The 138,701-nt window shown below is 39.8% G+C and overlaps 2 protein-coding genes and 1 long non-coding RNA gene across 5 annotated transcripts; 1 reads left to right on the top strand and 2 right to left on the bottom strand.

The window, feature by feature from the left end:
• Positions 1 to 12,398: 12,398 nt before the first annotated feature.
• LOC148055780 (uncharacterized) lies at positions 12,399 to 14,265 on the bottom strand. The gene is made up of 3 exons (XR_015704932.1): positions 14,211 to 14,265; positions 13,576 to 13,694; positions 12,399 to 12,451 (listed from the first exon to the last, which is right to left on the bottom strand). It is a non-coding gene; the product is annotated as an uncharacterized LOC148055780 (long non-coding RNA).
• Positions 14,266 to 18,394: 4,129 nt separating this feature from the next.
• Positions 18,395 to 34,009, bottom strand: FANCB (FA complementation group B). 2 transcript variants are annotated; one of them, XM_087757323.1, is made up of 9 exons: positions 33,895 to 34,009; positions 32,008 to 33,050; positions 30,896 to 31,048; positions 30,299 to 30,391; positions 25,662 to 25,790; positions 24,615 to 24,781; positions 22,023 to 22,477; positions 20,935 to 21,172; positions 18,395 to 18,926 (listed from the first exon to the last, which is right to left on the bottom strand). In XM_087757323.1, exons 2-9 carry the CDS (start codon positions 32,941 to 32,943, stop codon positions 18,506 to 18,508), a joined length of 2,592 nt encoding a protein of 863 aa, XP_087613449.1. In that variant the 5' UTR covers positions 32,944 to 33,050; positions 33,895 to 34,009; the 3' UTR covers positions 18,395 to 18,505. The 2 variants fall into 2 exon arrangements, with proteins under 2 accessions (XP_087613449.1, XP_087613450.1); XM_087757324.1 differs by lacking the exon at positions 33,895 to 34,009 and adding an exon at positions 33,682 to 33,876.
• A 106-nt stretch (positions 34,010 to 34,115) lies between these two features.
• MOSPD2 (motile sperm domain containing 2) lies at positions 34,116 to 71,569 on the top strand. 2 transcript variants are annotated; one of them, XM_087758633.1, is made up of 15 exons: positions 34,116 to 34,261; positions 34,466 to 34,532; positions 43,395 to 43,550; positions 44,304 to 44,390; positions 46,867 to 47,021; positions 50,186 to 50,246; positions 51,466 to 51,504; positions 52,497 to 52,621; positions 58,484 to 58,654; positions 61,404 to 61,516; positions 65,240 to 65,336; positions 66,154 to 66,250; positions 66,888 to 67,017; positions 68,870 to 68,972; positions 69,470 to 71,569. In XM_087758633.1, the coding sequence occupies exons 1-15, from the start codon at positions 34,253 to 34,255 to the stop codon at positions 69,614 to 69,616; spliced, it is 1,557 nt and encodes a 518-aa protein (XP_087614759.1). In that variant the 5' UTR covers positions 34,116 to 34,252; the 3' UTR covers positions 69,617 to 71,569. The 2 variants fall into 2 exon arrangements, with proteins under 2 accessions (XP_087614759.1, XP_087614760.1); XM_087758634.1 differs by lacking the exon at positions 34,466 to 34,532 and having other exon boundaries at positions 34,170 to 34,261.
• Positions 71,570 to 138,701: the final 67,132 nt, after the last annotated feature.

Genomic DNA, 138,701 nt, shown 5'->3' with positions numbered 1-138,701 from the left:
CAGAGTTAATTTTCTTCCTAGTAGCTGGTACAGTGCTCTGTTTTCGATTTAGGATGAGAATAATGTTGATAACACACTGATGGTTTAGTTGTTGCTGAGCAGTGCTCACACTAGCCAAGGACTTTTCAGCTTCCCATGCCCTGCCAGGTGCACAAGAAGCTGGGAGGGGGCACAGCTGGGACAGCTGACCCGAACCGGCCAAAGGGCTATGCCATACCGTATGACGTCATGCCCAGTATATAAGCTGGGGGAGCTGGCCAGGGGGGGCAGCGATCACTGCTCGGGGCATTGGTCAGCAGGTGGTGAGCAATTGTATAGTGTATCACTTGCTTTGTGTATTATTATTATTATTATATTGTATTATATTATATTGTATTATATTATATTATATTATATTATATTATATTATATTATATTATATTATATTATATTATATTATATTATATTATATTATATGTTATGTTATGTTATGTTATGTTATGTTATGTTATGTTATGTTATGTTATGTTATATTGTAATTATTATTACTACTATTACTACTATTACTATTACTACTATTCTGTTTTATTTTACTTCAATTATTAAACTGTTCTTATCTCAGCCCATGAGTTTTCTCCCTTTTACCCTTCCGATTCTCTCCCCCATCCCACTGCAGGGGGAGTGAGCGAACGGCTGCGTGATGCTTAATTGCTGGCTGGGGTTAAACCACAACACCTCCACTGGTCAGCTAATCAACCCACTAAAAAAACAGGGCATTTTATCTCATCCCAAATTAACCATCCCTTGGCACCAGTGATGCACAGGCTTCCTCCATCAGAGGAAGCTCATGCAGAGCCAGGTTTATTAGGCATGACTGTGACTATGCCATTTCCAAGGCTGCCTTGGGAAACAGCTACACCACTTCAGCTTGGTGTGCAGCATGGACCCAACCTGCCAAACCCAAGCTCACCACACACAGGGCCAGCCAGGGTCTGCCAGCATATGGTCCGTACAGCTGGGCAAAGCATCACAAGCACGACTCATCCTAATCCAGATTGCCTGGGTAGCAGCTAGATTTAATAAAGCTGGCCAGATGTGTCTTCTTGGATGGAAATTGGTACAAAACTCAGTGTAAGATATGATGGAAGGGGAAGATGATATTTCTTTACGAACTTCTCCAAGAAAGTAAATTTTACCTGTTCACAGCCATTCCTTCATACATTTTGTTCACCCATTCTCTCATACCACATACTCACAAGCACCAAGATGTCTGTGCTCAGATCTGACTTGGATCACTTGTGTATGGCACCAAGGACAAGGGACACCAGCTGCCAAGTCCTCCATTTGTCCCTGGGGTTCCTCTTGAGGGCCGCACAAAATGATATTTTGGACAGATATCTTCCATCCATTAGGAACCATCAGCTCTTATGGAGCAGTCCCTAGTCTGAGCATCGTGTTGACTTCAGGTCTCTAATTCTTCGGCCAGGTTGCTGTCCATTGCTTGTTTTTACTTGTTGGAAAAGATGTCTATCTTCCTCATGGGCTAATGGGAAAAAGCATATGTGCTATCTCATATGTGATAAGTTGCCATGTTGGTGCCACCCTCCTGTTGTTAGGATGCAGGGTCTGCTGGAGAGTCATCTGGGCTGGGATCTTCTCATAGTGTAGGTCTTCTTGGGTTGGTATAATGACACTTGCCTCCATTTTACTGCTGGAAAAGGTGTCTTTGGGGAGGAGTATCTATGCATTTAACCCTTTGTTCTGCTGGTTCTTCTGGTGCTCAATCACACACACTCGCTTCCCTTAGTACTTTGTTCCTACCAATCTTCATGTTTCTGTTAGAAATCTCCCCATCCTTTGGGCTCTCCCAGGTTCCAGGCAGACTTCCTACCTGAGATGAGGTACGATGCATGCACCGAGGTGGCTGGCACAGCCGTATACCTGGCTCCCGTTTTGCCCCAAATGATCCAGGCAACACTATCTGCTGGTAATGGCAGGAAGCGATACGCCCTTGCTTGTGCTACCTGCTCTTTCATGGCTGATGCAGGGAAGCACTTTGTATTGAAAGGAATTTGAGGGTGCTCACAGGTATTTTGTACACCATGAACTATGCTGAGCCTTAGCAATGGGGGTCTCTGCAGAGCAACCGCCCTGTCCCCTCTGAACCAGGCAGCCCATGAGCCTTGGTCGCTGTGACTGATCAGAGACAGCTGGCCTGTTCACCAAGAAACTCCCTCACTGCTGGGAGAAGTTGGGCCTGGGAACCACACAGCTACATTTGCTCCTGCAAACCCATGTGGCCAGCTGCACACCAGCTACCTCTGCACACAACCGGGGTCGGCCCTTTTTGTTCATTTTTACGTCTTGCTTGGGGTTAGCTCTCAGTGACTCATCTTGGGTCAAGTCGATGAAGCTCTTCACCATGAGAAAGGTGAATGAATGAAGCCCAGAACATGTTTTGGTTTGGAGAGAGGAAAGATATGTTCTTTATCACCATATATTTCTATCCAATCAACTTTTACACACATGCATGGTGCCCTATAAGCTCCATAAGGCTTTAACATCTGCAGTGCCTACAGCACTGCAACACAGCCTTAAGGAACTGACGATTTTCATTGTACAACTCAGCTCTATATTTTTAGATGAATGGAGCTCCAGCCTTCAGTAACTATCATTTACAGTTTTCCTTTGAGTAAAGACTACTGGGTAGGCCTTTTAAAAAGGGTGAAAAACAGCTTTGAATTGTACAAATTGCAACAAATAACGGCTAGCTGTATGTTGCCACAGGGAAGATGGATATTATAAATGTTCTGGGATTCCATTTCATCCTCTTATAGTAGCTTTTTCCCCACCACTGCATCCTCTCCAGTAATGGTGTTAAATAATGTATATGTAATTTTGTTGTTTTATGCTGTGTTTTGCTTCTAACACAGGATTGGGACTGTGTTTCCCTCCCTCCCCTGAAATTCATGGTTGAGGATATAGAAATTCTATCATTTGTTTCTGCAACATTTGAAGAATGGGAAGATTTGTCTGGAGCACACACCGCTTTTTCATCGGTGTCTCTTGACTGAATCAGATGGTCAGACACTGTCATGCCATCTGTAGTAAGCCCTGCAGGTGGATGTGCCATGCCAAGAGATTTTGTTTGACAGCCTTTATTCATCAGATGGGTTTGTAGGCAGCTCATTACAAAATGACGAACCTTCCTGTTTCTGGTTAATTATCAACTTCAAAGTCTGTTGGGTGAGATCAGCTCCCTTATAAATGACTATTGGTTCCTGTAAAAAGGATTTTTTTTTTCTTTGGGCTTTTTACTGCACCATTTAAAAGTAAATCAGCATTTCAGAAACTTTAATCACAATCATCTTTCAGTCTTCTATATAGACATCTTCACCAAAAAAAAAAAGAGGTGGAAAAAAAGTTGCCAAAAAATAGATAAATAGATGTACAGTATACTGGTCAGCTTTGGTAAATTTTTTGTTTCTGCTCTAGCACATTCACACTATCAAGATGAAAACCCTCTCCTGTAATTCCGCAGTCACCAGAGAAGTTGCACAGAGAAGAGTTTGGCCAGAATAATCTATATTTTTTTTCTCTCTTTTTCTATGTGAATATAATTATATAAATATAAAAATTAGTTAAAAAATTGATGTATCGCTCTGTTAAAAGTTGTGCTGTTTATTTTAGGAGTTTACACCTTTCAGGCCAGGCACTGTTTTATTCTGTGGCTGGAGACCATCTGTTGCATTCTGGGTACTAGTTTATTTTCAGAAGCTATTAGTTTTGTTTACGATCTTCACCATTCAAAGCTTAATTTCATACAAAGGTGGATGAACAATTCCCTTTCTTAACATCTTTCTGTGGGTCAATGCAAGAGAAATGAGTGCAGAGCAATAGGAAATTGCATCAGGAACTGTGGCGCATCAAGAGAGACCGAGCAAGCAAAGAGTCAGATGCCACCAGATATAGTTCTCAAAAACACTTCTCATGCCAAGCCAGGACCAGGGATAGTATTTTACACCTGGAGAGGCATTGGATTTGCTGGCATCGCAGCAGTCACACTGTACACCTGTGAAATTTGTATTCCAGGCTGGATCAGGGCAAGCATTAGGTTGTGACTAGTAAAGCGTCACAGAAAGCTGTGTAAAGGAGGAAAAATTGCATCATCTGTCTCATTCATTGCACAGACTTGATGGAATCAGGTGCCCCACACTGTGCTCCTTTAGCAGCACTTTACTGTCATCCCGTGCTGGCAGTGCTAGAAGGTACCAACCACCAGCAAGCGCAGAGGAGTGCTGCCGCAGCACCCTTTCCCAGGGGCACAGGCAGAAGCACCTGGTGCCTTGCCTGCTTTCCAGGGGCCACGGCCTCGCTCCCCACGCTGCAGGACACGCTTTGACAGGCGAGCAGCTTCGAGTGTTGGGTTGCACAGTCCCTCCTCACTCGGGGCTGACAGCAGCACGGTATGCCCATAGGTACCAGTCCCAAGGGGAGGCTTAGCACCCTGCAGGAGCATCCAGCCAGCTCCCACACTGCACAAACACGGCTCCCCGTGTACAAAATCATAACAGGGAAAACAAAGCAATTCCTCTCCACAGAACGGGTTCTGTCTTTGCATTACCTCTGCAAGCAGAATGACATGACACTGGAGAAAACATGTCTTTGCAAAACACAAAAATAACTAAGGAATACACAAACAGAAATGCCATGATCTTCCGTAACAGAAATCTGGGTGGATTTTCAGAAGTGGCAAAATGTCACTTATGTAGGAGGCAAAACAGACGTCCCATGCTATCCAGCTGGCCCACCAACCTGTCTATGGCAATGCATCAATCAAGAGGCATCTTGGGAAATGCTCACTATATATATTATGTATATAAACTATAGTTAAAATGGAGTGGGAAACATTTTCTTTGGGAAAATGCATCTCACAATTAAATGATGCTTCACAACTGTATAGTGCTCTAATTAGGAGATAACAAATTGATTTACTCACAGCAAGCATCGATTTTATAACAGGGTTCTCTAATCACAAAGATAAATTAGCTGCCTTTAAAAATTATTCTAGCAGCGAGTTTGTCGCACGCAATACAGCAGTGTGAGGGATTAAGTGCAATTCCTGCTTGAGTCACTAGGTGGCATTTGGCTGTGTTGGAAGAGTTCGATTTTGGACGTCAAACGAAATTAGATTGAGTATTGGATTTTATACCTAGTAATGAAACGTAAGCAACAGTTGAGTGACAGAAATGAGAATGTGGATGGATGCTGTATATAGGTTAATAAAAGTGCTAGAATAAACATACAAAATAGGCCATTAAAATACTTTAAGATTACTGTAAGGTGCTTGATGATAAGTAGCATTAAGGCTAAAGTGTAGTTAAGCTTGTTATTGAGAGAGTAGTAACTGTTAGTCTTGTGGCTGTGTCCCAGGCATCAGCCCACGCTGGTCGGGTGGGATCCAGGTACAAAAGGCTCGGCTCGCCTCTTCGCTCATGTAAAACAGAGAAAAATAAACAACTGCTGGACTCCCTTGGAGGTGACTCCGCTCCACATCAGTCTGCGCTGCTGCTCCTGTGCAGATCTCCTTCCTTCCAGGCAGGTGCACACTCATCTGGGTCACTCCTCGCCAGGCTCGGAGGGCTGCCAAAATATAGTTGTCTCACCAAATCCAGCAAGATCAGAGTGAAACAGGCCCCACTACTTAGGAAGCAGCCAGGCAGCGAGTTCCTTGCCTCCCTTCTGTTGTACAAATCAGTGCTTCGTACTGACAGAGATGTAAGTGTTGCTGAGTCCTCGTGGTCCATGGGCACATGAATTCATTGTGCTAAGAGGTGCCTTGGGCATAGATTTGCTCTCAGCTGAAGAAAACATGTATTTCAAATCTCCTGCTAAGGCTGTTGCCTTCCAGTTCCAGTAAAGGATTAAAAAGATCATCCAGAAAGAGGTCAATGTTTTGTTTGTCATTCAAAGGACAAAATCAAGGAGGAAAAAAATCTTTTGGAAATAAAAACTATGTTTTGTCCGCCCTTTGGAAAGAAGAAAAACTGATTACAAACTGTGTCCTTAACTTTGCTTCTAGAATTACTTCTACACATTTACTACCTGGGCACGTGCAAGGGGCTGGGAAGTTTTTTTGTTTTAAATGCAGGTCTGGCAGTTCTTACCAGGAAAAAACAAGCACGCTTTATAATAATATTGTGAAACAGTAGAGAAAAAAAAACAGGCAAATAAAATGCAATGAGGGAAATAAACATTTTCCCACACACAAATGCACCTAGTCCCTCCCCCATCTCTAATATGGAAGCCTCTTGATTTTTTGCTGAGCGGCAAAGTACTAATGAAGACATAAAAGTACATAGCTCACACCAGTTATTTCCCCGTACAGTCATCTGTAGACATACAACTGTTGAAATGTCCCTTTCCCTAATATTTGCAAAAAACCTGAAGCAAATAAATGAACTACTGTGTGTAGGCAAAGTAAGTCACAGTATATTTATTCACCTGAACAAATACTAGACTTTATTAGTATGCTTTAAGAGAGCAGCCTCTCAGTTGGTTTCCATCAGAAATATTATCTCCATAATGCACATGTTTCAAAGGAGAACATTTTATATCTGAGGAGGAGGCCATTTCTCAGAAAAAGTCCAGCTCACAAACCTTTTATTGAGCCATTTATTTCCTCTGCCCCATTCAACATTGCACCCCTTTTCCCGAAGGCTCATAAACATGCAGTCAGGGCCATGAACGCTAATTGTTGAGTTAGCAAAGGTGCAGAATTACAGTGATTTTCTACCTACTGCTTTACCTCCCTCACTCTGGCCTCTTTCTCTGGCAAAAAGCAAGAATTGAAACATGAGGTCCATCTAAAGGTGAGACAGCTGCGTGAAACTAATGCATTAACCTACTCACCGCAAATGATTCCTCACCTGCATCCTAATCATCACACACACACTGCCAGTCTCCAGCCACGATGTCACAAATAGTCCCTTCCCAACGTGTTTGCTCTTCAGTCTGCCGCCTGCATCCACCCACTGCCAGCAGAGTGATTTGGAAATGGATCCGTCAATTAGTGCTGGGAACAGAAAGTCAGACAATGGCACTTCGTGTTCAAACTGGAAATGGAAATGTTTATTTTTCAGCATTGCAAAGTGACATCTAACCACCCGCCTTGTAAAAAATGATTTTGCTTCAGGTTTGAATCACGAAGTCTCTTAGCTGGGTCAGTCCCAGTCTGGTAGCAGCTGAAAAGCATGACTGTGCTGAGGCTACCCAGGCTTGTGTGTCTCGGTCCTCCGTATGCAAACAGATGAATACAGAGCTTTTACTCTGGGCCATCAGTAAAGTACTCCTAAACTGGGATCTGTCTGTTTAATTTGGCAAACTTTTTTTTGTAGCTATCACTGCATGGAAAAAGCTGAGACTGATGGAGAAAACCAAGGACTTTTATGAATCTGGTTGCGTTGAGGAGAAAAACACTCAAAATAACTCACAGCACAAACCTGATGTTCTGTTACCAAGCTCATGGCGCTTCCAGACAAATAAACCAGCAGTATAGTACCCTGCCACTGTCACTTTAGCAGTACGTGAAGCTATTTATACGCGTGGGAGCACTATTTCTGCCACCCCATCCCCCAGAGTGTTACCTCTGGCCGTGAGTTTGCAGCCGCAGTGACAGCCACCTCCCTGCGGGCTGGCGACACAGGGCACTCAAGGCCAGCATGGCCCATGGCAGCTGCTGGCGGAGGGCAGAGCATCCCCAGCGCCACTGACTCCAAAATCAGAGATCCTCTCCCAGGGAAGGGTGGATGCAAGAAGGCTTGGGCTAACGTAGCTCCAGTTCAACAAGCCCGAGGCAGACCTCTCTGCCACGATTTCTGCTATTATCACTCCATAATGGCTTTTCTCTCTTTGACCTTTTAGGCCTGGGCTGGAAGGGTACAGAGAAGTGACTGAGCGCTCAGCAGTCAGCACTCCCAGCCCTGTGTCACCCTCCAGCTCAAGCCCCGTGGAGAGGCACCCCAGAAACATCGCTTGCTCAGCACGGAGATCTCAGCTGGCCAGCATTGCACTTGGGTTTTTTTGCCTGCTCTTCTGGTAGCTTGCAAAACACTTACTGGGCAAAGCAAACAGGAACCACAGAGAGATGTCACCCTGAGGTCTGCCAGTCCCTGAAAGTGCTTTTGGTGTTTGGTTTCATGCCACGCAAGAGCGAACCGCCTCCAACAACACAGACCATGTCAAGGCTAACCAAAACAAGCCCATGGCTGCTCCCTCTTGCTTCTGCATCAATAAGCCCTCTTCCTCCCAGACTGAAGGAGCCACAGCTACATTGCCCATTGGGACTGGCCCTCAGTCCCCCCGACCTGTGCCCTGGGACCATGGGTGAGGAGCGCCCACTGGCCTCGGCCAACACCGTGCTGGGAAGCGCTGACGCACGCTCGACCCTGGACAAGCACCATTCCCACAGCCGGGGATGCCGGGGAGCGTTCTCCTCCAACCTTGCCTGCCGGGGAGCAACTGCAAGGCTGCTCCGGGCAGCGCCCACCTCCTCCCTAGCAGAGCGCAGCCAGGCTGCGCCGGCAAGGCGGGACGTGGAAAGTGCTGTCGCAGTCATGTGAAACTTCCTGCCTGCCCCCCTGATAAACACAGCTGCAAAAGGTCGTCTTAAAAATTCTCCGTGCAGTTTTAAGAAAGACCATCCACTGGGCATAGACACAACCAACCTCACTTACGGCACCTTCTGCTATTTTACGTATCCACAAAGGCCAACTGCAGACAGATGGACTTTTAGAAAAAGGCATCTTAATCTACCATTGATTATTAATCAGTAGATATACTGTAGGCTAAATTCAAGTAAATGTCACAGGGAGATTTAAATACCATTTTATTTCTTCCAAGAGTATTTGAAGGGCCGTATTTTGCCAACTTCAAGTAATATACTGAAATCACTTTTTCTTTTGGAAATAACATTTCAATTTTCAGGTATCAAATGAACTTCACTGTTCTTTCTTCAGTGATACAGTCTTGTTTTTAAGACAATACAAATTCAACTCTAGGTTTTTTCCTTTGGAAAACACAAACTTCCAAATGGTTTTGTAATTGCAGTATGTTACAAATGGAGAAGCTCAGCACAGTTTACTGAGATAAGATTTGCTCCAATTCAGAATAGATTGGTAAGGGATTCCAGCACAAAGGTGAGGTAAATCAATGCACATCACCTGCAATAAAGATAAGGCTTGTAAACCAATAAGGGAAAAGATAAACCTTGTTTAAATGTATAAGAAACAGCTTAGGAATTTATACACTGGGTTTTTTTCAGTAAGTGATGTAAGGTAACAACTGTTTAGCACCGACAGATGTCTTTGAAGCATTTTATCAGGATCAGCTATCTTGTAGAAGCTTCTTAAAATAAATAACAGGTTCTGTACTAACATCACTATCTACACAAGACCACAGAACTATATAAAGAATGCCTCAAAGCCAGCAAGCTGATTCCCAAATTGCAGTCTCACAAATCACCAAAATCACCTCAGAGTACCCTACAGCTAGCTCGCTGGTGGCCTAATGCTTGTGTTCTTCATCTTTCAAACTCATAAGAGCAATAGTTTAACTACATTAATTATTTCGATATCACTTTTTCACTTACGAGTACCAGTCACAGGGAACTTGCATGAGTTTTGAGTAGGAGGGTAATGGCCAGAAAACTCCATATGTTTTGGTTGGCACACTCAAAACAATTTGATAATTCCTTCTGGAGGTGTTTAGTTGAGTACTACTTAGCTTTTGAGTTACTCTTTGTATCTTTAAAAGTTTATGTTAGAAGTGGGAAACATGAACTCCTAAGTGTATCTTTATTCCTTTGCTATGATATTAAAAGAACTTGAATCTAAAAGGAAAAAAAAATATAGTATTTCTACTATAACTTGAAAAAGGAATGGTGTCTCCTTGCCCTGAAATTATATGTAACCTTAATGATTTCTCAGAGTTCATGACTGAAATCTGGTTTTATTTTCCAGCACACCTTTGGTATTCAAAGCATATGTATTTTAGGATTTGTTCATTCAGTCCTCAAAATGTGCACTTTGCTATGAAGATTTACAACCTGAAATATCATTATCAATGACTACCACAAGCTGTATTGTTACCTTGTTGAATATGGGCACATTATTGACCAGCTTTATTGCAAACAATTTCAAATAAAATTGAAGCATGACATCTGTTGCCAGTGTAAATAAAAAATAAGAACAGAGACTCAAATAAACAGTCACTAACTGCAAAATAAATGCAAGTCTAAATTTATTGCTGTGTTTATAATTTATTGGGTCTCTGCCTTTAACATCAGAAATTCAGCCAAGTTGTACCTACTAAAAAATTACACTAACTCCTGATAAAAGCCTGGGCAAAGGTGTGGAATATTTGTGAATCTGAGTCAGTGAAACCCACTGAGCCCTCCTGCTGGGACAAAAAGCAGGTTCTGAATCACGATGGGGATGTCCAGACCTTGGAAGCTCTCAGAAAGCCTTGCCCTTGTCTTGGATGAGGCCAGAATTTAACCCAAGGAGCATACCAGGTCTAAAAAGGAGGTCAGAATGGGGGAAGTGGAGGCAGTGGAGAACAGGAGGCATTGCATTGGATCCCAAGAGGTTTAAAAATGGATATTCAGAGGGGAAGGACAGTTATAGCTGTATACAGATGAATGGCCACCTCCCAGCCATATGAAAACAAAACGCCGACATGTCGAAGGTTTTGTGATCTTAAAAGCAAAGATTCTTAGTTTTTAGGTGTACAGCAAAAATTAAATTCCACAGCTGCAATGCTAGCATGGGAGGTACGTGGGGTGGGTTGAGCAACCAATATTACGAGGGCATTAGAAATAATACTGGGCAAGATGATGGCCCATGAACGGCACATGGCAGTGTGAGAAGTGCGTTCTCCCCAGACTAGCTGTGTCACTGGGTAGATTTACATGTATATGAGCTGTCTAATATGCCACAAATTCCAGTAACTTAAAAAAAAAAAAAAGTACTTCAGATGGTGTTAAAGTAATCATTATTATAACCTCAGGCTATCTGTAGTCACTTAAAACATTCAAATCCTGGATCATTGATACTGTTAATGTGCTACTGTTCAGATATGCTACTAATTTAGAGAAGGTTAATGTGGATTTTTAAAGAATCCAATTCACTCCAAGTGTTTTCAACAGCCAGTAAGAAAGAGTACTTAGCATAGAAGGACTCCATTTCAAAATGACAGGACTCCCTTTTCTTCATCCTCTTTCTGCCTACATCCTCTTCATCCTCTTTTTGCCTACAACATGTCAATTTATCAAGAAAATACACTAATTTGCACAAATTCCTGTCTCTTTGGTGGGAAAATAGAGTAGGGATTTATTCTTTCCCTAAGCCTTTTCAGTAATTTTTTTTCCAGAGAAGATTATATAGTTTATGTTATTTCAGTGGATTATCTAGTTACAACTTCAGAAGACAATATATTCATGTTTGGGGAAAATGCAATAAGCAGGGATCATTTATTCATCATCTTTGATTATTTCTGCCAAGTCTAGTTCGATGTCCAATGCTGAAAAAAGAGAAAAGTTTTTAAATTAGCGATTTCTTTCTGAAGTAAAACACATCAGTAATAAAGCATCATGTTTTTTACAGGCTCTGGGTGAAATGTATCAGTCATAAAGCAATAATATTTGCATTCAGAGCACATTTTAAAAAACTGAGCTACTTTGAAAAGAATGAAACTGGTATATTCTTTCCATAAAATTACTAAAAGCTGACCTCTAGCTAAAAAAATACCACGTTTGTTGAGAAGGTGGTGTGCACTACTGAGGTACTTCACATTGGAATAGTTCACTTAGTTTTGCAGTGAGATGAAAACACGAAGATATTACCTCAGGAATATAATTCTTTTCGTTTTTGCATTTACACAGGCACTCCTTTGGCCAAGTGGCAGGTAAAATATGCTGCAGTGCACGACTTGAAACCGCATGGAGTAAACTGAAATTATAAATTCTTGAGCATTTTAGTTAAATAATCACAACTGAAACGCCGTGTTTGAGTAACTAAACACAAATCATTTACTTTGAGAAAGTTAGGGACATCATTAGGGTAAAATAATCGCAGTGAAACCATCAGCATTAGGCGAACGGTGATTATCCCCCGCTGGAACTTGTAATTTCAATTCAGTTCCTGCGGAGGTGGCAGTTACTGGTATTCATAGGACGGTGGTTGTGTTTATCTTCCTGTCATTCACAGACAGCCTTTGGATGGGACGGTGAAAGACAACCCCACTCCTACATACAACATGGCTGCTACACTGACTCTCGAGCATGGGTGAGAATTCATAATCTAATGAATGTGATCAGAAATGTGAATTAATTCTTACCCACACTGCATATTCTAAGAAAGTTCATGGGATCTTCAAATCCAACAGCTGCTCTCGGTGATTATTTTAGACCATGCTGACCAACAAAAACAAAAAGCTGACAAACAGTGAGGAGTGCTGAACTGGTCCGACTGTCTTGTATCATTTCTTCTTACAGTTGTGTTGAAAAATATACATACCTACAATGTTACATGATTTTCTCAGATTTCTCTGATGTAACTATCTTGTGCAACTGATTTGGGGGGATTAAAGAAGCTGGTACATGTTATCTGCATTTGGAGAGACCTGGACGATTTGATCATTAAGAAATTTCATACTAGTTTGGAAAAAGAAAGTAGAAAGATTCTGCCAAAACCCCCAGAAATTCAATCCTCTCTGGATTTCTACAACACTTGTGTATTAAAAATTCACATCCAAATATAAATTAAAAATTGTAGTAGTACACTAACACATCCAATGAGTGCTGAATTTTCTTAAATGAGGTTGAGAAGAGGCAAAATTAAAGCAAAGGCTTAAAATGTGGTAGGCAGCATTAAAATCCACTGCCAATGAGTAGAGCTGAATTAAGAATGAGCCTTAATTGCAGAAAGCTTAAAAAAAAAAAAAATCCAACAGTTTATTATCATGAACACTCATGAAGTTCTCAGCGGGGTGGGGGGGGCAGTGTCACGGGTGTGGACAGGAAATGTTTTTTCTGTGTTACACAATTAATTGCTCGAGTGCACCAGGCACTTGAAAGCTTCATCAAGGTGCACTTGCATCAGGGACCCGAGCTTTATCTGCAGATTATTTCGTATCCCTTGGAAAAGAAAATATACCTGTTTCCTACATGATAAAGCGAGGCAAAGTTAATTCTTGCATTTTAGAAGTGTCTGTCTTTTTGGTCTTCAGCATTTGATCCCTGGGGTGAGAGGAGGAGGGGAAGCATGAAGGCTCTCAAAATACACTGTTGGTAGAGCCTGTGTGGAGGGAATAGTACAGACTGTACAGAAACAGCAGACTCCCACCAACCATGAATTTTAGAAGTTTTTGGCAGCTTCCGCATTTCCTCTCATGCTCGAGATCACTTCAAAGGCAGGATTACAAAAGAAGACATCACATGTTCGATTCAAAACTGTAACTGGGGCTCTGGGGAGAGGAAAGGGGGCAGGTACAGAAGCAGCGCACGCTGTTTTGAAGGACTCATTACAAAGCACTTACCTTTATACCTCTCTGCACAGGTAAGGATCGCAGCCGGGCCAATGATTCACCACCTCACCATTTAGACAACAAGGAGGATTAGTTAAGCCGAGACTGCTTTACCAACCTGTGGATCTGACCTAAATACCACAGTTAAGCAACAGGGTTTTGTGAATGTAGGACTTCAGGCACGCACTGGCCTGATACGAACCTGACGCTTTGCCAGTCTTTGCTTTAACCAAGTGATTTATAAACATGCAGCTGTCGTCTTGCACCTATGAATTATGAATTTCTCAATACATTCAAGGGGTAAGGTTGCCACATACCAGAAACCTGAGGTCACAGAAAAGACCAAAGTAATATCACTTCCTTAAAGCAATCATTAATATGACTAAACAGCAGCATTAAACCTCCCACTCTTTCACCTTTCCCCTGGGAGGATTTGGTACAACTTTTCTCTTGACTAGAAACTCCTACTATGTACTAATCAAGATGATCATCTTGTTCCTACCCAGTGGCATGCCTAGAGTGCAGAGAAGAGAGTACTGAAAAAAGCCAACCAAAAACCAAAAGAAACTAAAACCAACAACAACAAAATGCCTAAATACATGTCTTTACATCTGTTCAAGATTTTAAATCCTTGCATCCACACTTACCTTCCGCTAGTTTAAAACTTCATCTCTCTTAGGAAAGTAGACAAGAGAGGAGAAAACTACCACTACTTGGATACTCCTTTTGCTGACACCTATCATCTTTGTTAATAGTCTCTAATGAATAACTCGCCTGTGGATAAACATGCTAGCATTATTATTTTTATCTTAGCAGAGTCAGCAAGATTCAGAAGAGAGCAGTCATAAGACTGCCACAGCTCCCAAATGGTCAAAAGCTGTGGGAAAACAAAAATTAGTAGCTGGGAGAGAAGGCTTAACTCTCACTACCATGAACAACCTGGCAGCCTGTTGGTTGATCTGAATACATATAGACACACACAAACTTAAAAAGGAAATATTGCTATCCAACAGAGACTACTCTAGAGCAGACAGGCTTCTCCTGCCTGAGAACGACAGAGAAAAATCACTGTAAGTAAATTTATTTATTATACCAACTTGGCTGGAAAAACAGAGTTCTTTGACAGACAATCCCTCTTCTTAGGGCCTTAAATCATGCTGACTTTAAAAGTACTAAGATGGACGTAAGAGTGAATTTAGGCATGGCAGCTCGTGCTTCCTATGCCAGGCTTCCTTTTTGCATCCGTCTTTTAAAATGGGTGGTAATAGAGCCATCGGAAGATACGTGTCTACATGCTTATCACTGCCTGGCCAGAGGACTGAAACCGTTCCTACAGATACCTGCCAGAAGCCACTGACATCTGCTGCTTTTCAGAAATCAAAACTGCGTTTTCTTGACCCTTTAGGGTCAAGACAAGTTGGCTCTGGGCATAATTTTACTACCTTGTCAAAAAGTTTATATGTGATAAAGACCCATTCTGTATGAGTTTATGTGAAGGGGTTCTACAGCTCTAGGTAGAGGAATGGTTACCAGCAAGTAGCAGGCTGAGGAGAAGATTACATGCTGAGAAGCAGCATGTGACAGTCTCCCAGAAACTGGTAAGCTCTGCAGACCAGTTGTCCTGTTAAATCCACCAGAACACCAAGAGCCTGCTGGCTGTGTACAAAGCCACCACCCACGTTAGTATCTACCATGGGTTGCATTAACTTGAATCATGTATCAGCAGGTAGCAGTTGCTATATGCAGACAAAAAACCTACAGGATTACATATACACAGCTGATGAAGCAAAGGGTTCTTCGCGGAACTTTCTAAACTACCTGCGTAGGAGCCAGACGTCCCAGGGGTTGGGATTGGCCTCCCAGTTTTTGCTCCTATAGAGTAATTATGAGTGTGCGAGTAAGCCGATGTGTTGTGTGAATATTTATCTATTACTAACAAAAAGCCTTCTGTTGCTTGTGATCTGTATCTCTCCCAACTTGATCTGCTATCATGGAAAAAGGAATTTACAGAATCAAGCATCCAACTATTTTATCAGTTATTTCTTGGCAATACTAATCCCCAGTAACTAGGACTGCTGCTGCTACTAACTGATTTCATTTCTCAAATGACTTGCTCAAGAAAGTACTTGCAGAACGCACTCTATGCAGGAACTCACTTCCAAGACCTTCTTGGAAGTCCAGAAAATGGGACTCCAACTGTTCCTGACAGAAACATAGTGAGCCAACCTAACCAGCTGTTGTGCAATTTGGACTCTCCATTTCAATGCCAGCATGCGCTGAGATTAATCATCACGATAGACCAAAGAAACTGAAGGTAAACACCTTTAGTTTCTTTTACTTCTGAAAGGCAAGTTTAGGAAAGCAAGTATCTCTCAACAAAATTCCTACTGCTGCCACTTGAAGATAAGATTCTAGAGAGCCTGAACCTTTGTTCAAGCCCGCTCCATTTTTCCATGATTCCTGGCCAAAAAAAAAACCCAAACAAACCCAAGAAAAAAAACCACCAGCATAAACCTTCCAAGTATTTCCAGCAGATCTTTAGATTTTGGCACATAAAAGTATGCACATGCAATACACCTACCAATTGCATCACTACCACTGAAAGTTGTGCCATATCATTATGCATTACTAGTCAGGTGAAGAACTACTCCCAGGAATCTTAGAGCTGTTAGGAAAGCTTTTAACGATCTCATCTGATGATATGTAAGCTCAGCACTCATGCCTCTGGAAAGACTCTTTAGTAGGAACATGTTGTTGTATGTGTTATTATTCTACTCTAATAATTTCACTTCTACACTTCTGTGATTTCACTGTTTGCTTCTTTTAAGTAACAACTCCATGTAATTAGAAACTGGCAGCTTCTGTCCTTAGCAGCTTCTCTTCATTTGTCCCACTCTCCCAGTTCCACAAAGGCATGCGAACACAAGTGGAAGTTTCTCTTCAAAGACAGACAGACATATCATGGTTAGTTACATGACACCAGGCTGCCACAGCAGTGCTAATAAAAATCAACTGCTGGCCTGTTTAGGCTGCTTTGCATAAACTCCTTCAAGTGCCCTGAGCTGAACAGTAGCTTTGTTGCTCTGAAAGTTTCTGCTCAGCTGGTTTACCAAGGTCTTGCCCTCAGCTGCAAGCTACAGGATTGTACCTTTAGATTTTTCGCTTCATTTAAGTGTTTATAATCAGGAACTGTCTTCTGGAAATTCCAGTGGCAACTGACTGCCCAAGCCCCGACAATGAGCTCTTAACCTTTGACTGTGGGCCAAACAGAACCGCGGCTTAACAAAGTTGTTTTTTTTAACGATTCTTTCTCATCCAGTAAATACTGAGTTTCAAATATCCGTGACAATTTCTTAAGGCATTCTTGACATCTTAATGCAAAATTTCCCTTCTATATAGACAAAAAAGGAGACATTTAATACTTTGAGTATCTCAAAAGTGAGACTACATCACTAAACTGGGTTTAACTTATAAAGCACAGCGTTCTCTCATTTACTGTTTTTCTAGCTAGTGTTTTGTGTTTAGATGTGCATTGGTTTACTCCTGTTGCCAATATGAGAAGACACTCCAGACTGGAAAACATCACCACTCTAATGCTTCTGGAGAACATACATAGGGAAGTTGAACTTTGAGGGAAAAAAAAGATAGAGAATTATTCTGAAATGCCAGTGTTCCTTTGAGTTAATAAATACCTTCCCTTCTTCCTGCCAAACTTTTATTGTCAGAGTGCATGCTGCAGATGTTAACTATTAAAACTTTGTTTACAAGAAAACTGAAAAGCAAAATTTTGACAACTTTAGAAAAATGGTGACAAACACTAGAAATGTTTTGCTTACATAGAGCAGAGAAAAAAAGGAAGCAAATTATTGTGATTTGGGATTTTTTAAGATTTCTGCCCCTCACAAAGCTGAAAAATGGTGGGAAAAAATTGATTAAAAAGTAACTGCCTCAGCAAGTAGTACCTGCAAGACCACAGGTAGTTTTCTTCCTGGATGTATAGGCGGTATCTTGTTCAAAGCAGAGATGGGAGGAATAATAGGAAAAGAATTGCTCATTATTTAATATACTTGAGATAGGCCAAAACCACTGAGCAGCTAGTGTCAGCAGACACTCATTTATGACTCAGGGAATGAGCAAACAAATCTTCTGCCATTGAAGCTAGGTTAACGTCCAAGAAAGGACAGCTTCCTCCAGGATTTACCTATGAGATTAGTCCTACCACTACATTCTACGTGGGAATGGACCTCTCAGACCTGAAGGCCTTTTATTACAGAGTGAATCTTCATGAGTTCTTGAGATGTTGTAAGAGGCCTGATCTGGTTCTGCAGCTCCAATAAATACTCCAAAATCTCTCAGATCTGAGGGTGGACTCTAGAAGATAGGACTGCAAGATACAATCAGAGTTTTCTTCCTCAAGTGGTATCATTAAAAGTTATTTAAAAGGCTTGATATATCACGAAGATAAGCTGCCCCTTCTTGAATTTGTCAAACCCCATACTCAAATTATGAATTAAAATTGGTTGCTTAACTTAGATTTTTTTTTTCTATAGCTGTCTTAAGATTTCTAAAAATAGCTTAAGTTTTACCCATGTAAACAGTCATCTTTCAAGTTTAATAGGACTATTTTAAACAGTACATGCTTGTTAATTTTTTTCTAATATAGTTCATTTATAGTTCAAGAATTATGACTTTGGAATAGGACTTATTAGAAAATACCTTAAAAATATTCTTGAAATCTGTAACGAAATAATAACTCAGCTGTCTTTAATATTAAATTCTTGCCAAACCAGCTACAAGTCATCAACCAAAATACCAATATTTATCTGTAGAAATAACTAAGCTATAGAATAAAAAGTAATATAAGAACGCATGAAAATATAAATATTATTTAATAGCACAATTTTAGTAAAATTTTATTCAAAATAAATTTAGCGAATAGTTTCTAGGACTTGCTCAGTCTCCACACAATCATATCTGAACTGAGCTGAGCTTCTGCTATTTTCAAAGCAATTTTCTGGTAAAGGGCACCATTCATTGTTTGATTCATACTTAGCACGCTCTCTTCCCGTTCATTTTGAAGCTTCTTTCTGAATTGCTGAACTCCTTCCACACTGTCCAGTAAAGAAGCCACAGGAGCATCACTGATTTTCTTGCCAGGCTCATTCCCCCATGTCAAACTGTTCTCAGCTTTACTTTCTTTTGAGAAGAAAGAACTCCTCAAGGTGAGCATTTCTTTTTCCAAAGCCAGTGCTAACTGTTCAGTAAGTACACCTTTGCTTCCGGATCTCAGGAGTTTTACATCACAGCTTGGTGGGAGAACTCTAGTAAGGCTATGAAGGCACTGGAACAAGACAGTCAGATTTCTGTAAAATAAAATTATTGTTATTAAAGCTACCTTATATCTTCAAAATTCTATAGTGGAAAATAAAACAAAGCTACCTTAAATCAAACAGGGAAAAACACTGATTATGGTTTCAAGTATTATGTATACTGAACATACAGGAGCAAGCAAGGGCTTTCTAATGGCGTGTACACTAGCCACTCTATGTCGAAAGAACTGACACTAAGCAAACTTCAGCAACATAAATATTCTATGCTAAAATATATGTCCATGATTAAGGTTACACGTGCATCACTTGTTTCTTTAAGAAGCAATTCATTGTATATGAAGGACACAGGTAATAGCACAAAGGAAACGTGTTGTCTGGTGTACATTTAGGAGCAGAAAAAAGTCACTTATATTCATAGATTGTCACTGTCAATAGGTATGTACAGCATGGCTATTAGGTGGCCCACAGTGTCTTTTTAAAATGGTCACTGGAGGGGGAAAGTTGCACTTAAAAATCAGACATTCAAAATTATTAAGAAACCAAGATAAAATAGTGCTGGTAATCATCAGGGAACCTACTCTCCTGGATTACCGGTGTAGCGTATATGACACAGTCACACATTCCTTATTCTAAGAGGAATGTAGAGTTTGTCCAAAAGACTTATTTCCAGTGTTTTCCCCGATAAACTCCTCGGAAGATGTCTTTTGATGAAAAAAAAAAAAAAGTCTCTCAGGAAAAAAAAAAAAACCACCACCACAACCCACCAAAACCAACCAACCAACCCACCCAAAAAACCCCACAGGCATCCTTAAGTAGCTGGTTTCCTCACACAGATCAGAAAGACACTTTTCCTTAAAGTACTTCTATTTCAATTTAGTTATCTTAACATTCCACTACTTATAAGAGATATAGTTTATTTTGGTTCTGAAAGGCTGTGAAAAAGAATAGTCTGTAGCTCCCACCTATCACAGAAATATCCTAGCTGGATAAAAGATCAACCCAAAGATGGGAAAAAAAGATATGGAAAATACAGTCATAGTTACACCATAAACATGCAGCTCACTAACTATTAATGCAAAAGTGGATCAAAAGTGAATAGTATCAAGTAACCTAACTTTTCAAAAGGAACCAGAAGTCTTGAGTCTTAAAATTTTAATGATTGATTTCTTAAACATTTCAGCCTTTCCTCTTACATAAAAGAAAGAAATCAACTCCTAATGTGAGTAAAAGATTGAATGTCACTCTAAATTAGACACTCTTAAGAGATATACCTTTTTTTTCTTCTATTTTTTAGCTTGAACTCTTCAAGACAAGCAACACTTGTCAATACTTGAGAAGTAGTTTTTAATGTCGTGAGCCTTATCCAGCTAAACTGTAAATCATGGCAGTATTACTAACTTGTTTAGCCTGGTTTAGGAAATTTTATAGACATTTGTCCACGAATCTACATAAGAAAAGGAAATCACTACGATTCTTCAGATTTCTTTTTCAAAATCATGGTAGATAGGAAATAAATATATTAGAAATATGTACAAAATTAGACTAAATTTACGTTGCAGTACTAAACTACAAAATGACATAGCAATAAATTTAAATTTAGTATAACTAGGGGTTTGTTGTTATTTGTTGGGGGTTTGGGTTTTTTGGTTTGTTTTTAACATCCCCTTAAGGATTTTTTTTAAAATCAAGCCATGTTGAAGAAAAATTGTATATTATACTAAGAATAATGTCAGAAAAATGAATATAAAATTATGATGCAGTGAAATGAACAAAAGAAATAGTACCAAGCAGATATTAAAGGAGACTAGACTTATTTGTAATTCAACGTTCTAGCCTAGACAAAATTAAACAATGCATTTCAGGTTCTGCCATAGTTCTGATTTGAAAATAACTGTTGTTGCTGATGGTTATCATATCATCATATTGCAAGCCTATTGGTTATGATTTTGGCTGTTGTTTATGGTAGCCATAAAAAATACTGTAAAGATAAAAAAGTGTGTATGCAAGATGAATATACTCTACACTTTTTGAGCAATTTTACCTGCAAAATAATGTTAGAACTCCTTCAAATGGATTTTTCAGGGTCCAGTTAAAAACCGTACCATACACATCTCCTGCCTTATGACAGAATATGTAGTCATGGCATTCCTTAAATGGTGTGCACTCCATTTCTCTCAGTAACCACAGATTTACTGGAGTCAGTGTACAGTCAGAAGATGCAATCTGAAAGGAGAACCTGACAGATACTGCAAGGACAGCAAGTATATCTTCCATGGAACCTGAAAAAAAATACAGTAAAAAGATATTTGACCTAAGTATTTTTAACATGTTGCATGCATTAAATGTGCTTAGATTTTTGGTTCACACTCCCAATTTTACGTGAAGAGTTTGCACCTGCATTCAGGCATTCTTTGGGAATTTTCTTCTCACCTAAATTCTTATACCTACTTCTGTCAAGCAAAATAGCTGATTAACAGAGCCCCACCTATATAATGAAAGCTCTAAAGATAAACATCACCTTGCCAAACGAAGACTATTAATAGCCTCCTGTGACAGTAAGATGACATGTTGGCTTTAGCCAATGATACAGCATTAAAGGAAGAAAGAAATGAAAATTAACTGCAAATGATCACAAGGATATTTTGCTACATGAGTGGAAGCCCAGTTCAAAATCAATTCAATCAGGAATATTAAAAGACAGGAAAATAAATGACCTTAATAGACGTGTAGATGACGAAAAGCTTCAATTACTTTGGTATTATTTAAGAGGTAATACTATGTCAGAAAAAAAAAAAAAATCTATGTATCTAATCAACAGTATCTTATTTATAGAAAAAACGCAGGCATCAGCATTCTGTACTCAGACTTATCTTCAAAATTAACCTTTCCAGATACACTTCAGCACCAATGCTAGCACAAAACCTTACAGCAACTCACTTAACATTTTTTCCATTTTGAAAAATGTTCCATCTTGTATTTCACCCAGCTTTTAATTCCCAACAGGTCTATGCAGTTTGTGTTCAAAGAGACAGATGTGATTATACCTTGAAAACTTAGCTTAGCATCACCTAGCGTAAACAGAGGAATCAAACATATATTTATTAATCCAAATTATATCAACCCATTTACCTGTACAGTAACTATTATCCCTTAGCATCTTTACTGAATATTTTCCATTTGAAATATCTTCCAGACTTAACAAAATTTTCCCACAAAGTACAGTAATCTTTTTGCTCTCCTGTAAACAATCATTCCGGTGTTTTTGTTTCTTCGCATGTAGAAGAACTATGCAACATACACGATGAAATGCCAATAACGGTGAAAGGCTGGCAACAGCAATGACTGTCTTTGCTCCACCCGGCTGAACCCTTGAACATCTCTCAGGAAACTCTTTTTTCAGATCATTCTTGCTATGCAAGTCCAATTTCATCTTTTTTGGAGGAGGCTCAATTTGACATGAGGAGACAGCCAATGCTGAGAAGGCTTTGTTCAGCTTAATGATTTTATTTCGACACTCGATAATTGGAGAAATCGAAGAGAAGTCTTGATCCATCACTAAGGATAAACTGACATCACTCAGTGACCTGTGAAAATCCATAAAAGATGACTGCACTCCCAGTTTGTATTTTGCCTTCTGACAAATAACCAGAACTTTGCAGATATATACAAACATTTAAGACTACCGCAAACTCCAGTATCATTCCAGGTTAAGTCACAGACTGTGCAAAGAGTGTAAGTCCTTCAAATGACTATTTCATCTAAGCTTAGTATAAAGATTTTCAAAATAAGGACTGAATTTTCTAAGAGCTTCTAGGAGCTAGATACCTCATTTCAACTGAAAGAATTTAGATGTCTAATTCACTCAGAAAATGTTGAAAATTCCACATAACCCATGCAGATACTCTCTGACATTTATAATTTACTTTTAAAGACTTAACTTCCTTTTAATAAAAAATTACAGAAAGTATCAATTCTGCCCTCTTTGAGGACTAAAACATCTTCTGATGTTCTATATTGTTTTATAGATATTCAAACAAAACTGAATGTAGAGAGTAAAATAAATGGTTTAAAATACTATTACCTTAAACTTGCAGTAATTTCGTGAAATGTATGAAGTACTTCATTCATTCAATACAGGGTTCTTTCAATGAAATCCTAATATTACTGTTTCAGATCCTCTCTTAATGAATATTTTATTCTGTCAGTCAATTCAGTCGCAAGATGTCACTGACATCTGAAAGTCTTATGAATGTCTAATTTTCTTTATGGAGAAGTATCACCACCTCATAATGCAATCTAAAACATCACTGCAATCTTGCATTAGTAAGAAGCATAAAAAAACCCCAATAAAGACATACAGTGTTGGGGGTGGAGAGAAGGCAAGTCTGTTTCCCCAAAAACACAGGTCACTGTATATAGCACTGAACTGGAGCCCAGAAGACCTAGGTTCTGCTGCTAGCCTATCAGGTAACCTTTGACAAATTACTTCATCTTCACAGATCTTTTCTCAACTGTAAAAATGGGGGAGAGGGCAATATTGCTGCCAGTTTTTAAAGAATGGTTCCAAATCTTCTGAGGATTTCTGAAGCTCTACAGGAATTAAGTATTTCATTTTCAAAAACAAAGTCATCATCATCAAAGCTAAAAGAATAAACACTGGAAAGGCAAAAACAATCTCTTGCCTCAGTGGCTCTTAACAGAGGCTGTCAAGAAGATGAGGTCAACTTTCTTGTAAAGTTATAGCAATCTGGCAGTTGAGAAATAATATACCCGCAGCTCCAGCAGAATGGCCAAAGGGCGTAACAGGTCAGCTCCCTCACAACCACTTGAATAATTTTCAGTGGCATCAATAGTCTTTAAGTTTACCCTAACACAGCCTCAGCTACACTGCCTGTGGGAATATAGGTCAAAAGGTAAGTTCTGACTCCACCAAAGTTTACATTACACAATGCACATCGTAAATTTATGTTTCATGTAATCCTTTTTTAAACTGTTTTTTTACACTGTGTTCCAAATTAGTTCCCTCCCTGTAAGGGGGAAATGACAAGTAGTATTTACAACTAGAATTGAACAATTAAAATGAACAGAATAAACAAATCATTTTAAAGACAATAATAAGAATAAACAAATAATTTTGAAGGTTTAAGTATTGTAAGTCTGATTGTTCCACATAATTAACACAATACATAAGCTTAGCAAATATTTTATTTGATTTGATCCTTGACTGTAGCACAGTTCAATTCAAATGCTGAGTATTTATTAAGTTGATCAGAGAATGTAGAATGTTTTCTTTTGCGCTGCTTTAAGCAAACCACTCTTTAGGAATGGCAAGATGTTAACAGTAAGGCATCAGGAATTGTATAGCTAAGACAGAGCTTTATCTATACCACATACTGATATCAGCATAGCTATGTCAACACCGACTACAAAGAACCATAATTTTTGTCAAAGAACACTCTGTTGTAAAAGGCCTCCAGTAATGATGTGGTTATACTGACACAACTCATTTTTGGCTATACAACGTATTTTTTTGCACAGTGCTGGAGAGAGACAAGCAGCAGCAACAATACTGACAAAGACACACACTTGAAACTTCATATACAGATGTTCAAAACGAGAAAGTTCAAAGCTCAAAAGTTGACTCTTGCTACTGCAGACCTTAGCCTGCAAATTCAGTTTCTAAAAAACTACTCAATGAAATTATTAAATTTATATACTTACAAGTAAAATGATTCAGTTAGTTTTACTCCAGCTACCAAGCTGTCACCCACAACACGCTGCCACAATTTCTCTATGAAGTGCTCTGGGACTTTAGACGCCAATGATGTCTCTTTACTAAGAGAATGAGGAGGATTTTCTACATCATCCCAGAGAGAGACAAGACCTTCCTTACAGAAAAACGTTTTTTTAGATAAATTAAGTGGAGATATTAGGGTTTTTTATACTGCATTACTTCGTGTTTTACCACAAACGATTGCTGGAAGTGCTTTTAAGATACATAAAATGAAGTCTATATAAACTAGTTTATTCTCTACAATAGAGTCAAAAGATAAAATTGCATTTTGTTGAAACACATGATATCGTGAAAAGCACAACTCATTCCCTCCTTGTAAACATCACAAGCATAAATCTTGAACTGTCATACAATTAATTGTCCAAAGATGATTTAAGGTACTAGAATTTATTTTGTATTACTGCATTAATTGCTCAAAATTTTGTTGTCTAACCCTGGCTGACTTGAAAGGGACCTCAACATTAACTGAAAGAGAGATCAACTCCATTTCAAGTTAATTAGGAGGCTTCTTTTGAGCAACATATTAAGATAACATTTTCCCACCCTCCATCACCTTCTCAGCCCACAGTTCACTCTGTCCCCATTATAAAATCAATTTTGCTTACACAGATCTATGACAGCTTATTTTTCGTAACATTAGATCACAGATAGATATTCAATATCTAGGCAACTGTGCCAATTAAAATTGTACACTCCCTCTACTGTTTGTCATTACTCTTTGTAGAGGTTACTCCTCCATACAACTCAGTTGTCAGGAGGTATTGAGCAAATCAATTTCAAGTAAAGACAACTAAATTTACTCTTATCTACATACATTGACAGGTTAAGGTAATGAAACAGATTTAAAAAGTAGATTAATGAGTTTTGATAGTGGCAATCCCTACTGGTGAAAGTAACAAGTGGTTGAGGGAAGCACCCTCTACAAATGGCTCAGCAGAATTCAGGAGGGATCTGTACTCTCTTCTGCATTTTACCTCTTTTGCGGTTGGTAGAATATGGGTTCTTTCTTCAACAAGATCTATTAATGCTTTGCAAGATTCAAGAATAACCCTCTTTTTGAGTCCTAAATGCTGCTGTAGCTCTCGAACAGAGGTGCAACCAGCCTGTAAAAGGCAAAAGTGATCATTAGACTTATGCTTAGGTCTACTGCAAATAGGAACTGATATTGGAGCTACCAAGATATCTTTTCAGCTTTCTATTTTTATCCAAGTATCACAAGTCAAGATCCTGGTGGTCCTCAAGTAATGCTTCTAAAAAATGTTCAAGTCAGGCTACTCTGCTGCCAAAATATGAATCTAAGAATATTGGCCTCTCAATATAAAACCTAGAGTTTATGATAAACTCCTAAGGTAAATTTCATCAAATTATGTAGATATTCAGGCCTTTCATGATTATTCCTGCTTCACTGTTCCATCGATATCAGTTTCGATTTCTTCTCAAGACTTGTATTGATTGTTGCTCAAGAAAATATATTGAAGAGTTGAGAGTTTTACAGACAGACATACATGCAGGCAATGTCTCAGTTAAAAAAAAAAAAGAAAAAAAAGAATAATAAATAAATAAATAAATAAATACAGACACATGCCAGCACCAGCTTCTTAGATTTTAAGAAAGCTCCTCAAAAGCTCTTCTCTGGAAAGGAAGATCCTGAGAAGTCCAGTGCTGCCAAGGAGAGAACAAAGCTCACCATTGGAGTTCAAAAATGAACTCCTCCCCCGCCCCCGAACAAAAATCAAATCAGGATCAATCATAACCAACTGACAGGCCTGAATAAAAAGCACTTCATGTAAGCAGAGTGATGCCCTCTGCTCAAGCTGCAATGGCAAAGGGCATTTAGAACAAGTAGCGCTCATCACAATAAGTTCTGTAAAAAATTTATTTGCCACCTGTCAAACCATGCATCGTAGTCCCAGATTCCAAGCAATAATCCAGTGCCAGGCTTGAGTCAGGAGAAGAAAAGGAAGAGTTAAGAACAAAGATGTAGAATCATCTTTCAATACCTTACTAATCGAGGTCATCACAATACCAAACCATTGCTTACTCCCATTTGTGTGCGACTCCAGAATAAAGAACTGAGAAACAGAAAGCAAAAGGGGAAGCACAGACCGAGAAGCAGTCAAAATGGACAAAGATTCACTGATGTATGCTTGCTGACCAATCTGACTTTGCAAGCCCTTTTTCCTCATAAAGCAACATAAGAAAGAGACCTGAAATTTACGACATGGCAAACCCAAGACTGGGCAGTGCCCTCATCACCTCTCTCTGGAACAAGTGACATGCCCATCCTTTCTGCCATATGCCAAGATGTACTGTGCAACAAGCACCAGCAGAAGTCACAGCCTTTGCAATGTGAAACTAAGAAAATGAAACTAGATCACCTTAAAGTAGAAAATAAACACCAACATAAAAACAAGGCAGTCCAGAGCAAAACACAATAGAGCTGTGAGTAAATCCAGTGTGAACAGCAGAACAGATGAATGACTGTCAAAAGCAAAGCAAATTAAGGCAGAGGCTTAGCAGTAAGTAAAACAGCCAAGTGCTTTGACACATTGCAATTAACGTTGCAGTATTCATAAATAAATACATTAATACCCATACATACAGACCTAAAACTACTGAGCCAAGACCTGTGGCACTTTTACAAAGGAAAGAAAATGGAAAGGAAGATTCGTGATTGCTAAGACTAAAAAATATTGGGAAAAGCAAAAGTAAAATGGAAAAAGTAGACAAAAAAGCCAGAGGGAAACATAATTCAGAGATCTATAGGCTGAAGCTGCTCATATGGTATATAAATGGTTCTATGTTTTTCAAGTGACTAAAATTCCTTATGAAAAAATATCAAAGAGAAAATGAGCCAATCCACAGCAACAAATGGAAAAACAAACACATAAACTTACACTAAAAATAGTAATAAAAATCAAATGTACAGAACATTTCTTAAATAACTTTCTACCCACCACCAAATCAGCATTATCAGAATGAGGACAAAACAATTAGACATTGCAGCAATTCAATAAATCAGCAGTAAGGATTAAAATAAAAAAAAAAAACCTGCCCCAAAACAGGCAAACCAAGTCAAAGGAGACAAATTAATCATAAGTAAAAGAATTTGGCATTATAGTCCTTACAAAACTGTTAAATACTTGGGAGGAGAACAGGCCAATGGACATAAAAAGACACTTCTGACTCATGGTATTTCTGCCAGCACAGCCAACTAAAACCATGAGAAACCCCGTAACCTCAGCTGTTGTAACGTAACTGCAGTACTCTGCCAAAGGAAGTCTTCTTCACAAGATACTAAAATGAGTGTTAAAGAAAAAAAATCTTCAGAGGAGAAAAGGCTGGATTCAGGCCCAAAAGACTGTATACAAGATAAACATAGAACAGTTCAAAAGTGCATAAACAGATATATTTTTCAATTTCACTACCTGCAAAGTGCAACTTATATGTATTACTATGTATAACTTAAATGCAGCCTACTTATATGCAGGGGACCATAATTCAGTCCTGCCAAAGTTCTCACATGGCTAAAAAACAGTTACGCAGATGTGAAATAAGAGGTAAGCAACAGAGGTATGAAAAAGGGCTGCATCTGCTATTTCATTTTGCCCTAAAAGATGAGATTCCATAGAGACTGTCAAAACATGATTTGACTACAAATTTCTAGAAGACCTGAATTTTGATGATAAATATCAAAAAGCATACAGAACAATGGAGATCTCAGCAAGGAAGCAACAGTAAGGTTAAAAAGAAGTATCTGCACCTACTTGATCAGCATCACAATTTCAAATATTTACAGCATTAAAACATAGGAAGATTTGCAACTTCCTTACAATGGTTGTGCTAGCATGTGGCTTTGAAAATTAGAGATCAAAGAGCTCTTTAAGTAAACAAATAAATAAATTAGGTCTTATGAAGGATTCCATGTCTCTAAGAACTTTATCAGCAGATGATACATGTAATCTCCAGGCAGTGGCTTGTTTCCAGCAGAACCAGTAGAATGTGCAAATCAGACTATTCATTTGATCCTAACAGAGACTCACAGAGCTGTACAGCTGAAAGTCAGTTGCCGTAGTAAAAGAACAAAGTCATAGAACATAGCTACATAGAACACACAGCTGTCAATGGCAGGGTGGACAATCTTCATTACAACAGTGGAAGGAGCAACAAATGAAAGAGATTGAAACTAATTTCTCTTTTGTAAAGGAGGAAAGTAATGTAATGAGTAGGGAAAAAATGCAGCAGCAAAGAAATCAGTTTTAAAATATGTGACTACCCAGAAGAATCCAGAAATGGAAAAAAATGCATTTGGAAGGAAGCTTGCACTTGTGCATGTAAAAGTAAATAGGCCTCTAATGTGCAAACCGAAGAACTGTAAAAATGCAGGGTTGGAAGGAACACCAAGAGGTCCTCGAAATTAATCCAACTTCTACTTTCTTGTGCCTCCCAGGAAGGAAAAAACCCTATTGTCCAATGTTCTCCAAACAACAGCTTTTATCTTTTGAAAGATGTATAATACGTCTTTAGACATCTCTTATGTAATTAGAACTAGAGAAGTCTTTTCTTTTTCAGTCTTTTCCTAATGTGTCACAGTCCTCCTTTTCTTCCAGTACTAAAATTTTGCCAGTTAATTTGCTTCATTTTTAAAGGCTGGAGATAAAACTGCCACAATATCCTACTTAAATTTTCACTAATTCTCAAATGACAGGAATAATTACCTCCTATCTCATACTTAAAGCACTCTTAGCAAACTAACAATATCCTCACTTTATTGACTTAATTTGAGATGTATGCTATCTCTGAAAGCTTTTTTTTTTTTTTAAATAATCTTCCTATTTTGTCAATTATTACCCATTTGGTACAGGCCAACACACAGTACTGCAAAAGCACATCTTGGAGGGTCTGCTGGGTGTTTACTAACAGGATGAAAGGTAGAATAAAAGAAAGGCAATATCTTCCCATTGAGTACTTGGAGTCTGCCAAGTTCCCCCCACCTTGTTTTATAAATGATGCTAATTAAAAGAAGGATACATTTTAGCTTCACCTACTGGACTTTGCAAAATTATCCTTATAAAACTGCTAGTAACAGGAGGAAAAACATCAGCAGGTGGTGAAATAGCCACGGTCACTAATTTGGGCAAAAGTAAAAGCCAACTTGACTGAAGTCCATGGACAAAGAAACAGACCATAACAGTCATCTTTATTTTCAGGATTAACTGCCACTCATCAGCACTCACTGGGAACCTGGCCCTAGACTATCTCAAAGTATGTAATGTGGAGGAAAAGAAGCAAACGTTCTAATTTTATTAAACTGGTATTCAAACATCTATGAGTAAGACGACTGTTATGAAGCTTTGATAGGACAGCTTCGGCATTATCTCAAAATTTTAATTAAAATTAAATTACACCCTTCCAATTACCTAAATGCATTTGCAACAACTGAGAGAACTGAAGCACAGACTACGACTGATTCAAGAATGATACTTAACAATGTTGTCTTCTCCCTGAACCACTTTTCCAATAAAAACAGTATCATTAACCTCACCCTTCAGATAATGTAATGATACAGAAAAGTAATGAAAATATGGAGGCAGAACTATTGAGTACAAACCTGTAATCTTGTTTCAAGGGCTTGGACAGTAAGCAAACCATTCTCTTGCAATCCTTCTGCAGCAGGAACATCATGTTTGTAATTAATACCACTCTAAAAAAAACCCAGACAAAACCCTGAATTAATTAAAAAGCTGAAAGTAAGGTACAGGCTATCACACAGCATTATAAAAATCTGGGGGAAAATACAGAAAACCAGCAGAATCACAGTGTGCATTTTAAAAGAAAAATCTTATCTTCTGAAAGCAATTAAGAGTTTGATGGTACATAATGGAAAGACCCAATTATGAGAAGATAATTAACAAGCACTATGGCCTTAATTAAGAGTTCTTAGCCAAAAGGTAAGCATTGTAGCAAACCTGTTACATATTTGAAGCATTTTCAACCGCATTTCCCAAAAGAATGTTGATGCTATCAAGGAAGTAGAATAATCTCTTCAGATAACTTATTACAGTGGGGAATATTGTATTCAAAACTTCAGGGCATTTCACAGCACACATCTAATTTCACTTTGCACCAATACTTTAATAATTTGTTGAGGTTTTCTTAATTTAGTAAGCACAGACTGAGCAGCTGAGAACGGGCAAGCTGAACTTACTGCATAGTTGACCTCTCCAAGATCCGTTATTTTGAATGTACTTAACACGTCTGTATTGGAGTCATCCTGAAAAAGCAGTAACAGTTGCTCGCTTCCAGAGCCAATAAAATCATCCACCAGAACCGACTTCACTTTTTGCCATTTGGAAGCCACCTACAGTAGAAGTTTTAAAATACATGTATTTGAATAAATCTTGTATTTGAGATTTCCTTTTGGTGAAGCTTGGTTTTTATAAAGAGGCAGCCTATTCAGGTGTGTGGAATACAGTATTTTAAAAAGTTTCAAGCTCTCACTCTTACTCCATCATTTAGAGCCTATGTAACTCTGGGAAAAATCAGCCATTTCTCTTTAAAGATCACTTTCCAGAATACAGGTTGCAGAGAAGATGACAACTTTTCAGTGTACTCAAACAGCTGAATAGCTGAATGCGGTAACATTTACTTAGAACCAGTAATACTTGCAGATCAGTTAAAGACATTATACCTTTGACATTCAGAAACATCTTTGTTGCATTGCCAACTTAAATATATTCGAGAGGTAAAGACAAATTTGTACAATAATGCTGATGACTAAATAGGCCAAACTTTCATTTCCTGAGTTATGTAAGTCTTCCTGACAGAGTATTACAAAACCCTAGCAGTTAACTTTGGCTCTCCTGACTTTAGGAAACAAAAGCAAGGCCTCTTCTTGTCAGTTTCATGAAACAATACTTTGTGTTACTAGGAAGTGAGACTCAAAAGGCTTTTAAATTCCAGTGAGAAGTGTATGCTTTGCAATGATATCAGTTTTAGTCAAATTATGTAGGCACACTCATAACTATCTTACAACTTCAAGTTCTCATACTATGGAAGTTTTCAATTAGCAACAGAAGCTTTGGCTCAGATTCATAAAATGTATGATTAAATAATAGAATCCAGGGTTTATTTTCAGATATATAAACAAGCAATGAAAACAAAACAATCTCTTTAGACAGGTTATTTTAACAGAAGCAACAATAACAAAAATCTATAGACCTTAAACGTGTAACTTTTCAGTTGCAGAAATTTCCAATAAGACAATATATACAAAAAAAGGTACAGTAGTAAAAGAGAGCTATTTAAAGCCACAAATACCTGTAAGCTGTCTCTCCTCTGTACAACACAGATATTTCCGGAGGCAAAAGACACAATAAATAGCAAATCATTGCTACGGGTTACAGTTGTTTTTACTGAACATGGTTTCTCATAAGGAAGCTCACAAACATCTTTAGGGAGACCATCTTGGAACCAAATAAGCTGATTCTTGTGGGTTATGGCGACAAGTGATATTCGGAGCTGTTTTTTCAGTATCTCATTCTTGCAGATGTAAACAGAAGATACCACTCTGCTGTATGCATGAGGCATAAAGCACGTGCCAGTTAGCATTTTTTGTGTTTCAATTGCATATCCAAAGAACTCACTACCCCAGATGGCTCTGTCTGAAGTGGAAAACTCCTCCTCATCTTCACCCTCTGGCAGGCAAGCAGTCCTTACCCCTAAGACAACAGTGCCTTCATCCTCAATTTCACCTGTCCACACCAGAGAAGAAAGCTGAACAGGAGCACTTAGAACCGTGCAGGTGTCACAAGAGATGTAGAACAGCTTGTTGGCATGCCTCCACAAGACTGAAGGGCCAGTAAACAACCTGATGTCTTCTTTCAGCTCATAATCCAATTTAAAATGAAAGGACTGCTCAAATTGATTTGAGCTGTGAAGCAACAATAAAAGGTATTTGACAACATTGTTCCGTTTTTTCTTTTTCATCAAAATGCAGGGAAGAACAATCCCTGTTCTGGAATCCGTTGTGCAGCTACAACAAATTATTTCAATTTTTAAGTGACTGGCACGCATGCTGAATGCTCCAGAAGACTTCTGAACAAACAGCTTAGTGTCTCTGTTGAAAGCCATTCTTCTGACACATAAGTTCATTGTTTTATCACCTGCTCCCTCCACATGTTTTGGTTTTGACAGCTGAAATATAAGGACTTCGCCATTGTAGGACAAGAATTGTTCTTGCTCACCTAGGAGCATCTTTATTTATCTTTATGTATATTCCTCTACAAGAAAACTGTATGCGTCTCCATTTTTGTCAGGATTATTTCTCTGTGGAATTTTTAACCTATCTGGATGTTTTCCATCTACAAAAGTGAACAACAAAAAAAAATTAAATCATTTTGGAACTAGCTGAACTGATCCTTAAGAATAAGAAAAACTATACATCGCAAAGCAATGACATAAACTAATTCGGGAACACGAGGCCAGTACGTGCTTTAATCTCACAGATTAAAATGAAGTTAAGCAACTTTGTACCGAGAGATTTAAGTAGCAGAAACATTTCAGAAATGTATTCTAGCATTTATTTATCAAAGCTTGAATTTGCTGCTCATCGATAGCTACATGGCATAATATAAATTGAAAGAAACCAAACCAAACCATACACGCACTGTTTGTGTGATTGAGTTGAAGGTGTCAGCTCCACAATTATACAGAGCAGACTGGAAAGCAACGGTACTTTGAATTCTCGAATTTAAGAACCTTCACTCAGCTATAGGCTTTATTAATACATATAATTCATTCTTGGTTAAAATTATAAAGCCTCTTTAATACATATAATTCATTCTTGGTTAAAATTATAAAGCCTCTTTAAGGAGAAAGTTCTCTGTCGAAGAGTCCAGTCATTTTGCCGCCAAGAAAGCTCCCTCCCTCCCCCCCTCCCTCCCTCCCCGAGACAGGACTCCAGGGACCCAGAGCGAACCGCAGCCCTCTCACCAAGTTTCACTCAATTTTTGCGGTACGAAGCGACGCTCAAGGCCTGAGGCAGCAGCGGGCTTCCTCCCCGAGAGCCGCTGACAGCCGTTAACGCCCTCCCCGCCTGGCCCGGCCCGGCCCGGCCCGGCCCGGCAGGAGCCACACAAGCTCCTGCGGAGAGAACCGGCCTAGAGAGGCCCAGCGACCGCAGGCTCCGCGCCGGCAAAGCCTTACCCGGCTCCCGAGGCCGCCCCGCTCCCGCCCCGGCTCCACGGCAGGCGCGGGAGGGAGGAAGCGAGAGGAGCGCGCGCCCACTCCGAAACTGCCGCCGCAGGGAGCACGACGGGAGGGGAAGCGGGGGCGGGGTCAGGCTCCGGGCCGCGGGAAAGGGGCGGGGCCGGAGGGGCGGGGCGGGGCTTCTGAGTGATGTGCGGTGCCGGCGCCTCCGGTCTTGCTGCGGGGGAGGCGGGCCGCCGGCAGGCCCCGCCCCCTGCCGGGGTCACGCGACGCTTCCATTCCCATTTCTCCCTGCCCCTCGCGCGCCCGCGCCCTGCTGCAGCCGAGCGGCCGTTGGGGGTGGCCCCGCCGGACCATGGCTGAGGTGAGGCCCCCCGCGCTTGCTCTCATCCCAGCTGCCTGCCGGGCCTCCCCGCCCCAACCGGCCCCGCGCACCGGCAACGGCTTGGGGTCGGGGGTCGGGTGGTGGGGATGGCCGGGCCCGCCGTACAGGTGAGGGGCTGGGGCTGTCTCAGGCCCCGGCCTTTCCCTTCCTTTCACGCCCCTCCCGTTTCTCGTTTCCCCTCAGCAACGACAGGACAAGGCCGCGCTGATAAGCGAGATCAGGCGGCGTTTCGAGGCGGAGTACCTGCCAGGTGAGAGCCTTGGTGGTGGGACTGGGGGTGGGCTGGGCCCGGCTCCGTGGATGTGATCTCTGGGGGTTGCCTGGTGTCGCTTTCCCTTGTGGGCTTCATGTGTCTCTGCTTTGCCGGGTGAGTGGGTGTTTCTGCCTTCAGGTGGCCGAAGCTGCCGGGTGGAGATGATGTACAAAGCAGGCTTTCTGTGTTGGCTCTCGATGCTTTCTTCTGGGTCGCTCTCTTGGGCAACAAGGCATGTTGGGGTAAAGGTCTGGGTCCTTTTTGACTCACAGTTATGTTTGGTTGGCTGCAGTGTAGGGTCTGGGACGCTGCTGTGCTTTTTGGACATAAAATGTTGCAGGGAGGGGAAGAATCCTGACCTCGACCAGTTTGTCAAGGAAAGAGTTGTTTTTCTAGAGTAACTTGCACTTTAAATTCATGCTGTCCCTAATTCATGCTGTGTGTCCAACTCAGTTCTTAAGTGTAAGTGCTTGTAAACTTGTAAATGAAGGCCAGGAGGTTCTGGGGATGCCTAGGGGAAAGAGAATACCAGGGTAAGCCTAGAGGGGTTTCCTTTCATTTCAAGGTTGATTTACATTGCTTATTATAGAAGAATATATAGTAGTAGAGTATGCTAGCAACTGCAGTAAGCAGTATGTTTTATTATGACTGTCTAAAGGCTTTCTATTAAAAACATGCTTCTATCCAATTTTTAATGCAAATACAGTAAGAGCCCAGTAGTAGGAATTGCATGCATTTCCTTTAATGTAAGCCTCAATCCTGCAATCACATGCCTTGCTTGGATGCTCCTGATCAGAATTACTGAGGTTACCTAGTTATCACTTTTATGTAGGGGTTGCATGCTTCTATGACTTCTTTGTGATTGGCTATAGCACTTTTCTTGCAAACTTTGAGGGTCTTGAGGATGGTACAACTTTGTTTCATATGGTTGCCCTGCTAAATTTCATAAAGGAAATTACTTTGGCCTTGGTTAGAGATGACCTGTATTTCTGGCAAGATGACAAAATTATTAGAATAGCGTCTTGAAGAAGAGAGCTTATTTTACCGTTCGATATTTCTATGTGAATAGAGATGTCTTTGTCAGCCTTAAAGCTCAGGCTCAGAAGAGTGGAGGATCATCTTGAATTCTTTTGGCTGTTAATGTTTTCAGTTAATGTGTATATTTTCCTATGATAGGTGATTCATCTTGCTTTGCATTCTGTTATCCGAGTCACACTCATAAAAAATTACTTCAGAAGACCCAGAACTGCTTTGGGACAGTTGCTGCTGAAAGGGAGTATTACCTTTTCAATTGAACTATCCCTTACAATCTTGGAATTCCACAGGTTTCCCTAGTTGTAATGAAACCTTTATTGGGCTGGTTGTTACAGCCATTAACATAATTGAACACTGTTGCAAGGTAAGCTGTAATCCGATTTGCAGTATTTTGAACGCATTTTCTCAGTAAGACCATTTTTGGGTCATGATTTAGGGCTCTTAGCCCTTTCAAGAAAATAGGATTAGGATTTTTTTGAGTTTACATTCTTAAGGCCCTCCGTCGAATTTAGGAATACCACAAGCAAATTAATGTTGTCATGCCCACTTCAAGTGTGAAAAACACAGGGGTTTAGTTTTATTATGGTCCTTCAGCCTTTATTGTATATATTCTAAAATGTGTTCTTTTATGCTTCCTCTTAATTTAAATGAGGTGTGGAGGTGTATGTATGCAGACACCCCCAAACATGTGACTTTCTGTGTTGTAAAGGTACAAATGATTGCTTCATATCCCGCAATTTTAGTCTGCTTTCAAAACTAAAGGCACTGTCAAGGCACACTGAGAAACTGATATTTTCTGTGAAAGTTTAGTGTGGTCATAGAATTGTGGGCCTCTACAGAATGAACCTATTCCATTTAGAGGTGAGCTGCAAGTGGTAAAATTTGAGTAAAATTTTCAGGCAGTTTTGTTTCTGGGGCGTGCAGCTGCCACTTTTTTATTTTCCTTCTGAGGAAAACAGTGTTCCTGATTATTCTAGAAACTTGGTTTTGTGTTATGAAGGGATTCTTCCATATAATGGAACTGAGTTACATAGTTTCCCTCCCCATGCAATAGGTATTGTTAATGCTCACAAATGCTGTGTTGGTCTTGCAGTAATTTTTTTTTTTGTGGTGCAATGAAAACTTAGAGGGCCTTTTGAAATCCTGATTTTTGGTTAAAATTATCTATTGGCAGTATACAATTTTTAGAAAAAATGTAATATTAACTGTGACATCTAATACATGTTGGAATATTTAACACAAAAGTTACAACCAAGTAGTATACTACAGTCTTGACAATTTTCAAGGTAGGATGGGAAAAGTCTTGTTCAGCGATTGAAAGCACGCCAGAAATCTCTTTTCTGAATTATACAGTTTATGTGACCAAATCAAATAGTTTTAATAGTCAGATACAGTTTAGAAAATACAGTGTCGGGGAACCTCGCTGGGTCATTTCCCCAAAGTTTGCACGAGAATTTTCTTGCTGAAGTTGTTGAGCAAACGTCACCATTGAGAGGTTCTAGAAGGAAAGCTTGGCCAATGTGAGATCTTATCTGCAAAGCAGTGTTTAATGTTAACTGAGATCCTGTGGTGGTGTGTTTTTCTCTTCAGTAAATGTTCTAGCTGTATTTGAAAGACAACTTCGGCTCTTGTGAGCAATATATATCCCTAGTAGTTAAAACCCTTGCATTTCAGGATTGGAAATATGCCTTTTAAAAGTTCCTGTTAGTCCAATAGACTAACAAACACTGATGTGGTAGGCGGACAGCACTTTATCTGCAGTTTGGGGCCTAATTTCTGTTTTGTCTGTTTGGATTCTTTGTGAGAGTTGGTGATGTAAATGATTTGGGTGGTGACAGGAACAATGAAAACAAAAGATTATTTTCTAGTACTGACTGGTACTAATGATGTTTTCTAGCAAACAGTCTTGTCTTTTTCTTCCGTGCATTTTCATTCCTTAGAGGATTTCTAAAATTAGCTTTTCTTTCTGGGCTATTACTTTCTATTTTAATGTTACAGTGGAAATTATTTATAATAAAATCTTGGCAGATTTTCCCATTCAACAAGTCTTTTCCACATTTCCTTTTGCATATTACCATTTCTTATTGCCTATATTCCCTGCCCCTCCCCATTTGTATCCTCTTCCTTTCTCCTTTAGGCAAAGCTTAATTTTCAGAAAAAGATTTTGCAAGAGAGGTTTCACACTCCAATTTAAAAGATTAAAAGAAAGTCATGATGAAATTTAAGCCAGTAGCAAAATGTGTTTTGTTAATCATATTGGCCAATTGCAAATAAAATTTTAGACATATGGGGCATCCTCAAAAAAACATAGTGATATGACTTGTAGAAAACTCTTAAGGTACTGTTTTGAATACCTGCTTATGTCTGTTTATGCTCTGAAAAAAATATTTTCCCTGATTCTTGGCTTTCAGGCTGAAAAATACTGGAAGGATAAGATAGGAAACATATGGATAGCATAAACCCCATACTTTTATAGAAAGCTATGTGATATTGATGCTTGAGCTTTCTATTGAAGGTAGTTTTTATTGTCACTGAGAGTGTTCAGTTTTGCTAAAAGTTTAAATTTATCACATCTTGTGGAGGCAGATACTTTATTTGTTTATTGCTGCTTGATTTTGTTGAAGTAACTCATTATTGGGCAGAAATAGTTTTGTTTTCTTCATCCTTGTCCCTGTATGACTACTGACCTTCTTAAATTGTTTTCAGTCTTGTCAATTTCTGTATCTAACAATTGAAGGGTACATACCTGAATGGCTACAGTACTTAGCTTAACACGTTAGGCATCAACACCCAGTTAAAATGGGTTTCCTCTTTCTAGCCAAGGTCAGAGGAATAATTATGACTCCCTTCAGACTAAAGACTTCTTGGCTGAAATAGCTTAAGGCAGTAGTTGAATTGAGAGGCTTTGTGTAATGGACCACTTGATGTACTTTGCTAAGTTGTTTTTTCTAATTTTTTGTACCATGAGTGTTTTTTTTTTTTTTCTATTCAAAGTATGTAGCTGCTATCCCTAGTTAGCTTTGTGTATGACTTGTCCTGTAACACTTCTTTTCTAGATAAGAGTTCTTCCTGAAGGGAGGAGTCATTCTTACAGGTTGTGAATTCTGAACTTCTCTGGATCCTTTTAGTGTTGGACTTAGCTGTGCTGCCTGTTTTCTAGTCCTGTAGTCTTTCTTCTACATTCTTGTTGAATATTCTCAAATGTCTATGATTTTTCCTAAAGTATGAATGCCAGAAGAAAACAGAGCAGTGCAGCATTGGTCTCCTGGTAATGTAGATGGCACTGAAAAAAAAACAGAAGTAAAGAGAAGGGACATTAAAATTTGTGCATCAGAGAATTTAATGAATTCTTCCAGTGAAAGTGTTGTAGTGAAATTTGTGTTCATTTAGTTTTGCGTGATTCTGGAGTTCTCTTCAGAGCTATTGTCTTGTGTTATACAGAATTCTTCTATGTTGGAAGATGGTAATTAAGTCATAGAGTTTCAGCATAAGTTTCTCAGCTTGAAGAAGACAACTATTAACAGGGCAGAATGTGGTCATAAAAAGAACAGAACCCCTCACTTAGGCAAGAAAAAAGGCAGGCAAGTAATAGGAAGAAGCTGCTGTTCAAACAGAAATTTTTTTGTCTTCTCCCTTGACCCCAAAAGTTCAATGAGGAAATGAAAGTAACTTTAAGTAGCTATTTTTAAAATAAGGTTAAATAAAATGATGAACTTTGAAGCCTTTAGTTCTGTCAGAGACCTAGTCTATCTTCTTGTTCACTCAAATTTTCCTGAAGGCCTTTTAGGTGAGGGAATGAAGAGAGCAAACTTTGGCCTCTTCTCCTTGCTGTTGTCACTGTTACTCTGTCATATATAACTTAGAATTTGGTTTTAATGCTCTCTGGTAAATATCAAATTTGTTAAACAGGTTATGCTTTCTCTCACTGTTCTGGATCTGACTCTTTATTAGTTTCTACACAGCTTACCAGTTCAACAGAAAAGTCTTGCAGCATCCCAGTTTTGCCTCTTCTACTGGCTGTGGAACTATTCTGGGATACAGTAAGGTTTGACTCTTGAGCTGAGGGATGAACCAGGTTTCCATGCTTCTGGACAGTTGTCTTAACCATGAAATGTTTCACAAAATCTGGCAATGCTGTTACATGTGTGGCTTTCACTAGCTCTTTCTGAACAGAAGTAGCTGTGAATACTGTTCCTTGTGTTACTTTTGGGGCAAGCAGGGCGTGATCCACTTTATGAAATTCTGTTTGTTATGGACTTAATTACAGAGATGTCCATCTCCCTGAATAGGGGGTGGCTAAACTCGGTGTCTCAGCATCTTAGTGGCAGTTCCGCAGGTGTGAACAAACAGGCACTTAATTTTCTGGTGAGAAAAGCATCAGTATATGTTTACAGGTATCCTAAGTGGCTAGGCTTGGAGATTGTCTGAGGTAAGATACTTCAGTTTATAGTTTCACTTGAATTTCCATTTGGGTGCCCCTCAACTTCCATTTCCTTTTGACCTCTAAACTGTGCAGGATGTGTTTAAATTGTGTGTTGAGAACCCCAAAGGTCTATTTTCTTTCAACTAATTCTGTTTTGACTCCAGAAATTGCTAATAATCCAGTAACTGCAGTCAAGTGTTCCATGAGTGATTTAAAGTTAGAAACATTCCAATTATTTCACAGCATAGTTTGAAAACAAATTCCTAGGTGTCTATAGAATTATGGGAAATGCACAAATTTGAAGAGGAATTCCTCCTAGGAATTGACATACTTTCAATGACTGGATTATTGGAAGGACTTCAGCAATTTCATATCACTCTATTTTATATGTGCGAGATAAAACACCTTTCTTTTGGCTTCACAATCTCATTCTAAATGTTATCTTGTAGCAAGAATTGGATAAATCAGGTAAGGTTAAAACAGTAGTCAGCATTCCTGTTCTGTCCGTCTTAAGCTTATTTGATTGAAATACTGGCATTCTGCAAGGCAGAATTTGACTAGTTGTTCCTGTTTTAATGGTTTTTTTTTAGTGTGGTGTTCTTTTGTTGTTTGTTTTTTCCCCAACTGTCCCCATCTGAATGCAGCTGGCTTTTCACTTTGTTGAAAGTTTGGGTAAAATATTTTCTCCATTCCTCTTTCACTTTCATTTTCTTAAACTATTAATTAAGTTAAATTTCTATCTTTTAAATATTATCTAAGTTCAGAGTTTGGGAGAACTTGTTAGTGGCCCAGAAATGTGTTCTGAGGCATGTTCCACATCATGATATGTGAATGTTTTTATATTATTGTTTGTTACAAGATGCACTGTTCTGTCATTCTGACAGTTCTGCTCTCAAGTAGATACTGAGAGCAAGGAGTGCCTCAGAAAGCAGTGTGAAAGGTTAACCTCTTAGTTTTTACCTGGTAGTGTGTGGTTTTTCTCTTTAATTACACAGTACTCAAATCCTTTATACAAATAGGATATACATGGGACTGATCTCAGAAAAATACTTGGCTGATTGTTTAACTGCGGTCACTCTTAGCTGGAAGCTAGTGTGTGTTAGAGACTATTAAACCAAGTTGAAGTAAGGTATCTCAGGCACTGGAGACATGCAATACTGATGTTAAAGTAAATCTTTGCTCTTGCAAAGCCCTAGTTTGCTATGGCTATGAGTAGCTGTAAATGACTTGAACAGCCAATATGCCATATTGAATAGTTCATAACATAGAATAGCTAATATACCATGGCTGAGAGAAGCCAGTGCTTCTCTTACTTTAGCTGTCTGTGGACATGCCAGCTTAGTCACTGTACATGACAGTATCTCTGAAGGGGATTTGGGTTGGAATGCATGTTACGCAAAGAGAGGTTGTAGAATCTTTCTACCATTTTTGAGTTTTCAAAACTTGGCTGAAAAAGGTACTTAGCGACCTGTTTGAACTTGGAAGTTGACCTTGCTGTGAGCAGGAATTAGGGCTGAGGTGACTTGCAGATGTTAATTTTAAGACCTCTCCAATGTTAATTTTTTACGATTCTAACTTGAAACTAGGTACTGTTAGCATTTCTCAGGCAAAACTGTCCAAATCATAAGTCATTGGGGGAATAATCAAATTTCAAATGAACAGTTGAGACTTGACAAAATTTCATACCCCGAATCTTTGCAGCTTGTTCCCTTTGTGGTTGGCCTAGAGCCACAGAGAAGTTAAACAGCATTTCAGTCTTGTGCTGAGTGTTCACTTTACTGGGCTTAGAATACAGGGAATGAGGTCTCTGGTGCAAGTATGGAAATGTTGAGAAAAGGAACTGAAAGAGCGAGAGACGTTTTTAGTGGATTGGAGGCTTTTGGGCAGAGAGGAGCCAGTAGGGGACTAAGATTAAGGAAAGTGGGATTTGACCATAGGCTTGGTTAAGGAACAAGATAAGGTAGTGGGATGGGATCAAGGGAAGGAGAAATTTGAAACCGAAAGAAGAAGGAACTGAGTAGATAATGTATGTGAGAAGCAGTCGCATATGAAGAGATGCATTGGGGGAGTGGGGGTACTGCGGGATGGGTGCATTTAAAATGGGTATATTCTTACAGTTATATTGACTATTTGTGTCAGGAAACAGTATAAATTGAAAGACAAGTAAAATAGGTCATATCTTTGCATGTAGGCCAGTAAAACTAAAAATATTAGCAGAATTTAATGGTGTCTGTCTTAACGTCTTCCTCAGTTGTCTGATTCAAATATGCATCCCTAAACCATCCAGTCACAGTTCTAAATAGTTATTTTAATTATGATGGCTCTGAAAGTAGTTATTTTGAGTTTATTGCTGCTGACAGAGGAATAGTCTTTACAGTATGTGGAAAATTAACATCTATTTTATTAACAACCAGTCTTAACTTTTTTCATGCTAATCAGAAATAAATTTAAGTGAGTAGTTTGAGCTTATTTTTTTTCAGTAGTTAGCAAAGGGATGGGTATCTGTGTCTTGCTTTCAGAAGCCTGTCTCTGTCATGGGGTCTTACTTGATTTACATTCCAGTTATGCAGATTTCTCAGACAAAGAGGAGCATTGATCTAAAAACTGAGCCTTTGTTTAAGCACAATAAAATGTGCTACAATAAAGATAGGTCCACTTAGTCATTTGTTTTTTAAAAATTTTCCTGTTTAAAAAAAATAATAAAAAAGTAAGGAGCAGCAGCAGCTCCTGTTTCATCTGAAGTACTTCTTAAAGCATGTTAACCTGTTATCCTGTTGCTAACCTGATACAAGAAGAGTTTGAGGCTTGGGGGTTTTAAACTGCTCTAGAGTTGCAAGTAGTTTGTGTTCAGTAAGGTAACAATTTATCAGAAGTGTATAATGTGTAATCTTTTTAAAGAAAACAGTTTTGTTTAATGCAATGATGTATAGTGCATGGTCCAAAATAATTGTTTTAACATCTGTTTCTGACATATCGTGGTCTGACATACTGATGCCTATAAGCTTGAGAACTCAAGCTTGAACTAGTGATGCTTAATATATACATTCATCAGTACATGGATTCTTAGACTATATACTAATTTATATGAACTATAGAAACCTGTTTTTAGAAAAATTACACCTGCCCTGCACACACCCTCTTGTTTTCTAATGTTTTTTCTTTGAATAAGAATCACAGAAAATATTTTTCTAGTGAGAGTAATCTTGTAGTGTTCCTAAATATCATCACAGTAGATAGATGTTTTTAATCAATTTCTCATGCTGTGCTTTGTCTACTTAAGTTTGAGACTGCAAAAGAAAGCCTATGTACCTAGTAGATGCTTATATTGAAACTTGACAAATCTCCTTTTCATGTTTTCATAGCAAATGCAATATTCTTATAATTATTGATTTATTTGCTAGGTAAATCAGATAAATATGATTCTAGAGATGTGGAAAGACTTCAGCAAGATGATAAATGGGTTGAAAATTACCTCTTTTGGCGTCATGATGTTGTGGATGATACATTAAAGATGATTGATGAAAGTTTTCAGTGGAGGAAAGAATATACAGTTAATGGTAAGCTATGTTATATGATTTTGATGGTGTATGTTGCTTTCCTATTGAACTACAACTGACTTCTATATGTAGTTTCATTAAGCACCTTTTAAAGGTTTTGTAAAGTACCACAGAGCTGAGCAAAAATTTTTCTACTCAGTTTAAAAAAAAAAAATATTAAAACTATTGCTTTTTATGTTGACCAATACTGTCTCACTGTTTTGTTGTGGTTCCATATGTCTATTGAAAGGTTGTTTAAGAAGGAAGGAAGGCAGCTATCTCTTGTTTTGTCTTTGTGCATTTGCTAGAATGGAGTCCTTACTAAAGCAACAACAAAAACCATAAAAAACAGAGCTCTGTTCATCACAGTAGCACTGGTCTGATACTCCAGGTAGAATAGATCTAGTTTTTGTGCTGTGAGAATGTTTTGAAGTTGAGCTTTATCTACAGGACTTCACAATTTGAATTAAAGCATAGAGCAAGAGGGGCTGCAGATATGAGCAAAAATAAACATTTGCAGCATTTTTTTCTTACATCAATTTTTTTTATTCTTATTTCTTCCTAAATAGATCTTATTCTACAGCATGAGAGGAAGAAGATAGTAAAGATTTCAAATGAGCTCAATATCTGCATTAGTTTATAGGCCTTGGAAAGTGGTTTATAAAGACATTTTTTTATTTTCTTGCTAGACTTCTGCTTTTTTAGTGACTTCTGTTAAGTTACAATGTGATTATTAATATGATTACTGAAATAATTTTTCATTTGGCTTTGCAGACTTGACAGAATCTGTCCTTCCAAAATGGTTATTTGAAAATGGTTCTCTCTATCTGCATGGATATGATAAAGAGGGCTATAAATTATGTAAGTTACACAGAATATAATATTTTCAGTTATTGATCATTATTTTTTGTTTTCCAGCATCTATTTTGAAAAACAAACATTTTATATTGGCAACTGTTTTTACTAAAACTGATGAGAAGTTGGTAACTTTCAGTATCTCTTTGGATCACGGCAGTGGAATGAGGAAACTTTATCGCCAGTTTTCAAAAATCATAAGCCTTTATCCTAATTATAATGCAGTTTTTAACTTCCCTGTTGAAGTGCGTTGTTTCTGTATCTACTGTGTTGAGTATATGACTAGTATAAATGTTCATTATTACAGTGCATTGTTATTGCTTTTCTAGCAGCCCACATTCTTGCATACTTGCAGTCGTTCCCAGGAGGTCTGCAATGGTTTTCTTGTTTTGTTGGGTTTTTTGGGTTTATTTTTTTGTTTTTTTCATTTTTTTTTTCTGATGTCATTGGAATGTTCCGTAACAGCACAGACAGCTGAGGATTGTCAGAGAATGAGCTCTCAAGTAATTACTCTAGTAATTAAAGAATAAGATTTGTGGGGAAACAGTAAATATTGCGTGAAAAACTCCTGAGTGTTTTTTAATACTGTATAATAGATGGTCAGTAAATTAATCTATTGTAACATCTCATATATTTACATTTAATTAAGCTTAAATCCTGTGAGGCAAAAGAGGCTTTTTTAAAAAAACAAAAAATCACTCACGAGGCTTTCCAAGCAGTGATCTTGAACCTTGAAAAAAACCCCCAAAATTTAAATCTGAAATTCTGCTTTTCCTTGGTGTACAAGGGCTAGTTTGTACTTCCAGAAATGGACTAACAATCCAATCTTTTACAGAAACGACTGTGTTTTAAACACCAATATACTAATTTTCAAAAAAAAAAAAATTATGACAAGAAAAATATGGCTTTTATTCTATGGCTATGTTTTGTCAAACTGTCCCTTTTCTTGTCATTGTAAGATATCAGTGCTGTATGAAAAATTGCTTCTTTGTTATGCTTCATGATTTTCTTTTAGCCTCCAAAGTAAGTATTCAAGGATAAGTGGTGGTGATACCTTTTCATAGCATTTAGAAAGCTGAGCATGATTGTACCGGGTCGTTCAATTTGGTGAGATTGGGGGTGGGGGAAGAAGTAGAAAAAACATGACTTTATTGTATTAGTGCCTGGACTGAGAAAGTTACACAATTGTTTCATGACAAGAATGTGTAAGTCAGGTAAATAATGATTTCTGACTTTATTGTCACTGAAACATAAGTAATGTGTCAATTTTCCATACCTGAAGTGTTTCTTCTGTGAATGTTAATTGGGTCAGAATATGTGACTTGGTATGCAACTTCAGATTGTATCATAGTTAAGAGTTCCTGGTTAGTCAACATTTGAGAAATGTGTTTCTTGGGCCACATGCTCCATTCTCATTGTTATGTAAAATAGACATTTTAAAGTATAAAGACGTTCTTAAAGAATTATTAGTTACTTTCACAAGAGTCCTGTGTTTGAATAGGGGTATCTTTTTGAAATTCTGAAATTACAGCATCTAGTTAATATGCTATGTTTAAAAAAAAGTTTGTTTTTTTTACGCAAACCATAAAATATTTTTTATTTGCAATTAGAAGTAAAAGACATGGAGAAGAAACCTGTTTTTTAGTAAAACTTTCCAAGTTTCAGGGAGAAAAATATTAGAGTATATCTACAATTATTTTCAGGGCTTGTCTAATTTTGATATTGTAGAGGTACCAAAAATAAAGGGGGCTCTTCACATTGCTGTCCTGAATCCTTCTTTTATCACTTCATTGTAGAATGAGTAATTTGGTTTCAGACCTTTGTATAAGGTCTGTTATTTTAAATATGCTACTTTTAATGGAAAAACTTGTCTCTACATGACTCATTCCTTATTCCAGAAGGGTATGTACTGGGCTTTCATTTATATAATGTTGCTCATCATCTGCATTTTTTCATTTTAAATTTCATTTTGGAAAGGTCTGTTGCTTTTTATATAATCCAAAATGTGTGTATAAATAGTTTTTCAAAACACGTCAACTACAATGCTGTAGAAAACTTAAGCAGAAGAAGAAACATAAATTTCACAACCACAACAATACTTAAAATATATGTGGAACATAATATCCTATGTGAGGACTGCATGATTTAATTTGAAATTATGAAATAATCTAGATAAGAAATGGTCTTTAAATACATGAAAAGTATTTTTCCACTCTACTGTTTCTTCTGTACTGTAATTCTTTGTATTTTCAATTTTCAAAAAGTTCCAGTATAAAAATGTGAGCAGGGCAAGGTGGATGTGTGGAAAGATAGGCAGTTGTTTTTCTGGCTGTTCAGTGGTCACAAAATCAGTAGAGGTGTAGAATACAAACTCAGAGGTATTAATAAATTCAGTGCATGCTGTATAGTTATTTGCATAATGTTTTCTGTTAATTTGGATCTATAGTTTCAATTTTTGTGTGTTTTTCTTTCTTCTCACAAGTTTGGTTCAGAGTGAAACATCATATAAGAGATCCTAAACAGCAACTTGAGAAAAAGAAACTGGTAGCTTTTTGGTTAGAACATTATGCCAAGAGAGATCACGGAAAGCCCTTAACAGTGGTGTTTGACATGGCTGAAACTGGAATCAGTCACATAGTAAGTATTTTTATTGTGTTTTTCTGATTGCTTTCTGAATTATTTAACATACGTCCCCAGAAAAATGGGAGTCCCTGTGCAGTCCTTGACACCTAAAAAATATCTGTCAACTGCGTGCTGTGGGTTTTATTTCTTGTGGTTCTTTGGCACTTCCGTTGCTTTGAGATGGAATTTTTGATCCCAATACTTTCTTCTCTGCTCTCAACACTCATCAGTACACTGACTGGTTGCATGCTGTCATCTGGACTTTTTGTATATTTCCAGAAGCTTTTTAATACACATTTTGCTCCTAACATTGTTTCTTAGTTGGATTTAAGTATGTCTTATTAAAATATCCTGGTTCAAAAGATGCTCTTGTTTTAGAGCAGAAGTTCTGGTTAATATCTGCATCACTAGATTTACTTAGAACTAAGTGTATCAGGTGTGATCTCTATTTTATGATGTCATCTTTACAGTGAATCTTTAAATTCACCAGAATTTAAAACCAGGTGTGGGTTGTTTTGTTTTTTTTTTTGTGATTCATTTTAGGTATGAGTCTGGGCATCAGCTTGTGTACAGCTTTATCTACAGATGCTGTTAATACAGTCTGAATGATACGCTACTACTACCAGCAGAACTTGATCTGGTTAATGGCATAGAATGAAGCTGCAGCTCTTATCTATTGGTTGAGGTCCTTTTCTGAAATTTGGAAATTAAAATGTGTTTTTTAAGCTTATGTAGATTTAGGAATGAGTGTATGCAGTATCTCCCTTCAGGTCTGGTTTTCTACCTATTAGTAGCTTCATAAAGAAAGCATAAATGCCTACCCATAGCTTGCTACAGGCATCTTTTAAGATTTGCTTTGTAGAAGCTCATTTAGAAGATTAGAACAATATTGCCTCCTACATCTTTACTGATCCTCAACTTAGACAACCTAAAATCAGGATTTTTTTTTTTTTTTGGAGGGGTGGGGGGAGGTGACACTTAAGTGATTTTAATGTAGATAGATGAAAATCTAGAGAGTTCTCTGTCATTCTCTTCAGCTGAGTTCGGTAGGGAAAAGTACATTTTTAACACCCAATTTCAGGAGCAGAACGTAAGCTGGTTTAGATTGCAAGATGGAGACATTTGCTCTAATAACAAAAAATCTCATAGAATGTCTATAGGTAAAAGAGAGTCTTATTTATATAGAATATTGAATTTTTTCTTACAAAAAGTTATGCTGCCCTGTTATTCTTACAGGAATGGCTAAAACTTGTATCTTGTTCTTTCTTTATTTGTTGGTATGGCAGGAATGCATGTAAATATAAGCAAAAAAAAAAAAGCTTGCTTTCTACCTTTGCCAGGCAAGATGGTTAATGTTGCATTAGGACCATGCAGCTGTGCAGTACAGGGCCACAAGCCTTTGAGAAGATATGTTGACAAATAAATATGGTGTAATTCAGTTTTGCAAGGCTGGATTGATGCTCTTATCTGTGCCTTGAGAGCTCTGTATATCCATACTCCTAAAGATAAAACTGGAGCCATGGTTTTATATAACAAGAATAAAGGATTGTCACAATTTGCTTGATGTGAAAAAGCAACTTGATTTGGGTTTTGTGGAGCATATCCTGAAGAAACTTCTTTCCAGTATCTTTGATACTCCTAGAGACACAATCTCAGCAAGCGCTGTCCATAAGTGTCCCATTGTATGGTCTTGCTTTGTAGTTTTATCACAGAACAGGAATATTTTTTTATGGCTGTTTGTAGCCATGTAGAGTAATTGATAAATTCTATCCTAAAAGAACTTGGATTTCTAAGATCTTTTCCAGAGCATGCTTCACTTGTTTGTTCTATTGCTATGGACATCTACTATGTCAGCTTTTATGACTGGTATGCAGTCAGGTAATTCTGATGGCTCATACCTCATTGCACCAGTTCCGGTACCTAGAATAGATGCAGTTATTGAATGGTCTGCTGAAATATGTACTTCTAATTCCAGATTCCCATCAAAATAATGGATCCATCCTCCTGATATCTGATAGTGCTGCTTTTGGATAGGCAGTGGAATAAAGAGCAGCATCCTTGTTAATGCACAGGAGATTCTAATCATTGCTTGGAAATGTATCACTGTATTTATGCTATTAAATGAAAGTTACTGCATTTGGTACAAGCAACAGCCAGTTGAGATAAATGCTTCTATTAAAGGCTACCTTCTGCCTACTGGCTAAAGAGATCAAGCTTTCAGTTAATTTCTAATTACTGAAGCTACTAATAAAGCTTTCGGGTTGTGGGTAATCCTTTGATACAGGGTGTTGGTTTTTTTTCTGTCTGTCTGCAAATGTTGTAATAGCGTGTTTACATCACTTTAGGAGCCCATTCCCCATAGCATTTTTACTGTTATGACAGGCTTTGGATCCTCCATCAGCAATATATTTTGTACTATTTCTGAAAGTCTCCTTTGTACTACTTCATTGTCGTAAGGCAACTCTTACTTTATTTTATGAAACACGTATAGATAATGCCTTTTTTGCCCTTTACTGTGTAGTCACTTCTGTTACACCCAGATTTTGCAATGGAGACTTGGCTCTATTATTTCTGTGTGACTGCTCATTGGATGGAAGCACCCCAAAAATGGGTGTTATGCAAGCAGCTCTTTTGAGTGCTGCCTCTGCCCACAATTTCTCTGCATACCATGAACTAATACTAAGACCAAAAATTCTCTTAAAAGGAAAACTTTTTTTTTCCTCTGGAAGATCCTGCATGCAGTAGTATATTGAACAATATGCAAGACTAGTTATTGAAGGGAAATTTCAGTATGTTTAGTGCTCTCCCTTGTAAGGCTTTAAGGTAGTCTGTCAAGCTTCTCTAGTGCTAAAGGTTTATTTTTCCTGTATGTTTCCTGTACAGCTTAAATCCTGTTGATACTCTGTAGTAGTTCGGATACCTAACTTATTGCATTTATAATAGGTCTGTTGACTTTTTTCTTACATGAAAAAGTGAAGTTTGACAATAATCCTGTAGCAATTCAATGAAGTGAAAAGCATTGCATTGAGTTTGGATGATGTTTGTAGTATGTGTAAAATTTGAATATAGATGATTACAATGTAAGTATCTTGTGCTATTCAGTAAATGCCTTAGCTTAACTAAGCCTGTATTTTTAATGTTTTGATTTACATTGCGTTTACTCTGTGCTTTTATTTTAGGACTTGGATTTTGTTCGGTTTATTGTCAACTGTTTTACAGATTATTACCCAAACTTCCTCAGTAAGTATTGTATATTACATATTAAGCACTGTAGACTTGTGTAATAAGAGTATTTCGTAATGTTGCAGATGATGGGGGAGACTTTAAATTGTTTTGCAGATGGTTTACGTAGTAACTACATGGAACACATGGACGTTACAGATTCAGAGTACTTTTGTGCTCATAAGTCAGCACAACTTTGTATTGTATATAAACTTTACATTAATGGAAAAATCAACTGGCTTTTCATGAAATAAGAATTTAAGACATGTTTTTATGGATTAAAAATTGAGATAAGCATCTAGTAGAACTGAATTGGCCTGTTTTTTCTTTTGCTCCTTGTTACTAGGGTAGAAGCTTTGCAGACTCACGTGACGTATCATTTAAGAGTCTTCAGGGGACAAAGAATAAATGGCTATAGAGAATTTTAGGGAGCAGTGGTTTACTCTGAACAGATTAAGTAATGTTTGTGTGCACACTTGGAAAAACCTGCGTACTTGCCTGCTAATTTTTTTTCATGTATAGGCAAACACTGAATGGTTTTTGCAAGCTTATATTACATGAGTTATAAATTTTCGGGAAAATGTATCTGTGAATATTGAAATCCTGTACAGCCACTGTTTAAACTCTGAGTATTAGATTTCAGCTTGGTGATCAAAGTTCAAAACTTTGAACAAATATCAAACTTAAAGGCAAGTGCAGCATCATGTTTTTGGTTTTTCAACATAAAGAGAAAAATTTTGGGACACTTCTGAGTCAAAGTACTAACTTTTCACGCTTCTCTGCTAAAACAAAGCAAGCTTGGGAAAAATGTAGATTTACAAAGACTCTTGCTCTTTGCTTCTTTGGGAAGAAGAGGTGTTGAATATACCTGTTAAACTTATTTTCCATTCAATAGTTGCTTTTCTAGGTTGGGTTGAGATCTTACCTTTCTGCCTTATTTGGGGTGATTACTTATTAGTATGTCAGAAGAGTAGTATCCCAGAGAAGTATATAAACAGTGTATAACTTAGAATTTTATTAACTGTTTTCCAAGCAAACAGGTAATGTCTTTATATAGTAACAGAAATAGGTTTATACATGTTAAAAACAATTACAGAAAATTGCTTCTACAAGGAAGTGAACATGGAGGTTTCTAAAAATGAGTATTCGCTTTTTACATGATCATTATTGCTGTGCTTCCTCTTAAATAAAGAAATACATAACACTTGGTATTCAGATTATTTCCTTTTTTTTTCAGCAAAGATAGTGATCTTTGAAATGCCATGGATAATGAACGGTGGGTTGTTTGTTTTTTTGATCATGATAACTCTTTAAAATTAGTAGCATAAGTAGGAAGCATTTTTCTGATCTGTGTAGATACAGCTGAATGGTGGAATTTGTTAAACATGTATCTTTAAATCTCTCAATTTGTACATTGCATACTTTTTGTTTTCCTTCTAGTGTTGTATTTTGAATCATACTTTTAAATGGAATCCTGTTATCTTTAAAGCTTGGGAGACCTTGGTAAATAGTCTATTCCTTGAATGTTTCCAACTGTAGTCCTTTCAAAGCTAGATCTGTTCATGATTTAGGAATACTGTCATCGACAAGTAATGGACACTTATAACCAGCCAAAAACTAGAATACACAATTTAAGATATATGCCTGGCACTGGACACTGATATTGTTACATATGTTTGATGTGTGTACTTCAATAATTATCTTTAATTATAATGTACAGGATAAACATGTTATTCCTGTGTTTTTACCATATGAATACATATTTTTATGCTGGCTTTAATTTTTCTGTATATTCATGGTTTACCATCACTGAAATAACTACGGTGTTAGAAAATACTCCGTAGATCTAAACAAGAATCCTTTAAAGCAGCAAAACATTTCAACTATGACGAGTGCATACATATTTCCCAACCTCCCCCACTCAGATTTGGAAATACAATTGCTTTTACCCCCTCAGTACTTCCTGGGCTAAATTCCAAGATGACAAAGTTGTCATTTGTTAAATCAAAGGTAGTCTTTCCATGACAGTCTGTGGTCTGTCTGCATTCCTCTGTAGAAAGGTGTATGTCCATAAAATAATTTCTCTGTAAATAATACTTTTTTTCTTGCACTGTTTAACCCCATTATAATAGATACTTTCAGAGCAGGTTCTGGGGATGTAGCTCACTTGTGTTCCTTAAGGTCTACCAATACACTGAAAAAAAAAAAACAAACCACAAAACAAAAAAAACCCTTCCTGACAACTTATGTATACTTTTTTTTTTAAAGCTGCTTTTAAAATTGTGAAGGGTTGGCTTGGCCCAGATGCCATAAGCATGTTAAAGTTCACAAACAAGAGCGATGTACAGGAATACATCAGTGGAGAGTATCTGCCACCTCACATGGGTGGAACTGTAAGTATATTAGTGTTTCATGGTCCTTTTGTGATAGATTGAGACACGCTTATATAAATTACATATGTGGGGTTGAGAGTTGGCACTTCATGGATGTGAAATTTCCTGAAATTATTCTGACAATGTAATTTGTAAATCATTAATATAAAATGGGTTAACTTCATGAGAATTTGATATCTGGCAGTCTTAAGTACAGAAATAATTTTTCTGAATCATTCATCCACTTTCAAGTCATTGGAAACCACTCGGTTTTTCAGACCTTTAAAAAAAATATAAATCCATTTTAAGCATCATTCTTCCTTCTACTTTTTTTTTCCCCCCACCTGATGAATAAGAGATTATGTGTTGGTTTATGAAACAAGTTCTGTGAACAGAAAATGGGTTTCATGGCCCTTTGAGATTTTTTTTTTTTTGATCCTGCTCCAAAGCTATGATTCAGTAAAGACAATCATATTGCAATTGTTTTTCCTTTGTCTCTAGGGCTGCATTTTAAGACATGTCTGTAGAAGGTTCTTTTTTAGGAGTATGTTAGAACTCCAAGGAGTATGCTACAATCTGTTATCACTTTGACAGAACCTGGATCCTATTCTAGTGCAATCTAAATAGCAAAAGAGCACAAGGATCTTGTACAACAGGTTTCATTTTTCCCAAAGCTAGTAAATCAGTTTGCATAATCTTCATAATAGAATTCTGTGGTGGGTTGACTTGGCTGGAAGGCAGGTGCCATGAAGCTGCTCTATTGCTCCCTTCCTCAGCTGGGCGGGGAGAGGAAATATAACAAAAGGCTCATGGGTTGAGAAAGGACAGGGACAGATCACTCACCAGTTACTGTCGCATGCAAAACAGACTCAACTTGGAGAAATTAGCTTAATCTGTTGCTAATCAAATCAGAATAGGGTAATGAGAAATAAAACCTCAATCTTAAAACATCTTTCCCCCACCCCTCCCTTCTTCCCAGGCTTAACTTCACTCCTGATTTCACTACCTCCTCCCCCACAGTGGTGCATGGGGAAAGGGAATAGGTGTTGCGGTCAGTTCATCACATGTTGTCTCTGCCTCTCCTGGACACTCTTCCCCTGCTCCAGTGTGGGCTTCAGTAAGGATTTGAATGGGGTATAGCAGTGGTTCTGGGCCTAGTTCCCACAATGTTGTCCTATTGTTGCAATAGAGAGGGAAGTTCTTTTCCTCCTTCTTAGAGCTGAGTGTCTCCTGTCTGCTTTTTAGACCATCTTTTACCTGATAGCTAATTACATCTTTAAAGAAAGAAGCTTGTGGTTTTGCTAAATATCCTCCCGAAGTGTTTGGTTGAGCGCAGTTTGACTTACCGTTTATCCTGCCTTGGTCCTGCAAGGTCTTGTTGCAAGTTAGTGATTGTTGACCAAGTTTGCTCCATGTTGCCTGCCTTTTAAGAGCATTAACAAGAACTGCTGAGTCTCTTTGGTATTTAACCACTTGATGGGTGTTTTGAACTTTTAATGTCAGAACTGTCAGCATCTGGAAGCATATTTAGCAAATACTCAGACTCCAAAATGGTGCTCTGGATCCTCCTTCGAAAGATTTCTTCAGTGGATACAGTAAAGGAGAATTTTGCATCTCTCTGATAGCAAGGGGTTTTTCAACCAGAAGACAGAGAACTTCTTGACCTTTTCTCAGAATTTAACTTTTCTTGATGTGGTTAACCTTGGCTTCTCTTGAGGCAACTAGAGTCTCTGAAGATAGAGTACATTCACCAGTATTAGTGTTGTCAGGCCTGTTTTATTAAGGCAGTACCTGACTTGCACAAATTAATTCCCTCCACTCTCCACTTAAGTGTTTGGTTTTTTGTTTTGTTTTGGGTTTTGTTTTTTTTCCTCAGTCTAATTCTCTTCCTGCTGTCTTTGATTTCCACACATTTAGGAACAGATCGTCATATCTGCAGCTACCATAATGTGGGTGAAGAGCACAGCATATCTGTTCAGCCTTTGTACTCAATACAATAGCCATAAGTAGACTGATCCTCTTTCTGCTGTGTCTCCTATTAGGATCCGTCTTGAAAGAGCTGGGTCTTGCCAGATGTAAACAACTAGTCGAGCAGGTCATTTGGCTAGTTACTTTGCAGAGATACAGAGAACCTAAGTCCAGTGGCATCTAGGTATCCAAGAAAAGTGTTAGAGACTAGTTTTGGAATTAACAAAAAAATCCATTTTGGAAATGGATTGGAAGCCTTTTGAAGCCTTCAAGCTTCATTATCTCAGTCAAGTTATCTTTAATTGTTTTGTTTTTAGTGTGGCTCAGGATTACTCAAAGGATGAATCTGAGGCTTTCTTGAGCATGAAGATCCTTCAATCGAGGATTTTCTGTCAGCCAGCTGCAAAAGGAAGAAAATAACTTGTTTGGTTTTAGACAACTAGTGGATGAAGGTGTCTCCAGAGTGTCAAAAGTATTAACTAATTATGGAAAACATTATGGAAAACAGAAGCTTGGATTTTGCAGGACTTTGGCATATAAACTTAACCTAAATTCCATTCAAGTCCTCATCAATGTCTGTTGGCTGTGGCTGTTACCATACTGCTAATCAAGAGGGGCTGCATACCATGTACCTGGCTTTGAGTGGTTCTTGTCCACACCGCACAGATGTCCCTCTCTTTTATAGCAGGTTTGTCTTGGAGAACTTGTTGGAATTGCCCAAAACAGATTTAGGAGCAAGCTAATGATAAGCAGTCTGGAAAACTAGGGTTAGGTGTTCAAAAGCAACTTGCTGATCATTTTTGTTTATGGATAAATGTATACCAAGTCAGTGTTTTCTTGGATTCCCAATCTGCTTTATCCCGTATTCTACCAGTTCCAGCTGTTGATATTGATGGAGGAGCAGGCCAGTTCTTAAGGCATACATGTTTCTGGCTGGCCAGGGAGATGTGTTGGCTCTTCAGTAACATTTTGTGGAAGACTGATGTCCATACAGTGTACACATTGATGCAAGACATGTACATACAGTAGGGTTTTCTTTTGTGTATTTGCCCAGTTTTCCTTTGTCAAAGATGGGCAATTCACCCTTGTTACATCCAAGATTCTCTCCACTGGTGCCAGTATTGAACAACGTGTGTACTAGAATGCTGTGCTCTTCACCTGGGTATCTGAATTGATAGCCCATAGCTTGTTTTCTTGGAAGGACCCTTTATAGATCAGTGGCCTGAAGTTAAGACATGACTAGGCATTCTGCATGTGATTTCATGGCTGCTGTGTACATTTAATCTTAGAAAATATCACTACCATGATTAAGATATGTCTACCACAGTTGCCAAACATATTACTGTAAAGTCTCTACATCTGCTATAAAAGAAAGCCATTAGTCTATGGAATGCATTCTATAGCTGTAGAATTATTCAATGCTATATATCAAGCATTAAATAAATCTGTCTTGTTTACCTGTCTTGAGGTTTTCACCCTGTTAGTAGATAAGCCTGTGTCACTGAAACCTCTGGACTGTGATTGGAAGTGTGGTGTTTTGAGTTGTCCCAGGGATGGGATTCTGTTCAGCTGCTGAAGCTGTCCAGCATTGTGGATTAATGTGGCCAAGCGAAACGTGCAGCAAAATTAGCATCTACTTATTAAGGTCGCTTTGTCATGTGCCCTTCATCATATACTGGAAGGGACTGAAAAGGCTTTTTATCAGTTCAGCTAAGGGTAAGCTGACTATTTTTGCCTTGTATTTGCAAATGGAGGATGTCAGTGTTCTGCAAGCCTACTGTAATGTTTCTGACAGTCTGGAGTCTTTTCTAATAGTGAGCTAGTCTGTTACTGATACTTAAAGCTTGTCCTTTAGGCCCTTAATAGGAAGTTGCTTGAGCTGGTGGATACTGGTTTCGTTCACCAAAAAGTCTGTGACTGTTGCTTCAGTCTGAAGAAAAGGAGAGATTTAGGCCTTGATTATAGATTAGCAGGAAGTGTGCTCTTTTGTTTGGGGTTTTGTTGAATGGCCCCATCTAAGGTTTTTCCTTTTTTTGCCGAAGATCACATTTTTCTTTGTTTTGAGAAAATATAGTTGCTTATGGAGAACTCTCTTGAAACACTTTTTTTAACTCCCTGCTGGTAGCATAGTCTGCAACCTGTGGCCATGGCGCCGGTCTGCCTCACAGGAGTCAAAGCCATGTTATTTTTCTTCTCCACTGGAAAAGCTGACAAACTGATTCAGTTACTTGGGGTTTAAAACTGTTCGAAAATGCAGTAGAAACAGAGATCCCTGTTTTAAACACTGTTTCTAACACAATAGAGTATTTCAGTTGGAAGGGACCGACAATCATCATCTAGTTCAACTGCTTGAGCAATTCAGGGCTAACCACAAAAGTTAAAGCATGTTATTAAGGGTGTTGTCCAAATGCCTCTTAAACACTGACAGGCTTGAGGCATTGACCACCTCTCTAGGAAGTTTGTTCCAGTGTTTGACCACCCTCTCGGTAAAGAAACGCTTCCTCATGTCCAGTGTGAACCTCCCCTGATGCAGCTTTGAACCATTCCTATGCATCCTGTCACTGGATACCAGGGAGAAGAGCTCAGCACCTCACTCTCCACTTCCCTTCCTCAGGAGGCTGCAGAGAGCCATGAGGTCACCCCGCAGCCTCCTTTTCTTCAAATTAGACAAGCCCAAAGTCCTTAGCAGCTCCTGATAAGACATCCCTTGTAGCCCTTTCACCAGATTTGCCTTCACCTCGATGCATTCAAGGACCTTCGCATCCTTCTTAAATTGTGGGGCCCAGAACTGCACACAGTACTTGAGGTGAGGCCACACCAACACCGAATACAGCGGGATAATCACCGCTTTTGACCGGCTGGTTATGCTGTGTTTGATGCACCCCAGGATGCGATTTGCCCTCTTGGCTGCCAGGGCGCACTGCTGACTCACAGTGAGCCTGCTGCTGACTCACAGTGAGCCTGCTGCTGACCAGTGCCCCCAGATCCCTTTCTGCAGGGCTGCCCTCCAGCCACTCCTCTCCCAATTTATACTTGTGCCCAGCGTTACTGCATCCTAGGTGCAGAAAACGGCATTTGTTCTTGTTAAATTTCATGCCATTGATCATAGCCCAGTGCTCCAATCTAACTAGATCTCTCTGCAAGGCACCTTGTCCCTCAAGAGAGTCAACAGCACCTCCCAGTTTGGTATCATCAGCAAATTTGCTAATGGTGCATTCAACTCCTTTTATTACATAAGATGTAATAAAACTATTTTGAAAATGTTAAGAGTATTTCTAATTAGCAAAAATGGTTTTTACTAATCCTCCCATAGAAAAGATGTCTTTACTGTAGAAGCATTGAGAACTTAAGTATGCTGCTTCTACATTACTCAGGTGTTTTGAATATGGCCTTTAAATTGATTTGGCATTCCAAAGACTGAGGTCTGAGTTGCAGGGTATGTTAAAGGTCCACACACTAGGTTAAACTTGAGGGATTGTTTGGGGTTGTTTTGTGGTTTTGGTTTGGTTTTTAAACTGTGGCTATTATGAAACTGAAATACAAAGAACAACTGAAGTTTTTCATCACTTCTGGGACATTCTTTAGAAATAGCTGTCACAAGTTTTAAACCATGTTTCCTAGAACTTCAGCATTAAGACTCTGAATGCTGATCCTCAATAGACCAGATTCTACAGTTCTGCTGTGACTATAAATAACAGTAGTTACAATTTAGTGTCTTCATTAGTTGACTGTATTTATTTGTCTATTAATGACGATAAAATAAAAACACAGGGGTCCAACTTAAAATGGATAAAGAAACATACAAGTCATGTGAAACAAAAAAAATAATTGATAGTATTTCTATTTAAAAAAATACTAGAGAAGGCACTTCTCATCCTCCTAAATAACTGGTCCTTTAAAAATCTGATGTTTTAGGATTCTTTCAAGTACAGTTATCCTCCATTGGTTGATGATGATTTTCAAACTCCTTTATGTGAAAATGGACCGATTACAAGTGAAGATGAGCATGAAAGTAAAGAAGAGATAGATGCAGACACCAAGGAGACTGGGGAGCTGAATGAAGAACAAAACTTGAACCAGAAAAAGGTACTCTAACTCTGAAGGTTGAGGCAAGACTAGTTAAATGGTTACAAAGTGGGACAGGTGGCATGTAATTTTTGTTTCTTGTCAGGCTCTTACTTTGTGTGTTGACTTTTTTAATTTTTTTCTCCCCTCTAGTTTGACAAAAGAACCCAGTAAAACTGAAAATTATGCTTCCAGTTTCAGCCTTCCTTCTTAGTCTGAGACCAGTTTCATGCTTCTGAATGAGTAAAATGTGTACTGAATATTTAGTATATCTCTGGAATATAGTGAATGGTACAGTAAAATTCAAAAGGTTTCTGTGTTTTGTTTTCAAAGGTTATGTCTTTCTAGTTGGTTTATTTTTAATCTTGGGATATTTAGTGGTGTACATCTTAAAATACATCTAGTTTTCTCAGATGCTTAAGTCAGTATGTACGTGAGGAAACATTAACAATTAAATACTTATACTTTATTGGAAGGTAATTTGTTTTCTTAAATTATTGATAAAATCTCAACATATACGAGTTTTCATTTAGTCTCTGGAGAAATCGTATTCCTAATCCATCAGTCCTGTTTTACAATATAATCTTTCTGCAGTGTTTTTTATCCTGAAATATAAAGGCATTGTTTTACACAAGTGCATATGCAGTGATATTTAGGAATATGCAATGATAGTCAGTGGGGATATTGCTCTTGAAAACAGTAGGAAAAATCTGAAATTCACCACTTCAGTGCCATAACTAATTTTGGAATATGAATAGTAAAACTTCTCTTTAATGGAATTGAATAATATTACACTTTCATTTACTGTTTTAAGTTGTTGTCAGAATAATTTGAAACGCACAGCTCACTTTAAGTAGTCCAGCTGTTCTTTGCAACTTGGCCAGCTATTCAAAAAAAGATAGTTTCACTGACCTTAAGGTCAAAAGGAAGCTTTACATGACCATGGTGACTTCCTGACCACTAGACTCAGTAGCTTGTTTTGGTTGTAGCACATCTTCCAAGCTCTGATTCTCAGATATGGAAGTGTGGAGAATTCCCGTTCAGTGTCTGAGTTGGCTTTGGTACTTAATAGCCTTAGTGTGTGTTTGTTTTTAATTTGCTTGGCTGACTTCAGCTTTCTACTTAAAGTATTATTTTTACTTTTTTCCACTCTTAAATAATAATTTGGTTTGTGGTATTTTCTCTTTTGTACAGTGTAATCAAGCTGCTACTCAATCTTTTCGATGAACTAAGATTGACATTTATGATCATCATCTATTAATTGAATTAAAGGCATATTTAAGGCATTAACTTTTAACATACTTTTAAAACTTCAGACCATATCTTGTTGTTGGTACTGTTTCTGTAAAAAGTAGATTATTGTTTTGCTTCAACTCGCTATTCTTCTGTTCACATATTTAAGAATAATACTATTTCTTCCACAGCAAGTACGCCATTGTTTGCCACTTCAATGTTATGTTCTTTTCCAAAATGTTTTTTTCAGAAATACTCTCTTATTGTCTCGGAATGGTTGGCATTTCTTATTTCTAAGTTGTTTATTTATTACTTGACTATGTCTAAATATTCAAATATTTTTTAATAAGGCCAGCTTCCAAACTAACAGATTTCAAATGATCTGTGAGATATCATTGTCTTCATTATTTACTGCACTACCAGTCTTCATATGCAGACTCTTGTCATAACTAAGAATTCATCTGCTTTATTTTACATATGTATGCCTTCTCTTATGCCATGGAAGGGCCTATTTCTTTCCACAGAGTAGAGGGAGCCATGAGTGATAAACTTGGTTACTAAGTGCCTGTCCTGTAGGTGCCTCCATCTTTAATGTGTGCTGTAGTAATATTTTTCTCTGGTGATTTTAATTCAATTTATGTAAAATAAAGCCCAACACATAACTAGTACAGTGTATTTACACACCAACCTTTTACTCTAACTGTAATTCTAAAAAAAAAAAAAAAGAAAAAATCATTCCTGTGTGGTTTCTTTTTATAAAACCTATTTTCTATGATATTTTGTATTCCTTTCATTCCCATACTTCAAATTTACATAAACTGAATTCTTTTCATGTCTTCTCTCTGTATTTTAAGTGGAATAAAAACAAGGCTAAGCAAACTGTTCAGCTAGCTGATCTTGAGTCATGATGTCACTAATTCTTTCAGTCTTCTGTATTTTCCTCCCTGCCTTGTCCCATTTTCCACTTAATCTGAGAGTTCTTTTGGTTTTTCTAATAAGATATCCAGGCCTGCTGACGTGTATTTTCTTAATGTAATAGAGGAAAACCCTCAGAACCTAAGATATCTGCAGTTTTGGATGCACCAATTCAGTTAGCATTATTCCTTTTAAGCTCTCCAATACTTCAGAATTCATCTAAAAGCAGTGAAGATATGTTTAGTATCTCTGCAATACAGTAAAGTGGCAAATTGTGTGTTGTTTTCTGTTCAGTGTTGCAGTGATTGTATTGGGGTGTCTGTTTTAATTGAGAAGTTTTGCAGTGGAAGAATAACATCAGTGCTTTATAATCTTAAATATTTGAAGGACTATAACCTAACGTGTCTGGATTTTTCAAAAATAACCAACTTGGGCATCAGGAAAATACACGGGAGAAAACAAGGCAGACGTTTTCTCTCATGCATGTTTAATACATTATGTAACTGTAATGTATAAATCATTGAAATAAGACTCCTCATGTTCTTTGAAATACTGACATGATTCTGTAATGTGTGTAACCCAGGTTTCTAAGTTAATCATTATAACTATCATTTTTACTCAGATGAATTCTATAGAACAAATTTCCAAATCAGAGGAAACTGACAAAACAGAGATCAAACCAAAAAATGCAAAGAAAGCATTAACCACTTTTAAAGGACCTTTATTACATATCAGGTAATAATAATTTTCCTTAATTTTTTTAAATGTGAATTGGACACTTGAGTACTGAACTAGTTGGTTTTCAAAATAAACTATTTTTTTAGACTTAGAGGAAAACAAGATATAAACATCCTTTTAAGAATGATTTTTACAAAGCTCAGAATTTTTCTGGTTTTACATGTTTTTAGTGAATCTTTTGGTGTCACCATTGGCATGCTTTTTATACTAATTAGTAGGTGTTCGTTTCATAGAACTGTAGAAGCATTTCATGGTTTCATTTATATTGAGAAGATGTCTATCGTTGGATTTAGTTAAACCTCTGCTTATTTGTAATGAGAGCCGTGGTTTGATTGCATTGGCTTAAGAGTAAACGCATTGTTTTTTAAGACAGCTTTCACTGTTAAATATTGCTTGAATTCTTTTAACTTAAGATGGTGTAAATATATCTACACCAGTAGTTTGCCGCAATTAAACTTAATGAATGGGTCCAATTTATTTTGCATGGGAAGTGCTCTGTATAAATGGCATATCTGCTCAGAAGATTTTGTCATCCAAGATGCTTACATCTTGCAGTGAATCTGCTTCTTATCATTAAACTAGGGGGAAAAAAATCGATTAGCCAATATCACTTTTTCTTTTCACTGCCTTTCAGGTTAAGATGCTTGTTTAGAAATTGATTTAGATGTTAACTTTTATTTTCACTTCCAGTTTGCTATTAGATGAATGAAGAAAATATCTAATTTATAGGTAATTCCTTAGCTAATTTTGTAAGTGCTGTACTGAATTAGTCTTGGAATGAATTTGAATAATGACATGCTCATTAGCATAAAATATTTTTGTATGTGTCAAATTTTCCTGGTTTTGAAATGAAAATTATCTTTATAGTCCTTTGTGCAAAAACCTCCTTTATATAGACTTAGTTTCTTGTATGGCAGGACAAAGGTATAGACTACAGAATTGTGATTTTAAAAGAATGTTTAAAATTTTCTGTCCCTATGACAAGCTGCTGTGTTCTTCCACTTACTTCTTAAAGAAAAAACAAATGCACAAACAAACAAAAAAAACCCCAATCACACAAACCAAACCAAACCCAAGAAAAAACACAACAACCAAAGAAACAAAAACAATGCTCAACCCCTGCTCCCCAAACTGTACCTTTTTTTTTTTTTCCCTCTTAAAATATTTCAAGTTCTGATGTTGAAATAGAAGTGTTGGAGTTCATGTAAGTTACATGAAAGAGTGAACTTACTCAAGTGTAGAGGTGCTAGTACTTGCAGTCTTGCTGTCATGGAAAATAAAATACTGGTGTCTCCATTGTCCTCGCTGGCTGTTTGTTTGGTTTTTTTGTTGTTTGTTTGTTTGTTTTAAGGAAACTCTTGAGAGTTTGCACAGCTGTTGCTCTTTATTAGTAATCTGACTCTGTAGAAGCTAGAACTAGTTTTTATTTCCCTGGAATCTTTCTCAGGACACTGAACTGAAATTTATTGAACTAATAAAATATAGTGCCATTTATAACTAGTCACAGGCACATATCTCGGAGACTATGCGCTCTGCCAGCATGATTAGCTTATATCCTTGCTGATACCGGTGTTGCTCTGTGAAGGGAGCAGCGCAGAGCCTGACAGGGCAGCTGAGGCAGAGCAGCTCTGGCACCATGCAATCACCAAGAACCAGCAGCCTCTCTGTGCCCCTCTGACTGCTGCTGCAGAAGGCCTGGTGAGGCCTCCTTGGACACCCCCAGGGGTATTCCTTACCTATCGCTGCTTAGTACTTGTTGGCTCTGGTGTATGACCAAAGCTGGGTATTCATGCTCTTCTGTTTGTTGTATTTGTAGGCACACTCACTAGTCATCTGTCTCTTCCTAGTTTAGACCATGATTGTATTTGCCTTGCATACCTTACTATGAAAGACTGGTCTTTATTGGCCTTCCTCCTCAAAAAATGAATATATTTGGTAAGATAAAAAGCAGCAGTTTACTTGCACTGTCTGGCAGAAGACTAGCTCATGTTGCGGTGTATTTTGAGATGACAATTTCCAATACAAGTTGAAATGGTTACCCCACACACATCAGAGTAAAGAAGGTAGTGTTTCTGTAAAAAATAAAAAGCTTGGGTATTCATTTAAAATAAAATACCCCACCCTGCCAACAACTACACACTATCCATCCCCAACACTATGGAACTGGTTCATTTCACAGACAGCAGGTATACAGCAGTGGCCACCAAGCCCCCATTTCTTTTTTTTTTTTTTCCTCTCCTTTCCTTTCTGTTAATAGCCACAGTTGGTGGTGGAACAAGAAAGATCAGGCTCTGGTGGAAGGCTCTCTTCCTTGAGCTCTTTTTGTGGCTTGTTTTGATGCTAGTTAATGCTTTCCTGCCTCATGATTTACCTTGCAATTGCTGTAATACACAGCTGCACTAGTAGAGTATTAAGATAACCGGAATACTTTGTAGCTACAATCTTTCCTTTCCCTACTGTTATTAGTTATTTAAGTTGAGAATTTGGGAACACGAAAGCAAACTGAGAGGAGAAGGGGATACAGTTACCCTATTAATCTGTATTAAACCTATCACTCTCTTGCATCCTGCCTCACTCAGCACACTTCCTTCTTCCTCACCAAAAAGAAAAATATTTCATACCATGTGAACTGTCTAATGCATTGTGAACATGGCACCCCCACACACAGTCACCATTGGACTCCTTGTCTAGCACGGGCATTTGGGCTTGCCCTACAGCACCAAGGATTTTTCTTCTCAGCTAATACACTGGTTTGTTTAAGTGAGAGAAGAAAGAAGGATTGGTACTGTAAAAAGGAGGTCTTTTGAGGAGGAGGTGAAACGAACATGAAATTGGCATTTTAAAAAGGGGAGAAGGGGAAAAAAAAAAAGTAACACCTTTTTTGAAAAAGGCTTCCTGTCAAAAGGATATGCAGTTCTGTAGTACTGCATAGTATGGCAGTTCTTTGTGTACTCCTAATGCGACATTGAAAGAAAACAGGTTTTCAGTTGTTACTTGAGTTTCCTCTCAACTTGTAGTATATGAGCATGCCCTACTTTTTGCCTAGTTCATTTGAATGCTTATTCCAAAATGAGTTGTGTTAGTTTGATGTGGTTTAAAAGATTTCATGCATGACTCTCCTAATTGCACAAGAACATTAAAAACAAGCAATAACTTTATTTATGCATGTGTCACCAAAAGTACGTGAAGACTGACTCATAAGTACAAGTGAATTTAGCTGTAGTGATTGAAATAATTGCCACTCACAGATATCTGCCTGCTCCTCTTTTGTGTGCGCTATACCCATTACAAGGACAGATGTGCAAGGTGGAAATTACTCCCTGTTTGTGACACCTTATACTCCTTAATATTAGCATAAATTAAAATTAATGATGCTTTCCCTTAGCATACCTGCTCTAAGATGCAGTGGCTGAAGTGACCGTATATATCTGTTGGCTATTCCTGCTGTTGCAGATGGTCACACTCTTCCAGATGGAAGAAATCAAGGGCAGTAATGAGCTGAGGCAGCTAGGTCCACTTGTGGTCATGAATCAACCCTGAGCTTCACTACAAAATTTCTGCATTTTGTTTTCACAGCTTTTTTGATAAAAAACTTTATAGTGATTGTAGCTGTAGGCTTGAAAGTATTTTATTTTCTTGTAGGTGTGTTCAGGTTTTTTCTATGATATGTTGTAAAGATAATTTGAATAAGCTACTTTTTTTTTTTTTATTTTTTACTAGCCCAGCAGAAGAACTATATTTTGGCTCCAAAGAAACTGGAGAAAAAAAATGTTTGATAGTTCTCACAAATGTCACTAAAAACGTAGTGGCTTTTAAGGTAAGTATTTTATGTGTGGTCTGTTTTACTTTACTAAATGTGTAACTTTTTCTTGTTTTGGTAAGGAGGAAGAAATTCTATTAAACCCACTTTTCAGTCTAAATTTTTGTTGTGATGTTTGAAGGAGATCAGATAACTCTTCTAGCTGAATTTGTGCCTATTATGTACAACCCCAAAGGGGATAATCAGTAATACAAATCTTTGGTGCACTGTCTGAAAAAGAGCTATGGGGATGATTAGTTCTTTAGTGAGAGTCTAATACTTCCCAAAAAAGAAAGGCTTGACCGTTGAAAAGTGATCTCTTTAGAATTTTTCTCCTTTTTAAATCTTGGCAGGGAACGAGTTAGTAATGCTCCAAAATGATGCAGCTCCATCTGTAAACGTCACCGTCAAAGGAAAGAATACAGTTATGTTTGCTTCAGAAATACTGAGTTGGCTTGCATCTTGATTTGGTTTTCTACCGCATCTTTTGTGTTCTCTGCACACACAAGTAACTGAAGTTTTCATGCTTTCATATTAAGAATTTTAACAGATAGTCCATTTGATATTCTTGGCTCTTTTTATGTATGTTTATAAGAGAGAAAAATAGCATATGCCAGAAAAGAAAGGATAGAAGTGGTTGAGAGAGAGGAAAAAATTAAATACCAGTGTCTGATTACTCCTACAAAATAAAGGATTTTAAAGACTGTATGTATTACCATGTCTTAATATGTAAGCTTTTGGGGATTTTAGTTACTACAGAATGAGAGAGGTTATGAAACAATCATAGTTTGTGCATGCATTTACTATAGGCTTGCTTGGTATTTTTTGTTCATAGGTGAGAACAACTGCTCCTGAAAAATACAGAGTTAAACCCAGTAACAGCAGCTGTGAACCTGGCACATCACTGGATATAATAGTCTCTCTTCATGGTGGTTAGTAAAATCTTACAATAGAATTTTTAAGAAATCTGAACAAGATACTAACCTTTGTATGTGCTTGCTGGGGTGTAAGGCTGAATGACACCCATGTCAACTTGACTGTTGTATGAGAGTGTTACTGTTTGTAAAAAAACATGGATGTCAGACAGCATTTGAGTAACTGCCCGTACTGATTTACTACTTCACTTAGGCATACGCAACTGTTGTCTGTAGCCCATTCCATTTCTTGTCTTAAAAAAACAAAAAAAAGTCAGAGTGGCAGCTGTCTCAGTTGTGCTCTATTACAGTGGAAGTTTATCTGCAGTAAATCAGTTTCCTAAATTGTTGCAAGGACAGATGAATTTGCTGGAGAATGCATTCTTTACAAAATTCTGGGTTGCCCTTGAATTGTTCGGGTGAAACTAGTTCTGTTAAAATGAAACTGCAGAATTTTGGGAAAATTGTAATCAAAATTGTTGAGCTTAAGAGAATGATTTCATTGTTTTTATTTCCAATAAGTCAGAGTCTGGTGTCCTGTAATGAACAAGCTCTCATTTTAAAACTTTTTTTCAAAAATGCTTCTATATACTTTGTAATGTCTTAAAAAAGCACACTTTTGGTTTTGTTTTTTTTTTTTTTTCTTTGAGGGCAGGTTTTGCAGCTTCTCTGCAGGATCGTTTCCTTATAATGGCAGCAGAAATGGACCAGTCTTCTGGAGCAGGTGTACCAGAACTGACTCAGTTTTGGAAAGAAGTGCCTAGGACCAAAGTGATGGAACATAGGTGAGCGTATGGTTTTCTGTTGATAGGGGATTTTTTAGCCATTAGTGTTTAGCTGATTTATAGCACTTGCATTTCACAATCAGTGAAGGATTCTCCAAACCCAATTGTATGCTTACTGACTGAAGTATACTGCTGAGGCTTTCACTCTGTTTTAACTGATTAGAGGTGGTTTTAATGCATAAAATGTCATGGTGTTCTACATACGCTTTTCTTTTTATTGTTGTTGTTCTTGTGCTGATTAAGACTTAAGTGGAAAAAATATGAATGGCTGTGACAATACACATAGACGGTAGAATTTATTTTTTTTTAAATAAGAATGTGCCACTTGAGTTTTCTAAAAAGAAACAAGCAAGGAAAGAAGACATACCAAATGCAAAACTGTTTTCTAGAGAATATTAAAAAATATTCCCTTTCTGCTACGGAAATCATAGTTTTGTAGAAAATTTCTGTAAAACATATCACACATTCATATGTGTGTTTTTCCATATTTAATGGTGAAAAAATACCACTAGGAAAATACTTTTCCCCATACAGTCTTTTAAAGATGCCCATTACTCTTCTCTCTCATCTGTTCACATCTAATTGTATCACTGTACATTTCTAGGAAAAGTTCATTGTAGTTCTGTTTCATCCAGAATTCTTAAAGTCATGATATCAAGGTGCTGTTTCATCTTTAAAACAAAGTAATTTGACTGTATTTTTACTTTAGATTGTTCTTTCTCTCTTTTCTTTTGGAGCTGCCTTTAGCCCCACATGACCAAAATTAACATGGAAAAAGTATTTTTGAGACTTGATGCCTAAGTCTTGCTCTATCTTTGCTTCAAATGCTTATCCATTAATTCCCTATTAAACAAAGTCTACATCATGTGAGTGACCTTAAGCTTCCTTGCATAAATGTTGGAATTTTTTTAAGACAGACCCTGAAACAATAGGGAGAGATTATTTGATTACATTAAATTTATCACCTGCAAAGTGTGCAACATATGTATGTTACGGATCAATACAAAACTGACCTTTACTTTTTATTAAACCTACATTAAAAGTAGTGGAGAATGTAATTATTATCTCTTTAATATTATACGTGTAAGTGCTTTATCTGAGGAATCTACTTAGATTTTATTACACCTATTTGTCCCTTTTTTTTGTTTTGTCTTGCCAGAGAAGTTTTAGCATTTCTCTTTCCTTAAAATAGAAAAATGCCACAGCCTCAATTTAACCATGTCTTTAGCAAATAAATTCATTCCCACACTAATTGACTTGCATGATATCAGAGGAACTTCTGCTGTATTTTATAAATTGCATAGGATTCCACTACCTTCAATTGTGGCTTGAAATTCTGTTCCTGCATATTCAACTGTGGAAGAGGTGGACTCCATGAAAAATGTTGTTGCTAAGGTTTAAAATGGAAAGAAAACCTTTAGATTTTGTTTGCTGTTCAATAAATTGTTGCACCTCTGGTAGTAAGTATTTGACTGAATAATCCCGTGGATCCTGTGCCATGAAGGTAAAATGATGAAGATATATTTTAACTGAGCTTGCAGATAATTTTGATCTTGCTTTCTATATCAAAAGCTGTCAAAATGTAATTCATGGACTGAGGAAGCCTTTTCGGACTATCATTGCAATAGTCCCTGCTCATTGCAGGGGGATTGGACTAGGTGACCTTTAAAGGTCCCTTCCAACCTAAATGATTCTATGATTCTGTGATTCTAGTAGTCATTTAGAAAATCAATCAACCAGAACAGATGATAAAGTGCATATAATAACTGTTAGATGGACAGTTTACTATTAATTATACAACGTTACATTAAATTTATGATTTTTGGTGCATATTTTTTTTCCCCTTTCACAGGCTCAGGTGTCATGTCGTAGAAAGTAGTAAGCCTTCTTCTCTGACATTAAAAGAGAACACATTTAATATTCCAGCAAAAACCAATGAAGATTTACATATACAGGTAATAATGTATGCCTTTGTGCAGAATATTGAACAAAATTATAAAATGAGATAGAGATAAAAAGAATTTGTACTAAACCTCTTTGATACTTCATAAATTGTACTATTTGAAAAGCTCACTGGTAGTGATTTAATTATTTTGTTGAATGGTAATGGTTTAATAAAATATTGTTTGTAATGCAGTTTGCTCATTCTTCTTGTATGTGTTACAGATCTGGGGTATCAATGAGCCTCAGTGGTATCTTTTGCTTCCTAGTGTAAAGATGTCGCCTGCATGATATAGGCAATATAGGCTATCCGTAACTCTTAAGATTCAAAGCTGCTTTAGTGGAAAAGATTCCTGAAGTATGTAGTGATAGAAAAGGGATCACTAATAGAAGTCTTGTCTTTTTTTTTTTTTTTTTTACTCTGCTTATAGTTATTGGCTCAGTAGCTCTAAATTAACAAGTACTTTCATGTGCAGTAATTCTAATTTAATGAAACTATTTCTATTTTCAGCTAACTCGTTTACTGCAAATTAATAAAAGACTTCAAGAGCAGATTGATCGCTGCCTCTGGTTCCAGCAGTTGTCAGTTGTTTTATCATTGCTATCAGTTACTGTTGTTGCCTTCTGCTTCTACCTGACGTATACCCAGAGAAGCTAAAAAGAATTGCTTTGCACTGGATGTGCTGCCTACGTTGATTGGTTGGAGTGGAACAGATTGCTGTGCTCGGATTCTGGAACTGCCAAAAGGAGGTTTGTGAGCCCACAACCATGAACAATGATATAATTTGCTGAAAAAAAGAAGAAAAGAATGACCGGCAAAGGAAATTACTGAAGGTTGACACTTAGAACAGTGCATGAGGAAGACGTTAGAGCTAGGACCTATTTTCACTGTACAACTCAATAAATACTACTGAACTGGAAGAAGGAAACCAAATACAACAACGTAATTTAAAACTGCCTATTTTTTTTTTCCTCTATTCAACTACTTTAAATACAATATTTTATTTCTTTTCATTCTATTCATTCTTACATCCTGAATTACTCTCATGGAAGGTGCAAGCAGTCAACTTAAGTGTATTCTAAAGGTTAAGTTGTTCATTCAGGAAAATTAACAGAAATTATGTAGTACAGGCAGATTTTTTTATATAATCTGTGTATATGCACATATAAAGGAAGATATTTGTTAGTAGTAGTTATTTTGGTAATTCAGGCTCATTGCTTTCATTGGTTAAATTCCTTATTTTTGTGCTTTTTTAGAATGCAAAGTTATTGTAAATATTTCCTGCCAAATAACATATACACAGCCATATTGACCAGGAATATAACCCTTGTTTGATTCCAAAGACAGTAATGAAATAATCATGATGAGACACTATTCCTATTCTTTCCTTTTTTTTTTTTTGAAGCAATTTTTAGTCAAATTGCAGAAGGAGCATGAGAGTTGACTTTTGATGACCTATTATTGGTTCATAAAAAGGCTAATACGTAGTCAGTGTAAGAACTTATTCTGAGATGTGCAATACGCTTAAATTACAGATGAATTTATGAAAAAAGCAAGTCAAGTGAGGAAGATTAAATATTGTTGACGGCAACATAAAAGTGTTATATCTGCCATTTCTCAGAAACTGTTGTAGAAATGGTGTATGAAGCTAGTGAGAAGTTACGGTAACAAGGATTCTCTGCACCCATTGCTGTAAATATGTATATTAAAATGATAAATGCTTAAAAGGAGACTCATGGTATCTTTCATACATTTAAAATTTTCACTTTTGATGAGGTCTAAAAATTTAAAATAATTTCTTTACTAGAATTAATTTTTGCTACAAATTGGCTTTGTAACAGGTTATTTAGTTTTGTCTGTTGACTTCAGTAGGTAAGAAGAGATTAATGAGGAAAAATAAAGGTCATACTCTGCTTCTGTCTTTTTGCTTACAGTATCTCTCCAGTGAGTTGCAGATGTAATATCTTTTCTAGGAAATACAAAAGGGCAGTTTAAAAAATGCATTAGTAAACTGATTAACTAATAAAGCAGAATATCGTTTGATATGATTATTAAAAAAATCACCATGTAAAAGGCAAGTCTACAGAACTGTTGGGTGCGCAGTCTTCTGTCCTTTCTTAATTTATACAATGTTTTACCACATCTACATTTTCTTAATTTTTTCACTAATCTCCTTTCTGTTCAGTTTGCTTCTCTGTATTTTCTTAATGAGTTGGTAACTTATATTGTTCACTGCTTACTATGAGGCTGTTATTTAGGTTATTTTCATGTGCATGCAACTCAAATGCTTTGCTTCTGACAAAATGAGTTGTTGTCTTGTTGAGAAAGGTAACAAAGTAATTTGTAACCTTAAAATGATAATAACCATGCTATTAAAATGCCGATTCCTTAATTTGAGTGGATTGAATAGCACTTTACTGTAAAATTGCAAGAAATATATTCTTAGAGTCTTTGCCAAAATGAATATTTTAATGTTTGGGTGCTTTCATATATTTTCAGTATTTTATTACTATGTTGGTATTTTCTTTGTATGATGAATCAGATGAACATCTTTTCTATTTTAGTATGTTTTAGAAAAATACAGTTACAAAATAAATATAAGGAAATATGTAGTCTTGAACGTTTAGTCTTTTTAAAAATAGCTACATCTCCTGAGTTGTTTTTTTTTTTTGTTCTCTTGTTAGTCTCCAGATGCTTAATATGAAGGAGGGGTCAATACGGTAATGGCCCATAGTCTGTTGTATAATAGACGTTGTGATGATACTTGTCAGACCAATGTAAAATAGATGATCATGAATTCTTAGACAGACTGCCTAACATAATAAAATAGCACATGATATTGGCATGTAAACACTACCATGGCACAAATAATGCAAATCCATACAATACAAATATATATAAATATTTATATATATATATGTAAAACTATTGTTTAAACATCACACAGTAAATGGAAAAGTATATATAAGCAAAAAAAAAAGAAGTCATAGCATTTTTTCTTAAATAGAAATTGACAGTAGTCTACTTTGTATTTTTCTTCTGTAAGAACTTCATTGTTTCTACCATCCCAAAACGTGGTGACCCATCAGTATTTTTCCAGTCCTCAGTTGTTAGTAGTTTCAGGTTTTGTTTGCCTGCCCTTGGATGCACACATTTCCACCAGTCCATTTTGGAAGGTTTTGTGTCTGACACACGCTGAAGTTACAGAGTGCACAGCTGTGACGTGATTTCACACGATACCCAAAATCAAGAGACTAGACAAAAGATTGTTTTCAATTCTTTTTTTTTTTCACTGTACATGAAACTCAGTTTTATAAAGGTGGGGCATTTGGGAGCTTAGACAATTCACAAAATAGTATTTGATTACATAAACTATCAAGATCTGAAGTTTATTTTTCCTTTCATTATAGATTAGCAGTTAATCTTGGCTTCTACAGACAATTAAGAGACAGCAATGACTATAATCCTAAAAATTAGCAATTTGTGCTCCAAAAGAGCACATCCTCTTTTCCTAGCGAGCAATTTTTGTGCCCTATTCTTAGGCTCAGTTTTTTACTTTAAGGAAAAGATTGAATTTAAGATTTCATAGATAGTGCTTAGTTCGTCATCTCTTCTCTACTTCCACAGTCTTACTGTGGGATAGCTCTGAACCATAGGAATAGGTGGTGTTCCAGTGACACCATTTACATTGGCACTGATGTTGTTCACCCTAAAATTAGTGGTTTAATGTTACAGTGTATTTGAATGCTCAAAGAGGTATCAAAAGAGAATCAAGAGTTTATTTTACACGGGAAGTATTTTTTTTTAATAGTGAAAACAGGAATTTTTGTATAAGGACACAGTCATATTGATGTTTTTTAATTAGATTCAAAAACTAAGTATCTTGAGGAAGAAACGCATTGGAGTAGGCTAATTTTGAAAAAAAAATTATTGATTATAATATTTTAACATATCAAATAATTCTCCCCCTTCTTTAGAAAAATAGACACAGACAAGCATAATATATGTTAGTCATTTTGTAAAAGAAAAAAAGAGGAGGGACAGCAGGGCCAGGAACAGGGGTTTTTGGTTGCCTTTCTATTTCATCAGTGAGTCCCTGCTGTAACTGAGTTGTCTCTAATGTCTGTGTTCAAGTTCTCTCAAACATTTGTCCCTGCTTCCAGATGCTGATGTATATGGCAGTCGTTGACTGTATGGGGTTTTGTAGAGAGCATTTTAAGTCACTGCGCTGTCTTGGGGATCCTCATACGTTCTGTGTAGTTGGACTGGCAGCATAAGGGTATGAATGCTGTTCTGTTAACAAAGGACAGTGTTAGTTCTTTCTTTTTCTATGGCTTTATTGTGAAAGTGGACATTCAGTCAGAATCATAGAACAAATTTGAAAATTGACGAAACAGCTCTGTTCTGCAAAATGCACCACAGCTGGCTGTAAGAATTCACTGGTTTAGATCTTGTAGTAGTTCCATAGGGTGTTGCATCTGAGACACAAGATGTCTGTATTTACAGTATGTGTATTACTTTAGGAAGAGCTAATCAGTTCAATTAGCCAGGAAGAGCAAGTGGAGTGCTCTTGTCTGAGGTTAACTTAAGTCTGTTTCTGAAGTGCGTGGCTTATTGTTCCCAGTTTCCTGGAAGAGAGTTCACTGAGGAATTGCTGACTTGGTACTATGGCAGTCGCTACATTTCCATTACGAATGTGTTAGCAGAGGTAAGTGATTGTAAGTTAATATTCAAATTAGCAATGCTTTTCAGTATGCCTATTTCTTGGGCACACTTCAGCATCAGCAGCTCCTGGCTCTGTGTTTCCTGCAGCTGGTGAGAAGCGTAACCTCCCGTTTTCAGTTTTCTCAGTCGTTTCAGTCCCACTTTTCATTTTGGACCTCACTATTCATGCTTTTGCCACTTTTATAGTGAATGTCTACAGTAGTACACATAGACCCAACTTGAAAAATAAAGTGCAAAAAATCCATCTCTCCAGAAGCGTGGCAGTGGTGAGGGGTTTTCCTTCTTGGTAGAGGAGGTGAGTGAAGTTCCACGTGCTGGTCTTGGCTGAGACCGATTTAGGTAGTTTCCTAGTAGATCTGTACAATTGTACAGATTGCTTTGCTACTTCTGAGTAGAAGCACTGAAATCCCCGAGTTGTATGAGCAAAGAGTAAGCAGCTAACAGATTATTGCCAGTAGGTATCAGCCTCTGGTTTGCTTCATTTGCAAGACTGGTACATCAACCTACCTACCTACTTGGCATGCTCTAAGTCACTTCTGTTTTCCTAAACACTGAAAGAAGCACTGGGCTAACAGCTGAAGAGTGCTCAATTATTGCTGTATGATTGCAGCTAATAGCACTTGTTTTTTCAGATTGCAGTAGGCAATTCATTCTGATGGTATCGCTGAAGTTAATAATGAAGTCCAAACATAAAGCCCTTTAGGAAAAAAGAAAACTATTTATCAGTTGCCAGTCATTGTAGTCTTCACCATAGCCCAACGTATAGGAGTGGCCCACCCAAAGGACTGCTACGTTCTTCCTTATGCCAGTTCAGGGTCTCTCGATCTGTTAGTAATACTTTCTCTGTTCTTTTTTAATTCTCTTAATATCGGTTGTGCTATATTAGCACTGTATTGGAGTTGGTTGAAATTTAGGAAAACGTGAATATGAAATACATGTTTGTAACTTCTGTTTATCTTCCATTTTCTTTGGTCAGCAGTAGAATGTATTCATTTCTGTCACTTGGAGCTTTTTCACAAAATATTTTTGGAGGTTTTGCTTCCTGTTAAAAATATCTTCTTAGAAGGACGGTAAATTACATGTTTTGTTCATCTTGATGAGCCCATGAGATATGCCAACACTTGATGGTGATTCAGCTGGCAAGAAGCAGTGATTTCCTTGAAAGTATAAACGGATTTTTTTTTCGTTTTTCAAAAACATTAAGTCACTGTACCTCTTTTTTCTTTAGTCTTGATCAGACCTTGCTCTTGAAATAAATATGTCAGCACAGACTTACTTGACTGAGGAGCAAAAGACTTGACCTGTTGGAACATACCGGAAGGAACAGATAGTTGAGTATGTACTTGCTGTTACAGACCCAACTACAAATAACAGGCTACATCTACTCATGTTATTCCAATACATGTGTGTATACTGTGAAGTAGCCACACAATAAACTGGCGTTGCTGCTTGATGAGAAAGTAAGTGATAAAGATTCACCCCACATATCAGTTTTAGCCAGAAAGTCAGGAGGGCAAGGTACAGCAATGCTACATAATGATGTGCTCTTCCCACAGCGGGCTAAGTGGTGGCTCTAGAGCAAGTGTTCCCCTCATTTTGGGCCCAGGAGAGGGAACAAAAGCAATCTTGATAGGTTTTGGTCCAGAGCCAATGTGGTTTCCTTAGATTTGCAAAGAAATGCTTTGGACATGAGAACTCAAATCAAAGTCTCCAGTATCAGTCCCACCATGACCACCATCCCATTTTGTGTTTATGATGAAATCTGAATTAAGCTATCCTTTGGATAATGATGATGTAGTCTAACAAATCCTGTGTGGTGTTTAATTATTCAAAATTACAACTTTCTTGTATTTCCTCGGCCCTGTATCTGTTAAAATCCTTGCCAGTTTCATTTTTGACAGATTGAAGCTACATCTGAACACCTGCTCTTCAAGCCCTAGGGAAAATGTCAGAAATGAGGAACGTCATTTAAATAAATATAGATGACAACTGTAGTGTGAAAAAGAAGTGTAAACAGAATTTGTTAAGCTTTTATTTTCTAGAATGTTACAATTGATAAATTGCTGAAAGGAAAAGCAAATCTGGGCAAACACCACAGATGCTTCATTAATCTGGTACAACCAACACTTACAGATTGACGCTTAACCTACTGGCATCTGAATTACTATAATCCCCATGCCCTCAAGTGCATTTTCCTGTGTGCAAGTAGCATTTACCATATTTTCCTTTTTCTTATAATTTTTTCGAAATTTAAACTTGCAGCTGATGGTGATGATTCACAAAAACATTTTGTAGTGCTTTCTAAAGGAAAGTAGAATTTTTTTCTTGGGTTCACAGTTTGATGGGCTTTGTTCTGCAAAAAGGATGTATAAACATGGGTTCTCAGTCCAGTCTGGAATTTGGTGGGAAACCTCAGAAAAGCAATGCTCATTCATGTTAGTCCGTTGCAATTTTTAAATACAATCCTGAACAAATATGTGTTGATGTATATGTAATCCCAGATACTGCTGTTCTAGCAGACATTGTGATTGACATGATGCTTCTTCCTACCCTCACATTGGATGCATGTTGGAGTTTGGAGTAGATATTAAGTCATTTTTTTCCAGCTCATTTTGAAAGTACACTCCAATATTCCTATGCTGGCTGTTGTGTACTGGTATGTGGATGTGGCATATGGGGAACCAGTACAGTCACTCTGTTCTGAGAATCTTCAGAGAGAGCATCCACTTACTCCAGCAAGTTTCCAGATTAAGGAGAAATTGCAAAAGTATCAGAGGAAGAGTATTTAATTCTTTTCACTACTTTGGGCACATGCATCTGCTGGAAACCTTGAGAAGTATTACATGATAAATAAAAGGTGAGGTAGCCAAGGAAGGAGCTGTATCTCGTTTTTGGCTGCTCTAAGCTGCCCATTGAAAAACCAGGGTAGGCAAGTAGATTTTGTGCTCCATCCATTTTCAGTGAGATTTACCTTCCGTTAGCCATTTCACTTTGGAAATAAATATGGAGTTCCATAGTCACATAGATGCTGTCTTATAGCAGTCTGGCCCAATGGATGACAAAGCTTGCAGATATGGAACATTAGAACACAGGAGTACACCTCCTTTTTAAAATTCTCCTTAGAATTATTTACTGTAATTGAAAATACGTTTGCAGGAGATTCACAGACGAGAACGAACTTGCTCATTCTGTAATGTCTCCTCAGCTCTATCCCTGTTTATCTTCAGTACTCTCTTTGTAGTATTTGAGCACTTTACTGTCTTTTCATATATTTATCATAAAAGAAGTTCTGCAGAATAGGTTGGTCATATTGCCATTAAACATGGGCAAAACCAAGGTCCAAAATGATCACATTTGCAACTCCAGCTATAATGACTCTGATCTGTTGAAAACCGAAAGAAACCAAAAAAACAACATGAAATTAAGCATCAAAACAGTTTGCCAACTTTTAGACCAGGCAGATTTACTTATTTTAATCTACTCATGGATCAAAATAGAGCTAGGACAAATTGGTAGAGAAAATAGAAGCTTTCCTCTCTGTGATTAAAAAAACCAATATTTATGACTCAGAAGTAGTTTCTTTCCTTGAACGGATGAGTCGGAGAGGATAACGCATGATGTGGTGTCTTCTCATGTGCTTCTGTGCTCCACCAAAGTGAGTTACTCTTGCATAGAGCTGAGAAACTACAGTACGTGGCATGACAGAGACTGCATTTCAGGTGGTATTCATTTGTTTTGACATACGTTGCAGTGTTTGACTTTTTTATATGAATGAAAGCAAAAACTTTCAATGATCACTTCTCATGGTGTTGAAACAAGGATATTTGCTGTAGTATTGCTCAGATGACAAGAGCAGTGGGAAGCTGCATACAATTAAAAAGCACTTTATTGTTTTGTGACATGCTGTACTTATACTTTAAAGGACTTTCCAAATTAGTTTCTTTGCAGTTTGATTGTAATGTAATACATATTAAAATTTTTGTTTGTATCTTATATAGTATTTCCAAAGTATTTTAAGAAACAGAGTTCAGGTCTTCAGGAACACTTTAAAAGGTTGAATTTTGCATCAGCATTGCAAAGGAATGTTAACACCAGAAAAATTTTTCAAAGCAAATACATAATTCCTGTTAACACTCCAATATGGATGACTGCTGTAGAGGGCTAATAAATTCAGTTAATTAAAGTGTTAGAATTTTGACAACTCCTATGGTTACCAAAGAAGGAGAGGTTTTAGGATGTCAATACATATTACCGACTTTGCTGCAAAAATGCACCTTCCAGCACCTATTTTGAACAATAAGTGGGATGAAGAAATAACAATAAGAGGGATTAATATAGACAAAGCAGCAATTCCAGCTGTAAGGGCCTTATAAGAGGCAGAATCTTTGGGACCCCATAGGCTCTTCTCTAAAAGAAGGGCAAGGGAAAGAGAATTTTATGAAGGTCTGCTGCTGTTCTTTTTAACTGGACTGTATAAATATAGCACAATTTACATTATCTTCACATGCTCTCATTGCTTTGATGTAGCAGCATGCTAGTGGCTCTGATAGCGTGCAAGGATTCTTGCCTTACAGCTCATACCGCTGGGGAAGGGAGGACCTTGCAACATCTATTTTCTGGGCTGTATATAATTTAGCAGTAGAAATGTGGAATTGGAAAGTCACGTAATCAAAACTCTTCCAAGCAAGCTGGAGCAGAGAAAGACAGCAGTGAGTCAGCTGGGAGTAAGAACAAGATTTTTTTTCCCCTCCCATTTAGGCTTGATCATCCCCACTTTATTTTCCAAGTCTGATTTCCACATCTCAACATGCAGGTTGTACCCAATCATATACTGACCCATCAGCACAGAAGAAACACGCAAGATTTGTAGCAGGACTGTCTGCCTTGCAATGTAATGTGCAATCTTCTGATTTGTCAGCAGACCTGGGCGTTTCAAAACACTATCTGGCTAAAGTGAAGCCTTCTAGTTTGGCAGTTGCTAGCTGATCGTGTCCCATTCCTCAGCAAATGTGTTCTCAGTCCTCAGCTCCCCGTCACTCTAGGATGTATTGCAGATTGACACCATTTTGAATTTTGCAAGTAGAATTAAGAGTATCAGGCCAAATGGTCTTATATGTTTTGGTGACAATATTCCCAGCATCATCTCTGCTGTTTGAATGGTGGCCAGATTTCTTTTCCACGCATTGCAGCGCCCAACATTGTGGATCAGGTCCTCTTAACTTCTCTTTTTAAGTGCATCTGAACTTGCAAAGAATAAAGGAAAAACACAGTCATATTCCAGTTGGATTAGATCCTATCTCTTGGGTGAAAACCTCATGGCTAGGTTACAATGAACTCTACCAGAAGGAAATAAATTTCCGAAGTGTCTTTTTGAAGTATTCCCACAACTGAAATTCAGGGAACCGTACATCTGCTTACCAAAGCATCTGTTTCTTTGGTAGAGTTTTCTAGATCTGAGTCATGCTTTAGCAAAACAGGATTGCAGTCTTTTGCTAATGAAGTGTTCTTGTCTTTTGCATTAGGTTACTGCTTATGAATCATCAGGAATGGGAGAGATGCACAGACAAACCTCTGAAGAAAATAAAATTCTAACTCAATTTGTAACACCAGACTCTTTAGGATAGGTGTTTCAAATATGACTGCAGTGCATCCGCCTTCCTGAGGGCAGACTGCAGGTGGCTGTCTGGAGGAACGGAACCTTTCCGTCCTTGTTTTGCTCAGCGCACTCTGAAAGGGTGCGGGAGAGGGATGTCAGGGCACTTAGACTTGAATACATTCCCTGTGGCGGTACCGTAAGTTCTTTCTCCTACAAGGAAGCACTGATATTAAGTGAAATTATGCAGTTATCCCAAATCTCAAATGAAACATGATTCCATTTCCTATTTGTTGTCAGTTCCAGCAGCACAGCGGCCATTCTAGATGCTTGCGATTTTATGTTCTCCGATGACTTTCTTGCAAGTCTGCCAACCTCATCCGCTCTGATCTGTGCTTCGTTTCTTGTTGCTGCAGCTATTTCTCAGCTTGAGGTAGTGGCTGCTTCACCTGCACATGTTATTTTTCCCCAGACCAGAGCATGGAGACAGCTGATATCCAGGCACTCACAAAACCAAACACAGCCAAGCTGGGTGCTTTTCAGGTTTGGTACCGGAGGCAGTCTGGCAGCATAGGAAATTTTTCTCCAAACCAGTGTTGTGTTGGCCATCTTGTATTTTGTATAATTATTGTAAGTCCACCAGTTCTACTTCTAATTGTACCGGCACTACTCCAACTGACTGTTGCTCTTGTGTATTTGGCTTTGACAGTGGATCTGTGGCTTGGGACTAAACTGTGAAATGTAAATTTAAACAACTGTGAAATGAAAAAAATAGTTTCTCATATAGTAACAATGACTGATGAACATGTGCTAAGCCAAAAAAAGGGTACTTTCTACTAGTAAAAATAATAATAAAATGTTCAAACAGATGTCTTCCAGACCGTGGGAGAAAAGGAGGCTCAAAACACGTTCAGAGTGGCTTTGCCTGAACTTTGCAATCTATAGCCAACGCAGAGTTACAAATCCCTTGTTTCAAAGAGTTAGAAAGCAGCCAGCTTTCACCACATCCTTGAAGGGGAAGGTCCATCAGCCCCCGAGCCACCCCCTGCATGGCCCGCGGAGCTGTGCCCTCCAGGAAGCCCTGACAGCGAGGCCCAGCGGCAGGAGCCAGAGACTGGAGACTCCTGGGGGGGAGGATGGAGGAGACTTTCCTTCTGTTTGATGGGATCCAAAGAAAACCATGAAGAAAGTTGCTTGAGAGAGAGAGAGACTGGAGGAAAGGACCTGCCTCGCAAGCCAGTGACTCAGGGAAGGGAGTCATTGATGAACCTGTTGTTTTAATCTGTCTTGCCAAAAACCTCTTCCTCTTCTGTTTATATTATAATAAAACAATGAAGACTGAAAATCCTGAAAGCAGTGGTTCTTGGTCTAGTGACCATGCTGAGAAGACATACATAGATTCGTGTCAAAGCTCTGCGGGATTTGGTATTCAGTCATGACATGCAAGTTGGGTTAAGCACAGTGGAAGAGAAACTCCTACGTTCCTTCAAGTCTACAGGTATTTTTCTAAGTACTGTTTTGCCTGCGTGTGTGAAATTTGCATTTGAAAGATACCCATTAACAGATGTGCTGGTTTGGTCCCTGGGCCTCGTGCGGGACTGAGGCAGAGGCCTCCAAACTCGCACAAGTAGGGTACAGAAGTGACAGACGCCTTCCTGTGTTTACTGTGTGACAGCATAGAGTAGCTTCACTGTCCCCTTGGAGCAAATGAAACACCCTCCAGGAAGCAGCAGTCGCAAAAAAATGTGGAAATTGCTTTGGTAGCCAAATTGAAAATTGATTTGAACCATGCTGTGAAAGTGTTGCCTTGACTAGCAAGGTCACCCATAGGTCATCTCTGTGTAATGATGGGCACGTGTACCTATGAATGCCCTTGCAGGTAAATTTGGCAGCTCTCAAAGCAAAATACATGTTAGGGGTTTTCAAACAGGTTCATAAATGCAAGGATCTTTCCTGCCAACCTGTCTGGGCCAGTGGGCAGGACACCTGGCTTACGCTGCTCTGAAAACACAGCCTGGCAAACTCTATCTAGAGACATACTTTTTCAGGGTAGGGATCTATATCTTCTTCGAGGCTAGGGATATATTGTGCTGTTACTTATGATGGGGTTTCCTTCCAGAACATATCTGAAATCTCATAGCACACTCTGCCAGAAGCTCTGGAAGAAACAACTGATAGACAATTCCCAATATAGTTTGCTACATAGTGCTGGAGTATAATGCAGTCAAAATAGTACTGAGTTAGAGAAAATATTTGGTATAAATCAGTATGTTGCTAGAATTTAGACCTGAAGGGCCTTGGGTAAAGGTGGTACTCCAGGAGTTTTGGAGGAGTGGAAAACCATTTTAGGTTATTGAATGTAAAAGACTTCAACTGTCTAGAAGCTGAAACAAAAATAATAACAATTTCTATCACATGGCTCGCATTCAAGGGACACTTGGTGATGCTGAAGTGAAGGTCTGCACCCACGCTGCAGGCTGTCAAGGAGAACAGGGGAGAATGGCACCAGGTGCATCTTTGCTGGCCACGTCTGTAGCTCAGGAGGCGGAAGGCAGTGTGGAATAAGGAGCTGAGCAGAAACCAGGCAGGGGTTTGCCTGCAGTCCTTTTTCTAATAGCTCTGCATCAGACTTACATAAATTGTACTGTAATTGCTAGTTATGATAATCTTCAAACACTGAGGGTGATCAAACGTGTCATCTTAAAAATACAAGGCTTACATTACAAGGAAGTGATTTACCCTGCCTCGGTAAGCTGGTGCCTGTTGGAAGAAGGGAGCGGTTCCAGACCATTACGTCGCACATAACATTGCTGCTACAGTGAAAAGCAGCAATTTTCCCAAATCTATGCTAAAATGAATCTGAACTGTCCTATCAGATCTGCTTTGCAATATGATTGTATAGGAAAAACAACAACAAAAAAGACTTAAGTCTTAATAAATAAAACAAAAAAACCAAGATTAAGCTCCATGGATATCATATTTTAGAAACATCATATGTAGAGATTGCATATAATAACCATTTTATTACCACAAAAGAGAAAACATTTTTGCAGGTGATGAAGTTTTCAAGCAGTGAAGTAGAACCTCCCAGTTTTAGTGCTCCTCAGCTCCCCTTCCCACAAGCCTGATAAACGACTGGGGCTACACTTGCACATACACTAGTAATATAATGATGTCTATTAGTCTGTCAGCATAAATCAGAGATTTCTTGGCTGTGGAAAAGCACTATTCATAATTTATAATAATCGTGATGCTGCTGAGTGCAGACCTGTTTATTCTTCAGTGTGAGACTGAAAACTGTGGTATGATGGAAGAACTGTTGGGTCTCCCATTGCTCAGCACTCTGACTGCGGGCTCCGACATGTTTGAAGAATGGGGAAAATCTCTCAAAGGCATGACAGTCAGTAATATTATTTGACTTGATTGATCTAAACTAGACAGATGGTATTTGCACAGTGTCATTGGCAAAAATGACTCAGTTGCTTTACTGGAAATATTTTAAAACCCAAAATTGAGTAGTACTCTTGCAATATCCACAAGGAGACTCTTTGTGCCAAGCAAGTGAGTTACACGAATGTTTTAAATACTGCTCTCTGCTGTATCAACAAAGTCTATGTGAAGGCATTTCATTTCAGAGAAATTTGTAAAAATGACAAGCTGGGGAAGAGAGTGCTCCTTTGCAATGCTTGTTGACTCCCAAAGAAAAAAGCCCTTCGAAAGTCTAGAAACTAAGAAAACCACCGCTAAAGTTTCTGATGGAGAGTGAACGTGCTGAAGGCTACAAGGTGCTTGAAGATGAAGAGTGGATAAGCAAGCTGGCTTTCCTCACAGGTATTTGTTTTTTTTCTTTGTGAGCTCAGTATGCGTCTCCAGGGCAAAGACTGCCTTTTGCCATGCTGCATAAGGTACTTTCTTCTCTTGTGAAAAACATGCAGACTTCCACATAGCAATATAAACCACTTTTTTTTCTTACAACATGTAATGACAGGAGGCATAAACTGTAGGAAATGAAACTTCTTCTCTCTTAAATTCATGTAGATCCAAGCCTGAGGACTTTGAGGCAGAAAAGAACAGTTTCTGTTCACTGCCTCAGATGCTGATGTTGACAAACACAGGGTGCCAGGATGGAGGGACCACCCATCTGACCCAGCGTGGCCATCCCTGAGAGCTTGGGTTGCAACGTCAGGAGTGAGCATGTGCAGGTTTTACTGCATGGAAATCTGGCCCACCAGCAAAGGCACTGGTCTTTGGTCTACAGAGACCAGATTAAAGTCCATGCTCTGCTGCAGGTAGGGTCTGCAGTGCCCCTAGCCTTTCTGTGCATGCACTCGGAGGGGAGACTAGTAATTCCCTATTTCAGGAAATGGGGGAATCAATACCTAAGGACTGAGCCACTCATGGGCTGTGGTAAAGGGCTTACGAATACCTCTGTGGGGATGCTGAGGCACAGAAATCTGGCTGCAAATAAGCAAGAAAGAATAAATGCCCTATGTGGGGGCTGCACACAGGCCAAGCGTGGATCCTGCTGGCCCTTTGCACCACGGGGACGCACAGGCCGCGTGTCCCAGGTAGCAGGAGGGCGGCCATTGCCCCCCGTCCTCCCTGGAGCGGCAGCGCAGAAAGCGTAGGGGCAATGGAGATCCCTCTTGCCTCCTGCTGTTGTGCATTGTGCAGTGGTTTTATCTGCTGCACCATGGAGTCTGCCCCAGGGAAAGCATCTTCTGGGTGTTTCTGTGCTATTTCAGCTTTTAGGACACAACATGCCCTTACCCATAGGCTCCTTTTTTCTTCCTGAGAGATTTTTAGGATTTCTGAAGTAACTGCTCAACTTCTTGTTTTACAGAGCACAAACCTTTAAGATTCAGAGAGGAGAAGCTGAGGGTAAAATGTAGCCTGTCCAAGATAGCTTTGCACAGTCAGTTAATTTCCATGTTTTAACAGGGGTAGAAATAGCATGATTTATTTTCTTTACCGTATTTACTTGCACCAATCTTGGCCATAACATTGCGTCTCTGCACACTGTGACAAGGCCCATGATGGTATTACCTGGAGTTTTGCTGCTGGAGAATTTGGGTTTACTCAAGTGAATGAAGTTGTGTATCATCAATAGACTTCAGTTGATTAAAAAATAATAATAAGTTGCTGCAGTTGATTAGAAACTAAAATTGGATTACTGTAAGAAAACACCTGGTTTTCTTTGTCTTTAGGAAACTTATATACATGGGCAGGGCTGGATGCACCTTGATATGGACGTACCAACTGTGGTATTAGACTGTTACTATGTTGTACAACCCATGCTTTGCACAAGCCCAAGGCCATGCTCCTCTCACGGTGCCTTTGAATGGCCAGAGCAGCCTTGGCCTCTGCCAGCAGCTTCGGCGGGGGCTTGCCGGGGAGGGGCAGCGGCAGCAACGGAGGGGTGGAGCTCTCGTGTGAGGCTTCCCTGCTCAGTGACTGACACTGACAGACAGCGTTGTTCCCATCATGCTTGGACGTGCTGTTGGAGGTGTCCCTGATGACCAGGTACCGAGTGCGCCTCCCACCCCAAACGCACAGGAGGTCGCCGCACCTCTTCCCGTGTCAGACGTCCCCTCTGCTCTTGGTGGAGACAGGAGGCAAGAGGGAGCTCCCGTTTCTCCTGCAAACAGCATCGCCTGTGACCAGCACCGCTGGTGCCTGAGCCAGGATGGAGCAGTGCACGGAGGTCCTCAGGCCCACGGGTGGAGGCTGATGTATCTCAGCATGCTTTGTCGCTACTGGAGCTGGGTGTGCTCAGCACCTCCAAGTAATCCTGCTTACACTGTCTTACATTTGGCACCTAAGGAGTCTCCTCTCCCCCCGACACAAAAAAACCTCCGGCCATTCTCATATCAACTCACATTTTTCCAGAAATCAAGAGTAACATCTGGCCTGTTACATACATGCTGTTCGTGACTATACATGCACATATGCATACATCTGTCTGTTTATCTACCTGTTTATCTTTCTGTCTATCTATCTGTTTATCTATACACTTCTATTTGCATAAGTACTTTATTTTTAGCCATTTCACCATACTCTGCAGTATAAATGTCAGTGATTTCTGGCATTGTCTTTCGCAGAGAAAGAAAAGTTGGGAAATGGCAGTCTCTCTGTATATGCTTTTGCCATGACACCACTCTCTGTTTCTGCTGTTATTATATGAGAAAAGCATTCAAATCCCTTTTCAAGAGACTCATAATTGAGACTCACATTGTCTTGCTGCTAAGGGGTGCAGAAATATGCAAAGTGCACCAGACACAAAACATGACCTTTTCTCACACTTGTCAGATGTAAACCAGCCTCTCCCCAAGCAACTGGAGAGCTTTGTAGACCAGCTCAGAAACACGTGTCACCAGCTTCAGCGGGTTTCCGCTGTGTCTGTGCTCAGTGTTTCCCCTGGGAGGCCACACCAAGGCTGGTGGGAACGGGTTCCTTCAGCATTTTAACTGTAAGAGGGCTGCAGCGATGACGGGGGATCAAGCGATGCTGGGGCCTCTGGAGACAGTCATGGTTCTCCACTCGTAATGTGCTTGCGCCTGCAGTTGAAGCCCTATATTGCATGACTTGCTCTTGCAAGAGGCAGCAAGGACCATCTGAGCACAAGGGAGAGAAATACCGTTAGCAGGACAACTTTAGCAATGAGACAAGTTCAAAGGCATTGGGGGGGTTTAATTGAAGGTGAAAATACTTTCTCTTCAAAGGATGAGCTGGTGGACAGGGTGGGGAGAGGGAATCGCAGCAGGAGCAGTAGCCAAGGAGCCCAGCCCAGGGAGCAGACGATGGTGAGGACCTTTTGGACATAGGGATGCAGGCTGAGACCAATGGCTTCTCAGCTGGCAAGAGGAGAAAGGAGGTACCTGGGAAAAATCTGGGGGAAAAAATGGCCAAGAAGAAAAGTGACCCAGGGAAATAGCAGAGCAGGGATGGTCAGGGTCTGGGTATAATGACTGACTTTCCATCGAGATCCACAGTTGCTGCCTGTGGATTATGGGTGTTGCGGGAAAACCCGATGAGATCAGCAGAAAAACAGACGCTATTGAATTAATGGATGCTTTTGAATTAGTGATTTCTGTCTGAACTTGCATGGGTAAGGATGTGAGAGGGTCCTGAGGTTTGACTGCAAGGTTGGTGCTTTCCATGAGGCGCTGAGACAACCGGGAAGATTTGTTCATCCTTCTCCAAAATCTTGTAACACTCCAAATTCTCATTTCTGAAGCTGTAATGCAGGTTGTTACATGTCTGTAGTCACTCTTAAAAAAAAAAAAATCTCACTACATAAGGTGAATATACAAAAAAAAAAAAATCTTTGCTAGTGGCTTTCTGAAAGAAGAAGGAATGTGTCCACCTGTCATAAAAGGCATTAATTTACTTTAAAAATAGCAAATCGAGCCTTCTTCTTGTAAGGCTGTTGAATGTTCTGGATGATTTCTTTTCCCCCACCCCCCAGATAAAGGTTCTTTAAATTCTTATAAATATTTATTCTAAATAAATTCTTATTTAACAGAGAGGAAAACTGAGAAGCAGGATTACAAATGGACAGACTGCCAGACTGACATAAAGCAACAGCTCATCCATCCATCCATCCATCCATCCATCCATCCATCCATCCATCCATCTTTCTCAGTGTTTCTTCCACATCATTCCCTCCAGTAATGACCACTATTCTCCCACTTGATACTATAACCACGCTCAAGTGTGAGAGCAGCCCTGTAGTGCTTTGCCCCTGTGTCAGGACAGGTTAATGTGATCTTCCTATGTCATCAAGAGCACAGTGTCTCTGTGAGTGAGAGGACCCAGGGTGCTGGGGAAGAGAGGAAGCTGTCACTGTGTCACCCTGACCTGGGGAGCACATGCATGTGCTGGGCTGGTACTCCCAGGTCCAAGCAGTGAGAGCGTAGCAGTGGGTCTGTACTGACGGTCAAACCCAGTATAACCCGCGATGACTGCAGAGCTGCTGTCCTCAGAAGACCATGCTCTGAGATGTGACCACAGCTCCAGTCTTGCAGCAACTTCCCTTTCCTTCCCCTACAAAAAAACAAGTGTGAACATCATTGACAAGAAATCTACCCTGGTCATGCAGAGGGTGACAGTGGCAACAAAACCAGATGTACAGGTCCTTGGTTAATGAAACTGGTGGAGAGATCAGTGATGGGAACAGTCAATTCTGAAGCATGGAAGGCAGCAAAGTTGTCCGCTTCCAGTGTTACAGGTGGTGTACATGATGCACAATACAATATTTGTGACCAATGGTCTGTATACAACTAATCCAATGAAGTCAGGACTGCACTAAACTCCAGCCCTCAACCCATGCCTGTCTCCCTCATCCCCTTCCTCTCCTCTCTGTATATACACAAAAAAATCAGGGAGATTCTTCACACTGCTGCAAGGTTTGCTGCCTTGCCATGGACTATTCGCTGTCACTGCATGGTCTGCTCCTCCCAGAGCTGGCAGGAGCTAAAGCCCTGCAGGGCAGGCAGGGGGCTATAAGACAGGAACCAAGAATTAGTGGGCAGTGGAAAAGAGCCTGGTAAATTCTCATTTTGAATTAGAAAGCTAGTTTAGGTCAGTAAATCAGTCTGGTACATAGGGATGAGTGCAAGTGTGGGGTTTTCTTTCCATAGGAGGACCCAAAACCAGTTACATGGAATCCAAGGAAGGAGAGTGCAGCAAGTTCAAATATCATATGAAGAAAGGTCTGAGCCACAGAGAGTCTCTTCACATGAGTACGTATTACAAATACTACTGAACATCTCTCTATAATTTTGTCTCATTTGAGAGGGGATTCAAATTCCCTTATTTCAATACTTCAAACATGACACTTATATGAGATGATTTCTTTCCAGCTGCATGAATTAATTTATAATTTAAGTTTTCATCAAATTGAAATATCATCCAAGTTCATATGAATTTAATAACTGTGGAGGCAAAATAAAAATCAAAACATTGACAAAGGACAATATTACAGTTCTAGGGGTTATGATCTCTTCTCTGACAACTTGACATCATTATTTACAAAGCCATGCACATCCTATTATCTGAATGTATTTGGATGCTATGGTTACTTGACAGTGCTAATCAGACACAGGTGGCTCCAAGCAGTAACTGCAAACATATGTAAAAACAGTCAACCAAGCAAAGAAAACCAACCTGGTTTTCCCATAACCTATAGCTCAGGAATAATAAGACATCCAGTAGATTATTAAAAATAACAAATAAAAAAAGCACATTTATATCTTGATTTCCTTATTCTATGTTGGCTTAGTATTTTCTTATTAAATTTACATGAGAGTCAAAATAAGAAGGCTAATTGGTTGGAAGGAAAATAGTGCCAATTGTTTACTGGAAAGACCACTGCTCTTTCCATATGGTTTTGCAGAACGTGGAATCATAGAATCATAGAATACCAGGTTGGAAGGCACCTCAAGGATCATCTGGTCCTGTGGAAGGCACAGGACAGGCTGCCAGCAACTCTGACACATAGGCTACAAAGCCAGTTTCTGAAGTCAGTTACTCATTTTATGTCCTCTAGAAGCACCCAGATATGCAAGTTAGAAATAAAGTTTGCTAGTATGTTCTCTCCATCTGAGGCTAAGGTTTTAGGGAGCTAAGCGATTCAGAGTGAAATAATAAATCTGAAAAATGAAAGGGAAGTCCAGCCAGAGCTTAACACAACCAGTATTGCCTGCCAATATGTAAAACAGTGAACTTAATATTTTATTTTAGACCTTGAATCTAAATACAGGTGTAGAAATGCATTTAAAGTATTAGTGATCATGGCCAATGACAGTCAAAAGCATGAGAGGAGCTGAAGAGGTCTGTGAAAGTTGCCAGAAGTCAGGCCAGGCACAGGGTTAGGGGAGCCCTGGGCTACTGCAGAGGACCTCTGAGTACTGAATTGCTTTTCCCAAGGCCTTGCTGCCGGAGAGAGATTGGGTCAGTCTTCATGAGTAAATCTATGAGCATCCCTTGGAAGGACTCTGAATAGTTGGCCCTATGAGCTAGCAGCACTCAACCATGGTACGGCACCCACCCTACTGATTTGGAGCAGGACAAAGCAGGTGGGGGGAATTCACACCCATCACTGTTGTCTGCCTCTGAGTGCAATATTCATGTGGCCTCCTGGCTTTTCCCTAGCACAGCTCCCAAGGTACTTACAGGAGTCCTTCCTGCCTGCTTCATGCCAAAGGGAATTACCTTCCCCTGCGTGGGTTCATACAATATGGAAGAGGATGTCCCACACCCTCCCTTTCTCTTTCCTGTGCAGCATCAGATGTACTCAAAGAATTTCTCTGATGAAGCTTTTAATCCTGAGATTACATTATTCAGCTTATGTCTTTCATAAGGCATTCATTATTCCATGAAAATACTCTTGGCCAGTTTCTTAAAAAATCAGTATGGTACTTCAGAAAAGAATCAGCAGAGGAAATAGTAAAACTATTGCTCAAGCTAGTGCGTTAAAGGCTTTTTCAGGATGTTGCATTAAGTAGATAAGAGTAAGTCTCTGGTAATATTAATGGTACTAAAGCAACATGAAGGCTCTCTCCCTAACATGACTTCACTAGTGCCTTTTCTGTAGACTTGAAGAACATTTTGATCTCAGAGTCCCAGCAAGCTTGTGAGATTTCAGGAAGATGGTCTTCATATTGCTGTTTGCTGTGACACAAGCAGCTTTCTAGTAAGAATTCAACACACTCTCATCTTACACCATTAATTCAAGTCAAGAGGCCTTCCCTGCACTGTGTGTAGCGCTGAGACACATACAGCCTTCAAAGATGAGCAGAGACAAAGCTGGGGAGAGCATGAAAAGCACTCTGCTTTCCTCCTCCAGCAGAGATGAGTGGTGAACTCCTCAAGCTTCAAGATCGCTGTTCTGTCTTTCTTCCTCCTTCTCTCCCCTCTTCATTGCCAGTACAGAAATAAGAAGACTTCCTATGTTGGGGATGTACTGGGGAGATGTAAGCAGCCTCTTCCAAACCTCTCTGCAAGGTCTTTAGTCTAGTATGTCAACATCAGGTATTACAACTGGCTACTTTCACTGAGCAGCAATGCTTCACCCTTGGTAACATTGCTATTACACCACTGCTCCCTCTTCCTGGATTAAAATCATAGAATCATAGAATCATAGACTCATTTAGGTTGGAAAAGACCTTTAAGATCATTGAGTCCAACCATTAACCTAGCACTGCAAAGTCCGCTAAATCCTAGCACTGCCACCAGCAGAAATTACTAGGGAATGCAAATGTAACAGATACATGCAGAAACAGACATGTGAGCTTTTCTTCCGTTGCTTCAGAAAAGCAAGAAAGCTCAAGACACCTTTGGGAAGGATTTCAGGTGCTGCCTCCCAGGCCCACAGCCATCAGGGCAGGAGAGATGATGTGTGTGATATCTCCCTAGCAAAGGGATGATCTTCATTTGATGGGAGTCAGCAATGGTCTCACAGCTGGAAACCCCAAATCTCATAAAAATCACTCTGGTATCAGTGGAAACTCAGAGAAAGTGCAATAGTAGTTATCTCATTTGAGTGAAGCTGGAAGTCATGCCATGTGTACCTTATTATGTTTTTTCTACCAGCTGAAGGGGATGGTTTTTTTTCTTCTTCTCTGATTCCATATGCTTTGGAGATATGTATACATCATGCATACTGCATTTTAGCTGCACTTTCCTGATGGTTTTTGCATTATAAAATGCATGATTTTTTCCAGCCTGGAACTTGATCAAGCAGGTTGCTTTACTCTCTAGAGAATATTCCCATCAGGGAGTTTTGCCCAAATGTATCTTTCAACAGCAGGAAGTTGTATTGTGAGCAAACCTAATTTAGAAAGATATAACATGATTGAGTCTATTTTGCTTCTGTAGCCTAAACAGGCTCACGACTTTTCTCGCTCTGATTGTCCTGTGATGTTTGCCCTTGGTTGGCAAATATGATACTTTCAGAAGAGTGTATCCAGTTTAAAAAAAAAAATGAATACAAGCTATGATTTCCTCTACCTCCTTGTGTATTTTTCCCTTAAAGGTTGTGTTCAAGGCTGTTTCTTAAACAGAAGTGTTTATAACAGCCTAATGACCCTGTCTAAGCCTGGCCAAGGATGGGAAAACTCCAGCAGAGTCCTTTGCACTGATGCTTGGAAGTTATTTCACATTACTGTTCTAGTGGATTCTTTATCACTTGGAAGTTCAGGAACATAAAGTTCATTTTCTTTAGGAGTGGCCTCTACGGTCCTTGTCAGCTATTTGCTGCTACCTGGCAATCTTTAATCTTCACTAGACAGACTTTCCTTTGAGCTAGGCTTCAGAAGATCTTGCTCCTACTGAGAGATATCCAGCTACTTACCGGTGTTTTAAAAATCTTCATGACTCTTCAATGAGGTTTTTCCTCTTGCTTGCTGTAATAATTAAAGTTCTGGCTCATGGCACTTTTTGGTGAAATTAGTGACCACTCAATATATTTTTTGCATTGCTTTTGTTTACCATTTACAATCCCATTATTGTCCTCCAGATAAGGCAGTTGCAGGATTATCACTATAGTCATTAATTTCACCCCCTAAAGTGAGGATTTACTGGGAAACACCAAGCATCAAATATCTGAACTGAACACAGAAAACCTGTCAGTTGAAGAGCTGTTTTCCATACGGTGCTGAACTGCAGCAGCCCCTCCTGAGGTTTGACTCCAGCATCCGAGTGAGGTGCAGAGCCTGGCTGCTCGGACAACGTTTCACTGCAGAGAGAAGGATGCTGCGGGAAGTGGTCTGAGACAGGGAAGGAGTCACAAGCAATGTGCTGGGCCACCTGGGATGAAACAAGTTTAACTGGAAAATACTTTTACTCTTAATGCAGACAAAACACTGCAGAGCATCTAGGGCAGCAGAAGCTGCAGGAAGGCAATGGATATGGCCAGAGACACCTCCTGCATCCCCCAGCGCGGTCGGGAGGGAGATGGGGCACTGAACTGACACCTCACGGAGCAGCCATCAATAACATCAGTCCCCTGTGGGTCTGGATACAGCTTTCACTGGCGCTTCCCTGCATTTAACACTCAATTTTTTATAGTGAAAATGAAATAGGGGTTGTTAAATGGCTCCCAATTTAGCTCTTATAATAGAAGTGTCAGTTCAAAGGAGCCATTAAAAGCACTGCTAAAAGCAGCCGCTGGGCTCAGAGTTGATGGGGAAAGAAGAAAGGAAAAGAAATATAAAAGGTGTGTGCATGTGGGGGGAAGCACCGCAGAATGACAACTGTGTCAAACGCAGTGGGGACAAGGACAGTCATTCCCTTGCTGATTCTCATAACGTGGCAGAATTTAATGTTGATGAGTGAAAGCAAAATGTATTTAATTTTCTATTCAGAAATATTTGTCACTGACACAAGAATTAAATTCATAAAAAAGACATAGAAAGTATCTATTGGATAAGAAGAATATCTTAAACTTGAATTTTAACATAAAGGCACAATTGTAGTGCTTACTTGAGCTTGTTTGTAAAGATATTTTTAATGATCATTTTAATGATCCTTCAGTATTTGTACTGGCTGGCTGACAGCCTGTGACTTTTATTTACACAACTAAGTCTGATAGCGTATTGCTTTTCTTCGGTGTCCACATTTTGCTCAGGCAGAAATCACAGATAACAGGAGCTATTAACAAGCTAGTGGTTAAAGGAGTTAACACTCTCCTAAAATAGGGCTTCAAAAGGAGTAAAGTGATGTATATCATGTAATACACTTGCATTTTCTTAGTTATTCAGATAAAATTGTGGAAAATTCCATGTCCTGATGCATATAACTCATATTTCAGACATCTCACAGCCTTTTAAAAGTACCGGTTTTGATGCAAGTTATCAGGTAACAAACACAAAATCAGAGATGAATAATATGAGAGAAAAAGATGCCAACAAGGGAAAGGGCGCTATAGAATAAACTTCTTGTTATCACATGGACATGTGTATAACCCCCTCTGATCACAAAAAGTAGGGAAAAAGAGTAGTCCACGTACCTTATACACTACATGTGTGGAAATATAGAAAATGACTAAACATTTTATGCATGCATAATTATATGCAGAATTAGAGAAAGATTAGGAAAGAAATGGTTTACATTTCTTACATACATCATTTGCCACTGATATAAGGTCTGGACTGTCAATAAAAATATGCCTTTGACATTACTAGCCCAAATAGCAATTATACATTGGGGCAACACTACTCAGGCGAATAGTTAGGATAGTTTTACACACCATTTTTAAAAATAACAGAGGAAAACTGAGAAAAAACTCATTGGGCATGGGATAACAGTGCTCTTGTAAAAAAAAGAATAGACATTGGGTATCAGTAAGGCTTTGTCTTGTGTTTCTATCTTAATTTTAATTGATTTGTGTAGGATATGATAGTTTTCAATTTTAGAAGAGAAGGAACTCATAGGGCTCTTTGAAAATGACATTGGGTCAAGAAAGATGAAGGCAATGTCATCAAGAGATCAGACCACAGGGCTGCACATCAGGAACCTCTGCATCTATTACCGTGAGACCTCGCTGAGGTTGTTTCATCTCTGTGTTCCGGCTCCCACTTTTCCCGGATATCACCTTTGTCACTAGACTTTTTTGAAATCTTTTGAAAAACTTTAATCGATTGAAACTTGATAAGAATTCCTCTCTTTTAGGAAACACATTTGTAAGAGACAGTGAAGTCAGGTCTTCCCACGATTAGAAATTGTGAGCGTTTAGTCTAGTCAGTCAGTATGGTCAGAGGAAGATTTATTTCAAGTTGTTGAGATCTGCAAAGGAGGACCCCCAAATTTATGGGGCACCAGAGAGAGTAAGTTCCCTTGTCATACCAAGAGTATCTATTTCCAGCTCTGTAGCACAAAAACAGAGAAGAAACATCTCCAAAGTCTTTGCCAGCAGCTTGATGGTGAAAGCGCTGTGGCGAGCCCTTCTCTTGAATTCTCCAGAGAGAAGGACTGGGCTGTGGGCTCTGCTCTACAAACTGCTTAGGCATTTTACAGTTATTGGTGATTTTTAGATTCACAAGCTTGAAGTAGGAGCGTAATTTAAAGCTGAACTCCATTTTCAGTGCATAAGTGGAGGTGAATCTCCCAACCTTTCCTGATGATGCCAGTCTTGTCCACTGTCCTGTTGGCATGAAGGATGCGTGGATGACTCTGGTGGGTGATAAAGTAGTACGAAGTCTATCTAACCTTGAAACAAGTGAGAACAACAGTTGTGCAAAGTTTTTTTATGATATTCTAAAATCTTTAAGATGAAAATAAATTCAAAACTTCACAATGTAGGAACTTTGCAAAATTATGTACTGTGGCAATAATGTAGTCTTCGAACACTGAATAAAAGATGTCAGGAAGTAAAATCTAGGCTTATTGACTTAATTGCACCACAGTAAAAAGCATATTAAAGACAGCTAACATCAGCTCTGCTCTCCTTTATTAAGTAACTTTACACATATGTGCTGGTTTTGGCTGCTTATTGTCTTACTCTACTGTGCCTGGGAACATTTTGATAACAGCAATGGCCATGTGCCTGGGCTGACAGATGGCCAGGGCATGGCTGCTGTTTCTGTGCTGCTGTACTGGACAGGCTGGAACTGCAGTATGAACTTGAGCTAAAGGGACTGTGACCTGTGGATGAGTCGACATGGGAGCAGGGCACCCTGAAGCATCTGTGGCCATGGATAAGCCACAGGTATACCCCTGGAGAGACTGTGGCTGATAGATAAGGCTCCACTTAAAGCAGGTACACCCCTAAGGGACTGCAGTCTGTGGATAAGTCCAAGCCAGTGCAGGGGCAATGGGAGGAGTTCATTGCAATGTTAAACCTGATGGTCTGGTCCAAAGGGGCCAGGAGTGGAGACTGTGGTGGAAATACCGTTAAATTGTTGTAACCCATGATCTGAGTTGCATGTTATAGGAATTACTATAGCAGGAACCACCTGAACCAATGAAGGAGAAGCCTTATAAGAAGCACTGCAAGTGCAGCAGTGACCCGACCTGAGCTGGCTTTGGTGCCCAGTTACTCCATGCAACACGTCACCTCTCCTGTCCTCAGTGACCACCATAACAGATGGACAGTCATGGACTAAATGAACTCAACGGACATTTGTGGACATTTATGGACATTTCACAGGGATGGTCCATAGACTAGATAACTGTGTATTTTATCAAAGGATGGAAAGGGGTGTGGTGGCTAATGAGGCTGTGTTGGACAGTGTGGGACCTCAGCATGATGTAAATGGTATGGAATAAGGGTTGGAGAATGTGCTGGTTTTGGCTGGGACAGAGTTAATTTTCTTTATAGTAGCTAATATGGGGCTATGTTTTGGATTTGTGCTGAGAATAATGTTGATAACACACTGATGTTTTAGTTACTGCTGAGCAGTGCTTACTGTCTCACTTTTACTCTTCTGATTCTCTCTCCCCTCCCACCAGGGGGGAGTGAGCGACTGGCTGTGTGCTGCTTAGTTGCAGGCTGGGGTTAAACCATGACAGCTGGCTGTGATAATCTGCAAGTGTCCATCTCCTAGAGACTGTTCCTGCCTGATCTTTTGATCCGGGACAAGGGATGTCACGTCTCATCCACAGGGCATATTGCCTTCGACTCAAGTTCACACTGCAGTTCCAGCCTGTCCAGTAAAGCAGCACCGAAACAGCAGCGACACCCTGGCCATCTGCCAGCCCAGGTGCATGGCCATTGCTGTCATCAAAGCGTTCCCAGGCACAGCAGAGTAAGATGATAAGCAGTACAAGCAACGAAAGCAAAAAGCAGCCACTAATAAGAACTGGACTGTAATATACAGTAAGGCAAGGAAGCCCCATGGCAAGCACAGAAGCCTGCCCATTAATAGCTAAACAGCAGTAACAGCTATCAATTCAATCTATCTAGCACATTCCAATAAACCTGTCGTTATCTTGAACCCTTCGAGCCCCACGTTGGGTGCCAAAAAGCACCATGGTTTAACCCCAGCTGGCAACTAAGCACCACACAGCTGCTCGCTCTCTCTCCCCCGGTGGGATGGGGGAGAGAATCAGAAAAGTAAAAGTGAGAAAACTCGTGGGTTGAGATAAAGACAGTTTAATAGGCAAAGCAGAAGCTGCACATGCAAGCAAAACAAAACAAGGAATTCATTCGCTACTTCCCATGGTCAGGCAGGTGTTCAGCCATCTCCAGGAAAGCAAGACTCCATCACGCGTAATGGTTACTTGGGAAGACAAAACACCATCACTACGAACGTCCCCCCTTTCCTTCTTCTTCCCCCAGCTTTATATACTGAGCATGACATCATATGGTGTGGGACATCCCTTTGGTCAGTTGGGGTCAGCTGTCCCAGCTGTGTCCCCTCCCAGCTTCTTGTGCACCTCCAGCCTACTCGCTGGTGGGGTGGTGCAAGAGGCAGAAAAGGCCTTGACTCTGTGTAAGCACTGCTCAGCAATAATGAAAACATCCCTGTATTATCAACACTGTTTTCAGTGCCAATCCAAAACATAGCCCCATACTAGCTACTATAAAGAAAATTAACTCTGTCCCAGCCAAAACCAGCACACCAACCGCACTGTAGTTATTTGCTGCCTTTAACCACCTGCCCCACAGATCCCTGGTTCCTAGACTAGAGTCCTGTTCACCACGTTATTCTGAATACCTGGCAGCTGGTGCCTTTCATGGTTTACACAGGTAAGTAATTGGTTCAATGTCTTCTACAATGACAGCCCAAAAAGCAGACTCATAATCTGAAAATACAGGCTGTCCTGGTTTCAGCTGGGATAGAGTTGATTTTCGTCTTGGTAGCCGGTATGGGGCTGTGTTTTGGGTTTAGGATGAGAACAATGTTGATGATACACTGATGCTTTGGTTCTTGCTAAGTAGTGCTAAGCTGTTGCTAAATAGGTCTTAAGTGGCGCTGACACTGGTCAAGGACTTCTCAGCTTCCCCTGCTCTGCCGGGTGCACAAGAAGCTGGGAGGGGGCACAGCCGGGGGGGGTGCTGACCCAGACTGGCCAAAGGGCTATTCCATACCATATGACACCATGCTCAGTATATAAGCTGGGGGAAGAAGAAGGAAGGGGGGACATTGGGCGTGACGGCGTTTGTCTTCCCAAGTAACCGTTACGCGTGATGGAGCCCGGCTTTCCTGGAGATGGCTGAACACCTGCCTGCCGATGGGAAGCAGTGAATTAACTCCTTGGTTTGCTTTGTTTGCGTGCATGGTTTTTTTGCTTTGCCTATTTAACTGTTTTAATTTATTTTACTTCAATTATTAAACTGTTCTTATCTCAACCCACGAGTTTTCTCCCTTTTACCCTTCTGATTCTCTCCCCCTTCCCACTGGTGGGGAGTGAGCAAGCAGCTGTGTGGTGCTTAGTTACTGGCTGGGGTTAAACCACGACACAGGCATACATAAGCATCAGACATTTGATTTCAGATAATGGCATAGAAATGCCAGTTTCAAAGCTCAAACTTTCACCCTCTGCTTATTAGCTACATTGTGAAAAATGCCGTAATTTCTTCTTTGCATTTTTTTTACCTTTTGTGACTTGTTGCCTGGAGATATCTGCTGTCCTGCATCTGGATGAATCTCTGTTTACTGAGATTTACAATAAATCTTTGACAGTATTGCAAATCAAGGAACTGCATTTATTATTATCAAAGGATATTAATTTTTATAGTATTGAGAGATGACAAAAGAGCAGGTTAATTTGTGCTGCTATGGAGTTATCTAGCTCACAAGACATAAACAGCATCACAATTGGAAGTGAAAACCTTCTGGAGCAGAAACAGTGCACGAAGTGCAGAACAAAGGTGGCAACCTGTGCTCGTTAGCACCACACAATCTCTTTGGAAAAAAGAGAGAATGCATTTATTAATGGAAATTGTTTCATAATGGAATTTTTTACAGAGTGAGATTGCGTAATACAGATGGTGATGTGCTTGCACAAATCTTGAGCATGGCAATTGGCTTTGTTAATCACAGAGGCTGGGAGGCATGCTGGATAGTTTGGAGAGTATAGTTCCTTCTCCTTGACAACTGAACATAAATAAAGCGATATCACTTCATTGTTTTATTATATAACTAGTAACGAGAACACCAAATAACCCATGGTAATATACACAAAAACTTTGCTGCTTCCCACATTTTATCTGTCACGCAGTCTTAACTCTGTCTGTGAAAATCTGTTTATTCCCTAAAGAAAAAACAGGATTTGACACCAGCAATAAAAGCTGCATTTCCCAATATTTTCTACTTAAGATGCCTGACCTTAGACTTGTCAATAACTGTCCTTAGGTGTAGTATCAAGATTAGTTAAATTTTCCATCACAACTTTTTTTTTTTCCTAATAAGCCTTTCTTTCCCTTATATACTAGTTGGTGGCTGACAGTCATCCTTGACATTGATTGCCAGGTTGATTTATATTAACAGGATCAGATGGAGAGTTTTCCTAGGCAGTTCCCTGTGGGATATGTCACTGACTTTTGTAACAAAAACTGCTATCATTTTTAGGAGCTGCTTTCACCAGGCCTACAGCAAAGATGGTAAATAACAATGACTGTGAACTGCAGTGTCAGTGTTTCTTGACTGCAGGTCTTTGTCATCACAAAACTATGCCTGCGAAAAGCCTTAATCACTTCAGTGAAAACACCTTCAAGTAACTGTCCAGTGTTGAGGATAAAGAAAAGGAAACAAAGAGAGAGAGAACAAACTTTGTGAAACTTTGGGCTAGATTAATTAACTTGTCAATGACTCACTCATATGTAATAACAAAGAACTTCTTAAATTAATTTCATTTCTAATGTCAAATATTGGAAATCGCATGCGCTGCTCATCACACCACTGTGCATCTAAGTGGTAAGCATAATTAATTGTTTATATACTGATCTCTTTAAAAAAAATCCAGACACTCATTATGTGAACTTAATTTGAGAATGGAGAGACAAAGGTCTCACCCATTCCTGGCTCCTTAATATTCCTGAGAGGTAGGTTAGGTGTTTGTTACACAAACTCAAAAAAGTATTGTAAGTCCTTTGAGCCTGAGGGATCTGACAGACCGTAGTTCATTGGTAGCATGCAATGGCAGACGCGTATTCCATGTCTAATAGAAATAATGTCTGATATGCACAACTAGGGGTATGAAAATTTTGTTAATATTGGATATTTTCCTCAACAATGTGCAGGCGTGAAGTCATGGTAAGAAAAATAGAAAATGCAGATGAGAATGAACTACTGGACTTGAGAAAAATGACAGGAAACTTTTATAGCAGGAAGCTCACCCAATAGCAAAATTGCAACCTGTAGTAAAAGCATAATTAAGATTTTGAAAAATAAAGTAATAGGATATTTTTTTAAATATCCATGTAACTGTATTGCCATCGCTTTTAAAGGAATTGGTCTAAAAAGATTTACCTTTACCCTTAGACTATCACAACTCTTACCACACTATTGTTAATTGTGGTTTTTTTATTTATTCATTTTGTTAATATATATTACAATGATGATGCTTTGGGTTTGATTGCATTGTGAGATGCAACACAGACATGTGCAGGAAACCAGTTTGAATTGCTCTTGTGTAGTTGCGCAGATGACAAGGTGCACAGATGATGGGGCAGCATTGCAAGCCACCCTGCTCTGCCTGGCCCCTGGTCCTGGTGCCCTCAGTGGGGAAGCATAGCTGGTCAGGGGGAACTGGGGCTGCCTAGCGTAGAATCACAGAATCACAGACTCATAGAATGCTTTGGGATGGAAAGGACCTTTAAAGGTCATGTAGTCCATCCCCCCTGCAATTCACAGGGACATCTTCAACTAAATCAGGTTGCTCAGAGCCCCATCCAGCCTGTCCTTGAATGTTCCCAAGATTGGGGCATCTACCACCTCTCTGGGCAACCCGTCCCAGTGTTTCACCACCCTCATCATGAAAAATTTTTTCCTTGTGTTTAGTCTAAATCTACCCTCCTTTAGTTTAAAACCATTACCCCTTGTCCTGTCATGTTGCATGCAATCAACATCTTGAAGGCAGCGTGAGGCAAGGCTGGTGGAGCCAGGCAAGCCTGGCCATCTCAGGAGGCTGGGTCTCACCTCCATGTGCGGCAGAGCTACCCAGCATGACTGGGCTGTGATCCTAGCAGCATCTGCTTCTCATGGCCATAGTATCACCTGCCCAGGGACACTAAGCTGTTGGTGAGAGTCCATTGCCTACATGGAGATGACTGGTGCTGTTGGAGATGAGCCAAGGTATCCAGAATTTTGTGGCATGAAATGGGGACACACGACAGGGCATGTGGGACACCCATGTCCTCATGGAGAAGGAGCTGGGTGCCAGGCAGGGACCCCTTGAGGCCCATGTTTTGGCAACTAAATTGCACCCTGTGTATTAGGATATAGATTTCAAGCACTATGAATCAGAGTAGTGGATTTAGACCAGTAGCTGAAGATATGCATGAGAAATAATGTCCTGTTACAGGCCAGCTGACTTCCTGGGTCTCCACCTGCACAGGATTTTGTGTGGGGGGAGGAGAAATGGTCTTATAAAAATACAAAGAAAACACACACAATAAGGTTCTTTTAAAACTGTAATAGCATGCTCATGCTTGCATAACTGGAGTTCTTGGTGGCAGACATCTATTGACACCCTGTAATAACTAGGTACAATAAGATAACATGGTGATTAAGTGGAAACATGAGGATCAAGTCCCACTGCTCTTGTCTTGGAAGGCTTTGTTCATTTACAGGCTTCTGCCTTCTCTAATATTTCCTATATCAGAAGATGTTTGAATATTGTTAGGCCCTTCAGTGAGAGAAGCAGCATAGCCAGGGGAGCAACAAATAAATGTTATCAACCAACAGAAGCTTTTCCACTAGCGGGAGCAGATCGGGATGTCCCCGGAGGAGTGCGGGGGGGGCACACAGCAACACTCTCAGCTCTCACTTCCAGCAGCCGTGCATATTGACATGCGCTGGCCTCCTAGTTTTCCTCCCTCTTTTTTTTTATCCCCTCAGCTGTTTCGGAGAGCTGGTGGGTTGATCTCACATTTACTCATTACAGAGATGTACCCTTTCTCATCAGCTACTATCATCTTCAGCCATGCTATCATTAGGGTACATAACAATAAACTTCATTTGAAGGTCAGCTGAAGTAATACATCTGAGTGCAAGGTTCTGGCGATGTGCTTAAATATCCATGTCTTTACCTAAGTATCCATGTAACAGTAAGTCCAGAAAAGCTGGGGTGTGGATAATGACTGCTCATGCACAGGAAATGTACCCGTTTCTGAATGTGTCCCTGTTATAAAATGGTTAATAACTCCAGTCAGTCCTCCTAGTGGTGGAAAATGTCATTAAATTAATTTATCATCTTGAGAGAACTATGTTGGACTGAGTCCTCAATGGTAATGTCATCTGTGGAGTTTTGAAGAATTTCATCTAAATAATTTCAAAACAGTATTTGGCGTCTGCATAGTGGGATTGGTGCATTAGAGTGGAAAATGTCTAAACCAGACTGCAGACAGTTTGTGACCTGATGACTAAATGACAGTAGTTAGTATGGTAATAAGCTGCCTTCTGGTAATTCTTTACAATAAGTGGGAAAACATTCCTAATTTCTCCTCTGTAGTGTAACAGTTGCATTAGTCACAATTAATTACACAGTTTCTCCCATGAGTGTCAGACTTACATTAATTGTGTAATGATTTATTTGGCTTCCCACCACACAGTAGCTGAGGTGGTGTGCAACAGTTTCAAACCACCAGTAGAAAAAGGCACTACATTTTGTCTATAAAATGCTTTTGTCTTAGGTAGCAGAGAGATGGTGGCGTGTAGGGGGTGTACGGCTTGTGACTCCCAGCTTCCCCGAGGAAGGCACACACTTCCATGACCCAGGTACATGTGAACTCTGTGCATGTACAGTTTATCACTGTAACAACAGCCAGTACAGCAGCACCCCTTACCATCCACATGCATTAGCATGCAGAGTCTGCTATGGAAAGGAGGCACACCCTGTACCACAGCGGGGGAGGTCCTCCAGAGAGATTTCCTCTGACTCTCCTTTTCACAAGCAATATTATCTCCCATTTTAGATGTGCAGAACAAAACACAGCTTTTGTTTCAAAGTCATAAAGTTAGCAAAGAAAAAGAAGATGCAAAGCATCTTCAGGGAAAGAAGATATCCACCTGGAACCCTTCTGCATATGAACTGGAGTAAGAAGTGGTATGTGTCTTGTATTACATTTACAGCATGTGGTGATCATTTTCGTTTGAAAGATACAGTACACAGAAAAGCAGTCTGCTTTTGGTACCATACATACTCTTTCGGTACCCAAAGGATACCACACCAGCCAGCGCCATCCAACTGGTCTCCAATCCACAGGGACTTCCACTGGGCTTTTAGAGGTTGTATATCAGTTCAGAGTGAGAGTACTTAAGCAGCTTTTTCTTGAATATTCTCCACATTAGCTATGCAGCAGTCATTCATCCCAAACAATTAGATAAGAAAGATGAAAATTGAAATCTTGTTTTAACCATACATTTATTGATTTATCATATTTGGGAAATATTCAGCAATGAAGTAGCCAGTGAAGGGCTTTTTTCCTTCTGTAGTCTGGATCACTGTTTTTGGAAGCAACTTCCACGTGGCTCAGCGAGTTGCCTTACCATTGCTGAGCTCTCTCACTCTCTCTTCACATCACGGTTGCAGGAACCGGCTTTGTTGTAAGAGACATTTGGAGCCCTCGGCGTTTTTCCCAGCTGTCATTAGGCCATGTGAACAATGATTCAACTTCTTATTCACCTGAGAAAAAAGCATCTATTCTAAATAATAGCAGTGGGACAAACCCACCACAACTTTATTTACATCGTTGAACTGGTTCCCCTTCAGTTGAAAGACAAAGAACTATTTTAGGCATTAACTCACAGGATGCTTACAGCAGGATCCCCAAATCTATTCCTGTTTTGGTCTTAAGTGACTGATTATGGATAGACCTTTGCAGTGCCAATTATGTGTTGGGGAAGGAGTATGGAAAGGAAAGTTTTGGTGATGGTTATACATGCAGAATAAGGAAGTGAGGATTTTCGAAGTGGTGTAATATAAAGAAGCCAACAGACCTTTGGTGGGGTTCAAGATTCAGCTGTTACTGAGAGGGGATGGACAGAAAGTTTTCATGTCTTTGGAAAGACTGTTTCTTTTAGGGAACCTAATCTAGGCTTTTCACCAACCGTCATCTAAAATCCTCTTGTTTTTAACATAGTTTAGCATCATTTTGTCTCTCTTCACCCTCTGTACTTCCCAAATATGTATTAACTTGTGTACAGCAAGGACCATGCTGTTTATTGCAGCCATCTAACATTGGCTGGAATAATACATCTGAGCAAGATGTGCAGCAAGGTTTATGTAGCTTCTCTTTCAAAGCTTCTCTCCCTTTTCCATCATGGGAGAAAGAATAAAGTTTCCAAAATAATGTGAACAGCCTTGTTCAAGCCATTGCACTGTGGAAATGCCCACTGGCTTCACCTCACTTTTTTGGATATGAACACAACACAGAACTGAGCTCAAACATCCAAGTGTCAATGAACCAATGAGATTCAGAAGATTTCTGCTTCTCCTCATCCTTCACCTTTCTTTTCTCCATCCTGCTCTTCACTATATTACCTGGAGCTAATGTGGGATGCTGGGGCTTCTGCACTGTATGTCACATTTGCATCCATGTGGCTACTGAGTTGTTCCTCGCAGGCTGGACTCTGTGTCTGCCCCAACATGCAATTTTTTTTTTTTTTTTTTTTTTTTTATGAGTCAGAAAGAAATTATCAGAAAAGTTTCCAAGAGAACTAGACACTAAAATGTCACTGGAGCTTAAATAGGGGCCAGGACTTTTCCTGTCTTCTAATTTATAGGAAAGGTAGAAAGCTCTGAGGCTATTTCTGAACTTTCTTTTTGTTACAGATCAGGACATCCTGGACCTCTGTTCATCTATATTCAGGGTTTGGCCACAACCTGTTTTTGACTGCCTATCCCACATTACCACAGATGAAGAAGGAGAAAAAGGGGTAATAATAAGTGCATGTCAAAATCTAGTTTTGATATGAAATCCTAACATGCCCAGTGCAGCACACGTGGATCTAATGTATATGTGAGATGTGTTAGGTTTAGGTTTAGGGTTGGGATTAGCAATGAGATTAACAATACCAGACAACTAATGGGTTCAGGAAGTCCTGTAAAGCCAGAGTGGAGTTTGGTGCCAGAAGGGAAGAATGGCTGATGGGCATCTCTGCAGCAGATGGGGATCTATAGGGATCTTGTTACTGAGTCATCTTTGGTATTGGGCTTAAGTTTAGGACAGCGAGGTGTAAGAGCTAGCCTGATTTTTAGACTTTGCAGGAGGGGAGGGACTGAGTGATAAGGGCACGAGAAATTTTAAGAGTAAATTGCATTGCTTTAACAGCCCAGGCCTTCAGTTCCAATGGACAGTGGTTAATGTTAGGTTTAGAGGTAGCATTCAAGAGCTTATCTTTCAAGATCATCATGGCAGCATGTGACATGATGCCATCAAAGGTTAGTAGCATACCTCAAACCTAAGTCCCAAATCAACACCTAACTACACAACCACAGATTACACTCAACATCAAGTTACCAAAACATGGCTCATCCTTGCCACCATTAGCCCTTCACCTTAGCCTGGGGGACTGGATAATGCTGCAAAAAATATTGATGTATCCTCTTTAAACAAAACAAAGTCTAAATATGAATCTAAAATCTGCCTTATCCTAAAATAGTGCTTCTGTTATGAGCCACAGAAAACTAACTCCCTGGCCTGCCCTAACGGGTTGAAAAACTTTAAACAATCAGAATTGCTTTTCTGTGTATACTCTCTCAAAATATGCCCTTAACCACAGCCTTCAGGTATAAGCCCTAATCTGGCTAAGTACCATATTATTTAACCCTGTTTCCCCATTTTCTAACCTTGCAACACTACTGTTTGGTGTTACCTAGCAAACTCAAGCCCAACACTATTCCATTTGTTATGTTGCCAAAATTTATGAGAAGTCACCAAGGAAATTGCTCTTCAAGTCTTTTATCCTGAATGCTGACTTAAATCCCACAAAAATCAAGACATGTTTCCCATGCCTGGTGACAGCAGTACTAGTTTCAAATGATCCCATAAAAAAGCCGTGCTATAATCTCCATGGACTGAAATAAGAAATGTAGCCCTAAATCACTGAAGGCTTAATGCCCAGTATTTTTGAAACACTATTGAAGAAAAAGATGCTGTAATAGCTCAACCAGCCTTCCAGAATTCAGCCAAAAATAATAAAAAAAAACCTCTCAGACTTGTTGGTCTAAGATCTTTTCAAAAGCCTCAATACTTTAAGGTTTACAGTAAGTCTCTGAACACCCTGAGTGAAGATCCAGCGAGTCTTTAGACTCGAGTCAGAGTCGGGATAGGGGGTGGGAGGGATCAACTAGGTTAGTTAGCAGGGTCCCACAATTAGACTTAGGGGAGGTGTTATTTGGGATTATAGCCTTTGCATGGTCTGAGGGACTCGGTACACACTGAAACACCTTGCTTTTCAACGTCAGTTGTCATGAGCCTATTCCTAACCCCAATGAATGCTTTAGCAACACCTACCAACAATAAAACTGAATCCTAGCCTTTTTCTAAATGTTAAAATTACCTGCTAAGCTGTAGTCCAGTGACTCTAACAGATGCAAAATTATTCCTACACCAGTTGACCCTGCTGCAATTAGTCCTCATTTTATCCCAATGGCCTTCATGCCACAGTCCAGTGGCCTCTGTCAGACTCTGGATGTTTATTTGTGTCACTGTCATCAACACTTATCACCCGGCTTTGCCCCATGGTGCTTGCTGCATCATGGATGGAAACCTAACTCTTTAGCCCCTTTCTGTTAACCGTGAATATAACTGTACATCTGACTGAGCTCTAGCCTTAAGCTTATCCATAACAGTCAAAGACAATAAACAAGTCCTATCAGCCTCTTTGCCCTGCCTAACCTTGCAGGATCAGGTGATGAAACTGCCTCTTCAGACAATTCAGTCCCAGAACTGAATCCTAGGCTAACATCATAAACACATGATCCTTAACAACCACAAAATTATCCATAAACCTTGATCTCTGATGAACTTCTAACTATATTATTACTCCTAGCCATGTAACATGTCAGATGCAGCAATAAAACTCATCAGTAAAATATTCTCAGCTTAACCAGCTCTAACCAATATTAGCACACCACTCTTTTGACACAGTGAAAATCAAAAGACGTGCCATTCTTCCTTTTACCAGCACCTTTTCCTGGTTCATGTGGCAATGCAGGATCTTCACTTCCTGCCTTCCCACACCCTGCTTTATCCCATGCCTTTAAAGCTTTGCTTTAACCCATGCCTTAGCACTATAGCACAGCATCTTGGTCTGCCTGTCCTTTGCCCCTTCCTAATCCCAGCCCTCCTGCCGGCTGCCTGGGACTGAGAGCATTTCACAGTTCACCTAATGACAGAAACCCTTCTTCTGGCAAGTCTTCACCCTAAACCAAACCTATCCTTAACACTCTGGTGACTATCACCAATGCTATGCAGATGCAATTTTTCCCTGCCAGTGTCTGCCATGCCAGGTAACAATAGTTAATCTAGCTCCTTGACCCTTGTTCTCACAAAACCTAACACCACCCTGCAGTGACTTCCTATGAAGTCATTCTGCTTGAAAGAATCTCACTACACTCCATCACTTCTGGGAGCAAGCTATAAACTATATTCTTCAATTATTTCTGCTGTCCTAAACCTTTGCTTTTAAAGCTAAATCTAATCTTTCCTCTAACATCGGAGTCTAGCAATCCTTGCAAAAAATGAAAGTAACATTATATCATAAAATTTTATTACAACCAGACATTCTGATGGACAGTGTAGAATCCAGAAATGACCCTGGATCTTCTGCCTTTGCCATTAAAAATTGTCCCTCTGGTCCCAACTTTAAATGTAAATATATGAGCCTGACCTTTCATTAAACTAACCAAACACACCTCTTTTCATCTGTCACTGCAAAACCCAGTGATAAATCTAGCTCCTCAGCCCTTTTATTGCTACATGTGCTCTAAAATGCATTCTCTGACCTGGTCTTTAACACTCCAGTGACTACTGTTAACACCACTTAATTTGCCCCCATCAAACCTCATCCTAACCTTCCATTTCCCATGCTAATCCAGATGTAAACCTAGCCTTTAAGCTTCAGTAGCCCAGAGCCTAATCTACTCACAAACCAAAATCTATCTTTAGTATTAGAGACCAGTGACAGCCATCTCCAAAAACCCAAGTCATTCATCACATTGGCATGACCTGTCAACAAGCCTCCTTCTTCAGACTGTTACTAATCAGAAGCTCAGTGGTGATGCTGGTTCATCAGCTCCAGTCTTAGCTGTAGCACATTTTGGAATCAACCAAAAGCCACTTATATTTGTCACTGTCCATCATCACCTTAACACTGTAGGCCTTGCAAAATATATCAGAAAGTTTTCTGGCCTTCTTGCCCCTAATGTTAAAGTAATCTAAGCTCCAATTCAAACACCATCTAACTAACTCCAACATTACCACTATCGCACGTGTGACTTCTCCACCAGATATCTAAATGCAAGTAATTTGTTGTTCCTGGAAATAATCCCTTCCAGCCATACTAAGCTTTTGATGATTGGTCAACAAATTTACGTCATCAGTTCATGGTAGCTTAAACCCTAATTTTGATACTTGTCATTGCCTGAACTCCAACCCTTTCCTAAGGCTGAATGCATCATTTACACTGCTGGCAGCAGCTCTTGTAGCAGGTCTGCAGGCCATATAGGGTTCAGCATCAATATTACATTTTCACCTTTTTCTGTCCATCATCCTCATTCTATTCCCAACCTTCACTTTGGGTGAAACAATGGTACAGAGTCCCTGAACTGCTCTAGCCCTGGCCACAGGCCAGAAGTAATTCACCATTTCCAACGTTATGTCTTTCAAGCTCTAACACTGAGCTGAACTCCTCCGCCTGTGATGTCCAAGCCCTAACCAATGCTAGTACCAATAGTAAGGGCCTTTGGTTCCTAGCAATTCTCTGGGACTACAAAGAAATTATTGGCCTTTATAAATGCAAATTCAGGTCTCATCAGTTCCTGCCTTGGTAGTAGCAGCAGGTAGTGCAATATGTAGAATTTAGGATCTAGTCTAGTCTAGGCATCGAAAGCAGATTCAGATCCCACACCCAGAAGATCAGTCTACAGGCTTTGGGCTGTTGGGACAGTGAGCACTCTTCACATGAACTTGGACTATCAGGCACCCAGGGCTGCAAGACAGATAGATGGATGACTCTGTGTGTGTGTACACCCATGATGCAAACACAAATGTTGAAGGCGTGCATTTTGGGTGGTTTGGAAAGCTGCCTGGGGCCTAGATGCCTAAATTCTGCCTAAGCCTCACTGCAGGGGGAAATTTTGTTAAGCAAGATCTCACCCACAGTGCCTTAAACTATGTCTCTCATCCACACTAGAAAAACAGGTTTATTTGCTTCTTGTCAGTGCTATAATGTCTTCTCCCAATAGTTTTGATTTACCTCCACCGTAGCTGACATATGCGTTTTCACCTTTCCTTCCTTGGGACTGCAGAAGCTTTGTTGCCATATGCCAGGTGTCAATGTGCATCACCCCCATCCTGAGAAGGATGTGTATTTGAACTGGCAGTGTAGAGAACTGACGTCGGGCACAAGTAATCTATGTGTCATGGCTTTGGCATGTCACTTGTCAGATGATGTTCCTTAATGAAGCCCATTCATTCTCCCCAGATGAGCCACTGAGGCAGACAGCCTCTTCTGCAGATGTAGCTTGATATTCAAGTCCAGTGATCACCTGGGAGAAGGTGGATTTTTAATATCTGAGAATGAAGCTAAGCTCAGTTCTTGCTGAAGTCTGTGGCAGTCGGCAATGACCCTGGATTCTGGACTGAAGCCAGTGTTATTACCTTTTTTAAAAAATAAATAAAAAATAAATACAATGTGTCATTCAATTAGTTTTAGAAAACTCTGAAGCTCATGAAATCAAAATAGTGCTGTGGAAATCAGGGATTTTGGCCTTCACGACAGCAGGTAGCTTCTGTTGAATGATGGAGATGTTTGCCAGGGTGAAGTGGGTTATTTTTATCATAACTCTCTTTCCATTAGTACATTCCCTGCTGGCTTGGAGGATTATATCTATTTTGGCTTGGAGGATTATACCAATTTGTTTTGCTACAAAATCAATAAAAATAAAAGCTAAAATGACAATTAAATCCAAGAAAGCCCAGCTGGAAAGCATGCAAAATTCCTCTTTTCTAATTAAAGTCTGTGCAAACCACAGCTTTACAGAGGCATTAGGGAAGGAGGGAATAAAAGGAGCATGTTCCCACTAACACATTTACTGTCGCTGCCTTTCAGGCCAAACAAATTACGGCAGAAAGTTAACCCAACACTTTAACAAGCAGCAAAGCCTGCACGGTATCCCTCATTTTGGGAAGGGGAGGGGAAAGGCGAGACTGAGTATATAGGGGGCATATGTACAACATCTCTTGATGTTGGGTGTGAAAACTTTGCCCTGTGCCCTAAAGACCAATGAAGTTGGTAGGAGCTGACTTCAATGGGCTTTGGATGATGTCTATAATGCAATTAGGAAGGTGCACTATATGGCAGTTAATGTCTCCCTCTTTAGTCTATGCCGCAGTAACTGGCTGCTAGAACTGCTGTTTTGGAGCCAGCATGCAAGGAAGTGGGTGTCTGAATAGGAAAAGAACCCAATGGCTTTCAGCAAACACACCATGGCAGGCTGCTGCCTTCATCTTCTCATGTTGCTTCCCCTGCAGGCACTAAGGAAAGTTGCTAGCACTCTTAAAAAGACAAACAAATAAAGAAAACCTCCAACAACCACAACAAAACCAAAGAAAACTCACAGCATAAGAGGGCAAAATACAGACAGGCACAACTGTGAAATGAGAAGAGGAAAGAAAATATGATGCATGGAAAAAGACCAATGAACTACACAGACAAAACTTGCAACTACTGCAAAGTAAATGTGAAAGGAGAAAGATCAAAGGAGGGTACAGGACCTATATTCCAGTGGAACTTGTTGTAATACTGAATCTATGGACAAAACAAGCCACAGGCCATCCTTCCGTATCAGTATCTTATGGTAGGTACTGATACACCAGTGAGCAATACCAGATTGCTTTCCCTCACCTTAGACCCAACTTCTTGTTTCAGCACCAAAGCACAGTGTCTTGACTGTTGGCTGTCACCAATCTTACATGGTAAGAAGACACCATTATTATTGTTAGGCACTATTGCTAAAGCCACTGTTCACGTTTAGCAGACAGGCAGAATGAGATGTAGTTTCCATATGGCTAACGCATTTTATATGTGCTACCAAGTGCCAGACTGGAGCTGCAAGTCATGAAGTGAATGCAGGATGCCTGTCTGTGATGCCGCTGCCCTTTGAATAGTCAACATTTTTTATCAGTGAAATGAATGGACCCTCTTGAAAGTTAGCTTTACAGATTGCAAAAGTTTTTACCTCAGTCAAAGAGGTATTTTGTACTATGGAAATGTTCCAGCCACAGCACAAACAGCACTGGAAACATTAGATCTTGATAGCCCCTGAAAAACAGGATTTTGGCCTCTAAAAGAAGGACTAAGCACACTTGTTCATTCTGACATGGGCTATTAAACTGCGTGCACAGATGCCCCAACGCCTGACCACTCATGCCTGGAGAAGAGGGAGCCAAAGCAAAGCCTGCTTTTGAAGGACACAGCTATGAACGGCATGGGCTCATCTCTCGGGCATGTCCTCTCTGTTGGACATGCAGCTCTGGGTAACGCAACCTTGGCAGCCAGAGGAGAAACACCCTAAATTGGTAGAGGTAAAGCTGTCTCTCAGAACAAGGTTATTTAAACTGACAGAAGTACTCTTCTGTCAGCATAATTAGATATACACTGGGGAGTTTGCTGGCATGGCTGTCATGATGGGGAGAAGGAAGATTTTTTTTCCACTGTTTTCGTTGATATTGAGCTGTTGGCAAATTTCACAGTGAAGACCAAATTTAGGATAGCAATATTATACTTTGCTTGAGAGATCCTCAAAAAGGAATGCCTCAGGCATAACTTTGGGATTGATGCTGATTAGCTAGTCGAGACAAAAATTGTAATAAACCCTGTGAGCTCCAATAGAGTGCATTTGCTGCTCGTCCTTCTCTAATAACGTTCTGGCACAAACCACCTCTCCCCAATCCAATATGCTGGTCTATGCATAACTCCAGTAGTTAACCTTGACGGTCCGAAGAACATGGCTTTAAATTTGATATCGTGTTCATTTCTATCCTTTGCTGTCGAAAAATATTAAATCTTCCCTCAGCCACTTGCTTTGCATGGTGAAAGACAGATGGTTGTGCTGGATCATTCCACAGCAGAGCAGATGTTGTAATCGAGGACCCAAGAATTCTGCCAAATTAATTAGACTCTTCCACTGATCTGGGTGAAAAAAACAGTGCACTGGCATTTCAAAGGGGTCTTGGTTCTAATTTATACCACCCTGCCAGGTTATCTCCTGTGAAATATAGGTATGATCGGTTGTTCTTCTAGGGCATTGTATCAGATGACTTTGAAATAGGGTAGAAAGGTGGTAGGCGGATATCAACTCTTCAGTACACCATCCTAAACTGTATATAGAAAATCTTGAACTAGTAGGGTAGAAAGATCTATGACGTATATGGTCCCATATCCAATACATTTTTGTATCGTGGAGAACAAAATTGCCTTGTGTCTAGTACTTTAGCTTAATGCCTTGTCAGCTACACTTTCCACACACAAATCCATGAAATACAAAATATGTACATTTTTTGCAGCATTTCACAATCTTATTCATAAGGGCCATAAATAGTGCTCAGGGTTTGTATACCTTTTTTTACCTTATTGGAGCACTGTTTCAGAACTTCTTGAGTCTTGAGATACAGGCAATACATGCATGAGGAGCACAGCAAGTTTTTAAAAAGAAAGTTTTGGATACAGTCAGTAAGGTATGGACAAGTATGGTATTGCTGAGCTGCACACTATAAAACAGCGTTCCTCTTTGTGGACCATCTTTCTCTTTGGTGCAACACCAAAGCAAATTCTCTCTGCAAAGAGTCAGTTTCCTCAGGAAGATACCAACAGAGTTTGAAAAAAACATGGTTCTGAACATATAACTCTTCAATAAGAAACTCATTGAGAAAGAGTCCCTATGGTTTCTCTGCTTAGCTCCTTGCACTGTTAAAAAGGATCTCTGCACATAGATAAGTTTAAAAATGCATCTATCGTGGCAAACAGAAGGACTTCATTGTACAATTGGACTTGCATGTCTTCTTTAATGTATTTTTCTTCCTTAAGACACCTATTTTGATTACTATAGAAAAAATTACATTGTCTGGTACTGTCTTAACGTTTAATGCTAGAATGCAGAAATAATGTTGGTTATTCTATAAAACACTTTTTACTTACCATATTATTCCAAAATACTAGAAAGCAATAAGTAAAAAGCCCATGGCTGACATTTTTTGCACCAGAGCAGTGTTCTTTCTGTTTAGAAACTGAAACTAATGGGCTACATCTTCAACTGGTGCAATGCTGTGCAGCTCCATTAATTTTAATAGAGAGATGTCAATTTACACAAACTAAAACCTGAAACCATGACTCTTTGTCAAGCTGCAGAACAGTCTAAGCATGTCTGTTATCATGGCAGCCAGTGCTCAGGTAGTTTCAGAAGCTGTGGCATCAAAGGCATGTCTAGATAACACAAAAGCTAGCATTGTAAGGGTTGCTAAAATGCACAAACTTTATGAAGTTTCATGATGCTGTAGCTTATTAACTTTTGTTGTTTATTCGGTATGTATGCAAGTATATTCAGTATATAGCAAGTCTGCCTAGAAATGAAAGCCTCTGAAATTAAAGTTTCCCGTACAGCAAGCAAACAACGCAGAGGGAAGGTTTGTTGGTCTGAGCAAGAAGCTGGTGGCAGGATAAGGTGATGCTGCTGAAGCTGTCACATGCCAGCACTTCAGACAAGAAAAGGCATCCACCTCACTGGTGAAAGGCAGCCGTTCAGCGTGGGCAACCACAAAGACAGTCACGGCAGCCATTTCCTCTCCTTGCCCACTGTGTTTTCTGTTAAACACACGTTCTGGGTGTACTGATTGTGAACTGATCGTATGTAAATCGATGGACTTTTTTTCATATATGGATGTGCAGTGGTCCTTTATTTTAACTCCTTACTTTGCTTAAAATATATTAACAGTGCCAGCTAAGAGCAATAACATGTTTTATTCCCTGACTTGGCTCTGTTATACGATTATTATACCTTCAGGGAAACTGGCAGTTTCTGGAGGCTTGCTAAAAATAGGAACTTGCTTTAAACGTATGTCAGAAAATATTATCATGGTGCAAGGGGTTTTCTTCCTCCTATACTTTCAATTGTAACTAGCACATCCTTCCTGGTACCCTGTTTTGGCGCAATACATCACACCTTAATTTTCATAAAGGAAAATCTGCACTTAAGCACCAGTGACTTACAGTACTAATCCATTATCAGAACACCATGGAACTGATAATGCCCTGGTGTTGCAGCATAATCCATCACTGGAGCACATGCATTGTTGAAGTGTTTCTACAAGGTCCCTGAATAAGCAGAGAGGGTTTCTGCCTTCCAAAAGCAAATAAATTTTACACTTTTCAAGAAAACATGTTTTTTTTCCTGAAATTATAAAAACTTTCAGGCAGATGCAGAATCTGTATTACATCACTCTTTATTTTATGAAGTAATTTCAGACTCATTTGAAAATGAGCTGTTCCAAAACCCAGCTCTGGCATTAAAGGTAAACATAAATATTTGAAAAACAGATAATTAAAAATGTAGCGGAAAATGTCAGAGCTTCATTCAGTGAAAGATGTGAGAAGCTGTGTTCTCTCCCTGTTTCTCTTACTTCATATATTATCATCCTCATCTGAATGCCTGAGAACATAGATACTTTCAACCCATCCACAGTCTTGTGCAGTGGGGATTGTTAGCCCTATTTTATTCTTTTTCACTTTCTAGGTCAGAAGAAACTCTGGCAGATGCTTTAAAACAACAGATGCCTTAAAGACTGGAATGTGCTTTGCCTTATCATTCATTCTGGATACATTTATAAAACTGAAAAAATAGCCAAATCCTGAATCCTAGCTTGGAGAGAAGCTTACTTCACTTCCCCTCCCCTCAGACTTTCCTGTTGTGGCATACCCATCTCAGTGGCTCATGCAGGGATACCCCAGCCTGCTCCAAGCAAGGTCCCCAAGTACCAGAAAGAGCCCAGCCAGCATAGGACAGGTCTCCCTTCTGGCCAATTTGCTCTGCTTGAGTAAGCTACTCCCGCCACCCAAACTGGTTTGGGTATCTCTGCATTGTACTTCATCCCTTACGAGTTTTTACACCTGACATATCCGTCTTCTCCCTGACAGTGACAGTGAGTCATCCTGTTTTGCATTCTGTGCTTGGTTTTGCTTATGCTAGCTTTACTCAACTGCAATTCAATTGACTTCAGTGGCATTACTCCTGAGGCTAACGAGGGAGATAAAGGCGTCTTTACTTCAAGATGAATGCAGATATGGATCCACAGCCTCCTAATGAGGCAGCTGTGGAAATGTCATAAATTAGGCTCACTATTCTCAAACCATGTTTATCAAAAATGCTGAGGTATGCATAAGCAATGTTTGGTTCCTCGACTTCTTAAGGAGGAAGCTGCACCCATAGAGGTGTGCTGCTTCCCTGGATAACTTCAATTAAACAGCATATTCAGCTGCTCCAAATTCCTGTCACTGACAGGGGATTTCAAGACTGCTTAACTGAGTCTAGTACTTTATTCCAGCATACCTGGAATAAAGGATGCCCTCCAGTACAAATGTTTCTGTCTGCAGGTGGGATTTTCTGAACTGGTGAAAGCAGTGTCTGCATTTCTGCTGTGTCCAAATCAGAGAGCACTAAGCTGCATGGGAACAGGAGCTCCTCAATCCTCCAGCACTGATGAGCAGATACTAAAATCTTGTCTGATAATGGCTTCCTGGACATAGAGGCTTACTGGTTCCTGTACAGAAGGAGAAAAGGATCCACCAGCCCAAGTCTGTGCCTGTCAGGGGACTGCAGAAGGGTGCAATGAGCCCGGCATCCCTCTGCGGGTCCCTGGTCCTGAGGGCTGCCAGGGCGGGTGGCTGCGGGCATGGAGATATGCCTCAGCCTTGAGACATGATGCTGTGCTTTTGTAAAAGGACAACAGCTCTGGGTCCCTGGGACTGAAAGCTTTGTTTTGCTGAACATTGAAGTGACATGTTAGACTTGGTTCCTACCCAGAGGAAATTCCCATTGGAGGTGAACAGAAGAGAGACTGTGGGAGGCAAAGGCAAGGACGGGGGTGAGGAGGGACTCTGTGGCACAACCTGGGCTAGGACTCGACCGACCTGATCTCCTGTCCCCATTCACTACGGCAAATACTCAGCTTTCTTCATGTGACTCTTCCAGACTGGTGATGTTGCAGCACCAAACAGACACCAGTGGTTTACCTCTTCTTCCTCTAAAATATTGGATAGCTTTAGAAATATTCATTGCTTGCACCGTAACACGTCACACACTGCCAAAATAATTATCTGCTGATTTAAAAGCAAAGAAGACCCTTTATTATTCTGTTCTTCTGACAGCCAGAGCTAGGAACTGACACATTACTATTCTGCAAGAAGAACTGAGGAAATTAGGAGAATATTTGCAATTTCAAAGAAGCCTCTTCTTGCTTCTTTTTTTTTTTTCCACAGGCCTAATAAGTGCTTGCACTAATCAAAAGTGTATTTTATCACTTGTGCTATGTTCTCTCAAAGGAGGACACAAATCTTATATGCTCCTAGGCCACCGTTTTATGACAATATTTACTATTGTGTATGCATACATATGAGGATATAGAGACTGGCTGGTCTACCGACAGTACAAGGGAAAGACTTGGGCTTCATTGCTGAGCTCCCAGCAAGCTACTGGCTGGCACTGGGAATTTATTTCTCCTCTCTGTAGTTTCTCTTTCTCTCCTTGAAGCGTCACCTAGACAAAGACATTAATGATTATTAAACGATGAGTGTTTTTAAACCCAGTTGTTCGTCATTTAATCTCCAGAGCAAAATCATGCCTTCCTTATATGAAGAACAACTCCAATAGGGACCAATCGACTCGGTGAGTTCCAAACAACAGAGTTAACCAACCTCTTAACATCTTGTCCAAAGTGGACTATTTTGCGTGAATAGCACACAGCAGGAAAATTCAGCAATCTTTGGGCAATGGTTTCAGACCAATATGAAACTTGGGTGATTTGCAACCTAACTGAGGCCAGGTGAGGGACCTGGGAGCACCTCCCCAGAGCCTGTGTGTTGCACCTTGGGGTATTCCACAGCAGTGACAAACTCTTCCCTTTTTAACCCAAATGCCTAATTTCTACAGATTGCATACATAATCTTCCATAGGCTTTGTACCACTCATCTCTTTCTCACAAACTCTAGGTTTTTTTTTTCAATCTTTTATCCCATGAATACTTTTTCAGCTGGGGTCTCCATAAATTCAATTTAATTTTATCTAATTGAATTTCTTCCTTTGGATCCATCTGTCTTTCACACTGCAGTACAGCATACAGATAGCTAGACTAGTTGTGTGTCAGCTACGCCCAGTACAGCAGTTTAGCCACTGGAAGAAACAATGTTGCATAAATTTACCCCACTGAAAGTCTGAGTAAATATGAGTATGTCGCACTGAAGTTTATTTCAGACGCACTTGTCTCCTGTCATCTCTTTCCCTGTGCATTTTGGTTTTGCTTTGTTGGATCTTGTTGCTGTTATTACGGAAATCATATTAATTTATGTTGAAATTTAGGCTTTTGTAGAGCCAGAACTTCCCAGCACCACACACGTTATACCACCAGAAATACTAAGAAAATTGTCTGCAAGCATAACACTAAACAGCAACATTATTCTATTTGTAAAACTAGATTCAGATAGATCAGATGATAGATAGATAGATTCAGAGCTTTCAGAGGCATGTTAACATTGGGTGAATCCTCTTGTGTGGCAACACAGTACATAAACCAGTCAATTTATTTTTGCTGGAAAAGCTCTCCTGAACCTACATTACTTGAGTTAGAGAGTGTTAGTAATGAATGTTCTTAATTTGAAGTTGAAATACCTTTGATCATACAACAAAATGAGATCCTTGAAGATGAAAGACCTCTCTGCTGCTAGATAACTGTCAGAGCCTGTGAAAATAATGATCACTTGCATTTAGCTACAGAAAAGGGACTCCAGGCATGGAGTGAATGAATAATGATATCCATAAAATTCACACAAATGCCTCTAATGACCTCTGTGATTTCCAACATGAAGTATCTTTTGAGAAGATGGAGATAGGTTGGCACAAAGGGTAGGCAGAAAGGACCCCCTGCAAACTGTTCACTGTCTGTTTGACTTGGTGGGTGCTTCAGAGTCAACAGGACACAGGTGAGGAGGGGATCAGAAAGCAGAAGTGGCTGCCCACAGGGGATTTAGGTCAATAAGCTTACAGGTTTCACCTCCTTATTTATTGATAACCTGGAAATGTTTGCTTTGCAATAGTATTAAGGTAGTTAGGCCTTCAGCTTGTGGATCTGCTCAGAGCACAGCCATCTGGGAATTGTCTCTGCTGTTCTGCTTGGCAAACTTTCCCTCCTTGCATGCAACCACTCTCTTCCCCATTACTGCCTCTCGGTGAGGGGATCCTGTTAGTGAGGCAGGGATGCTGGCTAGGAAACGGGGTACTGATATAAATTAATATTATCGGGAGCAGCTGTACAGTGCCAGGAGAGCACTGCTGTCAAGCACACCAGTCTGAGTCATGGCATGGCTCACCTTGCCTCTGCCATGGCACCCGTGCCTGCTGCGCTCCCGAGGCAGTGCAGCCTGGCACATGGGCTCTCACATAGCTGCCCCTGATGTTTGAAGGAGCGCTGTGAACTGGAAACTATTTAAAATGAAGACATCTTCCTGCTTTTAATGAGACAATCATGGTTTTCCTCTCCTTAGCTGTTATTTGAGTAGAAAGTCCTCTCCAGACCTGGGAGAGCTGGATGCCAGCAGGTTTCATTGCACCCTGATAGGAAACATTTTGCTCAAGAATTCATCCATTCCTCTTGTTTATTTCTCCTCCGTCATCGTAATCCTTTACTTATGATACTTTTCTTTTCCTCTGAGATACCCAGCACAGAACTTGCAGTTCATGAATATGGGCAAAAAGAGAGAGCTTGTAGCCAGATTTGTGACCTACCCTTCGAGGACTATAGCCTTTCTTTTGGTGTTATTTTGGCAATCCCCAGGGTCCTGTGAGCTGTTGTACCTTTTCTATAACATGCTGGAGGCTCCAGCCCCAACTTAGTGCAGGGTTTGAGAGGAGGCCCTGTGACGGCAGCTTCGCTGGTATTTTTTGTAGTTGCTACACTGAAAGAGTGTCCCCTGGGATAAATCAGAGGATTTTACAATACTTTTACTGTCTCCAGCCCATCTACTGGCAAATTAAATATAATATGAACTTAATGCTAGCAATCCAGAAAAGTAATGAAAAAGTGCAGAAGACTTATAAAGGCAAGGGCCGCCTTGTCCTGAAAACGCCCTTGTTGATCTGTAACAAAGACAGACAAACTGAAAGCTGCAGAGGAGCCAAAAGGACAGGTGATTTCTGTATTTCCATCACACCTCCTAGTGCATCCCTGAAGGGACAGAAACACTGCATCACCCTTTTCTGTCTGTCAGAGGGGATAGATTTCTTGTACTCTTCTTGCACTCCCTTCAATACCCTGTCTCTGCCATGCAAATATGTGGATCCACACACACACTGGCTGAATATACCAATATATACCAATATACCATATATAAACACATATACCATATGGTATACAATATGGAATACTCAGAACACCCAAAATCAGATATGCCTGTGGAGTGCACAAGGGATTCCCTCCCAGGAGCTGGCCCCTGATGCTGCTGAAGGCTCTGCCATCCCAGGAAGGCTCAAGCTGGAGACTCTGCACACCAGCTCTTACGTGTTGAAGGATTAAAGGCCTAGTAGCAGTATTTCACGTGCTAACAATACAAGATGGTTTTGGCATTGACTTCCCTCTCACCCAACAATACTTTATTTAGTAGTGGCAGCCCCCCTCTCATTAGTATAGGCAATCATGGCAAATGAATCACAAGTGTCTACATAAATTTATTTATCATTCCTGGTCTTTAATACTTAAAAATAGATGGGCGTGTTTTGTATTCCACAGCCATGAAGCAGGTAGATGATGACTGAATGCAGCTGGGAATTCATCTCATCTAGTTCAGGCAAGATGTATTATTCATGTGTAGTCAATGAGAAGGATGAGTAGTCAAGCTTGAGAGTCCATTAAAAAAAACAAACACAGATCCATGCAAGCTAAATTGGTTGGAGCTACTTTGTGTTTTTCCAGACTGTGGCTACGATGAGTGGCTCTGACTGAAGTCAAAACTTGTGATCCTTCTGAGGAGCCTTTGGGACTGGAAGGCTGGTGACAGTGGGAGACAGAAAGTCCTTGCACATAACAAAAACTGTAAAGAGAGTAAGGCATGACTGCCCATGGTTGCCTGAAGCCATTAAATTTAAATGAAGTGTAAATAAAGTTAAACCTAAAGGATTAAAGAAGGTCAAGAACTGTCAATTCAATACTGGCAGCAGAGCAGACGTGTTCAGGCGGCGTCAGGTTTTGAAGCTATCTATGAGGATCAGGAGTCACAGAAAATCCACACCAGCGGCAACGACTGTTTTACTTCTCTCTGGCTTTCCACTGATATTCATTTTGCACAAGCCTGAGCTTTCCTGGCATCTCTGACAAATGTCCACTGGCACAGAGACACAAACGCCAGCTTCTGGGCAATGCGCTCTTCCAGGCCCCAGTGCAGGAGGCAGTGGCGGCTTGCCTCCTGGAAGGGGCTGTAGGTGGTCGGTCAGATGCTGGGTCAGGCCTGACATCGCCCTGGAATGGACAGTGCTAACAGAGCATGAGGTTCCCCTTGCCTGCCTTCAGCTGCCTGAATGTCAGACACCCAGGGCCCAGTTTGGGCACTCCTGACTGGGTGTCGGGTGCCTCTAAGTACCGCTGTTGGTACCTGTTCACGTGTGACACCTGTGTAAATGCTGTGGTCTGTGAGTTGTGTGCCATCCAGGATGAGATTCAGCTGCCTACACAAAGGTGTCCAATGCCACCTGAGATGCTGTGGCATGTCCTGACTGGCCTCTGGCTGCTGCTCCAGGAGATCACAGGCACCCTGTAGTTCCTGTGCCATATCTGCTAGCCTAGCAGAGATGTCTCAGATGCCCCAGAGTGCCTGAATTAGACCCCTCGGTGTAGGTATCTGATCCAATCCCTTCTATCTATGCTAGTTACTCTGGGATCCTTCCTCTGTGCTCTGCAGCAACTTCCAGGACATGCTTTATCCGATCCGAAGACAGGATGGGATGGGTGACATCTGTGAGGTGGGTGCCATGTACAGAGACTGGACTGACCCATAAAGGATCACCTTCTCCAGCTGAATGGCAATTATTACCCAGTTCACTCTCAGGATACAGAAAGGGGGCACATTTGCCAGGAGTCGCAGAGAAGCACAGCAAACCTTGAAAAACAGCCAAAGATGACATATCAGGAAATTTTTAAGCTTTTCTATATCCATGATACACCAAAGGTCAGAGCTGGATCTCTCAGTGGGTTAATTCCTGTGTTAACTTTGTGTGGAGGGAGTTTATTTTGAGAATAGTTCTGGCAGATGGGTGCATATTGTCATCAGTCTGCTTTAATGCTTAAATTCAGATTTGCAGAGGAAAAAAAAATCCCTCTCTGGTTTGTACAAAGACCTGAAATACGTTCATAACATTATGGGTCTCTGTATTTTCTTCTATCAGCAGTTAATAGTTTTCCCTCTCTTCCCCTCCTTAGAAAACCACAAATCCTAAATAAATGCCTGGACCAGGAGTCACCCTGTGTCACAACAGCTGGCCCTTATAGGAAACATAATTGGATTCACTTTACACTCCCTTGAGGAGGCAAGAAATTCAGAATATAATTAAACTGAATTAATCTGTTCGGTATTAACAGCACCAGATTTAGCTTTAGTTGAAATAGGATGCTATGTCTCATCAGATAGACTCTAGACTGTCTCAAATCAGCCACCTGTTGTGTTGAGTAAAACAATAGACTCTGAAATCTCCAGTAGGATGGATGCTGTGCTCAGCACACACTCTGATTAGGACACCCTTCGGGGACAAGGGATGTGCTTTTCACAGGGGTCCCATGATGGCTGGAGAGTGAACATGAACACCACGTGTGCCATGTGCCAACTCATTGCTGCAGACCTCCAACTGTTCTAGCCACAAACCCAATCCAACTCATCACCTAATGCCCGAGTTCCCTTTATCCAGGCAGTTGGGTAAAGAAAAAGGTGTTAACACAATCATACTGTTGATCACAAACAACAAGGGAGGCTTCATTGTCCAGCGGCAGGAACCCAAGGTGCCCTCACCACAGTGCCTTTCTATGCAATATCTGTACATCGTCAAACTGGATGGAGACCCACAGCAGGCTGGTTGGGAACTGGAACGCATGATGTGTGTGAGAAGGGGCTGAAGGAAATGGCGTTGTGTAGCCTGGAAAAGAGCAGACTGAGGGGGGGGGGGGGGACTGGTTGCAGTCTTCTACCTCTTGAAGGGGAAAGATGGCGATGCACGGTCAAGAGGTAACCGTTACAGGTTGCAGGCAGAGAAAACCCCGTTTGCGTATAAGGAGAAAAGTGTTTACAATGGCTTAGCACTGGAAGAGCTTACACAGAGGAGCTGTGTCATCTCCATCCCTGAAGATTTGCATACCTCACTTGGACAAAGCCCAGAGCAGCTTGACTTGACTTTGAAGTCGGCCCTGTTTTAAGCAGGCAGATGGACTTGTTCACCTCAGGAGGTTCCTTCCAAAATTAATCTTTCTGTAACTTTATGATTTATTTATGCACACCCACACATACACTGAGTGAAATGGTTACATATATTCTAAATGATTTCTCTGAGTGTTTGATGATTTAATGCATAGTGATGTCTTAAATACCAACTTACCTGTATAACCACCCATATCCTCATCGCGTGTTTGCCAATTCCCAGAGCTATACCAGTTTGCAAATGATCTCTGATCTTTCTGATAAGTTGCAAAAATATATATGGCCATCTGCAGAGCATACTTGATTTAGCTGAATGATAGGCTTCTTGTTTGTCTTAGCCTGTCAGCATCAGCAGTATCCAGTACTGCTCCATAGTAATCAGCCCAGTTGAGTAGTGGCAGCAGACAGCCTCCCTGTTACTCATGACATATATTCTTTGTGATCAGCATGCACAGACGTAAAGCATGAACATGCAGCTGAAATGGGCTCAGTCAGCTGTTCTGTGGGTGACTGGATGGGAACATGCATCATGAGACCTGACATTCACCTTCAGCAATGGCCTTTGGTGACTGCAATGCTCAAGTGGTGAAATACTTATGCAAAACTTACCCTTTGACCTTGCTTGTTAGGTGAGATGGTAGATTTTGGCATCTCCCTGTCTGTGAATCGTTATTTGTAAAAAATCTATTTACTTTGTGTTTTGAGAGGCAAACAGAGCAGGATGGGATGACAATTTCACACATCCTTTTTATGCTAATAATGAAACATCAAGAAGATTGTCTGCTGGCAGGTACTAACAATTAAAAATCTGGAGTAAGATATTATCAAGACATGTGAAAGAAATGTTTCAAAGAAAATGCCTGTGGCTACTTCTGAGGCAACTGCATGAATCCAGGTAAAACACTTGCTCAATAGGAACAATACACAGATCAAATGTTTGTTCACCCACTTGAGAATGTGAAGCAAAATACTCTCGAGAGTCATACAGTGATTTTCCAAAAGATTTTTTTTCTCACTAAATCTGTTAAGTATAAAATGCCTTGGTGAAACATATTAAAATTCCTAAAAAGAAAGAGGAATGTAGTAGCCACAGCTTGCTTCTTTGCAAAATGGATGAATATAAGAAACAGAATTTTATTTTCTTTGCTTTCCTATAAAGTACGGCTACAGTATTCCAGTACTTAAAGGCGTCTACAAAGAGGACGAAGGTTCTCTCTACACGAGGAGACACATGGAGAAGGGGCAACAGGTACAAGCTGCACAGACGGACGTTTTACCTCAATATAAGAAAGAAATTTTTTACAGTGAGAACAATCATTGACTGGAACAATCTCCTCAGGGACATGGTAGATTCCCCATCACTGGAGTTTTCAAGATGTGATTGGACAGGGTGCTAGATAATTTCATCTAGGCTTCCTTTCCCCTGAAAGGTTGGATCACATGATCTTTCAAAGTCCCTTCCAGCCTGGGCTGTTCTATGATTTCACAATGCTACTAACTCAGAAGAAAGTAAGTCAGCAGCAGTGTGTACCTACTGAAGCTAAGGATACTAAAATACACTCTTCCTTTTGAAGCAAAGTGTAATAAGGCATAATCTGACTTTCTTCTAGTAAGCAGTATTCTATTTATCAAACACAAGATGTTCGTTCCTCTCTGCTCACTGAATCTAGGAAAATAAAAAGATGAGGATCAGATGAGCAACCGTTGTGACAGAAATCGGTAACAGCAGGACACTTGAGTATAAAACCTCATTTTGATGTAGGTGATGCATTTTCATTGGAATAAAAACTGCTTAAATACATGTATTTCTGTTGTCAGAAAGAAAGAACGGTCAATACAGAAAATTAATTCCAGCAAGATAATTTACTTTCAGGGAATAATGGAATTATTGAATTTCTAGTGATGTAATTAATTTTTCAAGAACATGTTTTGTAGCTTATTGGTAGTCTGATCACTAGCCGTCAACTTTAGACTCGCTTTCACATGGCCAAATAACATCTCTGGTGTTTGTCTCTCTGATCCTTTTGAGGTTTCCCTGATCCTTCCGAGATTCAATTATTAGCTTTTGCTCAACATGGCTAAAACCAGCCTCTGTCCTCTTCTTCCTAAGTCCTCCTCCACAATTCCTTTTCTCAGTTATTATATGAACAGCAGATACTCCTGTTAGCTGCTAACTCCTCCAAGCCAGATCTCACCTGAGGCTCTTACTCCCAGCTTTATTTCAGCATCGTGGACTCTTGTTGAAGAACATATCTGAATCTGGCTGCTGCCGTCCATCCACATGGCTAATGTTGCTCTATTTTCTTAGCATCTGCAATACGCTCCGTTCATTCTTGCACCACTGGCCTTGCTCTGTCTGTATGCACCTAGAAATGCTGTTGCAAAAATAATTTTACCCCATGTTTTGACCGTGTTGCCCAACCATTTGTATCTGCCAGGGTGCAGAGGACTGAAGTGGGGCTGAAGCATTGGGCTGGGGGTCGGGACGTGAGGTTAGGCATGGAGTTGAGGCTGCCAGACTTAGGCAGGACCTCGGTGAGGGCCAGAACCAAATTGCAGCTCCTGCACAGGGGGCCATGCCCCAGTTCCTGCAGCTTTTTCTCAGGCTTGGAGAACAGCATTTTTGTCCACAAGTTCAGGGTCCCTTCTGGCCTACCTCACTTCTCTGTTATCTCTGAGAATTAAGAAGCTGATTTCCACACCTGAGTTTCTATAATTCAGTTATTATTATTGTTGTATTTTCAAACAATACTTTTTCCTTTTACCTACACAACTCTCCAGATGTAGGATGCTCTCTCTGTACCAAGTCACACCGTGTTCTCCTAGAAATCCCTCCTTAATTCTCTGTTGTGTCCTGAACTATACAGAAATGCTTGATGGATTTTTGACTACCAGCGTGCCAGCATCACTGTCTGATATGCTGACTGATATTGACTTATTTTATCTTAGTATTCTCTAGACTGTCTACATTTCTATATTATCACTTGTCCTACATTACAAAGTCCTTGGGCTAGATCTAAGCTCTTTCCTATCTTTGTTTGTATAGCATTTATCACAGTAGAGTCCTCCGTGATCAGTGTTCCTAAACACTTGGGCTATATAAATAATAATGCTTTATTGCAAATGCTAGCAAAGCAGCTCTTTGAATGAAAGCCAGGCATGAAATACAGGCAAGTCATTCTCAGCAATCCAGCTCCGACTGTCAGCTTTCCCATTTCAAACAGGTAATGCTCCAGTGTGGTTTGTATGCTTGTGATTCTTCAAAGCAACGTGACTGTGGAGATTTATACACCTCTTAGTCCTACTTCTCTTCCAATCTGATGATCATGGAGCAGTAGCTGAAAACATTGATAGCACCTGGGAGGCCCAGCTGAGATTGGGTCAAGTGTCAAATAGATACACTGACTGAAATCCTGATGTCTGCAAGTCAAAAAAATTGTCTTTGAGTACAGCGAAGCCAAGATTTCACATACAGAAATTCAAGCCAGCAATGTCATGAACAATCGCAGAAGAGAAGGGATGAATTAGCTAAAGATGAGACTGAAAAGCAGATTACATCAGCTGCCCTTTTGCAACCTAATTAGAAAAACTAAATTTCCAAATACTTTGTGCCAAGGAGTGCCTGGGAGCCATTTGGAGGCTGGAGGTTGGAGTTGGGGCAATGGAGGAAAATACGTTTAAAGAATATGTTTTAAAGTATTTAAAGTGTTTAAAAGTTGAGTGAAACCAAAGTCTCACTTTCCAAATGCTCAGGACCTTGGATGCCTGACTTCCATGGACATCCTGGAGAGTTTGGAGCGTAGGCACTTTTGAAAATCTTGTTGGCTGCCTACTTAAAAACTTAGTCCTTTGCTAGACAGCCCTCACTGAAAATCACTATTACAGCATTTTGGAAAAGTTCTCCCTAAATTGCTTTATAGCCTGAAAGAGGGGGGGGAAAAACCAATACAGAGGATGACTGTCAGGATTATTTTGCCCAGCCATTCAGAGATCAGTGCTACTGGTCACAAATAGATATATTTGAGAACTGCCAAAGGATGAGTACAGCACCTGCAATGACCAGGACTGCATGTTTGTTGGGCATGGGAGATTAGCCTGGAGGGCAGATATTAGTATTCTTGCACTTGGATGGGACACAGGTCCATTCCTGGCTGTGTTAACCCACTGTATTAATTTGATGATAATTCTTCCTTGATGATAATATACTCAGTTTACTTTACTGTTCCTTGTGGCATAAGATATAGATGCACGCTGCAGCAGAGCAGTGCAGTAATGAGAGATCTTTGCTCTTAAAGGTAATTTCATACTCTCCCGTGTAAGGGAATTACTGTCTTGGGGCCTTCTGCACATTTTATACTCTTTAAATCTAGTATTTATTATAGTATCTAGTTTAAAATAAGACACTAGAAGGTTACATGTTTGATTAAGGAGGTGATGCAAATTTTAGGGGAAAATCAGATTTGAAGATCTGGAGGATGCATTAACATTTATGGTCTTCAGATATTCTGTCACTGGCTATATGGAATTCGCTGATGAAAATGTCAGCAAAACACATCGTCTCACTCTGTTACTCATTGCTTGATAGGAATTCAGTCCTGGTCTTGCTGGTGGTTGTGCAGGGCTCTCTTGCCTGCCCAGCCCTGGCCCAGAGGCTCCTGGCTGTGCGGCAGAAGCGACCAGTGCTGCTGGGGCTGAGAGGGCCAGCCTGAGAGCAATGGGCTGCTGCCAGACATGGACCGTGGATGGGTGACCAGAAGGGTGAAGGATTTTCATGATGCTCCCTCCAAACATCACTCGAGAGTTTTTAGCACTGAGTTAACTTGCTTGGATATTAGTATTAAAAGGCTCTTATTGCTATCACTATTAAAATAGCTGCTTCTCAATACTGAATGTCGAATACATGTTGCAGGCTCCTTCTTTCAGTCATGTAAGGAGGCAAAGGTCCCCTTTGCCAGCTGCATAAGCCCATGGAGAATGGTATTGATACCCTGACAGACATAGCTTTCTCTACATTAAAGGCAGCAACTACTAGTGATGCAAAAGAAAAGGGAGACAATTGCATTTCCCTTGCCTGGGCGGGGAGGTGAGCAGGCACTTGTTTAACCGGCTGCTGTGCCAACCCCTCATTTTCCTTCTCCAGCAGCCTCAGACTCTAGGCAGAGCTGAGGCACAGAGCAGTCATCATCTGTGTCCACAGGTACAGACATAAACCCAGCCTGAGTACCAAGAAATCATTACTGTATTTCTGACTGCCTCAACTCCTTGCCCTTGCTGTGCCTGGGGAAGAAAATAGGGCAGAAAATCTGACAAGCACAAGTATGGGTTTGAACAGGAAAGCCAAAGGTATCCCTGCATTTGCCAGTGCTCTAATTTAGCACCTTTTTCCTGCACAGCAGCAGATGCACTGATCAACATTCACAGCTGGGCTACGGATGCACCTGGTGTAGGAGGCTTCTATCTACTCAGGCAAATCCCAGCTATGCTTTTATTCCATGCCCCCCCCCCCCCCCCCCCTTCACTACAAGACATATGCATCTAAGCTGTAACCACTTGGGCAGACTTGGGCCTGAAGCATTGACCTGATAGAGACCTCAGCTGGAATTGGACTATGTCCAATGACAGCTGGATATTTCTTTTTTATTTATACCTGCTTTTTATCTTGTTCATTGCTTGTTTTTTGCTTGGCTGAATTATTTCCACTTTCCATCCTCTGGAGAAACATCCATTGACTGCAGTGACATCTTTCTTAAAGGAAGGCGGTGCTCAGCAGAAATTACAGCTGCTGTGGAGAATGGTGTGTTACTGTGCCCAGCTGCTCATTACAGCCAACAAGTTATTTCAGTCCAGGATTCTGTTTTTAGGCCAGTGGGAACCTGTGATTATCAGAGAGAGATGGTTTTGTTCAGTCTTGGTAAGAGAAGGAGAAGGGGTGAGGAAAGGTCTAATTGTTGTCTTCAACCATCTAATGGGAGGTTATAGAGAAGGCTGAGCCAGACTCTGCTTGGAGATGGGTGGTGGTGGGACAAGAGACAATGATGAGCACAAGTTGCAGCAAGGGAAATTCTGATTCTGTAGGAAGAAGCATTTTGTACCACAAGGTTTGCCAGACACTGGAGCAGGTTGCCCAGACAGTTTGCGGGGATTTCCACGTACAGGGACTGTCAAAACTTGACTGGACAAGCCCCTCAGCAACCTGATCTAAGTTTGCCTACTATGTGCAGGGGCTTGGACTACACAGCCTTCAGAATCCCTCCCAACATAAACGATCCTGTGAATCTCTCCTTACAATTTTTTGTGTGTTTATTCAGCCAGAGATGATCAGTCCTGCTTTCATGATACGAAAGAGAAGAAGAGAAGATCTTCCAATAAAGCTGTACAGGCACAGATACACCTTGGGTGAGTGTCCAAGATAGCACTGAGGGAATTTTTATACAGGCAAATGCTTTGTGACTTGGCAGGTGTAGTTTCTTAAGATGCTCCTCTCAGTGACATATTTGTCACAATCACCTCTGACTTGCAAGAGCCTTTTGCAATCAGCTGCTGCTGGAAGCCTTGAAACCTTCACCTGGGACACACCACTGCCAGGAAAAGACCTGTGCATTTTCCAGCTTCCAGGTCTGAAGTTATTGCACATGCATTGAACCACTGCATGCCTCCCTGTGCACATCTCAGGGAAAATGTACGGTAAGTGGGGGGTAAACCTTTCACTGGACACTAAACTAGATCAAGAAACCATGCATCGGCTTTGGGTATGGAAAATGAACAAGAGTTACTGCAGCTCAAATGTATGTGTGACAAGCGTGTAGTTTGTGAGTCCAAGGCCAATATTCATACCTCCTTACATCCTTCTGAGGTGTCTGTGCCAAGATTCTGTGGAAAGATTATTTTAAAACAAATTTCTTCTATATTTGCTATTTATTTTTTATAACTTGGTAAGAATTTTAGAGCCCCAGAATTTTAAGGTAGACTTTTTAGGTGGTTTAACTTTTTTAGGTAATTTCCATACCACTGTCATACTGCCACAGGTTGGAGGTTGTAGACATGGCAGGTTAAATTGCTTGAAAAGTCATTTTTGCTCTCACAGGGTTGAACAGTTGACTGTGGCCAGCATATGCCATTCAGGATAACTGGCTTCATCCTGTTGTCTGAAACAGGTTTAAATCTTTTATTAGAAGGGTACTAAACAAAGTGAAATAAAGCAGAGTACCGGACATTTTCATACTTAATTCTAACGTTCATCTCAACAATTTCCATTTACTTCTCTCCATTTGTATGTTTGGGGTTTTTTTTGACAAAATGTTCAAAGATCAAATTGTAGGTACCTTGCTGTGATCTGACATCCAAAAGAAATCCAGGCAATGGACGGCTAGGACAACTTAACTAGAAATTATAATTTTAAATCTCTTTAGGCTAAGGAGAAAAACAAATGGACCTTTTGAGAAATTTATTTAATCATTCCTATAGCACATACTTAAAGCCAAATTCCTCTAAGGAATATATGATTAAATCTCTGCCTGAATTCAGGCTTCCTCTTTTTCAGGTCAATTAAGTCACCTCTGGAGCTGCCTGTTTCTCTCTGTTGGCTACAGAGAAGGCTGGAGATGATCACCTTTCTACCCGAGGTGCCGAAAATTAGGGTGAATGGATCTGGATGTTGGTCCTCCATCTCTGAAGACTTTGCCTCTGTGTCTTGCACCACCTACCCACAGGGATAGCAGAACCATAAAGCCAGGTGGAAGTGCCCCCAGGTGCTCCTCTGGGAGGGCAGTGAGGCTCAGCGGGGCTTCCCCACAGGAAGCAGGGTGCAAGGTTAAGGGAGTGACATGGGGAGGGGATCCCATAAAGCATTGCAGACAGGGGGCACATCTGAAATGGTGGAGCTGAGAGGGGGAGTGGGGTGTCTGTCACGGGATGCCAAATGTCACACTGCAGCTCCATTTGTGCATGGCGGAGATGGTTAAACCTGTATGTCTAGTTTGGACTTAGCCAGTTCTGCAGCTGAGAAAAGTACAAAACAAGTTTTGAGTAGCACGTGATGCCCAACATCTAAATGTGTGCATGCAGTAACGTGGAATTTCATGGGAACAGAATTGCCTCATGACCAAACAACATGAGCTAACACCACACCATGGACTGCCAGTGTGAACTGTAATAGTACTTTAAAGGGTTACCCCTGGATTCAACGACTTTTACAAATAGGATCACAATTACACAGAATCAAGTTTATATTTTTTATTATTTTTTATTTCTTTCAGACAGTGGAAAAAAATCAGATGAGGTGACAACATCGACTAGATTGTGACTGCGGTATCCCCTCTTCTCTCTCCAAGTTTTGGGGAAAAAACCAAAACAAAGCATTCAAGCAGAACGGCTTTCTCATCAACCAGTCTTTTGTCTATAACATGCTTTCCATATTATAGATTTTACTTTCCTCTGTCGTGTTTGAAACAGTTGGAAACCAGGTGACTGACATAATATGCCTGAGGAATTTGGCAAGTTAATGAATTCAGAGAACTTCATGATTTTATGTGTTTGAGTGTTTTTAATTTTAAGTCAAATGCTGCTAGGTTCTCCCAGACTTAATTAGGAAATTTTTGGCTTCAGGATTTTGCACTTTACTTTGAATGGATCATGAAAAGTAATCTTGAGAGAGTGCAGTAACCTTGCATTGTAGTCATGGGCTTAAGGTGAGGCTGTGCAGGAAGAGGGAATATATATATATAACATAAGCTGCAGAGCTCATATGGTCTAAGCCTCTAAAGGTTTATCAGTGGCAGAAATACCTTTGCAAACCCAGGAGAGGTGTCTGGAAATGAATACATCAATACTGTGCACCTGATAGTGCACTGGGTAATTTGAAAGTCACAACTGCTTTCTGAAATTCTATGCATTCACAAGCTACAGCTCATTAATATTTATATTGGAGTCTGATAAGACCTGTAAATATTTAGCGTTTAATTAGGAAACCTTTTAATTAAGAAAATGTGTTTTTAAGTGCTATTTTGTGTTCACCTGGCATAGAATGGACAAAGCTTGATGTTTCTAATTATTCAGGCTGAAGAAGCACACTGATTCACAGTGAATCTCAGGAGGAGAGTGCAGTATAAACCTAGCTGATTGCTCATCGATACGACAGTGGATGAATGTCACTCAGAAATGACATCTGAAATCTTTTTCATGCTTAGAATTTGCATTTAATCATTATATCAGTGTCCCAATATCCACTATGCCTGAGGTACAGGTATCTGAAATTGTCTTTTGTGTGGCATCAGCTAATCAAGGAAGGTCCATAACGTGGTTTTGCAAGGTAAAATCTACCCAAAGTGCTGTTTCTAAGAATAGCCTCAAATCCAGCAGTGCTGTTAAGAGCAACAGCCCTGACTGTCACAGCTGTCAAGGTAATGGCCATTACCCACATTTCCTGTGTGTGATGGTCCTCATAATGCCTAAATTACTGCCACTGGCCTTTCTGTGGTAACAAATAAGAGCACCTGTAGGAAATGGGCTTGTGGAAGGTGACTGAGAATGAGAACGTCTTTGGCCTTTGATGCTGGAGAAATCTGAAAGGAAGAAAACTCATGTGAATGGGGTCTTCGGTGATTCTGGACACTGTAGGACATGGATTTTCCCTTCACCTCTACACACTTCTCCCAAAATACCCAAGTCTATAAGTTAGATTCATAAATATACAAAAGTAGCGGATTCCTATTTCATTTTCTGATCTCTGGTTAAAGTAATAGAGATTAGGGCATAAATATCTCCTGTGGATCTCATCAGGATCTTCTCAGATGTATTTACCATATGTACAAAGCCTATTAGAAAAAAAGAATGTACTCATTCCTTCTAGTTAATTCCCCTGGTAACTATGTATCCAAAATTACATTTACCGTGTTCTATTAGAAAACTTATCTTATCTCTTTTCTTCATTTTTAGTCACAACAGAAAGCCTATAAAGAGTGGTAATACCTGCAATTTTCCAAAGAGGCTAAACTAGAAGCAATTAGGGACCTTGTGAGATGCCTACTAACTGCAAACCAGCATATTATTGTTGTGTTATATCCTACAGCTCCTATTTGAGATGTGCTAGAACATCCACTGAGCTGAATAAGTTGAGCATAAGAATATAAATCTCACAGATTTCTGTGTAGTATGAACTTTCCTGTTAAGAAATGGAGATGCATGCCATGAAATACAATACTTCCACAGGTAGGAGTAGCTCTTTCAATGAAGTCCACCTGAGTAAGAAGTGATGAAGATTGCTACTGATTCTTTTTTAAGGTAAAGGCAGCATAAGAGGATATTTAAATTGACATTAAGGAATAAGCAACTGTGATTTAATAATAATATTATAATTTAACAGAGATGAACATGTCCCTAAAATGGTGGGTGAAATGACAAATGTTTGCTTGGAGGACTTCCCAAGCACTTTGTTTATAAAAGTCAAATGAAAAAGAGTAGTATCCCAAATTGTCATTAAAATAAGCATACAGGAACATACCAGTGTTAAGGGACATTGTGTTATTAACATGAGGATGGCCCCATTAATGCTACTAGCTAGAGAATGGCCATCAGATAGAAGGTTTGGCAGGAGTGGTGTGTTGGAAACACCTTGTGTTGTCAGTGATGCTGCTGTCATTTAAGTTCTTGCAATGAGGTACTCCTCTTTTAATAGCTGGAGTCCTTATAGACTCAGAAAGTTCAGCTGAGTATTTACTGAGGAACGCCGCCTGCAACACAAGAGCAGAAAGCTTGTGAATTATGGCTTAAAAGTATTTGAGGCCCACAGCATACACCGGAGTGAGAGGTACAAATTTCCTTGTTTTCCATGAGATTGTGATCAGCCCCTCAATCTCTGGTCCCCCAAACTGTGAAGGGAACGAACAGCCACAGACAGGAGACTAAAACCAGTACTGTCGGCAAGGCTTATCCTATTCAGTACCCTGGAAGACTACATTGTGCAAATTTTTTCCATTATTGGGTCCTGAAACACAGTTTCATGGAGGTATGGAATCCCACGTAGAAGGTATGACCATATTGCCTAAGCAGTTTTTCTCAGGAAACACGGACCACAGCAAGACACACGAGGACAAAGAAATTCTTATCAGCCTGCTCCACATCCCAGCCCAGGCACCACAGCCTGACCTCCTTGTTACAGAAGTAAGTAGAGAGGACACCAGCTCTTTCTCAAAAAAAACCATGGGACAAGATGTTTTCTCCCTTTCAAAAAAGTAGCAGGGACTCCCCTTCCCAATGAGCAGTGAGACAGCAGGTTTTATTTGGAAATCCTTTCTCAGCTGCACAGCAAGTCGCCCACAGCCCTGTGACTTGCTTGCACTGCAGCTGAGGTGTAACTGCTCATCAGTGAGGCATTATCTTACAAAGCATATCCCATCGTAAGCTTTGACATCGTACCACATATGTAGTAAGAAGCAGATAGCCATAAATGATTATCCACCCTCTGTACATGTCACTGGCAAGCTACCTTTGGGAAAAGCTGTTCTAGTAGAGAACTATATTAAAGATAGGGAACTATAAAGAAGACATACAGTTACTTCTTGTTCTGTAAATCACTGTAATAAAATTTAGAGATTGGCAAATGTGCCATATGTTTGTATGCTAAGAAACTAAGAAACATTTAGTTTTCTGTGTTCTGCACCTCTACGTTTCCTGGGTCTGAAGCTGTTTGAGATGGCCATTGTTTCCTATTTGGCTGAGCTAAATCATTAGCATGTAGAGAAAAAAAAATACTGCTCTCTCTTGGAGACTGGACTCTTGCCTTTGATGTTTTGTTGCTTTTCTTTCATCTAGAGTAAGTTATTTGGGCATAGATTGGTGGGGTTTTTAGCATGCAAATATATATTGGCAAGAATGAACATTCTTACTGGAGAGTAAGTATGTTTTGCTTACATGTTGGCAGTGATAAGGATGTGAAAGGAACATGTGACACGGAGAAAGAACTCATAAATAGTATACATTAATCCCTTGAAATGCTGAAGCTATGTTTTAAAGGTCATGCCAATATATTCACCTTCACTGAGGCACAAGGCTGTTCATTAACCACTCTATTACACAAACTACATTAGTGGTAAATTCTATTAATGTCCACTCCCTTATTTATTTATGTGACTTAAACTTTCATTCCCCCACTTGAGACTCACAGGTGTCTCAAAAGTACTGTGTATATATTCAGCAGCCCTGTTTAGAGCTTGCATGTTTAATGCATGGAATTGCCCATGTCCTGTCTCTTCTGTTTTATTTACAAGATGTAAAGTGAGAGTAGTCAGAGTGCCTGTCTAGGAAAGGTGAGATCTGGAGTCCAACCCTGGCTAAAATAAATATTTAGTATGCAATAGTCACATTTGATATTCATGTCTTAATTATTTAATATTTAAAGGAGAGAGTGACTGTAAACCAGGTCTCCCATGCGAGTCTTGTAGCAGCCAGGCTTCAGAGTCTGCACTTTCCTTCTCTCTGACCCATACAACACCTAACCATTTCCACAGCAGCAGATTAGCATCAGCAGGGTAAGTTTTGGACTAGCCCACCCTGAATGCCTGGCCGCTTGGACTGCAGCTACACTGACAAAATAAACAGAGCCAGGGAGTGGGTCCTCCAAGGACCTTTTCCACAGGCAGTTTGGCTGTAGCACCCCTGCCTTTGGAAAGGTTGGAGAGTGTAGCTGTGACCTCAGGATCTGTGCCATGCCAGGTGTTGGACGATTTTATTCATTAGTAAAGTCACCACCACAGCACCCTGTGCTCACTTAGGGTTGAAGGTGAGGTTCGGATCCTGCTGGTTGTCTTCTAGACATCCTGCTGCATCCCTTACATCTTGGGTTAATGTTGTGACATCTTCTTGTCTTTCAGCTGTGTTTTGTGAACAGGGGCTGCATAATGTGTAGACTCCTGTTGGGTTGCAAAGCCACAAGTCCCTGTAGTTGGGCTCTGAGCCCTGGGGAGCCACATCCCTCCCTGCAACTTTTCTTGTTTCAGCCATTTTTCTCATTCATTTTGTTAGCCACTAGCTAAGACAGGTCCTACTCGCAGGATACCAGATATACCTGTGGCTTGCCTGTGAACTCTGGACACCCAGTGCAGGGCTGAGGGCTCCCTGAGGTACTGAGATAGGCAGTGCCAGGCACTGCAGTGCTGAGCACGGCCACGTGCAAGCACTCTGGTAGGCCAAGCATAAGGGATTGCTCTGAACACACTGTATGAACATTAAAAAGTATGAAGTATGTGTAGCCATGATGGAGCTGCTTCTTGGTTTTCTTACTAAGAACCACACGGACATGTGGCACAACAGAGTCCAGTCTGCACTTGGGGTATGATACTAACACACAATTTCTTTCTACTTCACCTCTTATTGTATAATCTGCTGTGTATCATTCTGCATGATGTCATGACAATGCAAGACTTTTTCATTTTGGTAGACCATCCCCTTGCAGGGAGCGACTCTCTAGAGTTTAAGCAGAGCAGTTCTGGCTTACCAGCTAGGCAGATAACAAAACACAGACCACAGGTAGTAGAAAACCCCCTTATCTTATTTAAAACTGAGCCAAAGAAATAGTCTCACAGATGCATGCTGAAAGCTTGACTGGTGCTTAAAGCTGAGTTCACTGGTACAATGCTAAGGTGGCTGCATGGAGTCTCCGACATCTCATTATCTCAACATAATGTCGCATTACTCTAGCGCACAATCTGTTGTCGTTATGATAACTCTTCATGATGTGAGCTGCTTTTTTTTTTTTTTAATAATGCTGCAGTTACAGATGCGACTGGTATATTAAAACACCACAGGGTCACAAAACCTGCTCATACAAACAGACATAATCTAAAGATATATCAAGCATTCTCAGAATTGGTACAAAATGATCTGATGGTAGCTGGTGTCATTACATTTGCAGCCTTTTGGACAACTAACCAGGTAATGCTATATAACAGGCTGACTGTGTGTATCATCAAGAGGAAAAGTTGACTTATTCTAATTAGCACTGCAGGAGAAAAACAGAAAGCAGAACCAGAAGCAGCATTTTTAAAGGGAACTGGCAGTCTTCTGGTGTATGCTCAACATACATATGCAAACTCTGTCTTAAAAATCTTGTTATAAAAGTTTCCTATTTATAATGGGAAACTAGGATTTATAGTTTATTTATACTTATGATTTATGATTCATAATGTCAAATATTAAAAAAATTAGAGTGTTTCTGAACTCTTAATCTTTTTAGCCGTTAGATTGGGAAGGTTTTCTAATACATAGTATTGACTGATGTTGTTTGTCTATTTGATTATTAACTCCTGAAATCAATTTGGAGCTAACTTACTGCAAATTGGTTTTGAAAATAGATCAAAGAAGGATTTCAGAATGAGTTGCCTTTATTTTCTGTCATGCTTGTCCAGTAGTCTGAATAAAGAGGATTTCAGAAGACAAGCGTGATTTAAAGTGGATTATTGGTAAGATACTACACAATGTTCACATCTAATAGATAGAAATAAGTTGATCCTGCATCTCATTTGGACTCTGAGGAAAAGATCCATTTTCATCATAGAGTCTACAGGTAACAACAAGATAGAGACCACATTTCACAGTAAGAAAGTGTGATGCATCTAATTTGTGGGATTTTTTTCTGCTTCTGAAGAGTGGGAGTTAAAATAAGTAGTGATAATTATGATTAAAGACGCAGTAGGTACTACGAATCACATTACACAATCTGAGAAGAGTCGGGGTTTTCCAGACAAAAGTGCATTTAGAATAATGCACTGGCTGTAATTATACAGATCCTTTTCCTAATGCAGTGCTCCTGCCGACATCGTAACTTCATTATGCACTGACGCACTTAATGAATGCACCTATTGCACACAGAAACCATCACTTTGATGCTGAGCCCCATGGAATTGGTTTGAAAACCTACCTCTGTGTGGCTTGAATGATCTTGAAAGAAAGTGGGGGTTCACGCCCTGGTGTGCTTAAAAGGAGGCCAGCTGTCAATCTAAACTTTGAGGCATGGGCTGTTGCAAGCCAGGAGTGCGGTGGAGGGTGATAAACCTGTGTTTGCATTTCAGATGGCACTTTTATATAAAAGGAACACCTATAAATAGTTTATGGAGGGTTAATTAATGTTACCAGCATGTTACAGACATAGATAGATAGATACATGCACCCCAACAGAAGGCAGTAGGTGGGGATGAGCTATTGTTTTAGACAGCCTGTTCACCTGATGGACTTACTCCAGCTGGCTACAGCAATTTATTAAAATGTCTATTAATAATGTAGATAGATGTAAGCTAAATTTATATACTCTAGGTGACTACAGCACTCCCTACAGAGGTTTGGGTATATGTTTGGATCACCTCAGCATGAGTTGGGAGTAAAAGTCAGGTCCCTTGACAGGGGTGTCAGGGCTGCTGCTGTAAAAGCTGAGGGCAAGTGCAGGTGCCTTACTGGAGAAATGGGCTGTAAGAGCCCAGCTGCATGAACACAATTGTCTTTCTGTGCCCTTATCTGCAGCGAGGCTGTGGAGGAGTGCTGGCTTCTGGTCTCTGGATTGGTGCAGTGTTTTAGCTAATAAAATTTCATGGGCAATTCATGGAGCTATGACTGGAGGGACTTCAGTCAGTCCCTGCACCACTGCAGTACAGACATGCTCTTCCTCTCTCTGACTGACTCGGGTGATCTGCAGGGTGGTACATCAGGAGAGAAGGAGTATGCACTCACCCCAAAATAGTCTCTGGCTTCCTCCTCCTTTGCAGATAAGAGCTATGGATGTGAACTGCCCAAGGGTAAGAACAAAACTGAATCCAGTTTTTCTGGTGTATGCAAGGACACCTTACCTCACAGGCCATTTGTAAAAGGCAAGCACTGTTCTTTTCAAAACACAGAGCAAAGTCTTACTCAATTTTCATTTGCTTTGGGAGACGTTACAAGTCAGGGCTTACTGTCTTCATCTCTGTACCTCCACGCTACAGAAGACTGGTGTTTCAAAGTATTTTCAGCCACATCTGAAAGATGAGCACGGTGCAGCCCTCCTTGCCCTCAGGGCTGCTCTGGATCTCCATCCTGCAGTGGCCACAGTATCAGGTCAGCAGCAGTGCTGCTTGACATGAAATCACCTCTCTAGATTAAATCCAGTTCCCTTGGTCTCAAGGTGTACTTATTTCCTCCATGTTACAGGGTAGGCCTGCTAGCTACAGGGCAAGTGGAGATGGGCACGTGTGTGTATATGGGGTAGAGAGGGAAGGGGAACGCGGACAGAGGAAAACACGCTGCACTGGCCTGGATCACCCTTGCTCTCCCAGAACGCAGCAGCTCCTGGTTCTCTGGCTTTTCAGCAAAGCTGAGGTGAACATGTTTAGAAACCTTTTTTCTAACTGAA

This window comes from Nipponia nippon, unplaced genomic scaffold, assembly GCF_047370975.1.
Source record: "Nipponia nippon isolate SJK-2023a ecotype South Korea unplaced genomic scaffold, ASM4737097v1 scaffold_2, whole genome shotgun sequence".
Classification (NCBI taxonomy): domain Eukaryota; kingdom Metazoa; phylum Chordata; class Aves; order Pelecaniformes; family Threskiornithidae; genus Nipponia; species Nipponia nippon.
The sequence above is the reverse complement of the archived record's forward strand: the minus strand, read 5'-3'. Positions and strand labels throughout refer to the sequence as shown.

What these genes read in the sequence shown, in the direction of transcription:
- FANCB (XM_087757323.1), bottom strand. Translation starts at nt 32,943, where the DNA reads ATGCTCCTAGGTGAGCAAGAACAATTCTTGTCCTACAATGGCGAAGTC. An exon ending in AGAGGAGAGACAGCTTACAG is followed by an intron (nt 31,049 to 32,007) that starts GTATTTGTGGCT and finishes CTTCTACTGTAG; the next exon opens with GTGGCTTCCAAATGGCAAAA. An exon ending in CCCTTGAAACAAGATTACAG is followed by an intron (nt 25,791 to 30,298) that starts GTTTGTACTCAA and finishes TGCCTTTTACAG; the next exon opens with GCTGGTTGCACCTCTGTTCG.
- MOSPD2 (XM_087758633.1), top strand. An exon ending in AAACTGGAATCAGTCACATA is followed by an intron (nt 47,022 to 50,185) that starts GTAAGTATTTTT and finishes CTTTTATTTTAG; the next exon opens with GACTTGGATTTTGTTCGGTT. An exon ending in AAAACGTAGTGGCTTTTAAG is followed by an intron (nt 65,337 to 66,153) that starts GTAAGTATTTTA and finishes TTTTGTTCATAG; the next exon opens with GTGAGAACAACTGCTCCTGA.